General features: G+C 34.9%; 2 protein-coding genes, 1 long non-coding RNA gene and 7 pseudogenes across 3 annotated transcripts; all 10 read left to right on the top strand.

Annotated features, from left to right (window-relative positions):
• The first annotated feature begins 25,400 nt into the window (after window positions 1–25,400).
• Window positions 25,401–30,188, top strand: LOC125198522 (SEC14 cytosolic factor-like). The gene is made up of 8 exons (XM_048096833.1): window positions 25,401–25,552; window positions 25,594–25,609; window positions 28,463–28,522; window positions 28,652–28,711; window positions 28,776–28,871; window positions 28,998–29,265; window positions 29,450–29,506; window positions 29,709–30,188. Exons 1-6 carry the CDS (start codon window positions 25,401–25,403, stop codon window positions 29,163–29,165), a joined length of 552 nt encoding a protein of 183 aa, XP_047952790.1. The 3' UTR covers window positions 29,166–29,265; window positions 29,450–29,506; window positions 29,709–30,188.
• Window positions 30,189–39,953: 9,765 nt separating this feature from the next.
• LOC125198521 lies at window positions 39,954–54,024 on the top strand (annotated as a pseudogene).
• Window positions 54,025–64,592: 10,568 nt separating this feature from the next.
• On the top strand, window positions 64,593–66,738 carry LOC125198519 (annotated as a pseudogene).
• Window positions 66,739–66,865: 127 nt separating this feature from the next.
• On the top strand, window positions 66,866–67,222 carry LOC125198530. The gene is made up of 3 exons (XR_007172427.1): window positions 66,866–66,946; window positions 67,035–67,105; window positions 67,189–67,222. It is a non-coding gene; the product is annotated as an uncharacterized LOC125198530 (long non-coding RNA).
• Window positions 67,223–72,502: 5,280 nt separating this feature from the next.
• On the top strand, window positions 72,503–73,519 carry LOC125198531 (annotated as a pseudogene).
• A 3,832-nt stretch (window positions 73,520–77,351) lies between these two features.
• On the top strand, window positions 77,352–78,794 carry LOC125198518 (annotated as a pseudogene).
• Window positions 78,795–90,163: 11,369 nt separating this feature from the next.
• LOC125198528 lies at window positions 90,164–92,680 on the top strand (annotated as a pseudogene).
• Window positions 92,681–93,341: 661 nt separating this feature from the next.
• On the top strand, window positions 93,342–95,743 carry LOC125198517 (annotated as a pseudogene).
• A 32,003-nt stretch (window positions 95,744–127,746) lies between these two features.
• LOC125198516 (protein SOSEKI 2-like) lies at window positions 127,747–129,929 on the top strand. Its single transcript, XM_048096832.1, is given in 8 exon segments — window positions 127,747–127,885; window positions 127,962–128,031; window positions 128,121–128,233; window positions 128,324–128,441; window positions 128,485–128,670; window positions 128,672–128,723; window positions 128,928–129,130; window positions 129,748–129,929. Coding segments are annotated over 8 exon segments (987 nt in total). The 3' UTR covers window positions 129,854–129,929.
• Window positions 129,930–134,246: 4,317 nt separating this feature from the next.
• Window positions 134,247–135,636, top strand: LOC125198515 (annotated as a pseudogene).
• Window positions 135,637–144,179: the final 8,543 nt, after the last annotated feature.

The following is a 144,179-nucleotide window of genomic DNA, read 5'->3' as shown; positions in this document are numbered from 1 at the left end:
TTTGTATCGAGACTGACGGGGTCGGATATTGGCATTGCGCAGTGCTGATCCAGGATAAACATCCCATTTCCTTTTCAGTAAAAAATTGGGACCACGTCGCCGGGTGGCATCGACGCATCGCGGAGCTGTACGCCATTGTCGGAAGCAGTGCAGAAATGGCGGCAATACCTCCTTGGGCGGGAGTTCATTATCCGTTGTGATCAGAGGAGCCTTAAAAATCTGCTACAACAAGTGGTCCAAACCCCGGATCAACATCTCTATGTGCGGCAATTGATGGGGTATAGGTTCACTATTGAGTACAAAAAAGGCAGCTTGAATAAGGCCGCGGATGCCTTGTCCCGCAGAGATGAATGCGGCGGGAGTACTGCCACCGGCGAACACGAGGACCGCCCGACGAGAGTGCCGAGTCACAACCTCAACTGCCATTGGAACAGGCTACATTTTTTGCTGCTATTGCTCAGCCAGTTCCCAAAAATTTGGACCGGCTCGGGAAGAGACAGCCACTTTAGCCGACCTCCGCGCTGGTGGATCAGATCGCGGAAGGCACTGCGCCACCGCATTTATCCTTTGCAGATGGCCTGGTTTATTTCCAGCGCCGAATCCTCCTCAGTCCCGCCTCCAAGCTCAAACAGCCTCTCTTAACTGAGCACTGCACGCGTTAGCTGCCATCCAGGGAACGAACGCACTTTTCGCCTCCTATCTGCGGGTTTTTACTGGCCAAATATGCGCAAGGACGTGAAAAAGTTCGTCGAATCTTGTGCAGTGTGTCAATCCACAAGTACTCGACGCAAAGCCGGCGGGTTTACTCCAGCCGCTACCCATTCCGTCGCAAGTTTGGGAAGACGTATCCATGGATTTCATCACGGGCCTTCCTCCATTTTCGAGGGTACACCACAATCATGGTAGTGGTGGACCGCCTTCGAAGTATGCGCACTTCGCCCCGTTACCTACCAAATTCGATGCCTTACGGGTGGCGCATTTATTTATTAACACAGTGGTCAGACATCATGGTTTTCCCAAGACTTTGGTTTCGACAGAGATTCGGTTTTCTTAAATGCTACGTGGGAAGAAATGCTAGCTTGAGCGGCACAAAACTTCATTTTTCTACGGCCTATCACCCGCAATCTGACGGCCAAACGGAGGTTCGAAACAGAGGATTGGAGCAGTATTTAAGAGCATTTGCCGGGGATAGACCGTCTAAGTGGTGCAATCTGTTGCCTTGGGCTGAGCTCGCTCTTAATTGCTTCCATCATGCCGCCTAGGGACGTCTCCTTTCCGGGCACTGTATGGGTGGGACCCCTTTACTAGTGGCTTCACCACCCTCGGCTGCCACCCCTAAAGTAGCTGATTTGATTCGTCAAAGGGGACACTTCTCTGCGAGCTGCGCGGCAACTTAGAACGTGTCCAGCAGCGAATGAGGGATACTGCTAATAAACACAGACGTCACGTGGAGTTCGAGGTAGGAGACTTGGTGTGGTTGAAGCTCCAGCCGTACCGCCAACACTCGGTGGCCAAGCCGCTGTCGGCTTGGCTAAACTGACACGGCGCTACTATGGCCCGTTCGAAGTCGTGCAGAGGGTGGCCCTGTAGCGTACCGCCTGCGTCTTCCGGAGAAAAGCCGAATCCATGACGTTTTTCACGTCAGCCTCCTGCGGGAATTTGTAGCAAGGTATGACTCTGTTCCGCATGTTCCGCTTCGGAGAACTTTGTGGGCGATTGGCCGATCGTATATCCTGTGGCTTTTACGGATTCTCGGATTATGTGGCATAACAATAAAGCGGTAGAGCATGTGCTTGTGCGTTGGTCAGATGGATCGGACTCCCATTCATGGGAGCCATTGGATGTCATTCGGAGACGTTTTCCCTAACCTCCACCTTGAGGACAAGGATGCTCTTAACCAGGGGGAGTTGATAAGGGTACCCCTAACAGCAGCCCCAACATCAGCGACGAGAGGTCACATGAAGAGGAAGCTGAGGTAACGGCTACGGCACAGGATGTAGCACCACCGCAACAGCCGAAGGAGAAGAAGAAGAACAACGAAGCATCAAGGACGTTGAGGCCAAGGGATCGAATCAAACCGCCTCAAAGTTTCAATTACGTCGCTAAGTAGCGACGAATTGATAGATTGTTTTTTTTGCTTTTTAATATTGTTTTAGTTGATGTTGCGTTATTTTTCTTGTAACTGAGTCGGGCGAATTATAAGCCCCGTTTGGTTTTCTTTGTTGGTTCTTTCCCAACGTATAGGTTAAGTCGAACCAACCCTAGGGTCTTTAGTATAAATAGGGCCACTCTCTGATCATTGAATTAGCTATGAAATCTTTTATTTTGGCCCAACAAAGTGTGCATCAAGAAACCTAATCTTTATCGCTGCGTCGAGAACCTCTCTCGCGTCCAGCAACCCTTCAGCCGCAAAAGTCGCGACCCAATCCTCTTGGGCGCTCGATCTTTCCAGCTTGTGTTTCTTGTGCTTGGAAGTAGACGTTAATTGAGGGTTTAAGCTAACACCGAGCTGCACCAACACGCAGGGGGAAGTTAATTCAGTTGTGCGATTTCTTGAATTGCTGCTTATGTTTGAGTTGTGTTTTGTATTTCTTTTTACCTTTATAATTTCTACTTCTGTCGTTTCGCTTAGTATCTATAATAAATAAATTCAGGTATGAAGCTACAGTGTGTTCTAAATTTTGTAAAAATAACCTATCCTGCAGAAAATAGTTGATGGCTAAAATTATAAAAAAAAAATTAATTTACTCCCTTAATTAATAACCAATGGTCATGTTTTTCCATTTGTTGTTTGATTCCTTTTCTAACGAGGTTTATTTCATTTTCTATCAATAATGACTAAGAGAATGGGAAATAAGATACTACCTCCGTCCCCGAAAATTTGATACGCTTACTATTTTGGTCCGTCCCTGAAAATTTGATACACTTAATTTTTACCATTTTTGGTAGTGGACCCCATATTCCACTAACTCATTCCTACTCACATTTTATTATAAAACTAATACTTTAGAGTAGGACCCACATCCCACCAACTTTTTCAACTCACTTTCCATTACATTTCTTAAAACCCACTGATTACTGATTATTTTGTATGGGACTAAGTTCTTTTTGTGTAGGTAAATGAGTTATAATTTCCCATTAAAAATTATTGAGTATAAATATAGGAATTAATTTTCCAAATGTATGAATGGGAAATAAGATATGAATGTCCCAAAATTAAAACAAGCAATTATCTTAAATTATTAGGATTTTAAGATGAGCCCAATGCGACATTATATGAATTTGTGCTTAAGTCAAAGTCCATTCTCTTACTGTTATGCAAGGGACTGTTCGTGGTCCAATTATGGCTACTCAAAAACGATATTATATGCCTTGTGAATAGTCTTTCTCTCTTTTTCCTCTAAAATTTACTCATTTCACATAATTTTGCAAAATAATTGGACCACCACTCCTCTGCAATTGGAAGCTGACTAAAGTAGCCAGTATCTTATTCATAAAATCATTATTTTAAAAACTTATACGTTCATGCAGAAAATAAATTCACGGTTAATCATTTGACATACAAGTCAAAAGTTGGTTGATTAGAGAAGCTTCCCATTAATGAGACCCCAAATATGACTTTTTTGATTTAGTTCCTGAAATTGACTTTTAATCTGACTTATGGGGGGGATTGTTATATTGTTAATTCAATATTAAATTGCTAACTATAACTAAATATAGTCATTAGATATTAAATAAACGGCCAGATCAAAAATCCAAAATTAATCAATAAAAAAACGTCAATAAAGATATTAAGGTAAATTTTACAACAAATTAGTTGTAACTAACTTTTGAAAAATATCTCATAACTTTAAAAGATATAATTTTCCCCGATTTATATATCCGATTTCACGGCAACTTGATTGGACATAATGAAGAAGAACAAGGATGATTATGTTGTGCATACTTATAATTAATAGTATTTATTAAAGGATAAATAAAAAAAAAGTAAGAAAATTTTTAATGACAAAAGAGAATAATTATCAGTGGTGGATCATGAATTTTGGGAAAGATTTCGTATGCAAAGTCGTCAATTCAACTTTTTGGGAAAAAAAGTTGTTTAATTTCTCTTGAAAAATTAGTTTTTTCTCATTTATGTCTTTTTATAAAAATAAGAGAAGACTTGGTCTTTTTTTATTTTTTTATATAAGGGAAAATTAAAAAAAATAAATTAGTAGGTGTTTAATTTAACTGAGATTTTTTAAAAATTCAAAAACACTATTTTTAATGGTTTATATAATTTCAAAAAGTTTTTAAAAAAATAATATTCAAAATAAGTTCTTAGTTTTCATAATCAGTTTACAAAAACTATTTTTTATATTTGTTTTTTTCAATTCATTTTTCCCTAATTCATCTATATCTTCAATTTCGACATGATCTATTGAATTCACAATATTCTCTTTAATTTATAATGGGCTTAAAATTTGGGGCCCTCTAATATTGAATTGATTTTGTTGAATGAAAATAATCCATTATCTATCATATAAAAAAGGGATTTTTGGTCATTTTAAATAAATGAATTTTGTGTAAAACTTTTAATATTAATAAGTTGTGGACCAGAATATTTATCGGGTTATTCTTTTTTGTTCTGGATACATTGCCTATTCCTTTTAATTGCTTTTTTTATAGCCCCGGTTTGGGAGAAACGCATGGGGATCATCGTCTTCCGTTAATGGGGCGCATGATAGTTACACGTTTTAAAAAGACGCATCACGTTATGCGTTTCTCTTTTTTTTTTTAATTTTTTTTTGAAGACGCATGGCTAATGCGTCGATACTTAAAACCCCATAACACCACGCGCTTTAATTTGAATTAAACCCCGGGGTAGAGAAGGAAAAAAGCGACCGATATAAACAATTAGGGGCGTTTTCCCCGGCCCTTTTTGATTTTCCTTTTTATTTTGTTTTCTTTAATCCTTCAAATTCCTCACTTATTTTTGATAATAGATTTTTTTGTTTTGGTTTTAGGTGATTTTGTAAATTAGGGTTTTTGATGAAATTGTTAAATTAGTCGATGATTTGTTGTTTTGTTAATTGTAACATTTTTGTTGATGATATGCAAGCAATTGATTCTATATGTTTGTGAAATTTATCCAATTATTGAAGTTGTAAATTTACCCAATTAGTAAAAAAAATTTTGAATCTTGAGTTTTTTTGGTAAGTCTTTTGTCTGTTTATAAACGAAATTCAGAAATTAATGTGGTAATTCACCTTACATTGGATTGTTAAATTGGGTGGATTCTTAATTTTTTTTTTTGGGATACCCCTAACCATCCTTTTCAGTATTGACGTTGATTGATATCCTTAACACATTTTTTTTATAGTTTTTTGGCTTAATAAAATTGTGTATGGCCTAAAATGCATTATTAGACATCTTGTTGTTAATTGATCTTTTGGGAGGCATTATCAGCCTGCTGCAACAAGGCTTAATTAGCATATGATTTGTTTGTAATTATTGTTTTGTGTTTTATCTTGTAGGATTATATGGCAACTTCAAGTTCTAGAGGGCAATTGTTATATAGATGTAATACCCCCGTTTTCTTTTATTAAGTTGTAAAGGTTCACCAATTGGGAAATTTTCGCACTCTTTTTTATGAAAATAAGAATTTTAAATTGTGTTACTTAAGTGCCGATTGAGAAAATAAAAAAAGTGAATTTGGAGTGAACCAAAGTTTTTTCCCTTTTTCGAAATATCTAACGAGGAAGAATAGAAGAGTTCATTTTTTTAGCTAAAAAAGTAACTACTTTAAGTTCACAGCTTACTTAATTAAATGTTAGTTTGGAAAAGGTTTTAATGCTAAGTACAAATTATACAAGTATGGGCCAGAGCTTTGGGAAAAGGACTTTTTTGTGCTTTCCACCCTTGGACTTCGACTTCCTCCTCGGAAACCCAAACCCCTGGGCCCTTCGGTTTTTTTCGAGCCAAACGAGCCATCCCCCCTATTGAGCACATGTAACATGAAGACCAAGAACAAATAAAGAAAAAAAAAATGACCTTGCAAGTCATAATGCTCCTAAGTAAAGAAAAAAGGGGGCAACAACCTTTTAAAAATAGACCAAAATCCTTGCCAAAAGAGGGAAGGGGAAAAGTGCTATTGATCCCCCAACAAGCCCCCGCAAAAAAAAAAAGAAAAAACAACAAATAACATGAATGCATAGTCCTTATGTCCTTAGAATACCACCAAATTTCGTTAAAAAAGTCCAAAAGGGTCACTAAATAATTTTCCCAATAATTTTAAAATTTTCCAAGATACCCACAATACCAAAAAATTTCCCCCCACACCACATTCAACTCCCCTTTCCCACCTTCAAATTTGCATAAACCGAGAGTAAAGGGTGGAACAAGGTAAGCGCAAAGGGGCCATCCGATTTTTAGGGATTACACCTCCATCTTTTCTTCCCAAACAATTCTCATGTCATCAAAAAAGCTCTATAACTTAGAAGCTCAATCAACATGTTAAGTCTTAAGTAAGATCAGTAGACCCCCCAAAACCCTTTATTTTTTTCTTATTTTACAAGCATATGCACAAATAATTGATAGTAGAATCTGCCCAAGTAACATCAACAAATGCACAACAAATTTCATCATTTTCCACCCCTAAACCAGCCAAAACAGAAGACAAATGCTCCAAAATCACTGAATTCATGAAGCGGCGGGAGACACTTTTGACTAACTAAGGGAAAAAATTTTCTTTAGGGGGAATGGGGCTTCCGGAGGAAAATCGGCTCTCCGTTGGAAGCCCCACACTCCCAACCACCACTACAACCCCAAAAAAAACCCAAGTTAAAAGCACCAACCTTTAAACAAAAAAGGGAAAAGATAAATAATTAAATACGAAATAAATTGCCCTACCACCCCCGGGAAAAATGGGGGGAGAGGGTGCGGGGCGGAGGGCTCTCCGGGGTCCGGGGATGGGAAGGCCCCGGGGCCGGGCGACCTCCGGGCGGGGGGGGGGCCGAACCCCGCCCTCTTCCGGGGGCGCAACCGGCAGGGCGGGCCCTTTCCGTCAGGGGGAAGAGGCGAGCGGCGGATGGCGGCGATCGCGGGGAGAAAGAGAAATGGATTTAGGGGTTTTGGGGTTTTGAAAATTGGGGATTTTTGTTTTGTGTTGGATGGGGAGAGAGAGGCCCTGGGGATGGGGGGTATTGGGCCACCTTTTTTTATGTTCGGGCCCTTTACAATTTGATTAATGTCTTGGGCCACTAATTAAATTAAAGTAGGAACCTAATTGAATCATGGGCCTTTATATGTTATGGATTAGGTAATAGCCCGCTAATTATTTTCCACGAGGATAAGTCTAATTGTCCCGGATTTTAGTATGGGTGCTCAAATGATTAATTATGATACACTAACGATGAATAGACCTCAGCCCAAATTTTTCTTTACTTTAAAAAAAAAGGCATGGAGGTACCCCTCTAGTTAAACGAATAATTTTTTCCAATTTTAAATTTAAAACTTTTGATTTAATTAATATTCAAGAATTTAAAAAACCCTTTTAGAATTTTTTTAAGAATAAAATGATCACGCACTTAGGATGCATTCATGTTTAAGCTTAATGGATATCTCAAAAATCTAATTAAGTATCATTTTATTTCCTAAAGGGACGTCTTCACACGGCATCTAAGGCCAAGTTAAGGAAATTACGGAAGGAGCTTTAGCTTTTAAGGCGGGCATTCTTTTAAAACGTGATTTCAGTATGAAAATGTGAATTTTTGCTCAAGTATGTTGTCATGCCATGTTTTGTTTTATGATTACCTATCTGCTTGGCTATGCCAATTTAAGTTAAATCGAATTCGGGTCCTAGTAGGGCCCGACCCTACTCGGATAGTGTACACATAAGGATCGTGAGCTAACAAAGGAGTTGGCCGGTCCAGTGACCGTCGTGGAATGTGGCCACATTCCCGGTTCACATCGTTTGGATATGGTATATCCATGTTATGTGATTGCGCGATCAAAATCTTTACTAAAGGAAAAGTATTTAGTGACTCGGGACTTTTAAGTAAAACCCGTGATCACTTAACGTAGCATTGACAATTAAAGATAGAACTATTTTTGGCAATGTGCCCAGCAGGTATATCAAATACTCGGCCATGCATGTTATTTTCAAATGTGCGGGTTGAACGTGTACGAGGAGGCGAAGGTGTTGGGACAAGACTTCTAAATAAGTAGTTAGGTAACCCAAAGTAGCATGTCTTCATACGTGCTATTTTGTCTTGGACTCTTCCGTGCAATCTAGAGTTATGTGCTAGAAAGCTATGAACTTAGTCTTGATACTCTGAACACGTTTTGACTATGTACCCATATGCCTTTGATACTATTGATTAAGTGATTTCATCCTTTTTATTGTTGTCCTTTGATTACTGAGAATTGTTTAGTCGTGAAATAGCTCGCTCACTAGCACTAGGGAGTTGTGGTCGTGACAATAGACCGAAGATCCATCGGTTCTATATTTTCGAAATAACGCATATCAAATAAACTACTAACGGAAGGGACATCACATATTTTCAAAGTTCGCCGTACGGAAAGTAAGACATGGGATGTGGATATTCATGCCCATGTGAGGCATTGGCTTAACATGTTTGATTTTGGAGCGTGATCTAATGTGGGAAGTCGATGAAGGTCGACAACGAGCTTATAACGCTTTGGTTGAGCGTTGGAGGCCGAGGACACATACTTTCCATCTAGGAGGCGACAGTCACCCTAGAAGATGTACAAGTACTCCGTGGGGCTTGAGAGCGGACGGTCGTGTTTTCACATGTCATGATCATCATGTCGGATATCCCGATCGACCCAACAAGTGCCGATATTTGTTGGGATGGATGACCCGATGCAACATACGAGACAAAGCAGGCGGTATGCTAATGGCCGCTCCGATTAATCAAACGATGATACCTTTGGGTGATGGGCTACCTGATTATGTCTACATCCAAGGCACGTATCCATGCTTTAATCTTGTTAGGAGGACTAATTTTCCCGACACCACAGGGTGTAAGATTCCTTTTATGTGGCTCGATGCATTTGAGGATCCGGACGAGGTGATCACCATTAGTTAGGGAAGTGCAGCTTTATCGTACTTGTATCATTGTGCGAGGCTTCGTTCACAAGAGGAAAGAGTTGGGCGGGCCTATGATTCTTCACTGGCTTTGGGAAAGAATGCCTACATTGAGGCCATCGTTCGTAGTAGCGTACGGCACGAGCCGTATACACCATGTGGGCTAGGTGATGTATTTGAACATTTATTTGTTTATGCATCTTGGGAACTACTCAAATAGGAACTACTCAAATAGGAAATGCTCCTAGATTTTCGGTGGAGCATTATTGTTATCAAATATCCTTGATTATACCTGGCCAGTGAATTTTATTTTTATGTTGACTTAATTTATGAATTTATTATTTTGTTAATTTGGCGTTTGCATTGTTGGTTTGTAGTTTGTGGACACCATATGTGGATCGCATTGCCGACTACGCAATGATGCGAACCAATGCTCCATGTGTGATACTTATTTAGTGTGTTGGGCTTTATATCGAGGCGCATGAGGCTGGCGAGTGCGCGAGACAATTCAATCGGTACGGAGATTCCTCAATCAGCTCGATAGGTTGCTCAAAAATGCGATCATTTGGGTAAAATGATCGGCGTGGTAGAAGGGTAATGATTGGAAAAGACGCATCGTTGTTCATTGGGGAGTGGGACATGAGGTATGAAAGGTTCAGGCATCCGATGCCGCGACGATGTCCATAAATATCCATTGAGTCGGGATATATGGCATGGTATAACAGGATTACGTGACGTACCTAACTCAACCTGGAGGGTACGGTCAAGCATTGGGATGAAACAGAACCCTCTTCGATGAGATTATTTGTAAGTTTGTGATATTAAACTATATGCTTTCATGTGTTATATACGTATTGATATTTGTATGATTTTTTTATCTAGGTTGAGGGTTTTCGGAGATTTGGCATATGGCTACGAACAAGAAATAGACCCTATGACAAAAATAATCTGTTTTATTCATGAAAAATAAAATAAGAGTTTTGATGATTCAATCACTCAAACATGATTTCTAGTATACAAACTCGACAATTGAATCATTTCTCTCCAAGAAAGTTGTTATCCCATTATCATGGAGTAACCATTCCACACGCCAAACTATGTCAAAATTCCTCCTCTTGATGACTTGATTGCGCTAACCATTTTTGAAATCCCCCCTTTTTTGCTGGGTGATTATAAAAAAAGTTTCATCCACGTTTCAATGTAATATATTTCGTCATATGTACTTAGACGTAAAAATGATTGTTCAACAATTTCAGAGCAATGATCGAGAGCCAGTAGAAATAGAATATGATGAGTTTCGAAGTAACGTGGAGATAAGGTCAGTTTCGAAGAAACTCGACTATTCCAAGGAAAAATAATATGTGTGATTCACTTAAAGTCTTGTATACAATTATGTTTCCACTGAGTCATTTCTCTCAAGGAAGTTGTTATCCCATTATCATCGAATAACCATTCCACACGCCAAACTATATCGTAATTCTTCCTCTAATATTAATGTTGCGTTGATACAAATTAGGCATGGAGAGATTCAAAACCCTAGTTGGAGGCTAAGGTTTAGGACGAAAATTTAGATGGATATGTTTGGAAAATTTATTATATTATTTCTCAATGCTGGCCTATTTATTCGTTTCTGTTTCTAGTTAATTTATTGTGTGTTATATTCTTTGAAGTTCAAGCTTACCAATTTTCCACTTCTCTATCCTATCAAAGACTAAGCCTGCCCTCATTTCTAGTGGGGCAGCAAAAGTTTGGTAATTTTACACTTTGCACTTGACTTAGACTTGACTTGAAAAATATTATTTTAGGTATAATATTTCATTTTAGCATTGCAATTGCAACATAAAAAGTTGCACTTTTTTCTTAGCACATAAATTACAATTAGCACTCTGGAAATTTCACACTTTGAAGTTGACTTGACTGAAAAATGTAATTGGATAGCTTTCAGACATATTTGTGGAATATATTTTTTTAATTTTGAGTAAAAGGGCATCTCCTAGTTTGCATATAAATAGGCAAATGAAGCAGAGTAGATAGACAAAAACATCAGCCATGAAAACAGCATACCTTTTTCTTACATATCTTTCTCTCCTAACACTGTGTCTATATGTGTGTCCTTCAAGAGCAGCCACAAGTGAAGCAGAGGCTTTGATGAGATGGAAATCCAGCCTATCACTTCTGCTTCTCTCAAGTCTTGGTCCGTCAACAACATCAGCAACCACTGCAGATGGATTGGCATTCGCTGCAATGACAAGGGATCTGTCTCTGGGATTGATCTCTCCGGTGCAGAACTTGCAGGGACATTGGATCTGTCCCATTTCACTGCACTGCTGAATCTCACCACTTTCAACCTCAGGGGGAATGATCTCCCCGGCTCCATCCAGCTGGTTTAGGCAACCTCACAAGCCTCACTCTCTTGGACTTCTCCAACAATCTATTTGTTGGCGCCATTCCACCAGAGATCGGCCGCTTGACAGAGCTTCGATACCTGAGCTTTTCCAACAACCATATGGTTAGAGAAATCCCATATCAGATTGGCAATCTGAGGAAGGTGCGTTTCTTGGATTTGGGCGTCAATTACTTTGAAACTCCTGACTGGTCTCGATTTCCCACTTTCCATTTCCCAACTCACCTTAATCTTGGTTTCTATGGATTTCCCATGTTCCCTTTCTTAACTCACCTTAATATTGGTTTAAATGAACGCACCTCACAATTCCACACTTCAACCACATGTCTCAACCTTACTTCTTGATTTATCCCTAAACAACTTCACAGGCAAATTCCTGAATCATTGTTTACCAATTTGGTCAAACTTGAATATCTTAAGCTCACCAGCAATGTTTTTTAAGGCCACCTGCCACCAAATATCACTAACCTCTCCAAGTTAAAGGATCTTCAACTCACCAACTTCTCTGGCAACATTCTTGATTCAGTAAGCCTTATTACAAGCCTGCATATTCTGAAACTTACATATTTCGTTATAGGAGAAATCCCTCCTTCTATAGGCCTACTCACAAATCTACGAACTCTAGATCTTCAATGAACAGCTTCAATTCTTCCATTCCCGAGCTGGGCCTGTGTAACAAGCTGACCTACTTAAGTTTGTCCAGAAACTCACTCTCGGGGCCATTGCCGCCATCATTATCAAATCTGGGCAATTTATCTGAGTTGGAACTATATGGTAATAGCCTGAATGGTGAAATATTGTGCGTTTTATCATGAGTTGGAGACAGCTAAACGAACTACGAATTGAAGACAATGAATTCAGTGGGGAACTTCCATCAGAAATAGGCTTGCTCACAAACCTCAAGTATCTGGATTTTCTAATAACTTGTTTTCAGGCAGCATCCCACCAGAGATTGAAACCTACAAAATTTGTAGTGGCTGCGCCTTTCAACAAATAAATTTTCAGGGGAAATACCTCAAGTCATTAACCGATTGAGTGGGAACTTGGAAAACAATGCTTTATATTCCCCGGCAATAATCGTTTCACATGCAATATTTTAGTAGTAATTTGTTCCTCGAGATTTTACCATATGAATTATGGCTATATATGTCCCAACAAATTAAGTGGTGCTTTTTTCTAAAATATGGAGTATTACTTTAGTCCACAACCTGATATGCATGTACAATTTTAGATGTAAATCAATTTGATTTATATTCTTCTTTTTATTTCAATAAATTTGAAGGTCCAATACCATCCACCATTGGAAATGTTACGAGTCTGTCGTCCTTAGATCTCTCTTCCAACAAATTAAATGGTGAGCTCCCATTCTCTTTACAACTTGACATTCATTAAATCTTGTTGGGCATTTTTATAACTGTCAGAATGCTTAGCATATTATGTCATTTTTATATAATTGTTTTTGTTGTAATGATTTCCTATAATGTTATAGTTGGACCTGAATTTCATTACTCTGGATATTAACATGAATAATCCATATATGTTTGAACACGGACATTGAAAAGTTCATACATTAGGGTGAATAGTTATATTTGCGGGAGTTATTTGAAAATTATGCTAACTTTGTTTAAACATTCTGATTTATGAGAGTTATTTCATGATAGATTGGTCATCTTGACAAATGACATTTAGATTTTTATGATGTCCCTCTAGCGGTGAGCAAAAAAATCAGAAACCGAATATCTGAACCGAACCAAACCGAAATTTTGAAATTCGGTTCGGTTCGGTTTTAAAAATACAAAATTTCGATTTTTCGGTTCGGTTCAGTTTCGGGCAGAAAAATAATCAAATAACCGAAAAACTGAATTATATTTTAAATATAAATATTTTATATGTATCCTATTAATTTAATGTATTATACTCCCCTTTTTCCTCTCTCCTACTTTACTCTCTCTCCATCAACTCACAAAACAACACTGCATAAATTCCGTGCAGGAAACCAAATGTTTCATATTTATTGGGACGGAGGGAGTATTATATATAATATATACTATATTGTTTTAATATATTCTATATAATAATGTATTATACATATATTCTATTAATTATATAGTTTATATATATATATATAGGGTTGTGATCAAATGAGATTTATTAGGCTAAATGAGAAATGAGATGCAATAATGCCACTCATTTTTATTAAATGAGTGGTCAGTTTTGCCACACAAAAAATATTTTTAGATTAATTTATTATGAAAGGGTATAATGGTCAAAAAACCAGATACATACGCTTCAGAAATTTTCCATCAAATTCGCGAACGATGACGGTGAAGTCGCGGCGCGCCATCGCGATGATCCGAAAATGGGGAAGAAGCGAGAAAGCGAAGGTGCCGGTGGTTTCACAAATGGTGCGGCTCGGTGGTTTCCTCATCTCCAATTGGAGAATCGCACGCCGCAAACCCTAGAAATCTCCGCCGCCGGAGCAGAGATCATCTCGATTGTTGAATCGAGCGGCGGTGGAGGGAATTCACCTTCTCGGCGTGAATCGCGAGCGTAAGCGGGTCGAGATCTGTGATCATCATGGAGTTCGATTCGATGATAGCGTGATGCAATTTGTTATTTTTCTCAATGAAATCTAAATTTTGTGGAAGCAATTGTATGTTTGAAATTCCAACCTGTTATATGTGCAAATCTTAGCAATGATGTTTAGTGTTCTAAGGTGTATGCAGGATTTTCGTTTTTGGATTTGGACTAAGTTTTAGGCTATTGTATATGTGTCCTTTTTTGTTTGATTTAGGTACGAGCATGTGATTTGGTGAGAAAATTTTGGATTTCTATCCGACTAGCTATGCACTCTAGGTGTTTGATGATATTCCTCAGTTAAGACTACATATATAATCAATATCAACTACACACATATAATGTCAACTACATATAAAATTCATGTCAACTACACACATATATTGTCAACTATGTGTATAATCCATGTCAACTACATATGTGAATTATAAGTGTTATTTGTTAGTTGTTGACATTCGATATTATCGCTATTGATATGTGAATTATAAGTGTTAATTTTTAGTTGTTGGCATTTTAATACAAGTTGTTGACATTCGCTAATCTCGCTATTGATATGTGAATTATAAGTGTTATTTTTTAGTTGTTGACGTTCGATATTCTCGCTATTGTTATGTGAATTATAAGTGTTATTTTTTAGTTGTTGACATTTTAATATGAGTTGTTGACATTCGATATTCTAGCTATTGATATGTGAATTATAAGTGTTATTTTTTAGTTGTTGACATTTTAATACGGGTTGTTGACATTCGCTAATCTCGCTATTTTAGTTGTTGGTATCTTGTTAAAAGATATAAAACATATCACAAAACTTGCAATGAGTTCAAGGAGATGCAAAAAACAAGATATTGTCTCGGTAATGAACAAAATTAATTCCTATTCTGATATGTTGCAATGTCGAATCATTAGTTTCTACTGATACGAATACCTCTTCGAGTACAAAGGACCTTATTTAACTGTGAACAAAAGTGAAGGTGAGCTGAACTCACTCCTTCACACGATTTTCCACTGTCTCTGGTTTGGAAACCTTGATCTTGATAGGTAAGGTGAGTGACAGATCGTGTAGAAGAGCACCTGGAGCTTTGACCATTGAAATGCTCTGTTCCGATAATAGAGTATATTATTGATGAGTAACTGATTTACGTAGGTGAGGTAAGAGAAGCGTGTGATAGGGTGGGATTTGAAGTGGTTACGGTTCGAATTCGATGCCTTTTAATTCAAAATTTGTGAATTTATTTCTTTGAATTTATTTCTTAATTGTGGATTCAATTTCTCTAAAATCGAAAGCAAATTACAATTAATTTGTGAAATATATGGATGCGGCTTTTAATTCGATTGTGTTGTTTGGAATTTTTGAGTTGTGTAGATAAGGTGTTTGTGATAGTGCCTAAAATATTATTGTTGACAGAAATTATATAAGTTGTTGACATGAAGATGTTTATTTTTGACATGAACTATATAGCTCGTTGACATAATAACGTTTGTTGCTGACATGAATTATATAGGTCGTTGGCATAAATTTTATGAAAAATGTTGTTGACGTAAATTATATGTAAAACATTGTTGTTGACATGAATTATATGTAAAGCGTTGTTGTTGACATAAATAATATAAGTGGACGTTGACATGAAAATATTTGTTATTGACATTAATTATTTATAAAATGTTGTTGTTGACATAATATTTGACATAAATAACGTTTGTTGTTGGCATCGTAGTTGACATGAATAATGTTGTTGTTGACTAAGTAGTTGACATGAATAATGTTCGCTGTTGACATCGTAGTATATGAATTATAAGTGTTATTTTTAGTTGTTGACATTTTAATGCGAGTTGTTGACATTAGATATTCTCGGTATTGATATGTGAATTATAAGTGTTATTTTGTTATTTGTTGACATTAAATATTCTGGGTACGTGATATGTGTCAATTGTAAGTGTTATTTTTTAGTTGTTGAATGATTATATGTGTGGATTGTGGGATGGAAGAAGGTGTAGAGAGGAGAAGGATTGGAGGCTCTGAATCAAGAATGATGAATTAGGTTAAGAGGTATTTATAGAGTGGAAAAAAGGTTTATTTTGATAATTTTCGTGGTCTACAAGATATGGGAGAGATTTGGCTTCACAATATAATAATTTATTTTTTCTTCAAGATTGAATTTCCGCCTAAATTATGAGAACAGCTATTGACTTTGCACTGCATAACGTTCAGTAGAATCAGTGGCATAACTTTCTCACACAGAACTCCGATTGAGACGTGCACAGAATATCCACGCGAAGCTCTTTCGAAGAGGAATAGAATGATATGCATAAATCACTGATTGGACTCTAAATCTGATGGAAGAATGGGCTCGAACAGAGGCTGTTGCACCTCAGGCCTTTTTGCACCTTTTTTTTTCTATCTTTTTCTATCATTTATCAACAAACACATTAAAATACCAAATGTATAACATAACTGCAGATTTAAGAACATAATTTGTATGATTGGAATTTAAAACGAGTCAAATCTAGCCCTTAAAAACATGCAAATCCGTGTTTGTCATAGTATATCCTATTAATTTAATGTATTACATTATATATAATATATACTATATTCTTTTAATATATTCTATATAATAATGTATTATACATATATTCTATTAATTATATAGTTTATATATATATAAAATAAAATATATTATACATGTATATATTTTTTTTTCGATTTGTTCTGTTTTTCGGTATTTTCATATAATTTCGGTTTTTTCGGTTTAGTTCGGTTTTTCAAATTCGGTTTTCGATTTTTCGGTTTCGGTTCGGTTTCGGTTTTGAACTAAATTCGGTTTTTCGGGTTCGGTTCGGTTTGGGCGAAAAACCGAACCGAAACCCGAATGATCACCCCTAGGTCCCTCTACTGTAAAATGTTAATATCTAATGCAGATAACTGCCATATTGTTACAATGTGTAATATTTCATGTATGCGTATTTTTCAATATAAATAAATTTTGATTTATATCTTTCTTTTATGTTTCAAATAAATTGTCTGAAGGTCCAATTCCATCCACAATCGGAAATATTTCAAATCTGGAGGTCTTATATTTATCTTCCAACAAATTAAATGGTGAGCTCCCATCGTCCATATGCCAGTTGTCATTCCTTGGTTATCTTCTTCTCTCAAATAATACTTTGGAAGGAAGACTGTCGCAGTGCTTCAGAAACTTCAGCACATCATTGTTCACCTTTCACCTAAACGAAAATCATTTTAGAGGCCTCATACCATCTACCTTTATTTCCATCAATTTGGGTAATAACAAATTCCATGGACGATTACCTAAATCGTTAATCAATTGCCGAAATCTAAGGGGTCTCGACATTGGAAATAATAGAATACAAGATGAATTTCCCTTTTGGATGGAAGGCCTACGCCAGCTTCAAGTGCTAGTGTTGAGGTTTAACAAGTTTGTTTGTAAAATTTCCGTTCCTTCACGAACCAAGTTTCCATTTCCTAGGCCGCATGTTTTTGATGTATCTGATAATGAATTTCTAGGCTCTCTACCTCAAACATATATCAACAATTTCCTAGCAATGATTGAGCCAGTAGAAATTAAATATGATTAGTTTCTAAGGTACGTGGAGATGAGGCTCAACTTGAAAGGTGAGGATCAGTTAATTAAGAGACTATTGAAAACCTTCCCAATAATTGATTTGTCCTCTAACAGATTCTCTTGGCATATTCCACCTTCCATACGAAATCTTAAGTTTCTCAAATACTTGAACATGTCACACAATATCCTCACAGGACATATACCTTCACTCTTGGAAACTTGAGTGAACTTGAATTGCTGGATTTGTCAATAAACAAATTGGACGGAGAAATTCCAAGTGAATTAACAAGGTTGACATTTCTTGCAAAATTAAACCTTTCAATAAACAATCTTGTTGGGCCAATACCGCGATCCAATCAATTCTCCACATTTGAGAATGATTCATATATGGTGATAGCATAAAATAATGCAATGATTTAAGTCTCTGATTGTATTATTAATAGCCTTCTATCAAGGGATTGTATCAATCCTTGATTTATCTCCTTCCTAGTTTAGTTTAGAAATCCTTGTATATATTGTGAAGTGTGTGATGAATATTCTCAATGCAAATACAATATTTACATTCACATGGTATCAGCCTAGGATACTGAAATCCAAATCTCTTCTCGCTCTACCTTCTCTGCTGCTCTCCCTCAGTTCATAGGCCTTAAGCCATGGCTGCTTCTTCAAACCCCTCTTCTGATACATTGCCATATGGTACTTTGATCCATATGCTCACTATTAAATTATCATCAACAAACTACTTGTTGTGGAGAAGCCAAATCTACCCACTTCTCATTGGTCAAGGGCTTATTAGCCTTATTGATGGATCACGTCCAGCACCACCGACTTACGTGGTCGCTGACGGAAACTCAACACCAAATCCAGCATACCAATCTTGGCGTGTTGATGATCAGAGACTTGTCAGTCTCATATTCTATTCCTTGTCTGAGGAAGCAATGTCCATGGTGATCGGCTGCACCACCGCTCGCGCTGTTTGGCTCGCACTAGAGCACACTTTTAGTCATCAATCTAAGGCTCGAGAACTCCGTCTAAAAGGAAAACTTCAGTCCATCAAGAAAGGAGGTCGCTCGGTCTCTGAATTTGGACGAGATTTCAAACTCGTTTGCGATCAATTATCTGCAATTGGGCGATCCGTTGATGAAACAGACAAAATCCATCTATTTATGAAAGGACTTGGCTCTGACTTCTCTAGCTTCTCAGCAACTCAAATGGCTATGTCCCCATTACCATCATTTTCTGATCTTCTCAACAATGCTGAAGCTTGGGACATGTTTCAACAAACACTTGAACCAAACATATCGTCCCCAGCTGCTTTCACCGCACACACATGCTCTCGGTCTTCTAATAACCAAATGTCTCGTGGTCGCGGTTCAGGTCCGAAAAAGAGTGGTCGTGGTGGTTTTAGCCAAAAGCGCCAGCCTCACTGTCAAATATGCAGGACAACCGGCCATTATGCCAACGTTTGTCCCGATCGATTCAATCGTGAGATTGCTACTGCCACACCTGTGGCCAACATTGCTGAGGCTTTCTCCGCATCGAGTATTGCCTCTGATCCTCCTATCTCTGATTGGTACTTAGACAAGGGTGCATCAGCGCACATGACTCCTACTCCGGCACAACTCCACTCATCTACATCATACACAGGTTCAGATTCAGTTGTAGTCGGTAATGGTGCCTTATTACCTATCTCTCATATTGGCACTTGTTATTTGAATAATTTTATTCATCTGTCTGAGGTGTTAGTTGTTCCCGGACTAACTAAAAACTTGCTTTCAGTGAGCAAATTAACTACAGATTTACCTATTGATGTGGTTTTTACTGATAATTGCTTCAAAATTCAGCATCGGGAAAATCAACACATTCTGGCTCAAGGCAGTCGTAGGGATGGTTTGTACGTGTTGGATGACACAAAGTCAGCTCTGGTTGCAGCTCGTACGCCTAAAGCATCTTTTGAACTGTGGCACTCTCGGCTTGGTCATGTTGCATTTGATGTAATTTCTTTTTTACATAAAATTGGGAGCATATCTGTTAGTGCTTTGTTACCCAAACCAATGATTTGCGACGCTTGTGAGAAAGCTAAAAGTCATCGATTACCTTTTGTTCGTGATGAAAAACGATCGTCTTCTATTTTAGACATTGTGCATTGTGATTTATGGGGCCCTGCGCCGGTTAACTCTGAATCTGGTTTTCGCTATTATGTTATTTTTGTGGATGATTATTCCAGATTTACATGGCTATATCCATTGAGACAAAAATCTGATTTCTATGACGTGCTGCTTCAGTTTAAGATTTTTGTTGAAAATCAGTTGTCTAGTCATATTAAAACTTTTCACAGTGATGGGGGCACAGAGTTTACCAATAAAAAGTCATGAGTTGCCTGCTATTCCACATGAGACACAGTCACAGCCCAACCAAGAAGAGCCCGATATCAACGATCAACATGTTAATGAGTCAGCTCTCGATCCTATCATTGAGCCCGGTCCTCCAATTGAGATGAATCCACCTGTTCCTCCACCAAGAGTATCTTCTACTCATCCTATGCAAACTCGAGCACGGGCAGGTATCATCAAGCCAAAGTATATACCAAATTATGCATGTACTCGTTTATTTCAGGCTCTCATGACGGTGATTACACCTCGTGGAATCAAGTCTGCCTTAAAAAGACAAGAATGGGTTGAAGCTCTAAAGCAGGAACTTTCTGCCATGGCTCTCAAGGACAGTTGGGATCTTATTCCTCGTCCAAAAGATGTAAATGTTGTGGGATCCAAATGGGTTTTTCGAACGAAATTAAAGGCGGATGGCTCACTTGATCGCTATAAAGCTCGTCTTGTTGCACAAGGCTTCACACAACTTCCGGGCTTTGATTATTGTCATACTTTCAGTCCAGTTGTTCGTGCTTCTACAATTCGAGTCGTGTTATCCATTGTTGTTTCCAATAATTGGCCTCTACATCAATTGGATGTCCAAAATGCCTTCCTGAACGGCGTTCTATCCAAGCCAGTATATATGGAACAGCCCCCTGGCTTTATAGATCCTCAATTTCCAAATCATGTATGCCGTCTTAAAAAGGCGATATATGGTCTAAAGCAAGCTCCTCTTGCGTGGTATCAACGACTCAGTGATTTTCTTGTACATGTTGGATTTTTCTGTAGTCGTTCTGATCCCTCACTGTTCATCTATAATCGTGGCTCATCCACTATATATCTCTTGGTTTATGTTGATGATATAATTCTGACAGGAAATTCTTATGATGACTTGAAATCTTTCATCTCTCGCCTTCATCAAGAATTTGCCATCATTGACCTTGGAAAACTTGGTTATTTTTTGGGTCTTGAAGTCACTTATACTTCTTCTGGTATTTTCTTGAACCAGGCTAAATATGCTCGTGATATCCTTCAACGAGCATCTCTTGAAGAGTCAAAACCTGTCTCTACACCCTTGGTTGCAGGTTGCCAACTTTCAACGGACGGCCAGCCATTTGAGGATCCTACTTTATATCGGTCATTAGTTGGATCGCTGCAGTACCTGACAATTACACGTCCTAATTTATCTTTTGCAGTAAATCTTGTTAGTCAACATCTTCAACATCCTACCGTTGCTCATTTTCAAGCGGTAAAACGAATTCTTCGCTATGTAAAACACACTCCAGCCTTTGGCTTAAGTTTTACACGTAGCTCTTCGTTTTCTCTTGTTGCATATTCTGATGTCGACTGGGCTCGTTGTGTTGAAACTAGACGATCTACTTATGGCTATTCTATTTTCCTTGGCGGTAATCTAGTATCATGGAGTGCCAAGAAACAACCCACGGTCTCTCGCTCCAGCTGTGAATCCGAGTATCGAGCTCTTGCAAATACGGCTTCTGAAATGGTGTGTGTGCTCCAACTTCTTCGTGAGCTTCAAGTCCAGCTGTCTTCTTGCCCGACTCTTTATTCAGATAATAATAGTGCTATCTTTCTCAGTCCAAATCCGAGTTCTCATAAACGTGCTAAGCACATTGATATTGACTTCCACTTTGTTAGGGAGCTTGTTTCCAATGGTCAGCTAGAGACTCAATTCGTATCATCAGACTTACAGGTTGCAGACATTTTCACGAAAGCTCTCCATCGTCCTTTGTTTGAATTTTTCAGAGACAAGCTACGCGTTGGACCTCATCCGACGTCTTGCTTGAGGGGGGATGATAGCATAAAATAATGCAATGATTTAAGTCTCTGATTGTATTATTAATAGCCTTCTATCAAGGGATTGTATCAATCCTTGATTTATCTCCTTCCTAGTTTAGTTTAGAAATCCTTGTATATATTGTGAAGTGTGTGATGAATATTCTCAATGCAAATACAATATTTACATTCACATATGGGAAACTTGGGATTGTGTGGACTTCCATTGACAAGAAAATGCAAAGAGGATGATGGGAAATCAATGCAGCCTGAAGAAGAAGAAGATGATGAATATGAATTCATAGATGGATTTGGGTGGCGATGTGTTGTGATGGGATATGGAAGTGGATTTGTAGTCGGGATTGGAATTGGTTACATGATTATAAAAAGTGGAAGGACAAGATGGTTAGTGGAATTCTTTTTCGGAGTTGGTTATAAATATAAGACGAAGAAAAAACGCAACCGAGCTGCACCAACACACAGGGGAACTTGATCCAAAGCCAAAGAGAATTGTGTGATTTCTTGTGTTTGATTTGGAAATATTTATTTATGCTAACATTTTTCTTCTTGTCTTTTACTTTACCAATTACACATTAAAACCTGTGTCAAACTCAAATGGCCTATTACGGGATGGAGGGAGTAAAAAGAAAAGAGGTTGAAAATAGTTAATTCCATAGAAAAAAAATACTCCCTCCGGATATTAGCATGAATATTCTAGATTGTTAGAACATGGAAATTGTAAAGTTCATACATTAGGGTGACATTTATTATGGGACGGAGGGAGTATGTGATTAGTTCATTTCCAAAATATGTGATGAGTACAAACCTATTCCACATCGGGTGTCAGAGGGAAGTTGAAAGGTGCATATAATTCATGTCCAACCTCAATTAGTTTGAGGTCTTTTGGAAGTGACCCAAAAACAAATTCATACGAGTGTAACCCAAAATATATTTTCTTAAAAATTGATTTTGTCAAGCCATTATAATTTTTAAGAGTTATTCCACAAGAGATCGGTCATCTTCATAATTTAGAAGTGTTAACAATGAATGATAACAAGTTGACTGGCCATTTGCCGGCAATCATTTTCAACTTGTCTTCTTTGGAAGGGTTTTACCTACATCATAACAAATTTAGTGGGGAACTGTCGGAGACTGGAAACATGAAAGCAAACAAAAATTTACGACTTCATAACAATGATTTTACTAGTAAAATTTCTTACCATGGCAGAATCTAAGTTTAAGCATATTCAACTTTTTCGTGTTGCATTTTAGACTAAGTAGAAACTGCTTTAAAATAATTTATAATTTTTTTTCCTTAAAAAAATCAGTAATGTAAGCTCGTATTAATTGTTAAACAAAACGTAATTTTAAATTAATCTATTATTTTCATTTGTAGTATTTTCTTTCTCCAAAGGAGATTTCATTTTCTATTTATTTTCTCTCCTGATCTCTTTTATTTATTAATTTTACGTTAAAACTGTCCATTTACAAAAATTAATCTCTTTCCATTTATAGTCTATATTAGTTCTGTTCATTTCTACATTGTGGCGTCTATATGAAAGACTGCTTATGAAGATAACCTACTTGGGTTTGTTACCTATCTATTGTTACTTTATGAAAGTTAGCAATGATGACACCCCAACATTGCAAATTTTAAAATGCATTATTTGCAAAACATCACACATTAATTGCCCCAAGCATGCGAGACTGCCGAATTAAGCTCAAGAAAATTAACAACAATGCTTATCTTCAATAGTAGGAGTAGTAAAGATTCTAGATTTCAAAACAACAACAAAATAATATATCCAAAATAATTAATTTTGAAGCTATCCGTCATTTAATTTCTTGCCTTGCTCCACCAAAGCCCGAATTCAATTTCCTCACTCATTGGAATAGCAAGTAGATGGATCTCAATAAAACAAAATATTTATGAGAAAATAATATCCTTTCACAAAATCTCTAAGCAAAGATCCATTTTAAAGATCAAACCCCCATAAAATTCCTTTCTAAAAGATTATTAAAAGCTAATTACGTCATGAGATTCTTCATGACGTGATTAGCTTTTAAGTGGAATAATATCTTTTGCTTTTCTATATCAAAGATCAAACCCCCATAAAATTCCTTTCTAAAAGATTATTAAAATCTCATGACATCTCCTAAGATATTATTCCATATTATTCCATCTCCCAAGATATTATTCCATTTTCTATCTTTCTTTCTAAAAGATATTAAAAGCTAATTACGCCATGATGTTATGCTTCCTATATTCTTATTTATCTTAGAGGACTTCAATTCTTCATTTTTCCATTTTTGTCATAGTTGATTTATTATTCCATTTTCTATCTTTTTTTGATATTGGACTAATCATTGGCTTGTTATTTTATTCGAATAAACAATTTCTTAAAATCTATGTCAAGTCAAAATGGAACTATAAATGGCGAATGGAAGGAAGAATTGTGATTGAATATTTTCCATTGTTGTTAGTCAGATGACTAACTAACAATTGGGGCATGACACCTATATTGTGGAAAGTAAATGTTTGAAGGTAATGTTTTCTTGACATTAAACGGCCAAGGTTTACAAATGGGGCACGATCAATATATACAATTTGACTTATACAGGGACTCCATTTTTTTAAAGGTAAATAGCCATATCAAAATCTGGTATATACCATAAAATTTGAAATCCGCTAATTAAATAACAAAATTTCAATTTTTCTGCTTTATTCCACCTTGAAATCTCAATTTACATCGACATAAATGTCCAAGCAAAGATCCACTTTAAAGATTAAAAAAAGGGCCATAATCTCAAAAGGAATCTCAAATCAAATAAAAAGGCCCAAAACTTCTTTCTTCTTCTTAACAAAATAGGCCCAACTGAATTATTTAAACAAAACAAACTGGAAGTGAGCCCAACTTCAGAGAATAAGATTGTGCCTTATCACATACAAGTCAGAAAAGCTGTGACCTCCTCTGCGCCACCAAACCGCCGTCGCCGGTCACCAACTCCATGTACGGTTGTTCCCTTTTAACATTTGTGCTTTAATAGATCTTTATTATTTTTTATTTGATCATAACATGTCACCATTTCATTATTTATCATTTTTCACATGACATCATAAGAGGCACTCCAACCGTTTGCCAAAATGCCCGACAAAGTCTGGTGTAGTCTAAGTGTTCTTCATATCATCAATGACAAAGATTACTCCATATTTTTTTAAACCCTAATCTTTTCCTTCATCAAAATTGTTCAGCCATGGCTGATGCTGATAATTCAAAGTCCAACAATTCGGAGCAGCGATCCTATCTTCGGCTCGATCCTCCGAAATTCAACGGAGACGATCCATGGGGATGGACTTTCAAGGTTGACATGTATTTCGACTATTACGAAATGTCGGAAGAACTCCGTCTACCCTTTGTCGGACTACTCTTCGAGCGGCCGGCGCTGGATTGGATCATTTACCAAAAAAAACACAAATTGCTGAAATCATGGCCTGAGTTCATGGAGGCGGTGAAAGAGAGGTTTGATCCAACATATCATGACAATCACTTTGGGATACTCGCAAGCTGCAGCAACTCAACTCGGTGATGGAATATCAGGACGAGTTCGAGAGGCTTTTGGTCAAGATTAAGGGTGCGTCGCTATCGGAGAGTCACCTTGTCTCCATATGTGAATCGGGCTTCAAAGATGCTATTCGATGGGAACTACACTTGCGAAAGCCGTCGTCCTTGTGTGAAATGTTTGCGCTTGCGCGCGAATTCGAGAAGATGTACGATGAAGGCTTCAAGTGAGAGAGGTATGTTTTGGTTGTTTTATTTGTTTTGAGTTGAATTTTGTGGGGATTGAATATATTTGCAGTTGTTTCCAATTATAATTAGAAGTTGAAGTTGGATATAATTCTTATAAGATTGAATTTATCTTTTTGTTTCAATTTGTAATAGGATTTTTGTTGTCTAGGCTTTATTGTTAGTTTGGATCAGGTCCTTTTTGATATTTTATTAAATAGAAGATTTAGAAACTTTAGTTTTTGTATGTGTTAGGCTTCGTTTCCCTCATATGTTCGGTTATTATTTAGAGCGACTAGGCAACATTTGGTATCAGAGATGTAGACATGGTGATTGTGGTACGCGTGGTAGGAGACAAGGAGAGGACCCCTGATAAACTCATGTTTTGATAGGTGAAGTTTACTCAATTCAATCCTATAGTTTTTGACTAATTATATGACTTTTAGGAGTTTAATGAGTTTGTTTAGAACGTGCTAAGAATATAGATGAAACGGGCATGAAAAGTTCTTCAGTCATATTAGTCCACATTAAAGTTTAACAGAAGTGGCTAGTATTGTTAGAATCATCATCAAGTTCTGAACAATTACTTCTGATATTTCTGTTTAAGAGAAACAAAATATCAGAGTTATATTTTGGTCCAAAGTCTAAGACATACGATTAGAAAACAATTTTGAGCATTGAAATATTTGATTTTTTAGCATCTGTGCAGATTGCATGCAAGGGTTGCTTGTACAATTTTATGAACAAAAGTAGCCTAACTTAGAAATTCAACATTGCACAATTTAAGATGCATTATTTGCAAAACATCATACACACAACAAGCTAGTGTTCCAAATGAAACTCAAGAAAAGCACAATTGTTTGTCTTGAATCACCTTCTCCTTGTTGTTGCTTTTGCTCTATTTCTTCTCTTCATCTTACTATTACTATATCCAGCCCCATAAAAGAAGTCCACTAACCATCTTGGCCTTCCGCTTCTTATAATCATGTAACCAACTCCAATTCCAACCACAAATCCACGTCCATACCTTAACACGATACTTCGCCAACCAAATCCATCTATAAATCCTGACTCATCATCATCATCTTCTTGTGGAGGAAATACTGATTTTCCATCAGTTGTTTCACACTGCTTTGCCAATGGAACTCCACACAATCCCAAGTTTCCTATGTATGAATCATTCTGAAACGTAGAAAACTACTTAGATTGTGGTATTGGCCCCACAAAATTATTCATTGATAGGTTTAATTTCGAAAGAAACGTCAAACCTGTCAGATCACTTGGAATTTTTCCACTCAATCTGTTCCATGACAAATCCAATGACTCAAGAATACTTATATTCCCAAGAGACACAGGAATCTCTCCCGTGAGAGTATTACTGGACAAATTCAAGTATCTAAGAGAATTAAGGTTGCCGATGGAAACTGGAATATTCCCGGAAAATCTATTGGAAGATAAGTCAATCATTGTAAACGTATCTAACAATCTTTTCAATTCCTGATCCAAACCCTTCAAAATGACACCTAAGTCTTAATATGTTTGGACCCTATCCTTCCCAACGCGTGTCAGATTATCCTTGGCATCTATCATACCTTCACAATTCTTGAAATATCTATCAGGTAAAGAGCCAGCAAATGCATTTCTTGATATATCCAAGACTTGCAACTTTGGAAACGGATGCTCGGTCTTTGAAGCCTCCAACATAGTACCATTCAACTTGTTAGACCTCAAGATGAGGACGCAAAGTTGAGGGAATGCTTCCATCCATAAGGGAAATGCACCTCGTATTTCATTATCACCAAAATCAATGCTTTCTAGGCGTTGGCAGTTGATTAGGGAATGTGTTATTCCTTCCAACTTATTGTCATTCAGAATAAGGGCCTGAAGACTACAATCTTTTGCAAATGTGGATTGAAGGGTTGTGATTTGGTTTTTGACCCAAATTAAGAGCCAACAATGAACTATTGAAGTTTCCCAAGCACTTTGGTATCTGTCCTTCCAAATGATTGTCTGCTAAATGGAGGAGTGTCAGTAATCTCAAGTCGCAAATGGATGATGGAATCTCTCCAATTAGTTTGTTACGAGGGAGTACTAAATAATCCAGCTCTGACATATTCCCAATGGCGGAAGATATTGGACCTGAATTGTTTTGTCTTAGGCTCTTAGCCTTATTACTCATCAAATCAATACTTGATTATCAAATCAATACTTGATTATCTGCAATGAGTTATAATTTCCCATTAAAAATTATTGAGTATAAATATAGGAATTTTCGAAATGTATGAATGTCCCAAATAAGACATGAGATGAAATATCTCAAGTTATTAGGATTTAAATATGAGCCTTTTAAATATGATGTTTTTCAAACTAAAACCACAATGCACATTATGTGGATTTCTGCTTAAATCAAAGTCCATCTCTTACTGTCATGCAAGGGGCTGTTCGTGGTCCGATTATGCCTACTCAAAACGATATTATAAGGCTTGTAAATATTCTTGTCTCTTTTTACTCCATAGTTTACTCATTTCACATTATTTTATAAAATAATTGGATCATGCCACTACAAAAAAAAGTGGACTTTACCTAGCACCAAATTCCTAGCAAAGCTTTTCCTCGGACACTTCGAGCACTTTTCGACCATTCCTAGCACTACTGCTAGCAACTCCTTAATTTCGATTATATAAAATATTTAAATATTTCCGAGCACAGAAGGTGCTCGTAATCAATTGAATTATGGAGTATTAAAATATACCTTTTCAAATATTTGCGAGCACTTTTCAAATATTTCAAATAGTTGTCTGATCATACTATCCTTATCTTCGTAATCTCATACACTCACTAACTGGCAGCTATTTCATCATTAGGGTCTCCCTGTATTTGCTGTTGGAGTAGGCCTGAGCAAAAAAACATTCGACAGAGCATCTGTAAGTATCGTTTCTAACACTTACATGAACTCATTTTGTGCACACGGCATGGCATGAAACCGGATTTTCTGTTTTCCAATGTTTAACCATTTCTTCATCACCTCTGACAACATTCTTCTTCGTTTTTAGGTTCATTATTATGTTCAATCCCACATCCAGATTAACGAATACAGGGATCGTGTGATTTTGGTAAGCAATGTTCGTGCTTCCTCTCTAAGTTCTACGACTCACCATTCTTAATTTCTTATTGCAGCCTGCTGCGACAAAAAAGTATGGGAAGCATATCAGTAACTGTATAAAGATACTAGATATGGCTGGCTTGAAACTCTCAGCACTAAACCAGATAAAGGTACATTAATAGCTATAGTTATTCACTTGGCTCCTTAACCAGAAGCATTATTTCATTCACGATACAGAGGATACTTATGTATAATTGTTGTCATCACTAACAATACTCATATTTGTTCTTGTGCAGTTCCTGACTACAATTACTTCTATTGACGATCTTAACTACCCTGAGAAAGCACAAACTTATTACATTGTGAATGCGCCATATGTCTTTTCAGCATGTTGGAAGGTTCGTGTGAATCCTGTCACGCTTTCTTATGACAGAACACTACATATATCATTACAAGACCAGTAACAATGCAGCCATTTTCGGAGCACTCTATGTCTGGTGAAATACCATCTCAACTATTCAGCTCAAGTTAACTCTTAACATTAGTACAGAGTTTGGAGATTTTGTAAGTAAACTAATTATACTATCCCATTTTCTGCTGTAGGTATATACATATATCATTGAATTATGTGGTTCTGATATCTCAGTATTATTTGGATTCTTGGAACTTGGATGTTGATCATTTCATATCTAAGGATAATATTTTGAATGAATAATGTATCTTTATTGTTGTCTCTTTTATTTTCCAGAATAATATCAACGTGGGATGAAGTGCTACCAAATGAGATCAGTTCGATTAGATCAAGGTACAGGCACTGCCAATATTTGCCACTATACAAATTCTCTTTACTGACAATGTGCCTTGCATTTTTTGATTTCTAATTGGACTTCCATGTTCTTGCATTAAAGTTAAAGAAAATGTGATGGTAATTGAGGTTCCACTTTTGTATCTTTGATGATTATAGAGAGATTCCAGTTATTGATTTTCAATCATTTATCATCTTGTAGGTAGATGTAGCAGAGACGATGTATTTTGAGACGAACAGAAGAAGGGGATAGAGATAAGGAGGCTCTCATTTTAAGCTAGTTTATACTCTCTCCGTCCCCGAATAAGAGTTACTAATTTCCATTTTGGTCCATGCCCAATTAAAAGTTGCACTACATTTTTATTATAAATGGTAAGTAGGTCCCACATTCCACTAACTCACTTCACTCACATTTTATTATAAAACCAATATAAAAAGTGGGTCCCACATTCCACTAACTTTTTCAACCAACTTTTCTTTACATTTCTTAAAACCCGTGCCCGGTCAAAGTGCTACTCCTAATGGGGGACGGAGGGAGTAGTTTATTGACTCATTTTAAAGCAAGTTTAGAAATACATGTGTGGAAACTAGCATTTACAAATGATTGTTTAGTTAGTACAGTTGTTTAGTGCTTCATGTGTAAAATTATACTTCTACTAATTTATTTAATATCAAATTTTATTCATTTGTTACTTTTAATATTTATTTATTTATTTTTATAAATAAATTTAATAAAAAAATATAAATATGCAAAAAAAAATAATTTATTAATTTAAAATAAAACAAATTCCGAGCACCCATGTGCTAGCAATTATATATTTAATTAAAAAATAATCTGACAATAAAATGCGAGCACCCCATCGATGTGCTAGGAATAATTGAATATTGCGAGCAGAACAACGTGCTCGGAATTCTGAGCACACAGCTGCTAGGAAAAAATTCCGATAGAGCAAATAGCTAGCACCCTTGGTGCTCGGTATCTTCCATTTTTCCTAGCAGATAGTATACGAATAAATCTCAAACTTGACACTATGTATATAAACAACCTATAGTCAAATTATAAAAAAAAAAGAAGAGGTTGAAAATAGTTAAATTCCATAGAAAAAAATATTGAGAAGTTTGAATCCCATTGTTGTTGAAATATATATTTACATATCTTTCTCAATTCCAACGTCGTTAAATATAATTAGCATTAGTACTAAAAATTGGGTATAAGGTAAACTTGCAGTGTTTTTAATAAGAAATGAACCTTTAATTGGGCCTCTAATATATGAATTCGATTTTTGTTGAATGATATGTGATCTCTTCACTGAATCAGATGGAGACCAATGGGCCAACAAGACAAACCGTGCCCGCTAGCAAGTAAAGTAGTACATGTGAGAATTCTTATTCCAAGTTTTTCTTATATATTCTAATTTATAATTCTTATTATTAACTTTTGACTAATATATTATTAATTTATTATATAATCGGTTAATAATTACTTAAGAAAATTAAGAATCATAATAATTACTACAAAAATAATAATAATTGTTTATTATCATTTATTAATATTGTTTTATCAATTAGTAATGATTATTATTACTAGTAATTAATTATTAATGACTTTCTCAATTAATAATTTATTAAAAACATCTTAATTCAAAACACTATGGATAATTTTATTAAATATATCCTTATCATTATTATTCTCATCGTTATTATGATTATTATTATTGATTTAAAAACATACTTTAATTATTAGGTATATTAGTCAGTTGAATATAACTGAAGTAAGTAATCTTCCTTAACTTTCATCAATATATTAATTGAATTGAACTAAAGAAAATAATCTTCCTAATTTTTCTTGATTACTTCACACAAAAAATAAGAAATATACAATGATCTAAAATATGTGTTTGTTTATCTTGACAAAAAAGACATGTATAAGACGAACAAGATAACTATTCCTAAACACTAATCTTCTCTTGATATCTTAATTGAATTTCGGTAGAGTAAGCCATCTTCTTAACTTTTCTTGACACAAAAGATAAGTAATGTATAATTAATGATCTAAAACATGTGATATATTCAAATAAACACGAACAAGATTAACTTTTTCCTAAACCTAATCTTCTCTTGACTTCTCCTTCACCCCTTCAATCACATGGGAAGAAAAACTCAAGCTGATGATTCAAACACCAATTTTCAAGAAGATCTTGTGTTATCCATAAAATGTATATCTTCGGAACTTCGCTACAACAGACATGAATTTGTTGCCTTCTCACACAGAGCGGACCGGCTGTTTTCTTTATTGGAGGCCAAGGCAAGGCGGCCCGATCTTCGCATCGATCCTCCAAAATTCAACGGAGATAACCCATCGGGCTGGATTTACAAGGTGCAATCGTATTTCGACTATTTTCAGCTCTCAGAAGAGGACCGTTTACGCTTAGTTGCGCTACTATTTGACACCCGGCGTCCAATTGGCTCCAATACCAACACGATAACGATTTGCTGATGTCGTGGCCTAATTTCTTGGAGGACGTGAAGTGGAGATTCGACCCTCATCGGGTGTTGAAAGTGACAGGTACTGTTAAAATCAATAAATTCTATCCCACATTGACTATCATATCTCATCTATACAGTTAGTATGCCTTGAATCTGTATTGTTTGATGTTATCCTAATTGTTGTATTGGGCTAGCCTTATGGTGTGTCAATTCATATAGAAGTGGGGTACATAACTCGTAATATGAAAACACAATCTGTTCTCCTGCCCGTGGACGTAGCCAACACAACGTTGGTGAACCACATAAATCTGTGTCCCCTTACGTTTTTGTTTGTCTCGATTACACAATTACTCTATTCTATCACAATATATATATGAATGGATATTCCTCCCCATAATAAAGCACTTTAAGGAGGTGAGATCTCTTTTAGAGTGGCCCAAGTAGATGATAGATATTGTTATCTCTGCTCTTATCTTTCCTCATGAGTGGAAATCTGAAGTTTATGGCGTGGCCAATTTCTAATAGGTACGATTTTGGGGGAACATGTCCAAATCTTGATCAGTGGTGGCAGTACACATAATTTTATCCATCCCGATATTGTCAAGAAATTTGAGTTGCAGGTTACAACAATCGATCCTTTCTGTGTGCATGTGGCCAACCAATCCTTTCCGTGGGTATGTGGGCAAAAGTGTAAAAACACCAAGTTATCTTTTCGAGGACATGAGATTGCTGTCGATTTATTTGTGTTCCACATTGATGGTCTGGACGTGGTCCTAGGAGCTCCGTGGCTGAAGAGCCTGGGTGAGATTAACCGAAACTATGACGACCACACAATGGAATTTAGGCATAACGATAAGGTCGTTACGTTGCGCGGCGTTTGGGAGGACGGACGACAAGTTATTTTCAATGCAGTGAATGTTGCTAAGGGATACGAAATGTTGAAGATATTGTGATTAGTATCAAATCATTTTTCCATTTTTATCATAGTTGATTAACTCTAATTGTTTTCTTTATTGGTTTGTTATTTGATTCCAAGTCAGGATTCAATTTCGTTTTTATTTGTTTTAGAGTTATTGAAATAGGACTCTTGATGTATTATCTATATATTGTTGGCGATCAAAATGCAGAGGCATCAAAAGGGATCAATTTCATATACTTCAACAACTGAAAATGAAATTGAGAAAACCACAGAACTAGCAATTAAGAAGGTAAAAGAAATAGAAATACAACTCGAATACAAGCTCTCATGACAACATACAAAAACGAAAAAAATAAGTAAGAAAGAAAATTAGAACCAACTCAAGAAAGAGTTCAAAATTAAACAAAAGAAGAGCACACAATCCTCCTTTTGTCTTCCAAACTATGTTCTCCTTCGTGTTGGTACAGCTCTGTTGCGTCTCTTCTTCGTATTATATTTATAACTGATAAACTCGTAGTTTAGAAACTATTTAGGATGTTTAAGAGTGCATATTTCAGTGTTTTGTAGCACATCACTTGAGTTTTCATCTATGATCCCCTGCTATAGTGTTTTGATGAGTTTTTGTAGCCACAACAGGTGGAAAAGGTCGAAAACGGCATCAAAAACCGTAGGTCGGGCATTTTACTACAGTTGGTCGGGCATTTCACAGCACGAGGCCGGGCGTTTTGCCTCTCAGGCCGGGCGTATGCACTGTCCCTGGGTGTTTTTCATTCAGAAATCGCCCGGGTCGGGCGTTTCTTCACTTAAAATTGCCCGGTCGGGCGTTTAGCTTATACGCTGCGTTTCTTCTATTTTTCGCCCCGGGTATAAATAGGACCTAGGGTTCGACTCCAGCACACTTTCCACACGCCCCAGAAGCAGTTTTCACGTTTGAGAGTACATTGAAGTGACAGAGAGTCTGATTCATCAACAAGTTTGAAGACGAAGATGATTTGCCCATTCGATCCACCTTTGGGAGTATCTTTATTAGTTTTCCTATGTTCAATTTATTGGATTTTTCTTGTGAACTTGCGTTGAATATGAGTGGCTAAATCTTTTGTAGAGTTTTAGTGAAGACTACAAAGAACGCTTTTGATTAATTCAAGGACTTTTGATTACCTTTGCTCTTGTAATTTCTTTGTTTCATTCTTGTGCTTTTTCAATTCAATTGCGTAGCTACCAATTGAGTTTGTTGACCTAGTTTTGAGTAATCGCGAGATACCTAATTAGGATTGATAAAAGAATGAACAACACCTAAATAATTTGCATTTGAGAGAAGGAATTCTAGAGTGAGGACTTTAGCCTTTTGTTTTAAGGAGTTAATTGCTTTTGCTATATTTGTTTGTTTTGAAAAAAATTACATTTTAATTGTTGTATTCAATAAACACTATATACACTGCATTTCTTCCTACCTATATCTCTTCAATTTTGATTTTAAGTATCTTGAATAGCCCTGTCAAAACGAATAGTGGATATCGGGCAATTCCTGGCCCAAACCAATGCCCGCCAAGTATTGGATACCCGTTATCCGCAAAAACCGGGTCAGGATCAGGACCAGGACCATGTACTAACAATGGGGTATCGAGTGCTAAAAATAGGGTATCGGGTGTTCCCGATTCAAACTTCAAACTTAGGGTAAGTATAGAATTTACTTTCAACTCCCAGATAAACTACTGGTGGTTTTAATTGATAATGGGCTGATAATTGGTCCTCTAATATATTGAATTCAATTTTTGTTGAATGATAGTATGTGATATCTCCATTGAATCAGTTAGAGCACATGACATGGGATTGCGATGGAGACTAATGGGCCAACAAGACAAGAGGATGAGAGGATCAAACTGTGCTCGGAAGCAAGAAAAAAATGAAATAAGCTAATTCAATTTGATAAAAATAAAAAATTACTAAATAAAATGAAATAAACTTTTCAATTTATATTTAATACATATATAATAGTCTCTACTTTAAATTTTTAATAGCATACCATCTCTCTTCTTTGAATTTAGAGAAATTTCTGAAATATGGATTAAATTCGGTTAAAATTTGAAATTAAATTCGCTTAATTTGTTGAAATATAGGATCTAAGTATGCGAATTTTTTTAAAATAAAGAATTTTATTTCCTTTTTTCTTATCTTTAATCTTATTATTTCTCTCAAAATATTTATGAATGGACAAAACTATCACCATAATATTTTCACCCGATTCTGATATCACGTGTTTTCACCAAAATTTATTAAGAAAAAGAAGGCGCTGACCCGATGGAAGAAGAAAACCGGTCAAAGGATGGGAGGTTCTCATTTAGAGATGAGCCATGGACTTGGCTTGGGCCACATAGTTCTAAATATTACTGCATAGTTACTGCACGAACATTGCTGAATATTACTCGATGGGCCACATAATCTTGGCTTGGGCCACTCGATGGGCCACATAGTTCTAAATATTACTCCCTCCATCCCGGATAGTTCGTCTCACTTTACCGGACACGAGTTTTAAAAAATGAAATGAAAAGTGAGTTGAAAAGTGCGGTGTGGATCCTACTTTTATATATTAGTTTTTTATAATAAAATATGAGTGAAAATGCGTTAGTGGAATATGGGGTCAATTACCAAAAATGGTAAAAATGAAATGGGACAAATTATGTACGTCGGACCGAAATGGAAAAATTGGACAAATTGTTTAAGGAGTATCAACCAACAAAGATTATATTTTCCAAAACCTATTCTTCTCTTGACTTCTTCTATCCCTCACATTTAATCGTGGCAACGGAAACTCAAGCTGATAATTCTCAAGAACAGCTTCTATCCGCCATAAAATGTTTAAGGCTGGAGCTTCACAACCACAGAAGAACACGCCGCCTTATCCGCCCGGGCTGACCGGCTCTTTTCGACACTGGAGGCCAAGACAAGGCGGCCCAATCTCCACATCTATCCTCCAAAATTCAACGGAGACGTACGACCCATCAGTCTGGATCTACAAGGTCCAATCCTATTTCGACTATTTCGAAACGTCGGAAAATGACCGTTTACGCTTAGTCGGCCTACTGTTTGAACACCGGACGTCCAATTGGTTCCTTCACAATCATGATCACAATTTGATGAAAACATGGCCTGAATTCTTGGAGGCCGTGAAACGGAGATTCGACCCTCCCCAGGCGCTGAAAGTGACACGTTGGATTCCTGAACACTGACGGACCCAGGTGGGGTCGACCGAACCCACCGTCGTCCGCCGTGAGCTGCCGGAAACTCCATTAAAGGACCTCCGAGATCCGGTACAACTCCACTTCGACCCCACAGAGTTCCGTCTTGATGCCAAGAGACAGATTTCCACCGCAATTCTTCATCCTCTGAGGAAATAAAAGAGATAGAGAATAACAATTGAAAGAATAGATGGGAGAGACTGAGAGGAAGAGGGAGAAGTCGCCTGGATGGAGTGGAAAGAACGATGGAGTGTGGAGAAGAATACATGTTCTAATTTTACTTTTGTATGAAATGGGCTAAATAATTGGGCCTACTCTAAAAAGTGATGAGAGTTAAAAAAAATTATAGATTAATTAAGAGTAATTATAATTATAATGTTCATTTTATTAATTATAATTTCATTATATTTTTTTTTAAAAAAAAATTATTGATAAACATCAATAAGATTAATTTAAAAATATTTAAAGATAACTTCAAGAACAAATATTTAAGTTGGAAAATAAACTATTTAAAGTAAATATTTTTAAAAAAATAGTTATTTAAATACTATATTTATTATTATTTTCTATTGTATTCTCGACCCCACGAGTTTCAATTCCTGCGTCCGTCATTGTTCCTGAATCTGGGGTAAATGTCCAAACCTTGATAAGTTGTGCAAGTACACATAATTTCATCCATCCCGATATAGCCAAGAAATTGCGATGGGAGTTTATGCCAACCAGTCCTCCTTTTCGTGTTTATATGGGCAATGTTTACGGAGAGTCATTATTTTGTAAACAAAAGTGTAACAACGCCAAGTTTCACTTCAAGGGCATGAGATTGTCGTTGATTTCATTGTGATCCCCACTCTTGGTCCGAAGATGGTGTTAGGAGCTCCATGGCTCAAGAGTTTGGCTGAGATTTACCGAAACTATGACCACTAACCATCTTGGCCTTCCGCTTCTTATAATCATGTAAATCCAATTCCAATTCCAACTAAAATCCACATCTATATCCTATCACCACACTTCACCAACCAAATCCATCTATAAATCCATACCTCCACCTGTCATCTTCTTCGTCTGAGGAAACACCGGTTTTTATCATTCATCTTACATTTTTCACAATGGAAATCCACACAATCCAACATTTCCCACACATATGAATCGTTACCAAATGTGGAAAGTTGAGTACAGACTGTAGCATTTGTCCCTCGAGATTATTCATCAAAAGTTTAACTGCAAGAAATGTCAACCTTGTCAATTCATTTGGAATTTCTCCATCCAACTTTTTTGAAGACGAAAGTAACGACTCAAGGATACTCATACTTCCAAAGAGACGCATATGGCCTCAAATGGTATTGTGAGACAAATTCAAGTATCTAAGAGATTTAAGGTTCCAAACACAATAACGCCCTGCAGAATCTATCGAGGATATAATGATAATTGTAAACGTGAATAAATTGTCTCTCAAATAATTGTTCCAAGCCCTTCACTGTGATCTTCATTTCCATGAATCTCATAAATCAATATGCTTCATTATCTACATGTTTTCCTTCGCATCTATCATCATACCACAAAAGTTCTTGAAATATCTATCGTGTAGAGCTAACAAACGTGACATAGGATACATCCAATACATGCAGCTTGGGAAAGGTTGCTCGGTTTTGAATACTCTGTGTGAGTATTGTATACTAACTGCTGAGAAAATGGAGCAAAAGGAATGAGGATTATGTGTGCTGTTTTAGTTTCTCAGCCTTTAAAAGCTTCTGAAGCTGTTCGTTGATCGTTTAGTAAAACTCGAGATTAAATCTCGTCATTGATTCAACTGTACTGGGCTTGGGGGTTTAAAAGGATAGTTTGTTAATTCTGTTAGGGCTAGACTTTTCCAATTTCTCTACTTTGCCTTCTTCAATTAAGCTCTCATTGTTTTCTTCAGACCGATCTGATTTGTAATTCTTCGGTGTAGTGAATAAAATCCTCTTCATTTCTCATTTGTTCTCAATCCCGTTTCTCTTAATCTTGCCAACAGCGGCGCCGTCTCGTGGGAAGGTTTTTTCCTTCGGTGAGAGTATCGATCGAGACCAAGTTCAGGTGATTGAAGATGGCATCAAGGTTCAAGGCAGAAAAATTTACTGGCAAGAATGACTTCTGGCCTTTGGAGAATGAAGATGAAGGCGATGCTAACCTGTTAGTGGCTTATCTGGAGGCTCGGCGCCGGCCAAGAAAGGTGATGAAGCCAGGTGCTCGATGAAAAGGCCAAGGCGAAGCGCGCAGAGATTCTTATAGCACACAGCGTGGTCACCAAGTGTCTCGGCGACAAAGTGTTGCGAGAAGTTGGCGAAGGAAACAACTGCGGCTGGGAGCCTGGAGAAGTTCGAGAATCTATACATGACAAAATCCCTTGCCAACCGATTATTCATGAAACAAGAGGCTCTATTCTTTGGAGGTTCTGGAGGATAAAAGTAATATCGAGCAATTAGAGGATTTTGATAAAGCAAAGGATGGATCTAGAACATCGACGCCAGATAGACGAAAGTATCGAGATAAAGTAATATTGATGCTGGATGCTCTCCCAAAGTCCTACGATCAATTGAGGGATGCTATCCTTTTAAAGAGAAGGGACCGTCACCTCGCAAGAAGTCTGCTAATCAAATTTCCCGAGATCCAAAGAGTTGCAAAACGGGCAAAGTTGGCTTAGAATGTGCCCGAGAGTTTAACAATTAATAAATTCAAAGGCAATAAGAATTTCAAGAAGGAGGGCGAAGCGGCCAAGGTATCCTCGAAGAGTGGATCAAAGGAGACGCTGCTTCTGCCATTGGTGCAAGAAACCCGGCCATCTAAAGAAAGATTGTTTTGCATGGAAGAAGCAAGCACGAGGCTGGGCAGGGCAAGAATACTACTGACTTGAAGAGAATGAATCCCAAGAGGTTCTAAATGTAATGATGTATGAAATGGGGGGCTCTGAATCCTTGATTCTGGATGCAGCTTCCACATGTGTCCAAGTAAGAAATTCTTCATTGATCTTAAGGAGTCGTCTAGAACCGTGGTGCTGGGTAATAATCAAATTTGTCATGTGGAGTGGAATTGGGAGGTTAAACTCAGATTGGATGATGGTTCTTCCGAAAGTTGCTGAGTGATGTCAGTTTATCCCAACTGTCAAGAGGAACTTGTATCACTCTGGCATGCTTGAAAGAGTGGGTGTACTCTTTTGAATCAGAAACATGGAAAGATGCTCAACAGGGGCTCCAAGGTGGTCATGTATGGTGAAAGGCAAGGAGTTTATATTATCTCGTGGAGTTGCGTGAGGGCCACTCGAGGAGCAACTAAATAAGTACGGTCGACTGTGGCGGATCTGCACATGACCGGACACTCATAGATGGCAAAGATCGTGAGAACCGATCAAGAAAGCGAAGGACATAAGCGTGTGGACTCCAAGACCGTGAGAGCCATGTGAGGAATGCATCGCAAAATCCAAGAAACTACCATACCCAAAGGTGTAACCATTCCTCACAAGCACCTCTTGATTATGCTCAGTGATTTGTGGGGCCTTCTCCCGTGATCTCGTCGGAGGGGAGATATTATATGACCATCATAGATGACTACTCAAGAAAGACAACGTGGTTGTTCATTTTGAAAGCAGAATCGCAGTGCCTTCACAAAGTTTAAAGATTGGTAGTGCTCGTTGAGTAAGGAAAGAGAGACGACACCGGGCTTGGTTTGCAGAACTGACAACGGGCTTGAATTCTGTCATGAGTTTCGAGAGGTTCTTTGGCTGCCAGGGGATCAAAAGACACGTAACCGTGCCATTGAATCCTCAACGTAAATGGGGTGGCAGAGAGGGCTAACCAACTATTCTAGAGAGTGGTTAGTGCATGCCGCTTTAGCTCGTAACGGAAAAAAGGTTGGCTGGCCGGTGTCGCCGCAACCCGTCAAGTTGATGAACAAATGCCCTTCCTCGCCCATCAACGTGCGATACCCCGATCATGGTATGGAAGGTATGGGAGGCTACACCGGGATTAAGACATTTGGCTGTCGCTTATGCTCATATCAAGCAGTGCTCTTCAAGCTAGGGCGTCAAATGTGTATTTCTCGTATCGCGAGTCAAGGGCTACGTACTATGGTCTATTGGAATCCAGTAACCACAAATCATTTTGAGCAGATGTCAGTTTTACAGAATCCATCATGCCATTTAAGAAAGGAAAAGATGTCGAAAGGTTTCTCATTCGATGAATCGCCTGGTTGCATTTCCTGGAAAGGGAGCCTGGGAGGTTGGGCTCAAGGTGGAGCCGATGGGGGTGTTGAGGACGAGGTGTGGCTGTTTACGTAATCAGATGAGAGTTCTGAAGACCTCTCTCAATACCAGCTGTCTTAGATAGGGTCAAGAAAATGTTAAGGCACCAGCTAGATATGTCGACTGAGATGTTGTATTTTGGGCCTCGTGTGTAATGAGAGGTGGAATTTGGAGAGCCGCCTCTTACAAGGCCGCTATGGAATGCAGAAGGAGCAGGCACAAGTGGTCAAGGCCATGATAGAAGAAATAGACTCTTCATCGAAAAATGCTACCTGGTATTGGTTAATAAGCTGAAGTGGAAGAAAGAAATATGTTCGCAAAGCTCGATTTTTAAGAACTTAATCCGCAGATGATGAGTAAGATCAAATTCAAAGCAAGGCTTGTGGCCGTGAGGTTTTTACACAAGAACATGAGATTGATTACATCGGTGTGTTCTCACCTGTTGTGAAGCACACTCCCATAAGGATCCTCCTGGCTGTGGTGGCAAATTAGATTTCTGGGAACTTGAGCAACTTGATGTAAAGACAGCTTTTCTACATGGTGATCTAAAGGAAACAATATATGCAACAACCAGAGAGATTTGCCAGACCTGGGGAAGAAGAGAAAGTTCGCTTTTGCTCAAAAGAAGATATACGTGGGTCAAGCAAGCTATGATAAATGGCACATCAAGTTTGATGAGCATGTTCTGAGGAATGGTTTTGAAGATCCAATTATGATGAGTGTGTCTACATCGAAGAAGAAGAAGGATGTTGTTGTGGCCTACTTACTCCTTTGCGTAGATGACATGCTGATAGTCGGGAGTTGTGCTAAGGAAATTCAAGAGATTAAGAATGATTTGAGGTCAGATTTTGACATGAAAGACCTAGGGAATGCCAATAGAATCTGGCATGAATATTGAAGAAATAGAGCCAAGAAGGAGTTGTGGCTGAATTAAATAGATTACATCTTTAGGTTGATCACAAAATTCAAAATGCAAGACTCAAAATCAACTTCAACACCTACGGCTCAACATTTCAGACTTACTGTGGGAAATTGTAGCCCAAAATGAGCAAGGATTGGAGATGCAGATGATACCCTATGCAAACATTGTGGGTAGCATTATGTATGCAATGACAGGTTCAGGTCGACGTTGCTCAGGCCATTAGTGTTACTAGTATATGGCAGAACCTGGAAAGACCATTGGCTTCGTCTCTTAAACGGATTTTGAAATACTTGAATGGAGCAGGAAATATAGAATTCTCTATAGAGGAGATGGTGGAGAAGGTTCAGATGCCTAATCAGTATTGTGACAGTGATTATGCAGGGAACATAGACAGTAGGAAGTCCCAATCAGGCTATATCTTCATCATGTATGGGGCTGCTGTGAGTTGGAAATCGAGCTCGTAAAGTGTAGTTGCTTTATCTACCACAGAGGCTGAGTACATGGCTTTGACAGCAGCTGTGAAAGAAAGCTTCTGGTTAAAAGGTATTGCAGCAGATTTTTGAGTTGTTCAAGCTGCAGTGGCAATAGGGTGTGACAATAACAGTGCCATCAGCTTGGCCAAAAATCATGTCTTCCATGAGAGAAGTAAGCACATTGATGTGCTTCATTTCATCAGAGAGGAGATAGAGAAGGGAAGGGTCAAGGTTTTCAAAGTGGACACCTTGGAGAATCCAGCCGACATGTTGACTAAGTGCCTCTACCGAGGGCAGGAAGTTTGAGTTATGCTTGAAGTTGGTTGGTATGTGTGCTAAAACATAGTTTCTCAACAGCTTTGAGCCAAGTGAGTATTTCAGAAAAAGCTATCCTAGAAGAGATTGTTTTACCTGCCACTACAGTGTTGCGTGAAGGCTCAAATGTAGGTGATCCACGCAGCAGCGGCACTGTCTGCCTGCTTCGTGGGTTTCAAATTGATTCCTCTAACTGAATGTGAATCGCAATGGAACAGTACTTCTAATATAGTTTCCAATCAAGTTCTTGCTGAATATCCAAGTGGCATTACCCCCAATAGTTTCATGTATTGCTGATGCCACACCATCGTTGCAGGATACTATAGAAATATTATCTCGGCTCACCCAGGCTCGGCCCCTAATTCTGGAAATACTATTGCATGTGCGAATGGATGCATTTCATCTATTACAAGAAGGGTGATCAGTCTGGTCAGGATTCAAGGATCAAATTGGAGGAGCTGCACTGCTCATCTGCACTGCAAAAGTCAATTATCAACAAGTAGTTGAAGATTTACATGGATCTAATATGAGTACACCACTCATTCATTCTCTTGTTGGAATGTTAACTTCTTCAGAGCTTTCCCTGTGCTGATCAACAGCAAGGATATTATAAGCATCTCCAGGATCCCCTCGAAGAAAGTGAAGATGACTTTGAGAAAGTACGTCAGTCATCAGTAGTGTGAATATTGCTACATGGCTTCTTTCTATTCTTGCTAGTCGGGATGACAAAAGTAAAGTTGAGATCAGCTGGTGCAATTGAAGTTCTCACTGATAAAATTTCTGAATCCTTTTCTCACAACTTGCTGGTATGTGTTTATTTTATTGATTTAAGTGCTGCAGTACATGGTCATATTCTAAAGCATAGCCTTGTTGGCATAGTCTTGAAAAAATTTGCTCTGATTTTTTTCATTTTCTTTTGTTAGGAATGATTATATGAGGATGGCAGCATATGGATCTGTGTTATTGTTAGCAATATTGTTCCAAGATAGAGATATCATACGCGTCAATGCAACTATGAAAGTGATCTGTGTACTGGCTAGTTTGTTTCAGGACGGAAGAGGGGCTTAATAGATATTTTGCTGCACAAGCTGTAGCAAGTCTTGTCTGTAAATGGTAGCAGGGGGGACTCTTCTCTCTGTTGCAAATTCAGGGGCACCAGCTGGACTCATTTCCTTGCTTGGTTGTGCTGATGTTGATATACATGACCTTTTGGAATTGGCGGATGACTTTGCTTTTGTCTGCTTATCCTGATCAAGCCTTCCCTTGAGAGATTGTTCAGGTTGATGACATCAGGCTTTGTTACTGAAAGCTATACCAGCACTAGTGGATTTGCTTAAACCTATTCAGAACGTCCCGGAGCACCTTTTCTTGCTCTGGGACTTCTGATCCAGCTTGCTACAGATTGCCCTACTAATCAAATCGCTATGGTAGAGTCAGGTGCCTTGGAAGGCTTGACTAAGTATCTGTCCCTTGGCCCCCAAGATACATATGAGTTAAGCAGATTTACTGGCATTATGTTCAGCACAGCTGAGATAAGGAGACACGAATCTGCATTCGGTGCAGTCAGTCAGCTCGTAGCAGTTTTGCGCTTGGGTGGAAGAGCCAGAAGATATAGTGCTGCTAAAGCATTGGAAAACTTATTTTCTGCTGATCATGTAAGGAATGCCGAGTCTGCTGGTGGGCAAGCTGTTCAGCCTCTGGTGGAAATTCTGGAGTACAGGTTTGGAGAAAGAACAACATGCTGCTATCGCTGCCTTGCATTAGACTGCTGAATGAAAACCCATCGAAGGCCCTTTGCAGTTGCTGATGCTGAGATGAATGCAGCTGACGTGCTTTTGCAGAATCCTTTCGTCAAATTACTCTATGGAGCTAAAGGGAGATGCTGCTGAATTGTGCAGTGTGCTTTTTGGAGGGACACAAGAACAAGCGATCCACTTTAGCAGCAGCGCTGTGTGGAGCCGTTGGTTTCTCTGCTTGTTTCTGAGTATAGTCCAGCTCTACCATTCTGTTGTCCCGTGCATTAGATAAGCTCCTTGATGATGACCACAGCTGGCAGAACTTGTGGCTGCCCATGGTGCCGTCATCCCACTTGGGTGGCCTTCTATGGGTCGAAACTATTTGCTTCATGTGAAGCTATATCAAGAGCTCTAGTTAAGTTAGGTAAAGATAGGCCAGCCTGTAAGATGGAAATGGTGAAAGCTGAGTAATAGAGTGTGTGCTTGATATACTTCATGAAGCTCCTGATTTTCTCTGCGCTGGCATTTTCTGAATTGCTTAGAATACTAACAAACAATGCAAGTATTGTAAAAGGTCCTTCGGCAGCAAAAGTGGTCGAGCCTCTCTTCCAGTTGCTGACAAGACCAGAGGTTGGACCTGATGGACAACACAGTGCTGCAGGTTCTTGTCAATATTCTCCTTGAGCATCCAGAGTGCCTCGGTGGGTGGATTGTTTCCTACCACAACAAGCTTATAGAACCCCTCCTACCTTGCTTGACTGTCCAGCTTCAGCAGTACGGCAGTTAAAGCAGAGCTTTTTCCCATTTACCATTGGAGCATCTTCAAAAGATCCTCTGACACAGCAGGTGATCCTCTCCACTGGTACGAATTCCTTGGTTCTGGCATTCCTATTTTGCAACAGAGAGCTGTCCGTGCTCTTGTCAATGTCTCAACTATATGGCCAAATGAAATTCGGCAAAAGAGGGTGGTAGGCCAGCTATCGAGTGTCAAGTTTGAAGCCAGATCCTCTTCTCCTCATGCTTTGTGGGAGTGTGCTGCTTCAGTGTTATCTAGCATCCTACAATATAGTTCTGAGTTCCCATTTGAAGCATCTGCAGTGCTGGTCAGGTTGCTGTTCAGGAACAGAGAGCACTGTTGCTGGTGCTCTGAGTGCTCTTCTCGTGCTGGAGAGCGACTCACCTCTGCAGTGCTGAAGCAATGGCTGAAAGTGGGCAATCGAGGCGCTGGACCTTCTCAGAAGCCATCAGTGCGAGGAAACATCTGCCAGACTACTCGAGGTTTTACTGAACAACGGAAGATAAGGGAATCGAAAGTTACCAAAGCTGCACATTGTTGTCCCAATACCTTGGATCCTCAAACACAAGGTCAGCAGGCGATTACTTGCCACCCTGCTCTGGGTGACCTATTCCAGAATGAGTCTCTTGCCCGAACAGCAGATGCTGTTTCAGCCTGCCGTGTAATGGTGAATCTTCTTGAAGATCAACCTACAGAGGAAATGAAAGTAGTAGCTATATGTGCTTTGCAGAATCTGGTTATAAAGGGAATGATCAAATAAGAGGGTCAGTTGTATGATGGTGTTCAGGTCGTGCTCGATCTGATTAGCCTAGCACCCTGAAACATCAATCCAGGCAGCTATGTTTGTCAAACTTCTTTTCTCTAAATAACACTATCTGCTAATACGCCTAAGCGAAACTGTGAGAGCCATAACAGGTAAATTCTTACCTCCCTTGATCGGAGCTGGGCTCGAAAGTGTAACATCTAATTGACCTAAAACTTTTTCGCCATTTTTCCAGCTGCAATTGAGAAAGATTTGGCAGGGGCTACTGGCACGGTAAAATGAAGAGTATTCATGCCTTTGAATGCTTTTGGCAACTTCCCCGTTCTTAGAGCAACGGAGCCTGCAACACTAAGCATTCCTCATCTGGGTCGCCTCATTAAGACTGTCTTCGAGGCAGTAACCTAAGAAGCTGCCTTGGGATTTCCTATTTCTTCCTCAGGCACATGTAGTCAGCATGTCCAGCTGAAGTTTCTCGAGCACAATCCATTGCTGCTGCAGACGCAATTCCCTTCTACAGTACTTGATTCAATCAGCCACCACGGTTCCAGGAGAAAGCTGAGTTTCTGCTGCAGTGTTTGCCAGGCAATACTGTGTGTATATAATCAAGCGTAGAAACAACATGAGGCAACTGGCCGGAATGCTAACGTATACTGCAAGCTAACCCTCTAAACACACCCGGCAACCAAGGTATGGATCCACTCATCACCAAACACGTTTGTTTCACGCCCCCTGTTTTACTCCAACTGTTCTTTGCTCTAGGTTGTATCAACGGGTCCTAATCCTGAGTGGGACGAGTCGGATTGGTCCTTCAGAGAGTCCTCCCAAGGGCCAGAAGCTCTCCACATTTCATGCAAGAAACAAGAGCAAGATGGGAAAGGTTAATGAATTCTAGTGACAAGATTTTAACTTCAACACTGTATTTAAATACCTATTCTAATCAGGTCTGTTTCTTTAACTGCAGAGCCTGTTCTCGGAAGGTAACCATCCAGATCGACTATGGTGATGCTAGGCGCAGTCGCCGGTGAGTACACTCTGCTTCCGAGAGCAAAAGCGGCCGTCGAGGAATCTGGAAATAGAATTCCAATGGTCTAACAAGCCCTACATCTGCGTGGGCCAAGCTGAGGTAAACTAGCAAATTTACTTCAATTAAAAATTGATTTACAAAAAGATACAGATTTTTGCTCTTAATTATTTTTTCGTTTGTGATAATTTATGGCGTAAATGTATATAGATTTTTTGGCAATCTTTTGTAGCAATTCCTCATTCGCCAAGCGGCTGTTTGTTTGTAATTTGAGTCATTTTTAATGTACAAGTGAGAAATTCTTTTTATTATTATTGTTATAGATATTTTTGGGAATTTGGGGCAAGATAATGTAATTGTAGTCTTGCCATGGATAAACATATTGCGTCGAATTGAATATACCTGTTGAATTTGTTCCAGCTTTATCATTCATGGAACTTGAAAAATTGCTCTACATTAAGTAGGAGTAGGATTGAACTTGGAAGCATATTTATATCTTGTTCCTAAATTACATTTATACTCGCTTCGTCCATTAATGTTGGAACATTTATTTTGGCACTCATTTTAGAAAAATTATATTGCACCTCCTTCGTTCTACAAGAGTATGCACTTTTGATTGGGCACGATTTTAATGCATAATTAGTAAAATTAGAAAGGAAAAAGTTATTAAAGTATTGTTATTGAAAAGTAAGTCGCACGTTAATAGAGATAAAGAGTTTCCAAATCTAAAAAATGCATACTTTTGTGGGATAGATTTAAAAGTAAAGAGTGCATACTCGGAACGAAGAGATTAATAAATAGTTAACATGAAGAAAGTGTAAAGTAAGAAAAAAAATAATGTAGAATTAAAGTAAAGAATGCATACTCTAGTGGGACGGAGGGAGTAATAAATAATTAATGTGAAGAAAGAGTTTTACAATATTCTCTCTCTTACTCGACTCATTCTTCACGTTAACTATTTATTATCTCATTTTAAAAAAATGAGTGTGAAAAAAAAATGTGCCAACACTAGTGGAACAACCGAACAAAGGGAGTAATATTTTTGGACCTCTTCAAACTAACTCTAACCTCTTCAAGTACCCTTTTGGACCATAAAAAAGTTATTCCTAAATGGAGGTTATCTTAAAGAGTGAACTACCCTAATAGTTCCCGATCTTGTCGAAAAATGTACCAATGGTTCTTCAAAAAATTTTATACAAGCATTTTTGATATGATAAAACTAAAGTAACCTTAGGTACCACTAATATGAATATTTAGCATTTAGGGCATTTTGGACCTTTCTACTCTCCCTTTAATTTTATCTTTCATCACCATTTTCTTTTAGTTTCATTAGTATTATTTTAATTTAGAAACTCAATTATACTTTCCTTTAAATAATATCTGATACTTTATGAATTCAAAAATTTTAATAAGAAACCAAACGTTTTAATTGAGCTTTAATTATACTTAAAATGTTACTTAAATATTTAAATGTTAATATACTTAAGTGAACAATAAATATTTTAATTAAGTTAATTAAAATATAGTAGAGTGAAAAAATATTTTTTAAGTATATTAATTAAAATTTAAGTAAATTATATCTAACGTAAACAAAAGTGAACCCTTGTAAGTAAGATTTTTGATAAAAAACATTCAAATAATTGTTTAATAATATTAAATGAATTAATTCAAAAGAAAATATTATTTTATTGTAAAATATAAATCAACTAGTACAAGAAATGTAAATGTTTTATGCCCAAAAAGATACTTTTATGTATGTCCAAAAAAATTGTACTACTGGAGAGGTACCAAAATTGTTACTTTTAGATACTAAAAATGTCCTCCTTGGCATTTAGGGGATTTTTCAAATGCAGAGGTATAAAAGACGTCAGTACTAAAAATATGATTTCTAAGGACCAAAAAGGCTATAAAATTTTTTAGATACAACCAGAGAGGTACCAAACTTGTTATTTTTAGATACTAAAAATGCCCTCCTTGGCATTTAGGGGATTTTTCGAATGTGAGAGGATAAAAGACCGCGTACCAAAAATGCGATTTCTAAGGACAAAAAGACTATAAAAATTTTTAGGACCATTGATCAGGGATTATTAGGATAGTTTAGTCTATCTTAAATAGAGGTTTAAGATGACTTTTCAATTTTAGTTAAAAGGGTGAACTAAGGTGTAATCTTATTTGTGATACTTTTTCACTATTTACATTATTTTTCCCCCGAAAATGCCCTCCAAGGCATGGAAGATAATTTTGTCCATTCATAAAATTAGGGTATCTGGCACTACTTTACTCTCTATCTTTGTCTTTAGTATTGTGTATAATATTTTGCAATATCATTTTCTCAATCACTTTATATCAAATCCACTTTCTCTCTTTCTATTAAATACTTAGAAAATAAGAAATAATAAAAAAAATATTCCACTATGAATGCTCAAATATATTAATTACAAAAATAAAATTATATCATTATCAAAATAATTTGTAGCTAAATTTAATTTTAATTATGGTTTAATTGTTTTCTAATATTAAAAATTAAAATTTTTAATATTTACATGACTTGTAACCAAACTAGATAGTTCAAAATAAAATACACATACCAGGCCTTAATTATAAAAAATATTATACTCTCTCCGTCCCACAATAGGGTTTCTATTTTACTTTACTATAAGTGGTAAGTAGATCCACATTCCATCAACTTATTTCAGCACATTTTGTTACTATAAAACTACTCCATATATATAAGTGGGCCAAATCCACTAACTTGTTAAACTCACTTTTATTTACATTTCTTAAACTCGTGTCGAACTAAATAGGACTTCTATTGCAGATGGATGAAGTATAAAAATACTCTCTCCTTCACTTATAATTTGTCACCATTTGAGGTGACACAAGTTTTGAGAAAAGTAATAGAAAGAAGGTTGAAAAAGTTAGTGGCATGTGAGTCATTCTTTTATATACTATTAATTCTATGATAAAATATAAGTGGAAATGAGTTAGTGAATATGAGATCCACTACCAAAAATTGTAAAAGTGAAAGGTGACAAATTTTTATGGATGGATGAAAATAAAAATAAGTGACAAATTTTCAGGGACAAAAGAAGTAATAAAGAACGTAAATAAAAAATTTCAATAAAAAATAATTAAAAAAATTTACATATACAAATATGAAAAAATGGAAGTCTCTATATTAATTCATATTATTTTCTACTTCGTCATAATTGAGTTATTTTTCTATTTTGAAAAGTTTCTCATAGTTGGGTCATTTCATATATGGTAGTAATACTTTTCTCACTCTTACTTTACTCTCTACTCTATTATCTCTACTTTATTCACTTTCTACTCTATTCTCTCTATTTTTTTCTCTCTCTTAGTTTTTATCTACTACTATTTAACACACAAAACATCTACTTCTTAAACACCATGCCGAAAAGTTTTGCCTCAACTATGAGGGAACGGAGGAAATAATATGTTAATATAAAATTAAAAAAAAAAAGAAATTAGAAAGGAAAGTATTTCGTTAAATCATATTTTTAAGTGATAAATATCATTGTAGGTACCCATCCTATATGAAAATATCATACTCAATAGTACTAAAGAGTGAGATAGAGTAAACAATATCCCCAGTCCCAATTTATAAGTGGACAAAATTTCCCCTTCGCTTGGAGAACTTTTTTGGGAAAATAGGATGAAGAGTGAAAACTACCAGAATGAGATCTTTAGTCTAGGGAGTTGGTTGGGGTTGTGCTCCTTTGCCCACGCCTTCAAGGAATGGTCCTTCCAAGACCCCGCCCCGAATTTTTCGTCTTATTGTTTGCAAAAGGGGGTTCTTGGAGATGTCGCCCCACATACCCGAACCATCGCTCTTGGGATTTTGGGAGCGTGCGGGCGTCTTTTTGGCTTTGCCATTCCCTTCCCCCTTTGTGCGATAAAAAAAGAACCAGCATTGTTTGAATGATTAAAAGGGGTTTTAAAAAGAGATTACAAGTTGTTTCCCAATCAAATTATCCCAGACAACATGAAACAAATGATTTCCCATTTAAATGTTAAGTGGGGGTGGGGCAAAGCTTTTAAAAAACTTTGTTTTTTTTGAAACACCCTTTGATGGGACCACTTTGATTCGGGGGGGACGTCTCCTTTATCAAAATGAAAAAGATCCTTTGGCATGGACTTTTTCCACCTTGCCATCCATGGTTTGATCCTTTTTTTGCATGAAAAAGCGGTTAACACCCCCCCCAAAATTCAAGCGAGGAGGAGCAAACCCCCTGCGGTGCGCAACCCGTGAAAAATGGGAGCCAAAGGTTTTGGTGAATAAAAAACCCCATCCGAGGGTACATGACGAAGATCAATTTTTTTTGACAACCTTGTCTCAACAAAATGGCTATCGAGTTCAATGTGTTGGCACGAGCATAGAAAGAGGGGGGCCCAAAGCTATTGACTTGTTGCCCACCCAAAAAAGGGGGGATTGGGTAAAGACCATCTTAACTCCAAAAGAAAAACTCCAGAAATATCGCCAACTGGGTGCGGTTTTCCCTCAGCTTGGATCTAGGGAATTTTGTTCTTAGCACACCAAGAGACAAGGTTATTGCCAAAATAAACACAAATTGGGTGGATCGTTCTAAACATGGGAGGCCCAATCCGAATGGAAAACCGAGAGAGTAAAATAAAAAGAGTGATAAAAATGATCAATAGAACCAACCAAATACCTTAGAATATTTTTGGGGGCCCCCTTTTCCAATTTTTTAAGGACAAGACATGTTTTGATAATTTTGTTACCAAAAACTACTGGGGGTCTAGGATGGTAGATATTGTGAGCTCCAACAACGCCCCCTATAAAGCTTACCATGATGGTGGGATTACCTTCATTTTGAGATCGATATCTATTGGCTTGGTTTTGCATAAACTCTTGACCTTGCTGGTTTTTAATATAACCTTGGACAAATGAAACCCGGGCTTCTAGAAACCTCTATACCAAGAAAAGTGTCACCTCACCAAGATCTTTCAAGAAAACTTGTTGTAACCAAAATTTACTCTTTAATACGGGGAAGGGGTTCCCCGTGATGAGCATATCTCCACGTATAAAAAAGGTAGATAACTTAATTTTTAGAGAAAAAAAATGAGGTGTCCCGGGGAGGAAAAAAACCAATTTTTAAGAGAAGGTTTGGGATAGTGAGAAACCAAACCAACCCCTGTTTAGGCCTAAAAAGCAGCTTGCCCCTTTCCCCGGGGAACCTTGTTAAAACCCTTTTCATGTATATTTCCTCCTAAAGATCACCATTAAAAAAGCTTTGTGACATCGAGTTGGCCATTTTTAGGTTAAAAATACTTAGATGATTCGATAGTTGGGTTTATTGGGGGAAAAAAGGTTTCAAGAAAATCAAAACCGGCCCGGAAAAGCCGAGCAACAAGTCGAGCTTTATGTCTAGCAATGGATCCATCAGATGATTTTTTTTTTTAAAAAAATCCATGTACACCCAATAAATTTTTTTTTTTGGGGGAAGAAATGTAAAGTCCCAAATGTTGTTTTTGGGGTTTTAAAGAAATTCTCATTCTCGAAAGAAGGAAATGCTAAAGGGGGCCTTTATGGATGGAGAATGACAAAGTAAAGATCACCGGGGGAATAGCGGGGGGAGTAAAGTTTAGGTTTGAAAATCCCCCAGCTCAAGTGATCATGTGATGCCTTCTAGTTGGAAGGGGGGAAAATGAATGATGGACAGTAGAAATAGTGGGAAAGGCGGAGGCCATATCGGGGGAAAAAGAGGAATCAAAGGGAATGCGGGAGGGTGGATTGGGGGGCATATGTGCGAAATGTTGGGGGATGGGGGGAGGGGTGATGGTTGGGAAAAACCAAGTATCCAAAATAGGGGTGGAGGGACTGATGGGTAGTTGGAATAGAAGGAGAATATGTAGGGAAAATTTTAAAAGGGGGGGGTAAAGGGGGATGGTGTTGGGGTAGGGGAAAAAAAGATTCATCAAAAAGAATTTTCTTGTGATTATAGTTCTACCATTTTTAACAAAGCCTTTTAAGTTTATGAGATGAACTATATCCCGAAAATAAAAGAATCGATCTAAAAAGCTTGGATTTATTTAGTGGCCTAAGATAGGATAGCAGAAAACCAAAAGCTCTCAATTCATGAAGGAAAGGTTTTATTTGTAAAGTTTCTTGGGGGGGGAGAAAAGGGGGAGTTTGAGAAGGAATCAATGGGGGTGAAAAGGGGGAAAAGGGAATATCCCAAAAATTGAGGGGCCGTTGGGGGAAGGGAAGCTGACCGGATTCAACAAAGTGTCTATGCTTTTTTTGCCAATCCATTTTGTTGAGGGGTATAGGGACATGATAAAGATGGTGGATCCCCCGGGATGGGAAAAACAACTAGTCCCCCGAACTCCCACCCCCCACCGGAATTTTTTTTTTTTAATTTCTTGGTTCCACCAAAAAATTTGAAATATTTGAATAGGGGAAATACTTCATCTTTGTTTTAAAAAAAAGTCAAATAAATCTACTAAGTGATCCACAAAGTTTATATATTTAATCCCCGGGGGAACAGTGGGGGGGGCCCCATAAATCGGGGTAACGGTTTAAAGGTTATGATATTGAGATGTAGATGGCAAGTAAGGTAACTGTGACTTTTAACAAGACAACAAGAGTGACAAAGCAAAGAGACTTCATTGATTTGAAAGGAATGTTACAACCTTTAAGATTTTCACAATAGGAAAAGGGGCCAAAGCCCCCGTCTTTTTTTGCCATAATTCTGGCTAACATTACAAGATGAGTTAAAAATGACAGGGTAAAAGGGGAAAGGAAGGGTCAACAACTAAGGCCTTTGATTGGATTAAGAAAAGGTTTTGGGAAATTTTTGGGGAAGAAATTTGTGAGTCCCCTTTTTAAAGTGCCCTTGGGGATTTCCTTGGTGTCCCGATCTCTCACAACACAAAAGGAAGGGTGAAATTCAAAGAAAACATGGTTGTTTTAGCAAAAGAGACACCTAAGCAAATTTTTGGGCACTTGAGGGAAAATGAAGCAAATTTTTTAACAAAAAAGGCTTGGAATTTTTGTAATGAGGAGAAGCAATAGAGCATACAAAAGATTCACCAACATGAACTATATCAACACGAATTATCACCAAGGTGAAGAGATGTACCTCCACAATATTCAGCAACAATGTTGAGATTGGAGAGGTCATCGACACATGGTGGGTGACACTCGAGTCGGGTACCGAGGATGTGGGAGGAGTGGAATCGCATTGTACTCGAAGGAGAGTAGTGGGATTGAGGCCCTCGATCGAAGCCATGTTGACAAGGAGCAGTTGCCTAGGCGGAAACTTTGATGAAAAGTTTGTTGTTGTGGCTACTCGTGTTGAACATTTTGCTGAGGCATGTAACTCGCTCAAAACGATACCGGCATCTATTACACGAATGGCCGGGTTTTGACAAAGTTGGCATATAAGCCTATTGCTACCTCTGCTTTGAATCCTCAGATCTACCTCCTCGTGACCAGCACTTCTACCTCCTCCCCTCGGCCAAAACCGAATAGCTACCTCGAGCCTATTGATGAAAATCATCTTTTCTTGGTGCAAAAGGTTGAGCAGTAATGCGATGGGAGAGATCCATCGAATTAATATTGTCGACTTTGAGCTAGAACTTTCCAACCTAGATTCAAAAGTGTGTAGTAAGCGGACACCTCTTGCATACTCCGGGATCAATTATTTGAAATAGCCACCATAACAGAATCGTAATCTTTGTTTAATCCTCCCAAGGCATAGAGGATTTGGTCCTCTTCAGGATTCGGACAACAGAAGCAAGAAGATCACAAGATGTCTTGATCTTGCCTAAGTATTCTCTCATGGAGAGATTTTCTTTCTTTGTAGTTTGCAATGAAACTTATACTGCATAATTTTTGCCTTCGATTGATGGGAAGCTGGTTTCCGAGCGCTCCATATCTCCCTCTGGTGTTAATTAGGCAACAACCGACATCAGCGATTCTCGAGTGAGAAGGACTGAATCCACGAAGACAGCTGATCACGACCTCGCTGCCTAAGCTGAATATTTTGGGTTGAGCTTCATTTTAGTAAATCCCTCAACGCCGCATTTTGGAGGTGGGGGTATCTTCTTCTCCCATCAAGTAGGACTCCGAACTCGAATCCACGAATGGTAGTCATGAGCATTGTTTCCCATAGAAGATAGTTGCTATCTGTGAGCTTGATAGCTATTGGATGACTTTGAGTTAAAGCTGGAAATATATTTTCGAACGCTTGGGCTTGTTTTGCCCATCATTTGAGCTTTCACTATCAGACATTATGTTAAGCGAAAAGGGAAGATGGAGGAGAAAAATGGGCAGAACCTAGGATGAACTTAGGCTCGATACCATGATAAAAAGAACTCATTGCATTGATTGAATGATCGAAGAGGCTCAAATAGAGATTACAAGTTGATTCATATGATCAAATTATGCCAGCACAACATGAAATCAAATGAGTCAAAACTGCATTTAAATGTTGCGAGTGTGCGGGTGTGAGTTGTAGCTTTATCCAAAAACTTTGTTTCTTTCATGAGAACATCCTTGTAGATTGACGGCTCCATGTCCGAGACCTCATAATTATCGATGTTGAAGTTCGGTTAGAGATGGAGCCATGCGTTCCTAGGGTACCCAAATTTTGTTCATCCATGGTCGGGCGATACACTTCGTCTCCATAGTTGGAATCAATTCCGCAACTTGATCAAAGTTGTACTCTCTCCATTCCAAAGTAGTGAAGACGTTTATTTTTGGTACGCAATTTAGAAATAAAGTATTAAGTGAATTAAGTAAAGGAAGAATTGAAAAAGGTAGAGAGATGTAGAGCGAAAAAATATGTTGACTTTTGCAAGAAAAAAATGACTCACTGTAATGTAACGTACCAAAATGACAAAAATACTCCACTTGTGGAACGAGAGGAGTAGTAGGCAGCCTGGATAGCCGGAGTCATGGGTCCTCTCAATTGGGGAATGTTGGGGAAGGAACTCTCGGTGTACATCAGAGTTTTTCGGGATTTGTTGGGGGCCACCTGGATTCATTTTTTGTTTTCTTGAGAGAGATAGATGAGATGAGATTAAAGTGAAGGAGTGATGAAATGGGGTGTGGAATGAGATATTTATAGAGTATAGAATAAAATAATGAAAAAAAAAATTCAAGTTCGGGCGGATTCTACGGCGGAACTACCCTGCAAAGCGTCATCACGCCCGCCGAAGAAAGCGTCGTGCCACGACGATTTAGAGGCAAAATTGCGGCCTCTTCTCCGCAATAGGGTCGGAAAACTCACCGAGCGGCTGTCGAGTTTATCAACCCTATTGCTAGTGCCCTTATGCAAAAACTCATGCACGGTCATTTGCAGGGTGACATATTATTTAATTATTAACTATATTTGTTAGAACACACTTTTATCTTTAAAAAAATAAAATCTTTTGAAACGACATGGATTTTAAAATATAATTATTAAAGTAAGGAAGAGAAAAATGAATAAAGTAAGAGAAAAAGAAAATTTAGTGTAAGTAGATCCTCCGTCCCATAAAAGTTGAGACAAACTTTTAGGCACTAGAGATTAGAATTTATATTAAATATATAGGAGAGATGAAAAAAGTAGAAAAGATAAGAGAGAGTAAAGTAATTGATGGAATAAAGTAAGTGTGATTAGATGTTTTGTCTTTAGTTAAAAAGAAATGACTCAACTTTATTTGGATCGGACTAAAAAAGAATACGACTCAACTTTTATGGACGGATGGAGTATTAGAACTTAGTGGATTATGGGGTCCACATTATTAATTAATAGTACTTTTAATGATATAAGTTGTAAATAAATTGACATTTAAGAGTAATATCCTCGTCCGCTTTAGCTATCGATTGTTTACTGATTATTTTGTAAAAATGATAATAAATAGTTAAAATGGAGAAATAATAAAGTAAAAAAGAGAATAATGTAGATAACACTCTTCTCTCATTATTCTCTTTTTACTTTATTATTTCTCCACTTTAACTATTTATTATCATTTTTAAAAGAAATCGAGAAATAACCGATAAAGGGACTTCGAGGGAGTATGAGGTAAAAATTTCCTAAAATAGAAAGTTTAAAAGTTTCTATTTTTAAAGGATGGATCAAAATGAAAATAGCAGTTTATATTTTTAAGAGACGGATATAGTAATAATTTATAAAAAAAATTATTAATTTAAAAATATAGTTTATTAAATAATAGAAAAAAGTTCTCGATGGATGGCACCGTGCATCAAAATGTTTTTCTTTTTTATTGTTTTTCACTATAGTTATAGATATACGTGTTTGTTTGGTAGCCTAAATAAAACCAAGATATATGAGTTATATGAGTTATTTGGTTGTTTGGTAGATAAAATAAGATTCATGAATCATGTTAGGCCATCAAAGCCTATCTCGGTCATTGAGGCCCGCGAATTAGTTCAAAATGGTGGATTATTTAATAGTCCAATAGAGTGACATAACATATCATTATTTTAAAGGCCATCTAAATTAATTATCTTGTGCTAATGTAACATGCCTAGCAAAGACTGATTTGTCTAAATAATTATGATAGTATTCGGTAATCATCTTTTTCTTTTGATATGCAGCTGTTACGGTTATAATTAGGTATGTTATTATAATTTTGATATGCAAATATAAATTGGAGCATACAATAGAAAAATGCCAAATAAGTAATACTCCCTCCGTCGACGGTACGGAATTTTAGGAAGTTTTATTTTGTGTGTTAAATGAGAGAAAAAATATTATTTTTATATTCATGTGGGAGAGAGTTTTTTTAAAATGAAAATATAACATCTTTTATGGGACAAACTAAAAAGGAAGGTGTGGCATCTTTTATGGGATGGAGGAGAGTACGTAAATGCGTGTGATTAAGGTTGCTGAGCTACAAGTCTTATATAAAATGGTCCTATTGATTCTGCTGTTTTGGTTGCACGTTTGAATAATAGCAATGCTTTTTGACTCGAAGCAAGGCGTGCATTTCCATTATTCACTAAATTCCTATTCCTTTCGTTGAATAGGACTCTCATTTTTCATTTTAGTATGTCCAGTAAATAGAAGTCTCAATTCATTTTTACGGTAATATGGTCTCATAATCTATCAACTTATTCCACTCACATTTTATTTAAAACTAGTACTCCCTTCGTTTCACTTAAAATGAAACATTTGGGAATCGATATGGTTTTTTATATAGTGTTGTTTTGTGAGTTAATGAAGAAATAGAGTTATTCTACTTTAAGGAAACGCTTCATTTTTAATGGGACAATCCAAAAAAGGTAAACGTTTCATTTTTAATAGGACAGAGAGAGTATATATAAATGAGACTCATATGCCTTTCAGAAATGAGACTCCTAATAGCGAAAGAGGGAGTACTCTTTTTCAATAATCACGTACTCCATTGAATACCAACAGAAATGAAAAAAAACTAAAAAATGTTTTCCACCAATAAGTCATATAATCATGACCGGCTCTTCTTAAGCACGATATTAAGGGTCGTTGATCACGTCGTACTCTATTACTATGGCGTGCAAGTCTGTAAGAGTACGCCACTCCATTGTCATCCAGAGCCCATTAGTAACTTATTTTAATATTTTTAATAACTAAAAAAAAATAATAATAAAAATAGTAAGTACTCGGTACTCTCTTCGTCTGCTTAAGATACACGTTTTCTTTTTGGTTTGTCCCAATTAGATACACATTTCCTTTTTTGATAACTTTCTCTCTCATTAATACACTCGGCCACTTTTTCTCACTCCTATTAAAATATTCATATTTCTTTATCTCTCTACTTTAATACTTACACCCGCGCGGATCTAGGTGGAGTTGCGCGGGTCGGCCGACCCACCGTATGCACCGGAGAGTGGCCGGAAACGCCCTCCATCAGCTGCTGACCCCACCGCCTTCACGTATCTGCCCCATCCTATATATCCGAACCCGGCATGCTCGAAAGAGTTTTTCATAAGTTTTTGTGAAATGGGCTCCTAAACGGCCTTCCTCCTTTTTTTATTTTTTTTTATATTTTTTAATTGTTGATTAACTTAGAACCGGTCTCATTTTCGGCTTATATTCTAGTAATACAAGTTCCAATGGTAATTTAAGTTTTCTTTTGAAATTTAGCGGTAGCTTTATTTTAAGTTTCAACATTGATATAAGTTCCAACATTAATTCAAGTCTTTTAAATTGAATCTTTTACAGTTTCATGTAATAAGATTATTACTAGTATTTTATTTTTCAATTTATAGTATATTAATCAATAATTGTTATATTCTCTATTTTTTCTCTTATTAACATTTTTTATTGAATTCATTATTTTACTTATCATAACCTTAATAAGATTATTACTAGTATTTTATTTTTCAATTTATAGTATATTAATCAATAATTGTTATATTCTCTATTTTTCTCTTATTGACATTTTTTTATTGAATTCATTATTTTACTTATCTAGTTACCAAGGATAAATGGTTGGATATATCATGATTTTTATACTTTTAAAAAATATATCCAAATTATTGTAAATAATGTTTAATGAAACAATTTTTAGTTGTTTGCAGAATATATTTTTGATGTCAACTATCTTGCAAAAAATGGAGTATACATAACCGATATACTCCCCCTTTCTAACAAAATAATGACATTTGAAATGATACGGTAATTAATGCGCAATTGGTAAAGTAAGAGCCAAAAAAAAACTAATTATAGTATTGTTATTGAAGAATGAGACCCACCTTATTAGAGAGAAAGAGAGAAAGAAGTTACCAAAAATAGAAGGGATATTTTTTATGGGATGGGGAGATTATAAATTTTAATATTTTTTTATTAAATTATACTTCCTCCGCTTGCGTCCCAGACTCAACTGTTTTGTAAAAATGATAATAAATAGTTAAAGTGGAAAAATAATAAAACAAAAAAGAGAATAATGTAGATAAGACTCTTCTCTATATTATTCTCTTTTTTACTTTATTATTTCTCCATTTTAACTATTTATTATTATTTTTACAAAACAAGTGCGAAAAGTCATGGCTTCATAAATGAATTGAGGGGAGTAATTATTTAAATATTACTATATTTTTTGTCTTGTCCGATCCGATCCCACGGTTATCGATTCCGGATCCGCCATTGCTTACACTCACCTTCTCTCTCTCCAATTAAACACTTTAACCAATAATTCTTAAAATTCCGTGTCAGCTAAGCAATGTGTCATCTTAGCCGGGACGGAAAGAGTAGTCTTTAACATTGGGACTATAAATAGATAAAGACTGCTTTTAATGGACGAGCTAAAATGAAAAAAATATAATCATTGGGTAAGTTCTCAATTTTTTAATGTTCAAGAGTTCGAATAGTGCTAAAAAAATATGCCAATATTGGAATCCACAAAAACGTGCAAACAAAAATATTTAAATTTTAAATACTTACATTTTCTATATATATGCTTTTGTGCCACTATCCATAGTCCTATACATGCAAAATCTGTTAAATCTGAACACTTAACAATATTAACATTTACTAGATTTTTCCTTGTTTCTTTAGTTATAGGTAAGTCAGAATTTTTGGATAAACAAAATATCACAATTTCATTAAAAAAAGAATTTACTTAATTTAAATAAAAATACAAAATAATTAGGATTTCAATATTTGTGTTGCGTCTGCCTAATAAAATGGCTTTAAATAAAAGAAACTAGACGATCACAATTTGCAACCATATGCATATCTCGAGGGAAAATAGTCACTTGCTCATTTTTAATATTTGCTAAAAAATGTTTTCTTGGTTTGCAAAAACTTAACATTTTAATAGATTCTCATAAGTTCACAACAGTCAGTTCTTGGTTCGTCAAAATAGTCACATGTTCATTCTTTTTAATTGCTCAAAATAGTTATGGCTCATTTCTAGAGTAGTTCATTAAAATAGTTGAACATTGTTTAATTAGAAATTGGCGGCAAGTAACTTCTAAAAACATAAACAGTAAACACTGCTAAATTTAACTTGAATAGACTAAAATGGCTTTTACCACATTTCTCAATTTGTTTCTATAATCACTCTTCATTCTATTTTTCTATTTATCTAATTTTCTTTATTTCTTTAATTTTCTAGTCATTTTCAAGAGTCGATGAAAATTGTCCGCGCAGAGTACACCTTGTAAATCAACGTTTAACACTTAGTTCTTGTTTAATTGAAAAAAAATGAAGTTTTCAAAGAAAATGATTTTTGAGATTATTATATTTAGGATCTATTTCTTTGTTCAAATACACATCTAAGAAATTGATTTTTGAGATTATTATATTTTTCATTTATTTCTTTTTTCAAATACACATCTATAGGAGTAACCATGTGACATAATAATGTGGTTTGCTTCACCATAACTTATTGACAAATGGAAATAAATAAGCTCACATGCCAAATCAATTTTACACATGCATTTTATAAACTGAGGAACAAGACAGGTTCATTTGCTAATTTTATGGAAAGTAATTTTATGGAAAGTCTTCTAATAGTATTAAAAATGGAAATTTTATATGTAATTATTGGTGTTCCATATATTACTACAATATTTATATATGTAGAATGATCTCATAATATAATAATATTATACATATAAAAAATATTCATGTTGCATTACTTTTCACATCAAGGAAAACAAATCATATTACAACTCTCTGATAATAGTACTATTTGAATTTTATGGGTAAAACCTTATATATTTGAAAATTTTAAACAAATAAAAATTATGACTACAACTTATATTTTGTTATCATAATAAATTATACTATAATTTTTACTACTCCTATCTTTCTATTTCAAGATTTTAAAACAATGAAAATAGAAAATAAAAAATGTAATATTCTTATATTATTTCAAATAGTAGTAAAATGAAAGAGAAATGTTGTAGTATATAGCACGCCAATATGAATATATTTTTCATATGTATAATATTATTGTATATTATATTATATTATATTGGGATTGTTATATTGCTAGCTCAATGCTTAATTGCTAACTACAACTCAATAATAGCCATTAGATATTCAAATTAAAGGCCTAGATCATTAACCACAAAATGTCAATACGATCAACAAAAAACGTCAATAAGGCCATAGGATTAATTCCAATAAAAATCAATAGGGGTATTAATGTCAAGTTAGTTATAACTAACTTTTAAAAGAAATCCCAAAACTTTAAATTCATATAACATATATTAAATTAAAGATAATTTTATAAGGATTCCAACGATATACTACACGCATATGTTCCGACGCCAAAATTTGAAAAAAATCTAGAATTTTCAATATTTTTCGTATAATGCAGCTTAATGTCAATGACAAGATAAGCAAGATAATACGTCAATATAAAACATATACAATGTCAATCCTAAATTAAGTGTTGACATTCTCAAAGTATCGAGTGTTGATATTTTCGAAGTACTATATTGACATTTTCATCCAAAACCCTAATTTGACGTTTTTTTTAATTTTTTCGATTTAATTAATAAAAACGAAAATTATACAGCTGTAAATTGTAGACCACACGTTTTTTAAAATCATGTGGCCTTAAATTAGTTATAGTTAGCAATTAAATGATTAGTTAGCAATTGATCACTCCCTTATATTATATTATATTATTTTATGAGATCAATGTCCATATAAAATAGTGCAGTAGTTACATAAGGAAATATTTCAATTATGGAACGCCAATAATTACATAAGGAAATTTTCATATTTAATGTTTCCTCGGTCCCAATGAGTACGTATTAATTTCTTTTTTATCTGTTCTGAAAGAGTATGAATTTTTAAATTTGGAAACTCTCTTCTCTCTAATAAGGTGGGACTCATTCTCTACTAATAATACTTAAAAACTTTTTCTATCTCTCTATCTTACTTTATCAATAATGCATTAAAACTCGTGGCGAATCCAAAGTTCATATTCTTTTGAGGATGAAGAGAGTACTATTAGAGAGTTTCCATAAAATGGACCTCTCTTACTCCGTCAGTTTATAAAATGTACTCCATCCGTCTCAAGATAACTGAGCAAAAAAATTTCGGCACATGATTTAAGGAAATGAGGTTTTGTCAGTAAAGTGGAAAGTGAATAAAGTAATATAGTTAATAAAACATAGAGAAAAAGTAAGAGAGAGAATGAAAAAAAAAGTAAATGACTCACTTATCTTGGGACGTCCAAAAAGGAATGCGAGTCGCTTATTTTGGGACGGATGAAGTATGTGTCCAATTGGTTTGGCATATGGGCTTATTTATTTCCATTTGTTAAGAATTTATTGGTAAGGCACACCATATTATTATAACACCATGATATGGAAGGACTATGAAATTTTTACTCCATCTATAGAATGTCACAATATAATTTTTATTAACAAGATATATTATCATTTTTTAAATATCAACTAAGTTAGTTATCATTATGTTAACTATAAATATTTCATTATTGTGACTATTTATTTAAATAATCTAATAATTTGAAACATATATACAAGATAGTACAATATAAATTATTGTTTTCATTAAATTATATACAAATAAATATAAAACAAATAGTAGAAAATAATCCATGTAGTGAATGATAAGAAAAAACTAAAACTAATTTATTCCTAGTAACTGTAATTGAACTATCCCTTTCTTTCTCTCCTCCTCAAGAGTAAAAAAATAATCTAAGAAATTTGGATTTAAACAACTTTTATTGTAGTTTTTTTTTTTTTTTTTATTGACTAAAACAGTTTGAAAGATTTCCGGTTTTTCGAAATGAAGAATGTTAAAGTGAAATTTAAAATAAATTCAAAGTAAACTTAGGAATTTAATATAAAGTTCATGAATATGATTAACTTTATTTTCTAAATTAATATTCAATCCAGTCCCATAATATAAAGGCATTTATAATAACATAAGTTTTAAGGCGTAATTAATAAAGTAAAAAAAAAATCCCACCACATTTGAAAAAATTTACTCTCTGTAAACAATAAGAGTCTTATTTTACTATTTCGGTATGTCCCATGATTAAAGCATATTTGATTCAATTTTATTATAAATGGTAAGTGAGCCTCATATTCCACTAACTTAATTTACTCACATTTTATTACTATAATACCAGTATGTATAAGTGAAATTCATATTCCACTAACTTATTCAACATACTTTTCTTTATATTTCTTAAAATTCGTGTCATAACTAAATAGGGATGAGATCTCCTGCCGTGGAGGGGTACACAGTTGGGTGTTGTCCTCACACCCTATTATTTTATAATTTATTTTATTATATTTGATGAATAAAATATTGGGGTGTGAGGAATATCAATAGTAAGGGATTTCATCCCAGCTAAATAGGATTCCTATTGCAGAATGAATGAAGTATAGAAATTAGAACTGAAGTATTTTTATGACATACTCCATCCGTCCAGCAATAGTAGTCCTCTTTGGTTATGACACGTGTTTTAAGAAATGTGAAAAAAAGTGGATTGAATAAGTTAGTGGAATATGAGTTTCACTTATATATAATATAATGTGAGTAAAAATAAGTTGGTGGAATGTCTCCGTTAGAGAGGAGGCCTTCAACCCACTGTCCTGACAGAAGCCCATCTCTCAAGGCCTCACACTTGTGCCTGAGAGATGGAAGCTCCCACACGCCAGTAGTGGGATTCGAACCCAGCTCCTTGTAGCAATATCTGCTTCCCCGGAACCAACTGCGCTAAGCCCCTGCGGGCATATAAAACTCTTTTTTAGTACTGCCTCCGTAAAGATTGTCCAGTTTACTTTTTGACTCGCTTTTGCAAAAATAATGCTAATAAATTGGTAAAGTTGAAAGAGAGAAAATATAAATAATAACGTAGGTAGCACTATTCTCTATAAGCATTCTCTATTTTACTTTACTCTCTACTTTAAGTATTTATTATTATTCTTGCAAAACGAGTAAAAGTTTAAAACGGCATAATTTTTCTGGATTTTGAGAGATATAAGGGAGGGAGTAGATTAAAACTGAAAAATTCTTTATTTTTTTTATGAAACAAATGATATTATTATCAATTTCGAGGCTTAAATAAGGATGTGTCAAAATCTGAGTATAAAATGAGAGAGAAACAGACAAAAAAGAAACGTAGTTTTCCGACTTTCCTTTTTGGGTGCGTATTAAAATGCGCCACGGTGCGCACTACGCCCAATCCCCTGATCTCTGCTGTGCTGTGCATCTTCTTCCTCACTCCTCATTGCCTTCTCACCGCACTCTCTTTCTCTCTATTCTATCTACTCTTGCATTTACTCTTTCTCTCTTCTTCTACCAACCACAACTACAACTACAACTACACTAAACATTTGTTTTCGTAAAATACACACACACACATATATCTTCCCCTGCAGTGTGGATTCTACCTTTTTCCGATCTCCTTCAATCAATGGAGATCCGGTTACCTCTGCTTGCTTTTCTACTCGTATTTTGTGTTGAGCCTCGATCAGGGGCTCCAATCGTCTATTCCGCCAGGCTGGTGCATCGATTTTCGGATGAAGCCAGGGCTCACCGCGATGCCAGGGTTTTGAGGAATGGAACTGGATTAAACGGCGGTTTTTGCCGCAGGCGGAGCTTGGAGTATTACCGCCGCCTGCTCAGCAGCGACGTCCAGAGACAGACGCTTAAGCTCAATCCTCAGTTCCAATTTCTACCCTGCTGCAGGCAGCGCCACATTGCCTCTTGGAAATGACTTCGGATGGTCACAACTCTCTCTCTTTCTCCTCTCTCATTTGATGTGATCGGAACTTGCTCTGGAACACGCCAAGGGGAATTCAATTTATTAGTAAAACTCCGAAAATTGGGGGAATGACTTGTTAAAACCGAAATAGTATTATTCAATTTTAAGATTGATTGACTTTTTTATGGCAACAAGGATTTATGTGGAAATATTTCGTTATTTATGTTTTTATGTTGCCAAATCTGGAATAGGAGAGACTTCTGTAGTTTTTATTGAAGTTAAACAAATACTATGAGATTGAGAGGAATCTTGTTATGTATAGGCTGCAATACTAATCGTTGCTAATAATTGGGGATTGCATCTGTTTATTTGAGAGCTCAGGCTATGCAATTAATATTACTATCGCTTTTCTCTAATACAATGGTCAATAAAAAAAAATCCCATACTTGAATTTAGATAGGATTAGGAGTACACAAGGCGCCAAGATATCTGGAAGGTAGGAGTGTGAAGCTTGCAAAAAATATTTTCTTGTCTCAGAGTTGCTCTATATGACTAGCCATAAGTTAGAGTGTGCTATGTCGCAAATACGAGATATACGCCTGCTTTCTTATCTGTACAATTCATATCTAGCTTTTGTTTGCTGTTAACTGTTTAGGGATATTCACTGATTTTAATCTCAAATAGGTTGCACTATATGTGGATTGACATAGGCACACCAAAAGTATCTTTTCTTGTGGCATTGGATGCTGGAAGTGACCTATTTTGGGTTCCCTGTGATTGTGTTCAATGTGCACCACTATCGTCCAGTTACTATAGCAGCCTGGTATGTCTTACATTCTCTTTTGGTGGTCCATGATCTCCTAAATTGGTTTCAGTTGACTTCCTTAGTGATAATTTTTTATATGAGAGAAAGCAAAAAACTGCAGCCCAATAAACTCGTATCAGAAGCAATGAGCTGTTTGTACTGCTTAGTATCACTTATTCCGAATGATTGATTGGCAGGTGCCTCTTGTTTTTCGGGCATTTATTATGCAGGATAGAGATCTTAGTGAGTACAGTCCTTCTGGTTCTAGTACTAGCAAAACCATTTCTTGCAGCCACCAATTATGTGCACTGGGTCCAAACTGTCCAAATCCTAAGCAACAATGTCCTTATACCATCAACTACTATTCAGATGATACCTCAACTTCTGATTTCTGGTTGAAGATGTTCTTCATCTCCTGCCAGGCAATTCAGACGTATCTAACAAATCTGTCAAGGCTCCAGTGGTTATTGGGTGCGTTTTGTTTGCTCATACCTCAATGCACCCGATAACTACAATAAAGAAACATTTTCCCCTTCTTTTCTTGATTCTTATACACTCTTCTATTTTAGGTGTGGTAGTAAACAAACTGGTGGGTACCTGAGTGGAGTTGCTCCTGATGGGCTCTTGGGTCTTGGACTTGGAGAAATTTCTGTTGGGAGTTTTCTTGCAAAAGCTGGATATATTAGAAATTCTTTCTCTATGTTTTAATGAAGATGATTCTGGAAGGTTACTTTTTGGGGACCAGGGAATTGCTGGCCAACAAACTACTCCATTTTTGCCTTTGCATGGGAAAAGTAAGTAACAACAGCTGCTACTCTTTTTTTCTTTTGTTTGCACATTGCAGTTCATTTTTGATCCAGTTCGTGATACAGTTTAACATATATTGTCGGAGTGGATGTGTGCTGCATTGAGAGCTCATGTATTGAAAACCGGAGTTCCAGATGCTGGTCGACAGTGGGTCTTCATTCTCATTTCTTCCAGCACAAATTTTTGAAAAGGTGGCTAATGAGGTGATTCTTTTTCCCTTCTCTTTAGTTTTATTCATCCTGGTATCTGTTGTAAAAGTGAGCAAGTTTGTTAGACGACTGTTTTGGTTAGTTTGACAGCCAAGTAAATGCTTCAAAATCAAGCTTTGAAGGATACCCATGGAAGTACTGCTACAAATCCAGGTGTGTTTGTTTTGACTGTTTACCATGTGTTAAAACTACCCATTGATTTATTTATCTACACAGCTGATTATTTTATGGAAAAGTTCTGATGGGGTGCCTAAGCTTCCTTCTTTCACTTGAAGTTTGCAACATCCAAAAGTTTTGTGGTCAAGAATCCAGTTTTTGTGATATAGGGAACTGAGGTTATTTGGTTTCTGGAGTTATAGATGGTGTCAATTGTTAGTTCATGAATGCCCTAAACTTAAGATGCGAAACATGTGAAATCTCTGAATAGTCTGTTTTTGGTACAGGGTGCTGTTGGATTCTGTTTAGCAGTACAGGCCGCAGATGGAGATATTGGGAAAACGGACGTAAGTGAATCTTAATAAAAGCTTCTGACTCTTACCATGGGAAGCAATGAGTTGTGATCTTTCCATTTGGTTGGCATCAGTGAGTGCCTTTTGTGTTTTGGCTAGCCTTGCAGAGAACTTCATGACTGGATATCAGATTGTATTCGACAGGGAAAACTTCAAGCTGGGTTGGTCTGAATCAAATTGTGAGTGTCCATAATCTAGTGTATGCTTAAATTTGTCTATTTTAAGCATAAATTGCATGGTCATTTTCGCATCTTCTGCATCTGTTGATAGTACCTATTTCAACAAAGCATTCTCAACCTAGAACCTCGTTTCTCTATCCAGTTCACACCATCAACCCGTATATGTTGATCTTTCCAGGTAAGGATCTCAATGACAGAGCGCCCTGAATCCATCAGGCAAAAAAGCTCTTCCAACTCACTGCCGACAGCACAACAGCAGAGTGCGCCAAATAGCCGTGCAGTTTCTCCTGCAGTTGCCGGAAGGACACCTTCTGAATCCTCTGCCAAATGCCTGTCATGTTTGGCAAAACTATTCTCATTGATGCTCATAGCTCATCTCTCATAGAGTACATAAAATATAAATCTTTGTTAGTTCCATGTAAATTCTGATTCTTAGCTTCATTCTTTCCCACTGCATCATTATTATTCACCATCCCAACATCCCTTTTCTTTATATAATCTTATATAGGCTTTGAATTAGGATGGTCATACATAGAGTTGTTCCTAGCACTTCTGCTTATGTACTGTTGTATGTAATAGTATACACTTCCTTCACATAGAGATATGCATAATCAATTTTGGTTGCATTTTTGTCAACCAATATTACTTTTTACAGTTGTCTTTGTTTGATTCTCTCTTTGTGTAAATTCAGTTTTACAGTCTTGTGATACTTCCATAGTTGCCCAATGGAATCCATTCTGTAAGGTCTATTATTGCACGTTTTTCTACTTGAACTGTAAAAGATTGCATTTTTATGTCTACTATTTCTGGGAAAAGTTTACTCCTATACAATAGGATGCTAACTTTAACTTGGAATTTATGTAGGCTTGGACTCTCATTTCAATAGGTAGCCTTTGAGGTAGGGCTTCTCTCAAATCAAGTACTTATTAATTTAACTTAGCTGGACCCAGAGAAACCTTATCTGTTTGACAAGTACTGAAGAATAATTTCTATGTTGATTGCAGATATTTTTTTCATTCATTTTGTGCAGAAAATTTCAAACAATTGAGAAAAGATTCTTGTTTACCTAACAAGCTTGGTGCAGGTGTGTTTCTCAATCTAAGGAAGCATATGATGTCTGTTTTTATTTGTGAATTATGTTCCAAGCTATTAATTTATAATGCTTGTTTAGACCACATTAGTCCAAATTGACAGCTTGTATGATTGAAGCATTTTGTTATGATTCTTGTTTTTTTGCACCAAGTAGGAAGGCTCCTGTTGAATAATCATGAACCCCTCCCCCTGCATTGTAGGTATAAGTAGTTTAAACTTTTGAATTGCCAGCTTGATCAATTGTCACTAATGGAATAGACCACCCACTCCTCAGAAATTCATTTGTTGATATTAAAGTAAAAATGTACTCCCTCCATCCCGTAAAATAGAAATTCTTTCCTTTTGGTCCGTCCCCTAAAAATAGAAACTTTCCTTTTTAGGAAATTTTTCTCTAATGAGGTTGTCCCATTTTCCACTACACTTTTTTCTTTCTTAGTACTATCTCTTTCTTAAATTACCAATTTTGTATTAAAACCTTACGTGTCTAAAGTTCTTAGTTTTAGGAGACAGGAGGGAGTATTAAGAAGTGGAGAAATTTACTCTTTTTATTCCTTGAGAGTGAGATTTGGATTAATGCAAATATATATGAAGTCTGGTTTAGACACCCTGCTTTTCTAAGATTGATAATGCTTTTAGCAAATGTGCTTATTTATGAATTTGTGTGAGTGGTGAAATCTAGGGATACTAGTTAGATCAAGCCATGATTTGTATGGTGTGTGTTGAGTGGGGAGTTGGAGGGTGTTGGACTATGTTTGTAGTAGATGCTAGCAAGTGAATAAAGTGAGGGAAAAATAATGAATAAATTATCAAGATTGGATGAGTGTGGCTTTTGAGAATTGGAATTTGCACCTCCTCTTCCAACTCCAATCCCAAAAGCTATTATTTCCTTTTGTTGTTTTGCATAAAGAGGAACTCATCCTAGCTCTACTTTTAAGCTTGTGGCCCTTTGGGAACTATGTTTTCCATGTACATTTTATTCTAATTTCATGCGTGTGTGTGTGTGAATGTATGTGCAATTAAGACATAATAAACATTAAAAAAAAAGACATTTAGATAGACATGATATATAGTTAAGTTTTCTTCGATAAGATGTTTCTACTATTAGCCTATGATACCCTTACTTTGCTTGATAATATAGAATGTAATGCATAAGCATAAGTGTCATGAACCTATTAAAAAACAACACTATTAAGAGATCTCATTTCATTAGTAATACATTGCATTGCTCCTTAATCCTTAATCCTTAATCCTTATCAAGAATTGATGGTTGAAGTTGCTCGGAATGAACATTACATTCAAGAGAGAAGACAACGTGTGCAGTTGATTTGAAAGCAATAATTTAGATAGTTTGTCTAAAATGATATTTAATGGAAGTCCCATTTTTAAAAATCATTTTGGTATATTAAAAAAATACTCCGTATTGACTACCTAAATTGAGGGCCCCATATTTGTTCATGAATAGAATGAACTCTATTTTAGACATATTTAATACATATAGATCTTAGATTATTAGTATCTTTTTTCAGATATTATTACTCATCAAAAAAAAGAAGTGTAATAATGCAAGTAAAATTAAGACACCCAATGAAATGCATGTTTTGGATTGGCTTTCGGTGTTGTCAAATTTTGTCAGATATTCAAAATTGTAACTCAATTCATAAAAACCTCAAATCTTGTGGTGTCAACTTTTTATTACTTATTCAGGTGTTAGATGCTTGACAACGAAATTTATAACATGATAGAAGAAAACATTGATGAAAAAAACAAATCAAAAATAGGTTCAATTTGCATTAAAGTCCAACAATTCAAATTTAAATTACAAGTATATCTCCCCACAGAAACACAACTAAAAAAGTTAAATCGAATTCAAAATTTTTATTTTATTTTTGGAGTTCTATGACATTTCCGAAGACGAGAATCTTTTTTGGTGGGAAACAATGGGACAACACATAATGTAAAGATATAACACATATATTCATTTAATAAAATTGTAGTAATAAATATTGTAGACATGGGTAGATATACAAGGATGTAGAACAATTAGTGTACCTTCAAAACGTGGAATCTTTGAGATTGGAGCCCTAAATCATGGTAACCAATTTTCTTCCAGCTGTGCCTCTCATTCACATATAAATAATTTTAATTTGGATCACCAAAATTTCAATTATATGTTCGAACATCTTGTCATATTGACTTTAAATATTGGTACCCTTTGAATTTTAGGGGGAGTAATAACTACCAATAAGTAAATATACACACATATACGGACTCTTATTCAAAATCAATATTTATTGTTGATATTGACGGAATGAATAATCGGGGCTAATTCTAAAAAGATATTCTCTTTGTCCTTTAAAAATAGAAATATTTGAAATGTTACGGTTTAATGCAAATTTGGTAAAGAAGAAGAAGTAAATAAAAAAATGTTTAATGGAAAATGAGTCACACCTCCAAAAAAGGACAGTTTTTATTTTTAAGGACTGACAAAAAAATAATTCTATTTTTCGGAGACTGGATGGAATATTATAATAATATTACTATTATACTAATATTTTTATTTCTTATGATAGTACTTTTAAGTAAAAACAAGTCTACATAAATCATAATAATATTTCTTTTATTAAAGTGGCGGGATCTAGAATACAAATCATATTTTGAGCCAAAATTAATAACTCCTGAATGAATGAGGTAGGGATGATTATTTTATTTTATTTTAATAAGATAAGAGAGAAAATTCAAAATTCGCAAATCAAGTTCAAAACAAATAGAGTATAAAAAATGGCGCAGTTAGGATAATTTGAGACCCTAAGGTGTATCATTTTAACCGTAAAAATATCTAAAACAGCACTTGAAAAGGAGAATTATAAACTTTTGTCAATGTGTCTTGTATGTATGTCAAACAACACCTAAAATATACTAATATTTGATGTCAAAAATGGGTCTTCTTAATCCTCCACACACTAATTTTATACTCCTAAGTCCTAACTAACGAGAAAAGGCGACTTCCTAAGCGTTGTTAATTCATAAACGCGCTTTCAAGGAAGGCAAATCCGTTAGATTGGGAACCCGTCGATCCGATCGAGACGTGTCCCATCTCCGGATGTGACATATTCCCTCCATTATTGGTTGTTTCAACATTATTACTCCTAATGTTGAACCACTATTATAATTTTTATATTATATTTTGCACCGTTATTGTTACTATATGAAATCATCTTCATTTTCTCTAAATCCAAAAAACTTAAATCAATGCGAATTCTCTTCCTGTATGTATCTTTATTGCTGCATTTCATTGATTTAAAATTTTAATTAGTGGTGTTTTCATTATTTTGGATAATGCATCCCCTTACTTGATTTCCAATGTGAATTTGCAAACACGATATAGCATTCGAAGAATTTGAATTAAAATTATGCAAATAAAATTTCAAAATTGTGCATTCTTTTCCACTCTAATAAATTACTGCATCCTTTTAAAAAAGGGCAAAAACATGTCTCTTTCTTGAGTGAATTTGGCCCTAAATAATTCTCGATGTTTTGTCACTTTAAACTACTCCTACCATCCAACTTTACTTTGTAAATGTCCTCACTTTCAGTCACTTTCTCCCATATCTATTAAACTAATTAATTCAAATATAAAAACTAAAATTCCAATGTAAAAAAATGGTGGGCCCAGCCCCATTCATATGCAGCTGTTTGCACAACCAAATGCCTATATAAACAAGTGAGCTCTATGAAACAAAACTAAAATAGAGTATTTGGTTCTAATTTTTGAGTTTTTTTTTTTTTAAAGAAAAGAAAATGGGTGTATCAGGAACATTAGAATACATTTCAGAGATGATGAGCAGCAGCCACAAACACAAAAAGAAGAAGAAGCAATTCCAAACTGTAAACCTCAAGGTCAGAATGGACTGCGATGGCTGTGAGCTCAAAGTCAAGAACGCCTTATCTTCTCTCTGGTATATAACTCACTCTACATTCTTGATCCTTCAAATGCATACTACCTCCATCCCATAAAATACGTGCATTTGAAATGACACGGAAATTAATCGCACAATTAATAAAGTAAGAGGGGGATAAGAATGGTAGTTAAGTTAAATCAGTGTTATTGAATAATGGGACCATATTATTATTAGTAGGCAGTGGTATAAGTGTAAATAAATTGATTTACATGAGAATGAGGACAACTTTTTATAAATGGAAATACTCATATTTTTATAAGACGGGCAAAAATGAAAGTAAGTACATACTTTAATGGGACGGAAGGAGATATATAATTAAGAAAATGGTAATGTAATTCAGGAGTGAAGTCTGTGGAGATAAACAGGAAGCAGCAGAAGGTGACGGTGACGGGTACGTGGAGCAAGCCAAGGTGCTCAAGAAGGCCAAGGCAACGGGGAAGAAGGCCGAGATTTGGCCCTATGTTCCATAATCTGGTTTCCCAGCCCTACGCCGCAGGCCTATGACAAGAAGGCTCCACCGGGCTTCGTTAGAAAGTCGAAAACCCGGTCGCCTCCGTCAAGTATGATGATCCCTACATTGCTATGTTTAGCGATGACAATCCAAATGCATGCTCCCTAATGTAGTTATGGAAATTCTCATATTAATTTTGTTTCAAGAAATGTATTTGGTGGTTGTAGTACTAAATAATTTGATCGATATATATGATTTTTGTTCTAATTAAATTGTGTAGGTCTTGTGGTGATTTTGATGATTTTTGGACATGTACGTATTTTTTATCAAGAAGAGGAATGTTTGTCATCAATTAATGAAGTTTTTAATTTATGGTACATATAAATGCGTTTCTGTCAAACCATTTTTATATGGATAATTAGTTGTAGTAGTTGTACAAATAATGCTTGATTGTAATCCGTGGCTACTCATTACACTTCACATTTTCCTATATATGTATACTTCAATTATTATGAGCTAATTTAGATATGATATTCTGAGTTGTGGTTTTCATACATTGGTAATATCAATTATCAAGTGATAGGAATTTAAAGTAAAATTATTTACACTGATGAATCTTGATCTTGATCACCGACAATATATTTTTGAATTCTTGTAAAAGTCTACCTTTTTGATCGATCTCGATGAATTTATTTTATTACTATTTGATATACTCAATCAGCATATATATGAACAGAATTTGCATGGAATATTCCACATTCAAAAACAACGTTGTAGTTGAATCCTTGAGGCTCCAAAAGTGGTGTTGCAAAAACAAAAGCATTTATAAAGCATTTAACTTTCTCTGTTGGAAGAATATTTGCAAAAAGAAGAAGAATTAAAGTAGCAATAAAAAGAAGTGTAATTGAGCCCACCTTCTTCTTCATCTTCTAATGTACTAGCATTATTTCGATTTATTCCTCGTAGCATAATCAAAGGTTTATTAAGCACATATATTGACCTCAATTATTCGGATTCCCCAATTAAAATGAGGCGATTTTGATCATATATAGATAGTATGTACATTAAATTAAGATTAGTGATAGCATAATTAGACGCATTGCATTCTAATCATCCACCTAAAATGACATTTGGAAAATGAATTTAAGAAAATAACAACCTGTCTAAACAAGGGGTATAACTCAATCTCCAAAACTCGATTTATAATATAATGAAATCATATAAACTACTAATATATGAAAATTTTAAAAAGAGGTCAAATACATGAATATTAGTTCGTACTAAATTTTACTTTCATTATCTTTATTAAAAGTAAAATAAAATTTGTTTTTAAAAAAAAAATTAAAATTGCAAATTACAATAATCACTAAATACTAGTAATTTCATTATCCTTACTCAAAACTAAATGAAAATTTGTTTTTTTATTTAAAAATCCAGATTATAATGACCAATAATTTAGTTATCGAAGTTCGATATATAAAGTTACTACTAGTATTAAAAAACTCTTTATCATAAATAATTTTCAGACTATTCGGTGATTAAAGATTAAAACTTTTTATGTACACAAAGTTTTTAACGAAAAATAAGACAACTCTATTTCAGATAACATTTACAAAATGCCAAATTGATTGGATTTTAAAACTACAAGTCAGTTGTAATTATTAGTCACATCTCCTAAATTAAAATTATGAATTCGTTGTTGGAAAACCAATTACTTGCTGTCTCCACACATATATGTACATAGTTTTGAAGTGAATCCTGGGATAAGATAGAATTTATGACCTGTGGAGAAGTTGATGAAGATTTCTCTATCAGGGCATTATGATTAGCTAATACAAAAAAAAATAAAAAAAATAAAGAAAATCAATTACCACCGTAGTGATAGCTTTAGAAAACTACTCCCTCCATTCCATAGTAATGCAGACAAAACTTTTCTAGATGAGATAAGAAAATCAGTGTTAGTGAGTTAAGTAAAGAAAGAATAAAGTGGAAAATGAAAAAGGTAGAGAGATGAAGAGAGAAAAAATAAGAGAGAGAAAGTATGAGTGGAAAAAATGTGTGACTTTTACTAAAAAAAGAAACGACTCTATTACTACGAACGTACCAAAACGGCAAATGACTCTATTACTATGGAATGGAGAGAGTAGTTTCGTAGGTGGGAATTTATGTGATGTGATGTCCGTGGAAATAGTATGTCAATTTTATTATAAATGACAAGTCGTTGACAACGTTGTAATGGATAGAGAGAATTGCAAATTTTAGTTCTTATACTATTACACTTTTGTGGTCTTCGTATTTTAAAAATATGTTCATTTCTTTTACATTGTTATTTTATATTTAACAAAAAATATTATTGATATTTTATCTTATAATTAATACTCCTACTACTATTTATATATTAATATATAAATAGTGTTGATATAGAATTTATTGTTGAATTCAATTATTAGTAGTTGCCATAGTCGTCACTCCAATATGCAAAATTTATTTTTAAGAAGAAAACGTCAAATAATGTCATTTAGGGATTTAGTGAAATTACAATTTTACTCATTATTATTAATATAAAAAGATAAACCTAATTCTACTTCAGTATCGTTCACTCCAAATAATTTCGCTTCCTTCCAGAGTTATTTCCTGGACCAATCAATGAATGTACAGTATCACTTTTTTACTTTGTCGGCATTGACATATTAGTACTCGTATTCAATAATCATGATTTTTTAAAAAATAAAAATACAAACTCACTTTTCTATAATTGAATAGTCTATATAGCACCATAAAATTTGCATGTGATTCAACTAAGCTAAGTTGGTTTCAAATTATGTGGAAATTAACAAATCCTTCCGTATATTTTTATATATTAATTTTATAATAAAATTAATACGATAAATTATTAAAATGCGAGGTCCATTTCTAAAAGTAGAAGATTTCATCTGCCTCAACTAAGCTGAGTCAAAACTTTCGACACGATATTAAAAATTGTGTGAAAAAAGATGAAAGAATAAATGAGAAAGATAAAGAGTGAACAAAGTAAGTGATATTCATATAATAAAGGAGTAAAGGTCAATTTTATTTAAACATATGATCAAAATAAAATTTGTCCAAAAATTCATTTTTTAAAAACATGTCCATCTCAAATGAAAATGTCATCGAAATAGTCATTTTTTTGACGTTCGTAAAAAAACTAACGTCAACGCCAAATGCACAGTGGCATGGCCACTAGTTTTTGACGGAACCGAAAAAAGGACCACTTCGATGTTAATTTTATTTTTATACCCCATTTTTCAAAATAACGTTTTGACTAATTTCGTATTTTACCATATAATAAAGTAAGAATGATTAACGTTTTATTTTTTTGTTAAAAGGAAGTACAATTAGTTGAAATGGAGGAAGTAAAAAGAAGAGTGTTAATTAGTTATGGGTTGGAAGAAAAATATATTTGTGCAATTAATCAGACTTGATGGATACTTATTTAAATTGTACTAGTAGTACATGTTTAAAAATTTAAACAGCAACTAAAAGCCCAACTAAGGCCCAATTTCTTTTTATATGAAAAGTCTATAGTGGGCCGGCCCCTTTATTTCATTTCAGGGTTTTAGAGTGGAGGTTTGAAAACTGAGCAGCGATACTTTCTCTCCATTTCTCTGTTTTCTAGGTTTTACTACCTTGCTATCTCTTCGAATCAGATTCCAGTATGAGGTATGAATTGTTCCTTGTCAAACGTGTCAAACGTTTACTATTTCTCATTCTCACCGTCGTGATGCTGATGGTCGAATTCTGTACATTTCCTGTTTACTTTGCATTTACTCTTTTTTTTGGTGATATTTATTGGTCGAGTTTTTGAGGACCTGCTTCGTTGAATTTTAGCTCTTGTTTATATATCTATGTACGTGTTTGATGACGAGAAAATGGATTTAATATTGTTCGATCTATGAACGCAAAGAGGCGAAATGGTTTATGTCGGTTTCAATTGAACCTTTTAGTTTCCAGCGATGGTCAATTACTGTTTCAGCTCGATTTTGCTTTTCTCTGGATTTGTCCCGCATTTGAAAATTTTAGTGGTAGTTGAAAATGCCCAAATTTATCTGGATGTTTAGTTTCATTTCAATATTTCATCTATAATGTGTATTTGAGAGGTTTCTGGACAATCAAATTTTCTGTTGCAATTATTTTAATTATTGCTGTTTTTTTTTTTTACAGTGGGCCCAAATGGAAGAAGATGCTCCGAAGTTGCAATCCTTTATGGCATGGTTGTAGTTGTTTTTTTTTAACCTTTGCAGCAAGTGGTGACCTTTTGGGTTACATTGGACAACTTTTACAGGTGAAGAATGAGGAGGAGGAGTTCAACACTGGTCCACTTTCTGTCTTGATGTTGAGTGTTAAGAATAACACAGGTATTGATTAGTTCAAGAGAAAAAGGGCTGCTATATGTGACTAGTTTGTATGATTCTGTGAATTTTAGTTTCAAAATCGTGTGTTATCATTGTTCTTCCATTATGGAGTGTTTTGTGTTTATCAATCTAAAGCAGTTACTGTGTATTGTCATTGTTCTTCCATTATGGAGTGTTTTGTGCTTATCAATCTAAAGCAGTTACTGTGTATTGTCTCTGATTTTTTTGACACGGTTGCTTGGTAGGTGCTCATCAATTGCCGTAAAAACAAAAGCTTCTGGGCCATGTGAGGGCTTTTGATCGCCACTGCAACATGGTGCTTAAAAAATGTCGGGGAGATGTGGACTGGGGTTTGTTTATTTTTTACTGTTCGTGGCTGGATACATCAATTTCAAATTTTAAAAATTGTTTTGCTGTTGGAATATTTTTCTAACATACATCAAATTCTATCCATTGCATAGATACCTTAAGACTGGTAAAGGAAAAAAAAAAGCTCTTCCAGTTAACAAGGATCGTTTATTAGCAAGATGTTCCTCCGGGGAAATTCCGTGATCATTGTCCTCAGAAACCAAGGATCGGATGTCTCATTACTTGTGTTTACTGAGCAATATTTTTTGTTTACCTAATCTTGTCTAAGTGGGTCCAGTAGAAGAAGGTTACTTGTTTTCTCTTTTTTTTTATGGGACAGCCTGTATTTTAAAATTTTTGACATCTAAAAACCCTTTTATCGATCTTTTGGTTCCAAGAATTTGAAGTTTGGTTAAGGCTTTTTTAATGTTTTTTATCGTCTTTATGAAATATGTTAGCTTACTCATGCCATTTCTTTGTTAAACCCCCAATTCTATATGGAGTTGATTATCTGATGTTTAGCGATCCTCTTGTTGAGGTTCAACTTTCTGATAAGATAAGCATTTATTTATGATGTTTTTTTTTTGTACATCATTTTGAAGTATTAACTTTATATGCTTTTTTAAGCAGTTGCTGCTCTTATATCAAACCCCCTTTTTTGTGAAATGTGTTTTTTATTATCGTATTCCCCCTGTTACCATCTGGAACGAAGTGACATCCAAACAAATCAGCATGATCTCTCAGTTACTTTTTTTTAGAAATTTGCTTTTTTTACCATGGTTTATGGTTTTGGGATTCTAATTTTTTTCTACATTCTTGCAGGATTTCATTACTCTGGCTGTAGGGGACTTTATTTTATGGAGTGTATGCCAGACTTGAGCTTATCGATGATGACAAGGTTTATCTTTCTTAGGTCATCCTTTTGGAACTCATCTTTTTCCCACATTAGGTCTTCTTAACCCTTGATAATTTTTGTACAAATTTGGTGTATACATTTCTGTGGTGCATTTTTGGGTAAAAATTTATGAGCTGTCCAGTTATTTTCTTATGCATTGAAATCAGACTGACCACCTTCTATACATCATATGAAAAAAATTTTTAAAACCTCCATCGGGATATTCTCAGATGCCCACTCTTTTCTAAGGGAGATATTTTATGTACCCATTAACATCCCCTTTAACATGTTTTCCTTGGAGAAGTCGGTTTTCCCTTTTCTATGTTTTGTCTCAACTCTATTTTGGCATCTGAATTTATAGTTTTTTGAATTGGTCAACTGGATTTGAGCTATGAGTTGATCCATTAGACTAAAGGGTAGGGAGGTTCCATTTTTTTTTTGAGTTGAAATGTACACTGAACCGTAAAAAGTTTTTCCAAATATAAACAGAGTACAAAGAGGTTTTTACCCTACCAATAAGGAACAGTCACCATTCTACTTTTTAAACCCAAAATAAAGGGAAAATTAATGTTTAACACTGATGCAAGCCCCAAAACCTTTTGACCATCCTCCATTTAGCCTATGGGTCTGAATATTCTGAGAGGGCACTGCCCCATTTTTACTTTAATTTCTTCTCTCTCTACTTCCTCATCGAACTCTTCCGAATAAAAAAACAACCCCATAAACATAATATTAAGGGGAGTGACTCAAAATTACCGATTACTTATGAATTTAAATTTTTTAGATAGCAGTATTTGTATTTTCTTACTTTTAATTTGGAAAATTAGTTGTGGGTTTTTGTAAGTCTAGTGTTGGTTTATTGCATCTTCTTTTAATTTGTTTTTAAGTTCAAGAAAATAAGTTGGGTATATGTGTCCAAATCAACCCAAATTCCACTGATATATAGATGCAAAATTACACTAGATGACAACATAAATGTTACAGAAATGAAAAAAAAAAGCTTTTTTTTGTTTATCTGTTTTTTCTCCTTTATTCTTTACTAAATATATTCCCTTCCTGCTTTTTTTTTTTCTTTTATTTTTCTCCAACAAATCCAAAGAAGTTTTGACTATATGTTAAAGCACATGAATTATTTTGAAAATTTCCCATGTTAAAAAATTTTCATCAATAAGCAAGTCTTCCCACCCCCCAAAGTTTCCTTTAATCTTGGTCCAACAAGTGTTGTTCCCGAAGTACCCTACAATCACAACAAACTATTCAATGTGCACACACAAAAAAAAACTATTAAAAAAAAAAATTTCAAGGACTTGGTGTTTTTAAAAAGAAAAAAAAAAAAAGAAAAAGGGAAAAGGGCAATATAATTTCAAATAAGTAATGTAAATATCTACCTCTTGTTTTGAACCATTCAATATGTTTGACTGGCCCCCTTCACCCTTATCGGTGAAGTTGCAAGCTGCATATTGCGAGCTAGTTTGTATCGTATCATCTTTATTAGTGAAGTTGATTTGCATTTTGCGTTCCATAACCTTAAATACGCTTGAGTGATCTGAAAAAAATAAAAAAGGGGTATATCATATTATATACATTTGAGTGGACATTCCCAAATTCACTACAAAACTTTGAAAATTTAAATTAAAAATGGATAAATTAATTTAAAAAAAGAAAGTATTTACCTTGGAGGGGGCATTTGTTTAAGTTAGAATGGAATTTAGAATGCATTTAAAAAATTTGCCTAAAAAATTTTATGGTAAAATTTAAAAATCGATAAATTTGGGAAAAAAAGGGATATTTGTATATAACAAATATTCCCGTTGAAATTTTAAAAAAGATGGAAGGGTTGATGTTTGGGTGTATCCAGACCCGGATTTATTATATTTTGAATTTGGATTTTGGCACTAAAAAAAAATTAAAAACAACATATATTTTTCCATATGGTCTAAAACAAAATGTAAATAAAATTAAAAGTTTAAAATTTACCCCCAAAATTTGGGCTTATCCTGAATTGAGCTCGTTCTCCATTAAATTTGAAGAAAAAGAAATCTCATGATCTTGGTTTTGCAACACCCTTGAATCCAACTAACTACAAATATTCAGTATTATAAACATATTTAACAAATTATAAATATTGTTAACATACTTAAAAATTGGTTGGACATTTGATGTTTGCAGATGATTAAACAAACCCCTACAAAGTAATTAATATATTTGTTAGCACGTGATTAATATATTTATTATTTTTTTTTTTGAAAAATGGTAAACAATCCATTTTGTCCTAGCCATTTGGGCATTACTCGAATATGTCCACCATTTAGATAATTATCATTTAATAACTATTGTTTCGTTTTTGAGATTAAATATCACGATAAAATTTTCCCAATCAAAATGTCTACATGACAAGAAATTAAATGTAAATTCCCAAATTAGACATCGATAACCAAAAATTATACAACGAAATCTAATACATCAATCGCCTGAATTTATCTGAAAATTTTTAATTTTTTGAAAATGAAACACGAGTACTAGATGGTAATTACCTAAACTATGTGATATTTTTGAGCAAATGATTCAAATGATAAGAAAAAATGGATCCTCTATCCTTTTAAAAAATATTTTAGAAAATAATAAGATAAAATTTTGAATACTAACTTTTTAGCTGGGACTCTTTCGAGAGAATGATTAATGTTTCTCTACACCAAGACAATAGATGTAATGGGTCCTGCTCCGGGTCCAATTCATAGTCTCTAAGAAATTAAAATAATTGTTTAATCAACTGGCATAATAAGGATTAAGAAATGAAATGAAATTAGATTAGGTTAAAATACTAAAATAATTACCTGAGATTTGCTTCTAAAATTTGCAGTTCTAGGCCACCTTTTTAAATTTTCAATTCGAGATTCTGATCAGGAGCAATTATATATTATAAATTTATAATTTTGATATACATATGTATTTAAAAGGTAGATAGTGTGAGAAATCAATCATACCTCAACCTTGAATTAGTTATCCCCAAAAAAGCACCCATCAAATTCAATATATATGCACCAAATATATAATATTTTTTGTCAGCTAGGGAAAAAGATTAAAGATAATTAACTTCATTTTTGTTGAAAAAAAATATTGAAATACGGAATTAAATTTAAAATATAATTACACAAACTAAAATTGAAGGTATAAATTTTGTGTGTTTGAGGGGAGAGTTAATTACTGTTTGTCCAAATATTGCAACTTGCTATTGTCACTTTTTAAAATGATCCAGATTCTTCAACTTCTCCAGTTTCCCTTCATAAATAATTGAATACAAAATATATGAATTCTTTTCGAATAAAATAAAAATAAAATGTGTATATATCCATAATAAATTTATTTTTTAAAAAAAATACTGAACATCATCTATCTCCCTGCATTTCGTCAACCACGGACAGCAGCATATCACAATTATTATTAGCAAAACAAAGTTTTAGTAATTGCTTAAATAAAAGTTAATAATCGAAAATTTATTAGCTATAGAAATAATTCCGAATACCTCAATCTACTCTCTGCTGGTAGATCAACATAACGATGGAGCACATCTTCAATTCTGTGAGGGTGAAACATAAAAATATAAAAGAATTTTTTTATTGAGTTTAACAAAAATTTTCCATTCTCTTAAAAAAGAATTTTTTTATTGAGTTAAAATTGACACACACCGTTTTTATTGCAGAACTTGCTAATCCGGCCAGATGGCGAAAAGGCAACAAATGCGACATCAACGTCGCAGCAAATCGCGATTTCATTCGCCTTCTTCATGAGGCTGCTGCGGCTTGAAACGTCACTTGACATTTTGTTACGTCTTCTATCTTTTTTATGTCAATTTTCCGACCCATCTTATTTGGTTTTGCTATGTGTTGGTAAAACGTTGTGTCCACAAGCGCTATATTTATAGGCCTAAGAAACTTTGTAATATGAATTTTATGAAAAATGTGAATATGAGCTTTTTTATATGTAAATATATATAGTTTGTGTGAATAATGAATTTGGAATATATAACAAGAGGTGAACTAACTCCTACATTTATTATTAGCTTGTTGAGAATTACTACTAGTTTCCAATAAGTCGTGTTTGGCATTATCTTATGTGACGACGATGACTTTTATATTTCATTCTAAATTTAACATTTAAAAGTATGAATTGCAACACATAAAATATAATAAAAATATCTTGTTGCGTAGTGAATCAATTTAATTTCAAAAATTTAAATTTTTTTGTTAAAAAATATTTGCGCCAAACAAGATTTTGACTAATCTCTTGAATAATTAGGTAAATCTGAAAATCCTATGCTACTGATTTTGTCCCTCGATTAATAGAAAATTAACATGTTTTTACAGGGACACGTGTCATTTGGGCATCATATTGTGAATGAATTCGGGAAGATTTATTGGGAAAAGAAAATAGTTTGTGCTTAAGCAAAATTATAATGAGGCTTAGCACCACACTAAATTCTACATATATTAGGATGAGATTTCTTCTCATTATTTCTTCTCTTGTGATTAGAGACTTATTTTAGTGCAAATAAAAGTCACACAAGTATGAAAAAGCAGACCGCGTCTCCCTTTAGCCAAATATAGTAGTTATGTTATGATTTTTGTATAGTACTATATATTTGTATACTGCAAAATATTAGAGTAGATACAAGCAATATTGTTTGGAAATCTTGTATATTTCTATACGACAAAAGTATAATTGGGTGATTCTATAAAAAGGGCATCAAACTTAGTTTTTAAATATGGAGTTAAAAAAAAAAAAAAAATAACCCTAATAGCAATGTTTTTAGACGATGTTAAATTTCTTATAATTGGATGATTTTAAAAAAAAGGGGATCGAACTTTTTTTTTTATAATAAAAAACTAACCCTCATAGAAATAATTTTAAACAATGTTAAAGAGGGATGTGCTTAAAATTAGTAAGTTACCATGTACTTTCAACTCAGCCACTGACACGTTTAACATGCAATTATAAACACGAATATGCAATATGCATTTGTGAAAGTTGTAGTTGGGTTTCGCGATTGTATTTTAGTTATAAAGGAAATTTTATTTTGTATTATTGAGTTTGCGTTTTAGACATTTAAATCGTTTAATTTGCATTATATTTAGATGATCAATGCATTTGTATATTGTTTATTTTGTATTGTAGACAATTTATGTTTATAATGCAAAACTCAAAATAAAATGCAATCAAAGGAAAACCATCTACAGCTTCATAAATGTATATTCATTTTAAATGTTTATAGTATTGTATGTTTTACAAATATGTTGTGACTTTAGTTAAGGATGCGCCATATGCTCCCCATGTTAAAGAAATTTAACATAATGTATTAATTTAAAATACTAATTAAATTTTTTGAATGGTTCATGTAAAATTAAAACTTTTGTATCAATTTGATACATTAATGAAACATTTTGTATGTGTGCTAATTCAATTTCATTTGATGTACTTTTGCACTCTTTTAATATTTTTATCATTTTTTATCCTCTTTGTTTTAATGAATCTTTTAGTCTTTATGTTACTATATTTCTCTTTCATCCATTCTGTAAAGAAAATTTAGAAAAAATTAAATTATTGTCTTTTATTTTAAATTTGTTCATAAAATAAATATCAAATTAAAGCTATATTTGAATTGATGTTCATTGAATATTTATTGTTAAACTAAATTATAATGAGATTAAATGGAGAATGAGAGAGATGAATAATAAATTAAATAAATAATAAACAAGAGAAGAAATGGAAACAGATATAAAAGAGATAAAAGGAGAAATATTATCACTAAAATATCCTTTGAAACTAAAAAGAACAAAAAGGCAAAAAAAAGGGGCCAAAAATAGTACTCCATGTGTTCCACTCGGTTAGAAGTAATAAATAGTTAAATTGAGAAAAAGAAAGAAAAGATAATAATATAGAAATAATGTAAGTGAGAGATATTATTTTCTCTCTTACTTATTACTCAATTCTTAAAAATAGACCATATTTGACATTTTTGGATTTACCAAAAAAATAGACCAATTCAATTTTAGAAAACTTTTTTCTCTCTATTGAGGTGGGTCCCCATTTCTCTACTAACAATCTCAAATTACTTTTTTTCCTTCTTCTTTCTTTACCACTATGAATTGAATCCTTACCCATTTCAAATGTTGTTTATCTTAGAAACGGGAAATATCATTTTTTAAAATGAATACAAAAAATGAAACGACCAAGCACCACCAAACTGAGGAGTATAAAAGTACCTCAAGTAAAATTATGTATTTATTCAGAGATCTTTAGTAAAATTTACTTTACTAGATACTGCAAATATACAAACCATATTATTCTAAGAACATTTTTTTTGGTTCACTATTTAATTAATCATATAAAAATTATTTAAACTTTGAATTAGTCAAATTTGGGTTTCGCAAGTAGATTCAATCTCAATCCAAGTCAAAACTTAAAATAACACATTGTTGATCCTCATGAGTCATTGCTCAGTTAAATCGTTAAATCTTGGGAATATAATTAGTAGGCAAAATCAATCAAAATTCAGAACTATAGATGAATTAACGTGGAGTAGTATTCTCTCGTCCAACTAAAATCACATAATTTTCTTTTAATGCTGTCTCAATTAAAATAGCATTTTTTTTATTTTTGCAAATAGTAAAATAATTCTCCACTACTATTCTCTTTCCCGTTAAGAGCATCCACGCTGCCATTTGAAACAGCACAACTCGTGCCGCTGACACAGCACGCGCAGGCTCACCGTTGGGCTCATGCCGTCGGCACGAGCACGCTCTCTGCAGCGCACGACTCTCCCGCCCACGTGTCGCGACGTGGGTGAGCGCCAGCGCCGACGCCCACTCGCCCCTCCGCATGGCTGGCATCATTTAAGGATTTTTTTATTTTTTTTTAAAAAGCGACCCGGCACGGGTTTTAAGAAATGTAATGGAAAGTGAGTTGAAAAAGTTGGTGGATGTGGGTCCTACTTTTAAAGTATTAGTTTTATAATAAAATGTGAGTAGGAATGAGTTAATGGAATATGGAGTCCACTACCAAAAATGGTAAAAGTGAAGTGTGTCAAATTTTCGAGACAGACAGAAATGGTAATATGTATCAAATTTTCGAGAGAGGTAGTATATACTAATAGAATATGATATATATAATATAAAATTAATAGAATATATATAATGCATATGTGGAGTGTTATATTGCTAACTCATAACTTAATTGTTAACTACAACTAAATAATAAGCTATTAGATATTCAAATAAAGGGCTTAGATCATTAATCATAAATGTCAATACGATCAACAAAAAGCGTCAATAAAGTATATGATTAATTCCAAAAAATATCAATAGGGGTATTAATGTCAATTAACTACATGTTTATTTATAACTAACTTTTAAAAGAAATTCCAAAACTTTAAATTCATATAACATATATCAAATTAAAGATAATTTCATAAGGATTCCAACGATATCATAGATGCATATGTTCGAGCGTCAAAATTTGAAAACATTTCGAAATTTTTTAATTTTTTTAAATAGCTAAAATGTCAACATACTATATAAAATATGTCATATAATACATGTAGAATGTCAATATAAGCAATGGGTTAACATCTAAAGCATCGTGTTGACTTCTCAAAGCATTGTGTTGATATTTTGGAACACTATATTGACATTTTCATCCAAAACCATAATTTAGAGTTTTTTTATCTTTTTTCGATTTAATTATTAAAAAAGTTACAAGTGACAAATTGTAGCTCGTTTTCTAAAATCCTATGGCCTTAAATTAGTTGTAGTTAGCAATTAAATGATGAGTTAGCAATGGATCACTCCCTAATGCATATTATATAAAAATATATTAAAAGAATATTATATATATATATATATATGTTATATAATATAATATATTAAATCAATGGAATATATATATAATATATTATATTTAAAATATAGATCGGTTATTTGGTTTTTTTTTTTCGCCCGAACCGAACCGAAAAACCGAAATTTTTGTATTGTTAAACAACCGAACCGAGACAGCGAAAAAATCGAACCAAATTTTAAAATTTTGGTTTGGTTTGGTTCGGATATTCGGTCTTCGGTTATTTTGCTCACCCCTACCCAAGAGCATGTTCTTCACTATTCATGAGTCTCACTATTCTATTATTCAATTTTAAAACTACAATTACTAAAAGCATTTCATTAATAATAATTTTTATTAAAAAGAATCCAAAATGACTATATATTAATATATATACTCCATTTTTTTTGGTTTCTCGGGTTTTTGTGAAAATTTCAGTTTTTTCGGTTTTGTTCGGTTATTGAAGTTCGATTTGCGGTTTTTCGGTTTGAATTTTGAACTAAATTCGGTTTTTCATTTTGATTAAGTTTGGGCAAAAAAGCAGACCGAACCGAATGCCCACCCCTACTCTTGGGGACGAGCATGATTGTGGGTATTTTGCTTTAGCTAAGAGCGTAGAATAAAATATAAATAAAAGTTGGGTCGACCTATGAATAGTTAAGAGCATGCTCTCCGTGGAGAGCATTGTTGTGGTTGCTCTAATGCACCAACCACTTTTTTTACTAATTTCAAATATTCAACTCTTTTCTTTTTCCATTTTATAACGCACTCACATTTTCTCACTAATTAAACACATTAACCAACAACTCATAAGATCTGTGCACGACAAAAATGTGTCATCGGGGCCAAGACGGACGAATATATATATTTTTTTTTAAGTCAATATAACGGACTTTAGAACACTCTTCATCCATCGGTATATGAGTGATATTCCTTTTTGGATTATCCTATAGCTAAGTCATTTTCTTTTTGGAAAAAATTTCATTTATCTTACTTTATTACGTCTTCATCTCTTTACATTTTTCTTTTCCTACTTTATTATTTTTTACTTAACCCACTTAAAATAATTTTTCTTAAATTGCGTGCCGAAAAGAAAATGCCTCTATTATAGAGGAATTGAAGATCGGGTTTTTGCACGTGTGTCGTGTGCACGTGTCCCTCCTTCAACAAGATTTATAATTTTCCCACTAATGCAACAAATATTACTAAGTATAAGCGGCAAGAGTGGGAGTCGAACCACGAGACCATGGACCTACTCGAGATCGATTCTATGACACAAGCAGAAAGAGGGTCGGCTGCCGCCACGCATTCATGAGTGGGTTAAAACTCTAATCTACTTGACCGGCGGAATTAAACTTGACTCTATTTACGACCTGGGGGATGGGAAAAGTACGGACACTTGCAACTTGTAAGCTGGAGTTAAAGCGACTAGAACACCCGTAACTAAAGGAACATCTGAAACTTTCCCAAAATAAGCGGACAAAAGATGCAAAGTAAGTGGGGACCATTTCTCCTAAACATCTGGCTGCAGAAAGATGTGAAAAGCAAAAAAAGCGATCCGATTTTCTAACTAATTTCAACTTTATCTTCTCCAAACAACCAAGTAAAAACAAAGCATGGAATAGAGCTTCAACACCATTGACAAATAAAACGAGCATGTTTCAAAACGAGACGTAAACACGAAATTCAAGCTAGAACTACGGATCTATGCTCATGGGTCAAGCGAAAGCAAATGAACACGATTACCTTAAATTCATCACCTAAACTATTGGATCTCGAAATCGCACGTGAACAACTAAATCTTAACCTCTAAACTCTGGAAATCATGTAAACAACATGGATCTAAACATCTAAGCCACCAATTGCGAAAAACATCCAAGAAATATAAGTAAATAGCATCATCAACATGAAAATAAACACCAAAGCTTCATAAAACTGAAAATAGTTGAGATCCAAAGGTGAAGTCGTCAATTCCTACGATGAAACTACATATTTAAGCCAAGAAAGCAACAAACTAACTAACTAAACTAAGAGAGCGGTGGCGTTAAGCGCCTACGAGAGCTTCCTATCTAAACTACGATAGCGTTAAGCGCTCCTTCTTCATTGTGGAAAGCCTCTATTTATAGAGTGGCTTCAACTTCAACCCTAGGCACCTTCTTGTTGGTATTTGACCATTTTACCCTTGCAGGTAATTGAGAATCTTCATGTCGGTATGCCATTTGTCTCTTTGACCGGGTGGCGACTTTTTCCATTCTATCTCCTTTCGCCAACTTTTTGATTCTCCCAGGTCCGGCGATGACTTACGGTATTTTACTTCAAAATCGCTCTTTTGCATCGCAGGTCAATTAGCACAAACTCCCGGATCAACAGATTTGCACCTTAAGCTCAAAATTTGTGCATTATATCCCTCAAAAGTATATAATATCACCAAAACGATGCATGAAAGCGAGCCTTATCGGGGACGAGAGGAGTAGTAAATAGTAAATCCTCTCCAAAATGTGACTTCCTAGTTGTTTTCTCTCTCCAAAATGAGTTCCGATCGTCAAAAGGCTTGTGTTGGGAGTTGTGCACTAGCTATTTAAATAGTAAGGGCATGAAAAACATGCCGGACACGTTTTCTCGGTCGTGTGTTTTTTGGCTTAGAAAACGTTCGGCTGCGTGTTTTACGTGACTCGCGACACGCATAAATTGCTCGGGTCCCGCATTTTCTTTAGAATGCGCAGTCTTTGTAAAATAACTATAACTTTCTCTACCGGACTACGATTGAGTCGGACCCTCATGCAGGTACCCACATGAAGATCTTTCAATGAAGAAGAGCAATGGTGGTATTGTAAAATCGTTTGAAAATAAACTTGATAGGTAATTCTTGTTTGCATCAGAATTCTCTCTTTGTTCGCCGTTCTAATAAAGGACTACAATTTTATTCACATCAAGTATTGAAAGAAGAAACAAATTGAGAGACAAATTATTAAAGTATTGTTAGTGAAAAATGAGGTTCGTGTCGTTAGGGAGAGAGTTTCTAAAAGACCAAATGGACAACCAAAAAATAATAAAAATGTATTGGATGTGTATACGGTTGGGAAAAAAAATTGAAATACCAAAATATCGTTCTTATCATTACGATATTTAAAATTTTTTATAATTAAAATCCGAAAATATTACGCCCACTCACGGGTGTCACAAGCCATTCCAAGCGTGCCACATGAGTGGGGGGATGGCGCGCGGGCTCGCAGCCTCACCTCCCTCTCGAGCTGCCTTCCGTAACGGGCCATCTGCGCGACAGCCCAAAGCTGGCTCATCCCACCGGGACGAGTCGAGCCGTTTTGGGCTGTGTTGCGCTGCCCTAATGGCTAAAAGTTTCATTTTTTGATCAGTGCGTAGAATTTTTAATCAAAGCCTTTAAATTAAATGTATGTCGACTTATGGTTTATTCAATTTTTAAGCCCAATGATTTTGGGCCTCTAAAAGCCCAATTATTTTCCTCACAAAAATATTCAACAAATAGCTGCACATGTCACTGACGGCGCACGATAGCTTTCCTCCGCCATGGATGCTCCTGAGTCTGAATCAGCACCAGCGACCTCTTCTCCGATCACCTCCATCTCCGCCTCCGCGGTCGAAGATCCTCTCTCGAGTCCGTACGCCTCTCTGAACTCTCACTGCCACGATCTCTCCACGCTGCAGGACCTCGCCTGCCGCGGCGCGTGGCGGACGATCCTAGACAAGGTAGCGCGCTCGCGCTCGCTGTCCCTCCTCTCTCGGCCGCACGAGCATCTAATTTACCTCACTTTCAACGTCCTCGCCCTGGTGAAGCTCCGCCGCTTCGCCGACGCGCAGCAGGAGTTCGAAACCCTAGATGACGATCTCGGATCGAAGCAATACCAATTCGAGTCGTTTCCGGATCAGTACCCGAACAACAAGTCCGGATCTATGGTCCCGTTCGCGCTCCGTTGGCTGCGCGCACTTGCCGTTTACGCTAGGTGATCGCCAATTATCTCTCGATCGCCTTTACGTTCTCCTGCATTTCATTCGCGACACGAAATTGTCGCGCAATCGCGATTCGGTTACTGAAATCTCGATCGATCTGTGGAAGAAGCGTGAGACATTTGTGATCAATTCGATTGTGAGTCACCATTTGACTCTGAAGGAATTTAAGGTGTGTCTCTATTTGTTGAAATCGGAGACTAGTAAACTTGAGGATCCGTTCATGGTGTCGAAATTAGGTTACGTTCAGATGCAATACGGCGATCTGGAAGGGGCTAAACGGAGCTTTGAATTGGTTGAGAAAATGGTGGAGAAGAGTGAGGGTGGGGATGCGAATTTGAATTTGAATTTGAAGAATTTGGTAGGTAGGAATAAGGCATTGACATATTTGGTTGGGAAGGATTATGTATCAGCTGTGAGGGAGTATGAGGAGTGTATGGAGAGGGATGCATCCGATTTTGTGGCGATCAACAACAAAGCTCTTTGTTTGATGTATTTGAGGGATTTGTCGGACTCGATTAAGGTGCTGGAGAGCGCGCTGGAGAGGGTTCCGACTGTGGCATTGAATGAGACGCTTGTTGTGAATTTGTGTAGTATGTATGAGCTGGCTTATGTGAATCATGCCGATATAAAGAAGACACTTAGTACTTGGATTGCGAGTGGCTCCCGACGACTTCGATACCTCGTGTACCAGGATTTGAGGTACCAAATGTTTTGAAATGTAATCGATTTCTGCATTCGATATCTGTAGCTGTTCTTTTTGTTGTGATGAATGAATTATTGTTGCTCACATTTAACAGTCTTTGTTTATGATGAATATGATTATGATTCTGATGATTGTTCTGCAGTGGATTTTAGTCACAGGTCTGCTTAGTTGTAAGATTAGTTCAAAATTGTGGACGAACTGTAATGCTTATGAAATGTGGTCAGCATGTATGATTATAGTTGATCTGGAAATTCTTTTGGAATGCAAATTTCAAGTGATTGTCGTATTCAGATGCTAAAACGAGTTACTTCAGTCACAACTCACAAACATCATTTGCTTGAAAATGATCAAATTCTGCGTTGCAATTAAGATTTCAGGTACCAAAAGTTTGAAATGTAATGGCTTTCTCTGCATTTCATATGTGTAGCTGTTCTTTGTGTTGTGTGGCATGCATTTTTGGCTCGAATTACTAGTCTTTATTCATGATGATGACTGGATTGTTGTATCTGGATTATCTATTGTTTTTCTTTTCTATGATTGTGGAGGAACTGTGATGCTTGTGACTCTACATGATGTTGCATATGTAAGTGGAGGATTATGCATAATCTTGATATTCTTCGGAAAACAAATTTCATGTGAAGGTTGCATTCATATGCCAATGCAATTTGCTTCATTCACAAGCATTGTTTGGTAATTGCTACTACATTCATTTTCGTGCCTACTGTTTCTTGTCGTAGAATTACATACTGTAGCAAGTGTACATTTACCGTCACAATTCACTAGTGTCCATCACGTATACTGTAGAGCAGTTGCTAGCATTGCATATTATACATCCATCGTGCCCAGCTTGAGGCATGCGTTCTCTCCATTCTTGACAATATCTACCCAAAATGGACTAACTGAATAAGCTTTTGATTAAATAGATTCGATTTTGGCTGTTTCTTTGCCTTGTTTGTTTTAGCTTGACATGCCTATAACTGTAATATATATTCCGAGGGATTGTTTGGATGAGGATATGAGACTTTGCTATTAATGCTATACAAATCCAATGATAAATACCTTTAATTGTGAATGGTGAAATGTGAAATTTCAGTACTCCATATTTTTTGCTTAGTGTGAACTATTTCAGGCAATGTTTGCAAAGGTGCTGCTGGATAGCAGACCTTGTCCTAGTGCCCAGGCAGGCTGATTTGGAGAGAGAGAGAGAGAGACTTCATCCCAAACTTATATATTTCTTGATTCAATAAGTTTTCTTTTTTCCATGACATGCTCAATGATTCTTGAAGGCAACAATCTATCATTTTAGTTGAGTAAACAAGTGTAAAGTGAAAAATTCATGTGACCATTTTACTTTCTTAAACATTTTACACGCACAAAGTTGCAACTTTACAACTTCAGAATAGCAGCGGAAAAATAACAAGTGAACACAATGCATAAATTTTCAACAGATGTTTACAAAATGCTCAAATCCGAATAAAACAAGTTGAGACACAAGGATTAAACGTCCACTCTTTCATATTAAAACCTTAACCTCCAGAATCATTCAATTCATATCGATATCTTTCAAAAAATAGAAATTATTTTCATTCTCATTAAAATTTTCTATACTTTCTATTTTAGAAAATTTATTTCTTTTTAGTTAAATGAGACTTTTGATGTCCGTACACACATCCAAAGAGATAATTTTCCCAGAGAAGCTACACTCATCTACGTACACATACCCACTAAGAAACTTCCCTATGTGATGATGCATCTTATCCGACACATAATTTGAACTCCGAACAACCATTCCTCACTTGTTCTAAGTTTGAACAAAAAACAAGTGATACCTATCTCTAGTTTGAAATGAATATTGTTATACAAGTAGAGATCCACCAACCCCTCTTTTATTTATATTTTAGTCTCAAACCTTCCCACCAAATCCCGGCCTACAAAGGTAGACATTCACACACACAACTCTTTGCTCTCACCAACCCAGGTAATAGTGTTTGTATTTTACCTGACTAATCTCCATTATCAAGATTCGTGATTCTGTTTGTCCGAATCATTCTTTAGCTCAAGCCCACCAAACATATCCAGGCTATGGCGGCAGCTGCCCTTATTCTATTCAGCCCACATCAAGAATTGGTAACCAGCCTCCCCCTAAATCTCTTGCAGATGCAGCTTTGAATTCCAGATCACTTTCTTTCGCATCCCAATTCCAGAAATTCTCCCTCAAGTACGCAACTTTTCTTTGTTTTCGCTCATGAGCTCCTGTGTTTACCCGGTCGAATTTGATTGCTCTCAGTTTCGTCAATTAAAAATTGAGTCTTGATGGAATCAGATTTTGTTCTGGGTTATTTATTTATCGTGTTGTTTGGAACTATATTTTCATAGTGATAATGCTTAAGATTGTCTTTAATTTCATGTTTGAATGCTGCAATATACAAAATTAATTCTATATTGATGTCTAAGCTAATTGGGAGTTCAATAATTTCATTCAGTGGATTGTGGAAGAAGTTTTCATCTGAAATCTATTCAAGTTATGAGCTTTGTTGTGACATATTGACATATAATCTGTTGTTTTGCTGAACTCTTCATACTTTTCCAGTCTAGTTATTATGGATCCGTGTAGCTCTGTTTCCGATTTCATCCAGTATCTTTTGTGTAGATCGTTGTGTGCAACGAGGCAACTGCATCTTCAAGGGGCTAGTGCATTGGTGAGGGCAGAGATGAGCTCGGACACGGTGCAGGTTGATGTATCGTTGAGCTCCTAGGTTAACTCGGTGAAGCCTTCGAAGACGGTGGTATCACTGACCAGGCAACTGCCCTTGTACAAGCCGGTGTGCCTGTTATCCGACTAGCAGCAGGGGAGCCGGATTTCGACACTCCAACACCAATTGCTGAGGTAGCATCATCCAAGCTGCTCAATAATCCAATTCATGTCAATTGGGAAATGAAATAATCTTGATTGTGTTGTCGTCTATTTTGACGAATTTAGGCTGGGATTAAGGCAATTCGTGAAGGGTTCACTAGGTATACTCCCAATGCGGGCACATTGGAGCCTCAGGACAGCTATTTGTCACAAGCTCAAAGGTATTCATATCCACGGAACTCTTCTCTGTAGCATTCTTGTTTCTGTTGCATAAGATCGTGATTTATTTGACTTTTGATAACAGAGGAAAATGGAATATCCTACACGCCCGACCAGATTTTGGTGAGCAATGGTGCAAAACAGAGTATTCTTCAAGCAGTTCTTGCAGTGTGTTCCCTGAGACGAGGTAATACCTTAAAACACGAGATAAAAGTTTTCGTATTTTAACTCTAAAACTTGCATTAGTGATGAATCGCTTACCCGGGTTAGGGCTTATCCAAGAATAAAACCTAAATCAATTCTAAGATTTCATAACCGGCTGCAGGTGATTATTCCAGCTCCGTTCTGGGTGAGCTACCCGGAGATGGCAAGGTTGGCTGACGCCAATCCCGTAATTCTTCCTGACCATATCAGAAAACTTTCTCTTAGATCCAAAGGTTCTCGAGTTTCACTGACGGAGAAGTCAAGGCTGTTGATTCTTTGCTCACCCTCCAACCCGACCGGGTCTGTTTACCCTCGCAAATTGCTCGAACAGATTGCTGAGATTGTAGCAAAGCATCCCAGGCTTTTGTAAGCTTTCTATCCCTCTCAACATCTAGTTGGGCTTCAGCCAAGACAACTGAAATTTGGGATCGTATTGTCGTCACACTCTCACTTTCTTGAGCTTTACACTGCAGGTTATGTCCGATGAAATCTACGAACATATCATTTATGCCCCGGCTACTCATACGAGCTTTGCATCTTTGCCGGGCATGTGGGATCAAACCCTTTGACTGTCAACGGTTTCTCAAAGGTAAATCCCTCAAATACCTTAAAGAATAGATTTTTTTTCCATCTCAAAGATCTAACGTTAGCTATAATGTTGTCTTCTCAGGCCTTCGCCATGACTGGTTGGAGACTCGGTATCTTGCTGGTCCAAAGCACTTTGTTTCTGCTTGCGGGAAGATCCAAAGTCAGGTTTGACACCATCGATCCATCTTCACTTAGTTAGTTCGATCTACCATATTTGATGAAATTTCGTAAAAATGTGAAATTTCTGTATCACAGTCTACTTCAGGTGCCAGCAGCATATCTCAAAAGGCCGCCGTTGCTGCTCTGGGGTTGGGTTATGCAGGGGGAAGCAGTCGCAGATATGGTTAAAGCATTCCGCGAGAGGAGAGATGTTCTGGTCAAGAGCTTCGGAGAATTAGGTGGAGTCAAGATTTCAGAGCCTCAGGTAATGACAGCCTAACTTATTTTTCGTTGTGGTCGTGGCAGCTCTTGCTAGACGTGTGGCGTGGAGAAGAGACGGACAGCTAGCTTTTTTTTATTCGTGCCCTTTTCATGAAATGCCTATGTTTGATCTTTTTGCAGGGGCTTTCTATCTTTTCCTCGATTTCAGCTCGTACTATGGCCTAGAGGTCGATGGCTTCGGTGTCATCAACGGCTCGGAGGCCCTCTGCCGGTATTTGCTCGACAAGGCTCAAGTAAGACTCCCATCCATTTCTTGAAATCGACATGCTTTTCTTAATGTTGAAAGGCAAAATTAGTTCACACTTTATATCCAGATGTATGATGCATCCCACTCCAAGTAGGGTTAAGGATTTATAAATCATAAATTAGGATTTGTCATTAGCTAATTAGGGTTTATTTACCCACAATTATAGTGATTAAATTAGGTGAATTTGTAATCTGATGAGGAAACTTGGTTGGTGGTGCTCGTAGGTTGCCCTTGTTCCGGGGGATGCTTTTGGAGACGACATGCATCCGCATCTCCTATGCCGAGTCTCTGACAACTCTGCAGGCGGCCGTGGAGAGGATCAAGGGTGCTCAGTCGCTCTCAAGCCGGTCCGTCACCGTCTAGTGTGGATGCAGGATTTGTTGAAGGAGATGAGGTTTTTAACTTCGTGTGTTGTAATTTTAGCTTTTGAATTTTCTATTTCAAGAACTTACTTTGTACGTGGATTAGATTAGTGAATGTAATTTGATACTGGATTTTAAAAATAAATAAAGACTGTCTAAGCTATTCATTGAAATTTGAATAGCTTTGAATTTTCTTTGCAACTAACAGAGCATGTACTAATCCACCAACTTCGAACATGAATGTTGTTCTAAGTGTTACGTTATACTCCCCCGTCCACAAAAATTTGTCCCAGTTTTCCATTTCCGTCCATCTTCCAAAATTTGTCCCATTTCACTTTTACCATTTTAGATGACTCCCATATTCACTAATTCATTCCTACTACATTTTATTATAAAACTAATACTTTAAAAGTAGACCACAATCCACTAACTTTTTCAACTCACTTTCCATTACATTTCTTAAAACCCGCCTACAAACCGACAATTTTTGTGGACGAGGGAGTACTTTAGAGGCAATTTGGTAGGAAAATAAATAAATAAAATAAGATATAAATATTCATTTTAAAAAATTTCTGATCATATTATTTTAAGAGATGAGTTATCTATCCCATCAAATTGTTCAAGGCATATTATTTTAAGAGAGATGAGTTATCTACCCTATCAAATTGTTCAAGGTGGGATATTTATCAAATTCTTGCCGATCCTATAATATTGAAATCAGAATATTAAATTTTAAAGTTTTAAATTTTCTTAATTGATCGATGTATAAAATATATCTGTTGATAATGTTCAAAATGATGCGTCAACTTTTGCTATAATTTCTCATTTGAAGTATATGTTTTCTTTATAATCTTGGCTATAATTTTGAGGAAATTGCCGCCTCATCTTTCTTCCCTTTAATTTTATTTTACTTTCATCTTTTCCTCTGTCTTCTATTTCTTCATAGAGTTCGCTCTTGTTGAATTGAGCGGCACGTTGAATATATTCCTTCCGTTTAGTGGAGCATTTCTATTCTGCCATGAGATTTATGTAGTGTTTTTTTGAGTTAAGTAAAATGAATTAAGTAAAAGCACTGGAAAAAAAATAGAGAGATTGATGTTTTTAATTTTAGAAATATGTTATTTACAATGAAACATCCAAAGAGGCAAATGGTTCCCTTAGAATGGGACCAAGGGGCAAGGGTAGCAATTAATGTTGATTTTTGAACTAGGCCGGAGCCGGAGATGTTGGTCATCGTTGAGTAACCAAGCTTTTGTGCATATGCTAAGCCTATCCATTGGTTCATGTAAATCTAGTACCATTTCACTACATAGATATTTTTGGTTTTCCGTAAAATTTTCGGATAAATTTATTGTAAGATAGAAAGAAGAGATATATTTTGATGTATTCACAATACTTATTCGAAGAAATGCCCAAATGAGTTCATTTTTTTACAAAACACAATAGCATGTTTGGATTTATACTATACGAGGCTATTCGGTTTGCTAGATTATATCTCGTGATTTAATGTATATTGTGTTTGGTTCACAGATCAATCTCACAATTCAATCCTAGATGACAATCATATGATAGTTAGTCATATCCAACCTCATCCGGCTAAAATAATCTCACAACTTAATTTTTGATTATATCTTGGCACTCCTCCGTCTCCGCCATAAGCGAGCCACTTCTTTTAGCACAAGATTTAAGAAATTGATATTTAAAAGAGTGGAGCACATAGTACATGATCTTTCACTTTTACACAAAAGTGGTATCTGATCTTTGTTTTATATCGGTTTTGGTTTTGGTGCCTTGTGATCAAAATAGAGAAAACGAAACTAAACATCAAAACCATGCAAATGAACAGATCCAAACACCTGGACGCTTCATCCGCTCCGGATCTAAGCCATCCACAACATACCACAACAATTTCCATTTCCGATCACACAGATTCAACCAGATTCAAACGATCAACTACGATCTCCACACGATTCAACTATAAAACTCGATCAATCGCTAAAAGCATCCAAAGTAAACGAAAAAACAGTTATAATATGAAATGGAACCATAGCAACAACTTCCATAGCTAAACGAGTGCAAATTCAATAGATACTTAACAAAATACGCCGAGCTTCGAACAATGAAGACTCGGAAATTCGAAACGTAAACTTAAAACAAAATGTAAATTGTATCTTCGCCTCGCGTAGAGACGTATGGCACAAACCGATTTCCAAATTTCAAACCGAACCCCAAATTCTACCCCTAGTGTGTGTAGAGTGTGAGAAAGATAAGCTAAGAGCTAAAAGATGATGGATGATGATTTTCATGCAAGCCGCGTGCTCTTATTTATAAGGAGTGGAGCTTCTAGATTCTTCCTTGTAATCCCCATTCTGCCATTTTTCCAAGATGCTCCTCCGTCTAGTGAATTTCCTACTTTCGGCTCCTTCTCTCGCAGCCTCCTTTCTTCCCGGATCCGGCGTTTCTCTATACACTTGGCTTACAAAACCTTGTTAGACCCGGAAATTACAGAATTTAACCCTATAACCAATGCATGAAATTAGCCTTATCAATGTATATGGGTAATAAATTAGAATAACTTTTCATAAATGGAAATGCCCATATTTTTATGGGACATACGAAAATGGAAAGTGCACATATTTCAATGAGACGGGGAGTATAATGATTTCAAATTTATTTAAAAATACTTAGTATGACATAATACTTAGTACTTCTTCTGTTCCAAGGTAGTTGGGGTATTTTATTCGGGCACGTGATTTAAGAAATTGATGTGCTAAAGGTTAAAGTGGAGATAGTAAAGTAAGAGAGAAAATAGAGTAAGAGAGAGTAAAGTATGAGGGATATAAAATTTTTTCTAAAAAGAAAATGACTCAACTATCTTGGAACAATACAAAAAGGAATACGACTCAATTACCTTGGGACGGAGGGAGTATAATTTTTAATTCTAAGTTATCAAATGTGATTAATGTATATTCTGGACTATATTATGATAAAATATACTCCATCTCGTGTGCTATTAAATGCCTCATTTTTTCTTTTCATTCGTCGCAAATAAATGTCTCATTTCACTTTTATTATATTTGATAGGTGGACTCCTCATTCCACTAACTCATTTTACTCACATTTTATTATAAAACCAATATATAAAAGTAGACTTCACATTTCACTTAACTTTTTCTCGACCTTACTTTATAATGTCAAACAATTTCTTAAAATCCATGCCGGTCAGATATGTGACATTTAATTATGGACGGAGGGAGTAACTGAATCTAAATTTTAAATTTGTATAATATTAACTTAAAATTAATTTAATTGTTAGAGTAGTTAGAGCTCCCAAATTATTCCTTTCGTTCCACTCTAAATGAAATAATTATAATTCGGCATGAGATTTTATGTAGTGTTGTTTTGTGAATAAAATAGAGAATAAAGTAAAAGTGAATGAAAACGTAGGGAGAATGATGTTTCTAAATTTAGAAATGTGTCATTTAGAGTTGGATATCTCGAAAAGGAGAATGTTTCACTTATAGTGGAACGAAGGCGTAATATTAGAAACTGGAATGTTATTATTTTACTTTGCAAAATATATAGATCAATTAGTAAATTATTTTAATTCAATTATTTATTATTAAAAAATCTTAATGATAGTAAGTGTTTGACTAATTATCTTTTAATGTGATTAAGATGTACTCCCCGTTTCATAATAAGAGTCACATTTTACCATTTCAATATGTCTCATAATAAGAGTTATATTTCATTTTTATCATAAATGTTAAGTAGATCTCACATTTCACCAACTCATTTCACTCAAATTTTACAATCCACTAACTCATTTCACTCAAATTTGATTATAAAACCAATATAAAAAGTGGACTCTATATTCCATCGACTTTTCCATTCACTATTTTTTACATTTCTTAAAACCCATGCCACACTAAATGTGACTCTTACTATGAGACTAATGAAGTAAAGTAACCGTGTGGACGTTGTTAAGTTGAAATATTTAATTTACATGTAATTGTTTTTATTAGATAACAATTTAAATGTGTTAAGTTAAAATGTTTAATTGAATCTTATTTTCAACTCAGTTTTGAACATTAATATACTACTAAATTGTAAAGTAAATTTAATGGTCCAAATGAATATTATATTCATTTGAACATATCTATCAAATTATAATCAAATCATCTCAATGTTTTGAGTTGATTTCAGATTAATTGAACTAAGATTAATCTAAACTAAATTGAATCTAAAATTCAACTTAATTGTTCAATTAAATTTAAGTTGTATTGGATTTAAAATTGAAGTCAATGTTTAATTGTGTCCAGTAATAAATAAATAGTTCAACTAAAATTAAATATCAAAATCTTTCAATTGAATATTTAGATATATGACGAACCTAATGTTTTCAGCTTTTGGTCACATTAGTTGGGGCCTTAATATTCACTTTTTGAACATGTCAGTTTCCTAGTTTTATTAATTCTTTCAAGCTTCATTTTTAGGACTTAATACATAGTTTATTTTTAGTAGCCTTTTACCTTAGTTACTTTTGCATTATTCTGGTGAGAATATTCGTGCAAGTTGCTGTGTTTTTTAATTTTCGAAAGGTTTTAATTTTCACTAAATGTCAATTTTCCTCGCCATCGTTTAAATTGCCCAGTTTGTCAACTTGTCCATTATGTGTTCCACTTTAATTTTCTTCTTTTAATTGTATTTTATTTGCACTCTATTTCCTACACTGCTTTACATCTTATTTATATTTTGTATTCCAGTTCCTTACCCCTAAATTAGAGCTTGGCGGCATCAATGAAACTTTAAGTGTTGAAATACTACATAACAGATACTACGGTTCCTCGTAGGATAGACATCTGACTTACCACATCTAGTTAATACTCCCTACGTCCTAAAAGTATTTAACTATTTCCTTTTATCCATCAATGAAAAATATGAACTTTCTAATTTTGAAAATGACTTTCTCTCTAATGAAGTGAGACTCATTTTCCAATGATAATACTTTAAAACCTTTTTCTTTCTATATCTCTCTTACTTTACCAATTTTATATTACAATTCATGCCCAACCAATTGTTCATACTTTCCAGGGACGGGAGAATAATATTTTGGAAAGTGGAAAAGTATAAATATTGTTGAATAGGAAGGGACACGTGCAGAACTCTGTCCTTTTAATGCTAGGAGTAGGCTTCAAATCGGGTACCGCGATACCCGATCCGAAATTTTCGTCACCGATCCCGAAATTCCAAAAATCCAATACCCGATATCCGATCCAATTTTATTTCAGGATCTCGGATACCCAACTCGGTATCCAGTCTAAAAATCGGGTATCCAATCCCAATTGTAATTTTGATTTTGATTTTTTTATTTTTTAAATTAACTACAAACTTTTAAAATTTATTTCATACTATTATATGCTGCCAACTCTCCATACAAGTATACTGCCATATATGAAAAGTTGTGTTACTACTTTATTTTAATATATGCTCGGCTGCTTTAAAATAAAACAAATATATTTCAATGAACCATGCAACCAATTCTATATGCTGCAGAAGTTAACAAACATTTTTTAATATTTCAATTCAGTAAACAAAACGTACACATATTTTATAATATTTCAATTCACTAAACAATAAAGTAATATTTTAAGATGGAGAGTGGCAGGGCAGTAGAGGGAATTGCAGCAAGGAGAAGAAGGCGATGTGAAGAAGAGGAGAGGGAGAAGTGGACAGCGGCGGTAGAGGGAATTGCAGCAAGGGAGCAGGAGAGGCGCTGTGAATTTTAGAGTATACCCTAAAATCTAAATCACTAATATCTTACTTATATGCTAATAAGTATATTAACTAAAAGATAATTAAGAAATTAAATTACATTTAATTATAATAAAAATATAATTTATTAATTTTAAAAATAAATCGGGTATTTCGGATATACCCGACCATCCAAAATTCTTACTACCCGATCGATCCGATACCCAAAAATCAGTTTTGGGTATCCAATTATCCGACATTTTGGGTTCGGATATCGGGTATCCAATACCCGATATCCATTTTGACACCCCTAGCTAGGAGTATAATATTTTTGGAATAAAATTTACAATCCTAAGCACGGATTTCGACTATTCCAAAAACTAATCAAATATTGCTCCCTCAGTTACGTGGTAGTTGAGTGTTTTATTTTCGCATCGTTTGGAAAAATGATAATAAATAGTTAAAATAGAGAATGAAGAGAGTAAGAGAGAGAATAACTCTTTCTCTACTTTAACTATTTATTACTACCATTTTTCAAAACGAATGCGAAAATAAATACTCAACTACCGAATGAGGAGTAATTAATATATAAATATAGGGAGATGTTAAAATGACAACGCTATTTTAAATGACACTGCCACCAATCTGAGCGTTAGATTTTAGGTGAGATGTGGATCCTATGATATATAAACTGCCACATGGCATAATAATTATGTAAAAAAAATATGGGATTAGGCGTGGAGGGTATTAAAGGTATGCCACCAAAATCTGATTTGGACGGTTTTATTCTTCCATAAATTCAACCAATTATGAGTATGCTAGATAAGGTAAGTTATTATTCTTTCCAATATTATTGCATGTACATTATATTTGTAAAAATTATAGATTTATTTCTCTTATAATGTCGATTATTTGATTTCCTTTTTTCTTTACCCATAATTTTTTCATACGCATGATATTATTTTATTTCTTTACCCATATTTTTTTAATATGCATGATATTATTTTAAACATTATTGTAGTGTTACCTTTCTGTTCATAATAATATTGCAACGTTATTGATTGAATATTGCATTTTACTTCTAAATGGTTTGCATATTACATACACATTATTGTTTTTTGTTCCATACTTTTTTGTTAGCGCATACAGTATGCCTACCATATTGCAGTGTAATGTCTTAGAATTTGCTTGTTACTAAATTAATTTGCATACTATATAATAATATTATTCTGTTCATTCCACATTTCACTCAATGTCATGGTAGAACAGAATATGACTACTAGATTGCATAGTATTGTGTTGAGTGTTGCTTTATAATGAAATAATATTTACATGTGATTTATGAAGTACTTCATATTTGAAGTTTACATTTTTAATACGTGCAGTGCAACGCATTACAATATAAAAGAGTCTGCAATTATATACAACTTGTTATTGTATTAATCATGAAATAATTGTTGTAGAGTTTACATTACATAGAAATATTATTGAAATAGGAAAATACATTGACTTCCATCCATCACATATAAATATAACAAATTTGATCCACAACAAGTCATCATATTCTTCGATTTCCATAAACCTGCAAAAAAACAAAAATCAATTGAAATTTATTATAAACATGTGCAGTGTATAGTTTTAATTTTCAAATATTACATTGCATAGAATAAATATTAGTACATTATATTACATAGTATATAACCCAACATAATGTCCAGTAATATGCAATTACATATACTTTGGAAAGCAAGATCACTATACCAAAAATGATGCAAATTCTAGAAGATACTAACTAATTTTAATGTGAGGTTTTGAAAAGCAAGCAAATCACATTGAAGAGAATGCAAATTCGATCAAGAAACAAGCAATTTTTTTAATTGTAATATGCAAATCAGTAATGCTCAACATAAAACAAGCTACCTAACAAAATCTACCAAAAATCAGAGCAACAACACTTTCATGATTATCAAGCAATTTAAAAATAAAATAAGCAATTTTTTTATCATACATCAAGCAATTTCAAGCATAAAATAAGCTACCTAACAAAATCGACCCAAAAAAAAGAGCACAACACTTCCATGATTATCAAGCAATAATGAAAGAAAAAAAAAACAAATTTTTATCATATAGCAAGTAATTTCAAGCATAAAATAAGCTACCTAACTAAATCGACCCAAAAATCGAGCAACAACACTTCCATAATTATCAAGCAATTCGAAAGAAAAAGCAAGCAATGTTTTTCACAAAGCAAGCGATTTCAACCATAAAACAAGCTACCTAACAAAATCGACCCAAAAATCAAAGCAGCAACGCTTACATGATTATCAAGCAAATTATGAAGGGAAATTTGCAACAACTGTCAAACAAAATACAAGCAACTCCCTTTTTTTGAACAATTTTTCAGATTTGCAAAATTCCACAACCCAAAACATTGGGACCAAAATATCAAAATCGGATGGGGATGCAGAACCAAGTCCCGCCCAAAGGCAAAAATCGACCTAAAAAAAGCACCAAGTAAACGACATAGTTAAAATCGATGGCCACCCAATCTTTCGACAACTAAAATAGAGAAGCAACACTTCTAATATTATCAAGCAATTACCAAGGAAAAAATAAGCAATTATAACATTTTATAAAATACACTAAAAAAGCCACAACAAAAAACATAAGGATGAAAACACCAAAATTAGAATGGAGATGCACAAGCAGGCCCCAGTGACGGCGAAATCGCCCCTAAAACCGTGGCAACTGAATGACAAAATTGTATTAGAAATCCGCTGACTCTTTCCATGGCAAAACTAGAATAGAAACACTTGCAACTATGCTCCACCCATGTCAAAAACCCAACAACGGAAATTGGGTCGTTGTAAACCCCACCCTAAACCTCACATGTCTAACTTCTTCGCTCATGTATTTTATTTAAGATATAGGAGTATAAAAGTAATAAGACACACACCATCTTTTTCCAAACTCTCCTTTATATGATTATATCTCTCAAAAATCTGAGTCGGCCCCAAAAGTAGGACAATTAATCTCGAAAACGTAGCGTAATTTCTTACATTGATAGAGTCCCAGTCTCAGCCTGGGCCTGTGAGTACCTTGGGGACATGTGGTGGCGGAGGCGGCGGAGGCGGAATCTCGCGAGGACCTGGATGCAGTATGGCCGGGCGGCGGCCTCAGGACTTCTCGTTTCAGATAAAAAAAATGTGAATGCGGAAGCCCTTGAGAGAAGCAACGGTGTGGGGAAAATGGCTTCTCGCATGAACAAGATGAAAAAGATGAAGAGATATGTTGCTCTCATTTTATATTTTGGGAGATGTTACTTTATGTTGTTGGATGTGTAGCTATGAAGGTTGAAGAGATGGAAGAGTAGGAAACACAAAATAACGATTAAGCCCTATCAAATTGTCATTTTATGCTGAAAAGTCCACACAATAACAATTATTTTCTTCATGGTATATATTAATTTCAACGTCGAAGTCATTGTGTTTTCAACAGTATCCATGTAAAACATGATACGGATATCTTTTCCATATCATCCAATTTTCTCCATGAATCTAGAATATGGTTTGTATTAATTTTATTATTTATTCTCATAAATGGTTAGGATTATATTTGATTTAGTTGTTAGGATTTGATTTAGTTCTGAATTCACTAAATATTTTGGTGTGCATTTTATTAATTTAAAAGTTGTTTGATTTTATATTTTGTTTATAATTTTTTTTTATATTATACATTTATGATTTTAGATGTTGTATGATGGTAGTATATTTTATTAATTTTAAAAAATCATGTCACCAATATAAAATAAGTGTGAAAAGAAAAAAATAGATTGTGATAAAAGATGAATTTTGGGGAATATTAACATAAAAGGTCATATAATTCCTATAAAATCATGTCAATGGAAATCAAATAGGTTTTTATGATAAATAAATGGAGGAATGAAATGTTTTGAAAAAAAGATTAAAGAAAGTCAAAAATATTTCTAGTTATGATACTCCATAAGTTAAGGGTTTAGGTATAGGTATAGTATGGGTTTAGGTTTTGTATTTTATTATTGATTAATTTGTATATGTATGATGGATACTATACTGGTATAATCTAACTATAAAGATTTAAATTAATAAAAATTAATTTAAATTATAATTTATATTTTCTAATGGAGAATTATTATATCGATAAACCCATTGTTTTATATTAATAATTAATTTCCATGATAATTCTGACCATTTTAAACGTTTTCTTCAATTTTATTTTAGTTTACTGTCACAAACAATGTCACGTTAGTTTATAAAATTATTTGTGAATTTACTCAATGTTTTATTAATCGTACAAAGCTAAATTGTTGTATCTATTTATATTATGTTAATGGCATACAGATTATAATTATTTAATTTTTATATGAATTCATTTTCGTGCATAGCATTGGGTGTTACACTATTTGAATCTAAAATTCAACTTGTTCACTAAAATTTAAGTTGTATTGAATTTAAAATTAAAGTCAACTTTAATTGATTCCAATAATCAACAAATAGTTCAATTAAAATTATATATCAAAATCCTTCAATTAGATATTTGGATCTATGATAAACTGAATGCGAAATGAATATAAATGTAACTAAATTAGTTAGATATAAAATTCAACTTAATTGTTTAAATGAATATAGAATTCAACTTACTTTTTCCTTTATCCCATTTGGTTATACATCAGTCGACAAACATATACTGCATTATGCTTTAAAATTAGTTAAGTTGAAAGATTAGAATTTAAAATACCATACGCTCCTTTGGAATAAATCAATTAGTGAGAAAGATGGAAAAAAAAATATAGAGGGAGTCAATATAAGGTGCTTGTCTATTTTGATTCAATTTCCAATATTTGGCTATTAATACATAAAATTGTATAATTTGATTTCAAAATTTAAATTATTCAGATGGAGGGAATTTAACTTGAAAATAAAAGAAATTAATATTTTATCTATTAATTGATCACATAGAAATTTACTAATTTGTCCCTATGTGATTGTCCATATTATGATTAGTTAGCATTATTTTACCATGGTTATACTAAATGATAAATCTAATTAAAATGACAACCTGTCACTTGATTTGCATTATGGTTATCCAAACCATAAACTTGAAGTTTATAAACGGTTACCCAATTTGACAAGTAGCTGGGATGTGAGGTAACTTGTAGTCGAATGCCATGTCTGCACGTTCGCGTACAATTTGGTTTGGTCAAACTCAACAGATAATAACACTACGAATCTCAAATCTTTTTTCAAGCAGTTCCAATACACCAAAACACTTCATTCACTTTTCTTCTTTCCTCCAAAGTATATCTATCCAAGTGTCAAACACAAAAGAAAGGAGGCAATAGGTAAAGTTTTCATCACTCAATCCAAAGTCCTTTTTCTTCCTTTCCAAAGTTTTCATTTTTATTCTTTAAAGCTTGCATTTTAGAAAAGAAAAAAAAACGTATGGTGATTGATGTATAGAAGAAAGATCATATAGATCGTAGAACAAAAAATCAAATATGCTAATATCACCATCAAATATTCCAATTTTATTTTTTCAAGTTAAAAATAGAGCACAATTACATTTTCAACAAATAATAACCATACACATCATCCCAAAAAATAAGACAATTATCATTTTTCCGTCAAAAAGTAGGCATTCATTTATGAAAGTTTTAACAAATAATAACTACACATCATTCCACTAACACTACTACCTTACTTTTTTTCCTTTCTCTTACTTTTTCCCTTCTTCTTACTTTACCAATTCTACATTAAAACCCCATTTAAAACACAAATGCTCTATTTTGTGGATGGAGGGAGTACAAAACATTTCTTTTGGTGCTCAATTTGGAAATAAGCATCTTAGGGTGTCTCCGGTGGCGCCCTCCCACTAGGACCTCCACTAGCCCTTCCCACAATCACTACCTGCACGTCAACACTCGCCCTTCCCATTCCAGCCACATCACTAGCCCTTCCCACTTGCACTAGGACTTCCCACTAGCCCTTCCCACAATTAAATTAATTCACAATTAGAATTAAAATTTACGGAATTAAAATTCGACACGAATACAAACGGGAAATACGAATATTTCATTAAAAAAAACATACATCATTCGAAAAAAAAATTAAAATATAGTAGTAGAAAAAAATTTATAGTTTTTAAAAAAAAAAAAATTTAAAATTATGGACGTCCGACCTTCGCCACGGTGGCGGCGTCCGATCGCGTCGATGCGAGGCGAGGCCATCTGCGGGCACTCGGGACGGGCGTGGAGCCCTTCCCACCCACTACGTCGGACGTCCCGGTCGGACGTCGCGGCGATCCTACGGGACGTCCGCCATTGTAGACACCCTTAAACAGAGTCTCTTTGGATATTAATAACGATAAATCTAACGGTTCAAATTAATTTCCTTCGGTCAAAATGAAATTGGATAAGTTGTTTATTTTTGTTAAAATTTCAAAACGATTGGACAACGTTCAAAGCTCCGATCTTGCGGTAAATGACACTTTGCTATTGTTAAATAACAACTTAAAAATCTTGATAACGAAGATGTTAAAATTATATGAATGATCCAAATGATGTTGTCTTGCTATAAATAATTTATTTTATTTGATGATGTCCATCGATTTGCTTATGCGAAAGTACAATGCTATTAAGCTAATTCGGGTTCCACAAGAGGAAGTCCCTACTCGGACTAGTGAACACATGGGTATGTCAACGTAAGGGTTGGCTGCTTCGGTGACCGTGGAAAGTGGCCATTTTCTCGGCACAAGATGTTTAGATAGCGAATTACAAAAAGAGAATTTAGCTTGATCAAACAAATTTTTAAGTAAGAGAATTTAGTAAAGCTCAAACCCTTTAAGACAAAAAAAAAACCTTGAGTACTATGTGATGATGGCTTGACAATATCTACATATGTATAATTGTATTTTTGGCAATGTGTTCACGAGTACCTTTATTCTCAACCATGCATGTATTTCTAAATGTGTATGTTGAGTTCGATTAGTAGAAGGTGCTGATTGAATTGGAGCTTTACTCTTGTGCTTATGCAACACTCTTAGAGGTTTAAGTCTTTACACATAGAACCACGTTCAGTTGTTTCATTGTGCTTTGAAGAATGTTATATTGTATTTCCTTGAAGGCTCGATGTTTGGACAATTGTGACGTATGGACCCAAAATCTTTATGATCGAGTTATTCTATTCAAGTATTTCCTTTTAGATACCTTTAAATTATACTCCATCCGTTCCATAGAAGTGGATCGTTTTGTCATTTTGGTATGTTCATAGTAGAGTCATTTTCTGTTTTAGTAAAAGTCAACGTTTCTTGTCACTTTACTTTACTCTCTCGTGTTTTATTCTCTCTTCATCTTTCTACTTTTTTCATTTCCTACTTTATTTTTACTTTACTTAACTCACTTAACACAATTTTCTTAATCTCTGTGATGAAAATAAATGTCTCTACTACTATGGAACATATAGAGTATGAATGATCCATTTATCCCTTTCTATTTCTATCCCCTCGTCTCATCCCAGTCACGATTTATTGGACTTTAATGTCCTTAGCAATTAAAGTATGATCATAAGAATGGAACTATAATATGGCTCACATAAAATATATTGATCCAACTTGTCTGATAAAATGAAATAGTATGAAATTTTATCACACAGCATAAAACATTACAGTATGTGTTGCATCAAGCATTACATGTGTGCATATATCTCAATCATATAGTATATCAAAATATGTAGATGCTTACAACACATAATTATAACAAAGTCAACAAAACATGAGAAGAAATAGTACTCATTTGGAGAATGAAATAGCATCATCATTAGGCTTGGAATCTGCATTGATCTTGTTCCATTTCTCAATCTCCTTCACCAGTAACCCTATATCTTCTTTCTCCTCTTTCTTACATTTCCTAATTATTATCAACTTCCCTTCCTTCAGCGTGTATGGCAAATTAAAACACATCTTTTTCTGATTGGGCTAACTACCAAATATTACAACTGGCTAGTATTTATGGGTATATGGAAAGAGAGAAATCAAATAATTAATTTGATAAATTATTTTATTTTTATAATAAATCATTATTTGTGATGTTATTTGGTTTCTTTATACAACGTACCGTGATGTATTTCCTAATATGTATTATAATCAATTTGGACTAAGGTACGTAACAACTATTCTGTCAAAAGCCATTTTGACCCTAATCTTGGTGCTAGATTCAAACAATTGATGAGAGCTAATAAATCTATTAGAAATCAAATTCTTATTGGACCAAGCTATTAATTATATATACATGCATAGTTACAATTCACATTATTAATTAAAACAATTATATTAGGTAATTAATTTGGCCTGGTATATTACTTATTGTACTATATATTTTTACGGTCAAGAATAATCTTTTCAAAAAATAAATTCTGGAATTTTGTACTCGCAAGCCTAAATAAGACAAAGAATATGATTCAAATTCTCATAACGAAAATAAATTTAAAAAGCAAACCTTAGTTTCTAAGATGAAATACTTATAATCAAAAGATATGGAATGGAACCGAAGAAAATATATAAAGAACTTTAATAATAAAAATAAGACTAAAGTCCAAATTTGATCATTTACATTTGCTCTAAAAAACTTTTAGATCTTTTATATTTTCTCTAAAAACTTTTAGGTCCTTTATGGAGTATTAAGTTTGTTACGGTTTTGATCCCAAACAATATGTTTTGGTCCAAAAATGACATTTTCCATTAAATTTAACGGTCAAATGTGATTTGACAAAAAAAAAATTTTGCACATATTAATATTAATAAATTTTTAAAATTTTATAAATTTTAACAACTTTTTTTTTACTATAGGTAAAAAAATTTTATAAATTTTAATATTTTTTATTATCGGGTTTAAAAAATTTTATGAATATTATATTTTTATATAGGTAAAAAAATATTTTATAAATATAATATTGAAAGTAAAGTTTGGTTTAAATTTGGGTTTTTTAAAAATTTAAATCACTAATTTGATCAACAAGTTAAAAATTTAAAGGAAAATGTTAACTTTGGGGCAAAAATATTTGTTTGGGAAAAGTAATAAACAATGTAATGAAAATATTTTTTAAAAATACATAAAGGACCAAATTTATACTTTATTAAAAATAAATGTAACATCCCAACTTTTATCGTCTTTTTTAAGGTTTAGAATGTAAAAACCTGTTATTTTTATTATTCTGGGAAATGACATTAAATGTTTAGCGAAAATTTCAAACTAAAGAATAAAATAAGTTATTAAAATTTCTAGTAAATAATTAAGGTTATACTAAGTGAGAAACATATCAACCAAACTTTTTATTTTACAAGCCCAACTACCAGGAATCTCTAAAAACTATGAAATGGAATACAAGAAATAAAATGGTGTACATATGGGGGCCCTATAAGTTAAACCCCAACCCACTTCAAAATTTTTGGAACCCATTCATGGAATACCCAAATAACTAAATTAATTCTTGTTTATTGCTCCTCCACCTCCTCCTTCCTTCTTCCTCCCGAGGGCTCCATCCCCCTCAAGCCACGTAACGTTCCACCTCCTGCGATCCACCCCTCCACTTCGCTTGATTACTTTCCTTCCCTTTAAGGCACGTAGCTCGCTTGATTACTCTCCTTCCTCAGGCACTTAGGCTGGATTACCCCGCTCAGACATAATTCACAATCACTTTCCGAAATCCTAAACAAAAAAGGAGAGAGCCGAGAGGAGGAAGAGAGTAAAAGAGCTCCTTTCAATACCAACCATTCACGAAATCGAAGTTCGGGTCGCTAATTCTTTTTCCAATAAGCATCCCAAATCATAGGGGCAGTCCGCAAGCCCAAAGGAAACTACTCCCTTTTCCCAATTTCACATTCAATATCGTGTTTTGAGGTATAAAACCCTTCCTTTTGATCATGTTTATACATAGCATATCATCCACCAACTCTCACCCAAGTAATTCAATCAATAACAATGAACCGAACACAACAATTAACACCCCTCTTACAAATGAACTACGAAAAGAACATAATTTGAGTCAGAACTTATCTTGCGTTTAGGGCTGGTTCGGGTGTGATCGAGTTGAGTTCGGGGTTGCTTTGAATGGTTCGGGGTGCGAACGGAGGTTGTTTCGAGCTCGGGGGCTGCTTGGATATTGATTCGGCTGTCCGACAGCAAGCGTACGACGATGGCGTGAGAAACGCCGAAAGAGAAAGGGGGATGGGGAAGAGAGGAGAATCGGAAGGAGATAGAGAGAACCGCCGAGCGTGGGGCGCGGCTCGCGGGGCGGGAGTGGCGGCGGCGGGCAGATCGGAAGAGGGCAACGGCCGAGGCGCGATGAGGAGAGGGAGGTGCGACGGCGAGCCACCGCACGCGGCGGCGTGGGGGCGGCGCGTGAACAGTCCGAAAGAGGGAGGGAGTGGGGCATCGATTCGGGTGGAGTGAGGAGGCAGCGATGGAATTTAGGGGATTTGTCTCTAATTTGGGAAAAATGGAAATGAGAGAGATAGGGAGGGGACGATTGTGGAGAATGGAGTATTTCAAATTGGGCCTCTTCCAATTAATTTAATTTGGGCCTTTTTTCTTTTTAAATTTTGGGTTCCTTTTCTTTTAATTATTGAGGAAGAAGTTGGGCCTCTTTTTGAGTTATAATAGTTGGGGCAATAATTTTAAAGTGGAGATATAAGGTGGGGGAATAGACGCAATTTTTTTGGGTTGAAAATAAAAAAGGGGGTCTTTGGGCCCAAATTTTAAAAATGATATCATTTGTAGAAAATATAATATAGAATTTTAGCCTAAGTTTTATATTAAGGTTCAATTAATATTTTGATTTTTTTTCTAATTGTGTTTAAGCTAAATAATTGATCTTTGAACTATTTTAGCGTATTGTTAAGATTAAATTTTCAAAGTAAAAGAGACATAGATCCAATTTAGTCGAAACCCGAGAATAGTGGAAGAAGAAGCTCAAAAATATGAGTTTTAGAAATTGCTTAAAGACAAGAGAAATAATATAAGGCATTAATTATGAGGCATGCATTCCTATAAAAGTTTAAGAATTTCTTGAAGTTTGATTAGTATTTTATTTTATATTGTGATGTTTTCAAAAAGGTTATCTCCGCAAGTTAAGGTCGGAGCGGAAATTCAAGTTAAAAAATTAAACGAACGAGGTGAACTTTTCTATCCTTGACTAATGTGGATGAAAATATGAAAATGTGAATCTATGTTTGTTGCTTATGTAAATGGTGTTGTCTTGCCATAAATGATTTGTTTTATGCCTATCTCGTTTGGTTGGAACGTAAGAATCGAGTCGGTCCGAGTGAGTGGTGGTGTCCCTACTCGGATTAGTGTACACGTGACTTGGAAGGTGGCCACCTTCCACGGCACAAAGATGATATAGTGGAGGCCGTTTGGGAGGTGGCCACCTCCCGGCTGGAGAAAGATGTAGGTGACCGTGGGAGAGCACCATCTCCACGACACTTGGTGTTCGATATGGCAAAAGTACGAAAGAACATAGACGATCATCGAACATTAGCTCACAAAGAATTTAGTAAGCTCGGCCTTTTAAGAGAAAACCTCGAGTGTTACTGTGATGGCATGACAATATTTTCATTTTATGTATGTATATTTCGGCAATGTGTTCACTGAGTATTTTTATATTCACCGCATATATTTCTAAATGTGCGGGTTGAGCAGTGCGATGGAGAATGCGAGCAGAGTTATGATTTTCCTTTTATTTTAAGTAGAGGTTCTCGCTGCATGTCTCCATACATGTGACCGTGTTCAATCCGCTGCTACTAAGGTTCTAGATGACATTGATTATCGATAATTAGTTATTAAATGTAAGATTTTCATTCAAGTTCTAGTGATTAAGAATTGATTTGAAATTGTTTGCCCTTTAATTCTAAGTGAATATTCAGTCATTGTTTATCGCCTTTCTATTCCCCTCTTCTTATTTCCAACCCTAGTCACGGTTTCCGGCTTTGCTATCCCTAGCAAAGTGCGGTCGTGACAATAAAGTACTAATTTTTTTATATGGATGATCAATAATTAATAATGTCATATTGATACGCTCGTTTGCACTCGCTTTAGGGCCCTTATTTGGTCTATTTTTAATGTCTAGATCGCAATTCATGTCCGTATTTTACATGGTTTATCTATTTTGGTATTTTGACATGTTTTGTGAGAATTGCGCATATTTGAGCTAAAAGATAGGAAAACGACGAAGATGGAAATTTGGAGCGTTCAAGACACCATGCCCGCCGGTGTCGCTGCGACACGGGCCCCTAGCGCTATGTCTCGAAGCGGTCCGCTCCGGAGAAAGTTGTGCTAAGAATCGAATACGCCCGCGACCTGGGTAGTGCGCAGCGACCGCTCGAGAAGGTCCCGAGAACCTGGACTAATTTGCAGCGACGCTACAACTCATGCAACGACCGCTATACAAATGGGCGAAGCTACGGCAACGCGTGACCTGGCCAAGGCAGTAAGCGGTCCGTGAAAACGCGTGCATGATTTGACCTAGATTTTCTCCAGATTTTACCAAAATTAGCCAACCTTTTCCTTATATCCATAGGATTTGAAATTCTCCCTATATATACCCCCTCAAACCTCTTCATTTAGAGACACTTTTACACACTCTTTCGCCTCACAATTCTAGAGCATAATATTTGAGAGATCTTTGTTGTGCAAGAGTTTGAAGACGGATTCAAGTGAAGATCAAGGCTACAGATTCTACATTTGGATTTTATCACTTTAGTTCTTATTTTTACATTGCTTTCCGTTCAAACTATGTTTTTAGATTATTCCATCATGTGTAACTAAATTCATAGGATTCTAGGGATATGTTAGTAACTTTTATTGGTTTATACAATTCCTTTTTCTATTTAATATCTGTTTTATGTTTACTTGTTTTCCTTAAGTTGTTCCGTAATACGAACAACTTGCTGATTTGATATAACTTGCTACATAATCGTGAGAGGAGGTTGAAGGAGTTAGATCCACTTATTAGACACACAATTAGCTTCCCTTAAAATGACACTTAATCGAGAGTGAGAAATTTTCACGGGTCTTAGGAGCTTTTAGGAGTTACGAATCTAGGATTGACAACCCTAGTGTTAGTAATCTACGCTTGTATCCCATGGGCATAACTAGCGTGACTCGTTCTATCGAAGTATAAACTGTGCTAGGGTATTGTAGTTGGAATTTGTATAACCATAATTGTGAACGCACACCCCGTAATTCTCTTATCTCATACTCCTATATTTTTTCTCTATTCTTGTTGCAATCGGTGATTTGCTACTTAGCTTAATTATTTTCAAAAGTTTTCAAAAACTCTTTGGGTTTTCGAAATAGTAAAAGAGGCTTAGTAGAAGGTAGCCACGGTGATCTTATTCTCCGTGTTCGACAATCCGCATCGACCTTTAGTTATACTAGATCTACCCTATATACGTGCATGTATTTTTAATGCTAATAAATAGTGCATCACACATCAATTTTATGATTATTTGAATCATCAGTCTATTAATTGGAAGAAACCTGTCTCACCAATAATATAAATATAGCAGAAGTTACTCTAATAATTAGATCTCTAGATAATTGTTGGATAATATCTATAATTAAAAAGAGTGAACTAAATAAATGGTGCTTGATCTTTTTTTTATATCGTTTTTGTACCTATAAGTCACATTTTGGTACTTGATGCGATTTTCACCCCAAAATACCTTCTAAACAAATGCATTTTCCCATTTGTATCATAAACGATATTTTAGGCATACACAAAACTAGTACCAAAAGTGATATTAAAATATCTTCTCTCATTCTCCTCACTCTTTATACTATTATTATTTTGATGTTATAAATTATCAATTAATTTATTACTCCATTTAATATCATTCAAATATACTTAATTTAAATTATAGTTAAAATTATATGTAATTGTTATTATAATAATATTATTATAATAGTACTTAATAAATAATTATAGTATAATTATTTAAATTATAAATCTTATAATAATAATAATAATAGTAGTAATAATAATTAATAGCTAATCAATATAGTCTTAATAAAAATTTAAAATTGTGAATTGTATCCATAATGATATAAAGAGTTGAATATTTTTTGTCGATGTTTCAATCGTAAAATGAGTATAAAAATAATTTAATAAAAATATTCAATTGATTTAATTACTTTAAATAATTAATTTAATTAGGTGTTTTGTTCTTGATTTATATTATGAATGCAATTAGATGTATATATAAAATACTAAAAAGAAAGAAGAAAAAGAAGAGAAAAGAAAAAAAAGAGGAAACATAAACTAAGGAAAAAAGAAAGAAAGAAGAAAGGAAGATAAAATACTAAAAAGAAAGAAGAAAATGAAGAAAAAAGAAAGAAGATGAAACTAAAGAAGAAGAAAAAGAAATAAGAAAAGAAGAAAAAAATTACATGTTTGGTAACTACTCCCTTCGTCCAACAAAAGATGTCACACCTGTCATTTTTAGTTTGTCCTACAATTGTAGATGTCACATTTCCATTTTGGAAAAGTTTTCTCACATGAATATAAAAATAATATTTCTCTCTCCATTTAACACACAAAATAAAACCTCCCGAAATTCGGCCGTCCCACAAGTGTGACATCTTTTGTGGGACGGAGGTAGTATATAATTGAAATTTTCAAAAATATCCTTCATAACCAAAAATCACATGTTTGGTACCCTAGGGTTATTTTTGTCAAGGGTACAAAAAACGATATAAAATAATGATCGATATTATTTATGTGCAAAAGTGAAAGATTAGATATCATTTATGTAGTTCAATCTTAAAAAACATAATTATTGACCTATTTATTGACGAATTCTCATGCAGTCATTTGAGTCACAAAATATACTATCAATTGCCACTAATATCTAACTAGTTAGTATTCCTTCGTCCCATAAGAGTATGCACTCGCTTTTTTAGTCCGTCGTCTAGAAGAGTATTCAATTTTTAATTTTGGAAAATCTTTTTTTTTTATTGAGGTGGAACCTATTCTTCACTAATAGTGCTTTAGTTACTTTTTTCTTTTTCTTTAGTCAAACACAAATCAGTAGTATTACCGTCAATGAAGATACTCAAGGTAATAAAATACCGTATGTTTTTGTTTGATCTATTTGACATCCTACTTGAAGATACTCAAGGTAATAAAATACCGTATGTTTTTGTTTGATCTATTTGACATCCTACCGTCAATGCAGATGCTCAAGGTAATAAAATACTGTATATTCTTGTTTTATCTATTAGGCATCCTTTACCGTAAGCACTATATTCGCATTTGATCTATTTAGGCATCCACAATGGGGTGGACTATACGACGTCCTAAGTTCCGCCTATGCACTGCCACATCGATTTTAGCCTCCGCTTCTTCCAATTTATAATGGGTGGACTATAGCCAGCCCTAAGCCCCGCCCTATAGTTTTTTCTTCTATTTTATATTTAATTTATGTTTGCAAATATATCAAGCTAAATTAAAAAAAGCAACACAATTAGATGCAAATCCTACATTTACTTTATTTTTTAAAAAAAAGTTACAAAATTAGATATAAAAAAAGTGCACCGCATATAAAAAGAGGCTAGTCTAGCAATACCCGTCGTCGAGGCCATCGATCATCCGCTGGAGGGACGCAATTTGAGCCGGGTTGGTCGCTCTGCATGAGGGTGTTGTGCGTGTCCAAAAATGTCCTATAGTCGGAGGAGGCCACCAAGTCCATGTAGGCTCGTGCGCATCCGAGTCGGGGCCGTGGTCGCGCCGAGGTCGGGCTCGGGTCGCGGGCGGTGCCACGGACGGAGGAGGTCGCCTTGCCCTTGCCCTTGGCAGCCTTGATGCCGGGGACGTCGGGTGGACATCGGTGTGCCGAACTCTCATCCTCGAACACCAAATGGTTGAGGTCCATGGAGCTGCGCGCTGTCGCTGCTCGTATAATCACGATGAGGGTGCACTTCGCCCTCTTCTTCGCCGTCGTCGAGTGGGGCAGCACACATCCAACAAACTTCGCTTCTCCTTCAATAGCGCCCCAGACGGTAGAGCTTGAAATCGCCGTACAATGCGTGTACGACGCACCGCTTTGTTGCGCACATCCGCGAGACTCTCGCCCCCTGCTCCTCTCGTACTTCTCGTACTCCCCGAGAACAAATTGACCTGCTTCTTTCCTTGCAGGAGTGCTCCCTATGGCGGTTGAAAGAGGTCGACGGGCTTGACCTCGTTATATTTTTCGGCGATGCGCTCCCAATACGCAGTAACCTTCTAGTTGTTGGCGAACATCGGATCCTTTGAAATATCAATCCAACATCTCGTCAAGACGATGGATTCTTCCACCTGGTAGTTTGTCATTCCAGGGCGAACTCTTCATTCACCGCCGTTCGGGCAACTCGGGCTCTTACCTTGGTTCGCTTCTTCTTAGTGGCGGAGCCCGAGCGGCGGAGGGAGCGGTAGCGGCGGAAGAGCGGCCGCGTGATGGGGCGGGTGCGGTTGGAGAAGGCTCCATGTCGACAGCCCGCACGAGTATGTGCTGAAATCAAGATCGTACTCGGTGGTGTCGAAGCGCCGTATTCACCGGCTCGTGCCGAGCCACCCTGCACCACCGAACATCGGACTATCCGGATATGGATAATCGGGATTCATTTTGTTTGAAATGTTGAAAATAGAGTGTGAAAGGAATGGAAATGGAGTATGAAAGGAGTGAAAATGAAGTGAAAAATGAGATATATATATATATATAGTGTGTGAAAATTAAATAAAATAAAATAAAAAAACCGAAAACGCATTCTATTGTCCGTCGATCGTCCGCGTCTCCCAAGGTGGCGGGACGATGCGGACGGACGAAGGAGCGAAGACGCACATCGTTCGACGTCGATATGGATCGAGCGCGGACGATGGAAAAGCCATCGTCCGCGACGCCACAATGACGGACGATGCAACGGACGATGCATCGTCCGCCCATCGTGGATGACCTTAACATAATTTTATTTAATGTTTCCTTCCAAAATGAGCTGCATTGACTGTAATATCTAGTCTATTTACCACTAATACATAGATCACCAGTTAAACAAATATTGCCACTAATATCTAGTTAGTATAAAATCACTATAAATCTTTATTATACAATGACTATAAAATAGTTCTCCCTCCGTATGCAAAAAGTAGAAACATTTGAAATGATACGTGTTTTAATGTACAATTGGTAAAATAAGTGAGAAGAATTGGTAAAGTAAGAGAGAGGAAACGAAAATGAGTAAAGTAAGAGAGAGGAAGAAAGGAAGTAATGAAAGTAGAATTGGATCGGTGGTTCATGTCCTAGAAAGATTATAAGTTTCTATTTTTAGCGAACAACCCAAAATAGAAATAATTGCTATTTTTTAAAAACGGAGGAGTAATTTTAATTTTTGAGTACTCCATCCGTTCAATAAAAATATTGCACTTTCCATTTTTATCAGCTTCCATATCCATTTATGGAAAATTATCACAATTTTTATCTATGTACATTAAGTTATTTACAACTTATACCATAAATAAATGCCTACTCCCTCCAGTCCTATAATAGATGACACACATTGGGATTGACACTGAAATTTTAGAAGATTTTGTTTTATGTATAAAATGGAGAGAGAAAATATTATATTTATATTAATGTGAGAGAGAACTTTTTCCAAAAAGAATCTTGCTTGGAAATTAAAAAGAAAAGCAGACATCTATTAGCAGATGGATGGAGTACTTAATAATAATGTGGGTCCCACTATCCACCAACACTACTTCACCTAAACTACCTTTCCTCGATCTTACTTTACCAATTTTGTCTTAATTCTTGTATCATATCATATGACCATATTTTTATGGAACTGAGGATGTATAATTTTTTTGAACTTCCTTTTGTTCTTTGTCTTGATCATATACTTTGTACTTCAGCTATAATGATCCCTCCATTCCATAATAGAAGTCATATTTTGTGTGAATACGGTTTTAAGAAATGTAAAGAATATTGAGTTGGAAAAGTTGTAGAATATGAGGTCTATTTTTATACTGATTTTATAATACAATGTGAGTAAATGAGTTAGTAGATGCGAGACATACTTACTATTTAGAGTCCACAATGATGGAACCAAAATTCAAAGAAGCTGGTGCTGATATTTTAAAAATTAATAACTTCTAAATTATTTATTTTTTATAAAACTAAAATAATATTTTCTCCTGTAAAAATCGTACCCAAAATTTTAGGACACTTTTTATTTGAACACATTTTTTAGTTTTACCATTCAACACACAATTATGATTATAATTTATTCTGTCATTTATTCTTAACAAAATTACATTTTAAGGATATATACTAGTCAACTTATTATAGGATACATTAGCAATTAATATAAAAAAATAAATAATTTAAATTATAAAAACTAATTAAAACGCATCTTAATAAAACACATATAAATTTAATTTTTGTGCATAACACATAATGTATGTAACAAATACATGAATTGTAATTAGGAAATGATATAAATATACAGGCAAGTTGATGGAAAAAGGATGTAAATACATAGCTTAAATTTAATGGCTGATCACTTGATTCAATTCAAAAATTTTTTGTAAAGAAGAGAAATTGTAGGCAATTGAAAGGTATTGGGCACCTAGTACTAAATACAATTGGGCCATTAAATTTATTATTCATTTTCAACCCAACATTAATAATATAAATTATTCATCTTATTCCCTCGCATAACATCTTCTTCGACTAACGAGGTGTACGCTCACTATAACCACTAATGCCAAGTAGGGATGTCAATCCAACCTAAAATCTACGGATCGATCAATAATCCAATAAAATTATAGATTTAGGGCTATATTTTTGCAATTGGAATATAAACGGCTATATAAGCCAGCCCGATTAGGTCGACTGGAGTTAGGTGGGCTGACCTAATAGGGTTGTGCATCAGCCCGATGGATTGCACTTTTCCATTAAAATAATAATAAATTTAAGGTTTATTTTAGATATATATCATGCTTTCATAATATCAATAGTTCTTGTTTTCATAAATTTTATTATATAATATTCTTTTAGAAATTTTAATAAAGACAAAAGAGTTCAATTTATATGCTAAACACTTTTATTCTTTGAAATTTAAGATTTTTTTAGAATACATTAGTTTAAAAATTATTCTTTTCCAAAGGTCATGAAATTATATTGAAAATATTACTATTACTCCCTGTATCCCATTACAAGTGAGAAGAGTATTCTTTTGGACCGTCCTACTATAAGTGTGACATTTCCTTTATGGAAAAAAGTAACACTTTATCTTTTCTTACTTTATCATTTCTCTTACTTTTTCTTACTCTTTTTTCACTCATAAAAACATGTTCTTAAAAGAAATGTCTCTCATCATCACATGTAATGGGACAGATGGAATATTATTTAATAAATATATACGTTATTACTCCCTCCGTCCAACTAAGTTAATTTATATTCCTTTTTGGGATGTCCTAACAAAATTGAGGTATTTCTTTTTTTTTTGACAAAAAATAAAACATTGAATCAGTCTTATTTTGCTATCTCTTATCTCTCCTACTTTATTTTACTATCATTTTAACTCATTCAATACAATTTCTTAATCTCTCAAAAAAGTGACTCAACTTAATTGGGATGAAAGGAGTATTTTTTTATACGCCCTTGTCCCATGCTATTCCCCTTTTTTTTTTTCGCCCTTCTAAACTATTTTCACTATTTCTATTTTAGGTAAAATTTTTTTGAAACATCTTATAAATGCATAACCAAAACCCAATGTAAAAATATTTTTCAATTAGGTTAAAAGTGGATTGTAGAGTTTATTATATAAAACAAAATTTTTTCGGCAACCCGCCAAATATATTTTTCTATAAAACCCTAACAATTCTCATTTTTACTCAATACATGGTTTCGAGTATACCCCCCGCCAAAACCTCCCACTTATTTTTCCCCAAAAATTTTAAAAAAACCCAAATCTTTTCCCCCCCATGTTTGAAACATGTTGTCACAAAGACATTTTTTTGAAAGATTTCCGTTTTTCCCCTGATGATATTTTGGGTCACTATAATGTCTTGTTGTACTAACTTAATGAGCTATTTTTCCTTTGGTTATCCACTTGACTAGGGTAAACTAAAAATATAATATTATTAGGCATATTAAATCACACAAAGCTTTTAAAAAAAAATGAGATAGAATCTATGATTTAATCACATCCTTAAAAACTTAGTACAACACATAAGATGAACACACAGTTAGATGATGACTTGCTCAATCACTCCAAATTTAGATGGCCCCCTCGTATGCTCCCATTTTTAAATTTTTTTAAAAGCGAAATTGAAAAAGTTTTATTAACGTTTTTACTTACTTATTGTGTAATTGTTCATCTTATCTTGTGACTGCTGTAATATAAAAAATATATCAAATATAGACACAAAATGACGTAATACAAAAGTTAAAAGCCATATAATAACGTCTTTAGTTTAATTAAAAAAAAATGAGATATGGGTTAATGCTAGCTTGAGTAGAAAAAAAAAACAACTGTAATGACTTAATGAAAAATAGAGTAATAGGAAAAAAAAAAAACAAAAGAAACCACCAAAAATATAGTTTGATAAAAAGATTTGGGTTTTAAGTAATCTTCACTTGTATTCCAAAATCATGTTGTTTTCGGGAGCCAATCCAACGTGATTTTTTTTTTTTTTAAATTTAAAAAAATTTATGTAGAAAAGAAGGGGAACGAGAAAAATTTTTTGGGGAAAATTTTTTAAAAAAGTTATATTGAGTCTATTGAAAATTATGATTATAATATTTACGTTAGATTTGAATTACTACTCTAACCCCGTTATTGGGCTTTGAGATAAATTGAGTGCTCAGCCATCAAGAAGGACCAAGCCCCAGAATGATGGAAGCTTCAATAAGATAGTCCTCGCAAGTGTTGTATAACAATAATGCTTTTGCCTCCATGAAGATATTCGATGTGGTACTGTCCATCGCCCTCTTGTTGTCTTTTTACATACGAGACATCTTGTATAACAGCTCAAACTATAAAAATGTCGTCTTGGTATAATTAGAGGGGGCAATTGTATATACCTTAATAACAACAACATGGTCAGTGTCCACGACATTGCTCTTTTAGATCTCTTTGGACGGAAAGTTTGAGGAGCGGAGAGGTTTATTCCATCATTATTTCCCAAATGTTTCAACTACCATAGAGGACGGCTGCATGCACAAAGAGATTTAAAATAAAAAAATCTTAAATTGAAACAAAGGGTAAATAAAAAAATGGATATAGCTTAATACCAGCCCCCAACAAGGAAAAAACCCACTAGAGCTGATTTTTTTGTTCCACTGTTGAAATCATCGCACCCAATTAAAGAGTTCCTACTAATGGCTATCTTAATCAACCCTGAAAAATTTATTTCTTAATAAGATTTCTTGTTTCAAATATTCCCAAAAGTTCCATATCCCCGGTTGAGGGAGAGTTGATTCATTCCTCTCCAGCGAGGCCAAAATTCCGGTCGTACATTAAAACCAACAACGATGCTGCATACCTCTTTACGTTTTTCCCCATAGCACATGACCCTGTCGACCTTGTTCTTTTCCTTAAACTCCTGCAACATATGAAATTCCTTCACATTCTAACAACACCTTCCAAACTACAAAATAACACATAACATGACCTAAAACATTACCTAATGTTCTAATCATTTTGGGCTTGTTCCTTCTTTTTCCCTTGTTTACGTTGTTGGCACATGCCACTTGATTGGCTGGATGAAATCTGCATCGTAGTTTCCCCGAAAGGGGACCATGTGCTCCCATGTGGGGCTGCATCTGCTTTTGAAGATCAATACTAACACTTGGCTCTGCCGGCATCTGTCGTTTTCCGTTAAGTCCGACCCCCCAAACGATATCGCTGAGTCACCTAATTATTTGTTAATCATGTCAAAATCGTTAAAGACAAAAAAATCTCTTAAAGGGAAGAAGTAAACCAAAATTAGATTGGGAAGCACCAACATGCAACTCAAAAAAAGGGTAAATAATTGGCTTCATTATAAGTGAATTAAATCATTAATGATAAAACTTCGCACATCATAGTATAATGTGTGTGTGTGTGAGAAAGAGATGGATTATATACCATAGGAGCAAGCCTTTAAAGGAGCATAAACTCTTTCCGTTGAACGACCGGAGTAATGTATTAAATAAAAGATAATAAAGTAGGGGAGAGAAAAAGTAGAGAGAATAAAGTAACATAGATGAAAAAGTAAGTGATAAGAAATGCATCCACTTTTATTTAAAAAGGAAATGACTCACTAATATGGAACATAGCAAAAAGGAAAAGACTCTACTACTATAAATATATACACCCTCCGTCCATCTTAAGTGATTGACTACTTTTCGGCACGTGTTTGGAGAAAATGATAGTAATAAATAGTTAAAGTTGAGAAAAAAGTAAGTGTAAGAGAATAATGTAGATACGACTTTTTTATACTCCCTCCATCCCACTTTAGGAGTCCCGAATTACTATTTTTGGGTGTCCCACTTTAGTCCCTTGAATATTCCATAAATGGTATTGGCCCCACTTTCCCACTAACCTTTTTCCATTCACATTTTATTAAAAAAACTAATATAAAAAGTAGGACCCACATTCCACTATCTTTTTTCACCAACTTTCTTTTACATTTCTAAAAACCCCGTGTTGAACTCAATCGGGACTTCTAAATTGGGACGGAGGGAGTATTATTCTCTCTCCTACTTTATTTTCTTCCACTTTAATTATTTATAGTATCATTTTCGCAAAATAATGGTAAAAAGAAATCAATCACTTTGGGAGTCCCAATTTACCTTTTGTGTCCCACTTTGGGAGCCCCCGTTTATAGCCTCATATTCCACTAACCTTTTTCCACTCACATTTTATTAAAAAACTAATGTATAAAACTAGGATCCACATTCCACTATCTTTTGTCACCAACTTTTTACATTTCTTAAAACCCGTCCGAACTCAAATGAGACTCCTAAAGTGGGACATAGGGAGAACATCTCGAATAGTAAACTAAAAAGAAAACCTAAACATCTTAAATGAGAACGAAAGTAATTTCCCCCCGTCCCAAGATAAGCGAAACACTTCTTTGACACGAGATTTAAGAAATTGATATTTAAATAGTTAAAGTGAGAAGAGAAGTATGAGAGAAAAGTAGAGGATAAGAGAAAATAAAGAGGGCGGAGAATAAAGTAAGAGAGATGATTTTTTTACAAAAAGGAAATGACTCACTTATATGAGACATTCCAAAAGAATACAACTCGCTTTTATTGGAACGGAGTCCCTCCGTCTGCGAAAGGGTCTCATTCCTATCTTGAACGGGTTTTAAGAAATGTTAAAGTAAAGAGAGTGGAAGAAAGTTAGTGGAATATGCGTCTCATTTTTATATACTCCTCCGTCCCACAAAGATTGTCCCATTTTTTCTATTTTCATCCGTCTCACAAGTTGTCCCATTTCATTTTTTCCCTTTTGTTAGTGGACCCATATTCCACCAACTCATTCCTACTCACATTTTATTATAAAACTAATACTTTAAAATAGGGCCCACATCCCACCAACTTTTTTAACTGATTTTCATTACATTTCTTAAAAATTTTGCGAGCAAAGCGTACTATCTTTGTGGGACGGAGGGAGTATTACGCTTTAAATGATATATGGGGGAGTAGCTGAATATGAAACCTCTTACTATTTATAGTAATTATGAACGGAGACTTGTATTCACGGGTGTAACAAAATGAAAAAACGGAATTCCTATTTGAGACGGAGGAGTAGAAGAGGAGGAAGTATACACATAGACGAGATGATTGAAGTGACTAAATATGCAAAAGCAAAATTCAGTGCATTTATAGTTGTGTTTTGAGGAACAGTGGTTATGAACTTATGATACGCTCACTTTTCAGTTTTCACGTCTTATATTCTGTACGAAGTACAAAAGCTGTTTCATTGTTGTAATAAATTTCTAGTACCCATTTCTTGCTTTTTCACATCGGTCACAAAAGTCAAACCACCCAATTTTCACATCTTGTAATCAAAGTTCTAAACACAACATGCCATGCCAATCTACCAGGCCATTATTGTGTTTATATGTAATTGTGTATGCATATTAGTTAGAGCATTTCTTTCCAAAATTCCTCTCCAATTGTAATTGTGGAGTACTTGACCAGATAGTATACCTCTTTCAATTTAAAAAAAGTACATTTACCTTTTATTCACGTTAGATGAAATTGAGATATAACACAATTTTGAAGAGTATATTTAGCTCATATGATTGATATATGTGAAGGTTGCATTAGACTCAAGTGAACACTAAAACTTAAAATGGTATAGATAATTAGTTCTATTAGTATTTTAAAATTAATCCCATTTTTTATTTTTAGTAAAAATTACCTATCTTTAGATTTACACTAAACCAAAACAAAAAAACTTTCTCAAATTTTATGAGTAAAAAAACATAATGTAGAGAATATTCTTTTAAGTTTAAGTTTAGTATAAATGGTTGAAGTAAAATCAGATTTGGTGTGATAAATATGTTAAAATCGGTTTAAGTTTTGTGTAAATAGTTGGAGATGCTCTTATGCCCCTCTCTACATGATTAAATGTCTTATATTGACCGGCTTGGATTCTAAAAATTGTTTTAACTTTATGATTAAAAGTGGATATTAAAAGTTAGTGAACTGTGTGTCTTACTTTCATATATTAATTTTATAATAAAATGTCAGTGTAATGAGTTAGTGGATTGTGAGGTCCATTTACCAAAAATAGTACCCCACCGTCCTTGAAAACCGTCCTGAAAAAGTATAAACATTGTAATTTTGGAAACTTTTTATCTAATGATGTGAGACATATTCTCCATCGACAATACCTTAATTATTTTTTTATTTTTCTTTTACTTTACCAATTATGCATTACAACTCATATCGAACCAAATGTTTGTACTTTTTAGGAACAAAAGGAAGTAAAAGTGAAATGAGATATTCATTTGTACACAAATGAAAAAGAAAAATTAGACATTTAAGAGTGAACTACAAAAATGGTCCCTGGACTTTGGGTTTAACACGCCATAGTCCTCGATTTAAAAAATATCTCTAGACATCCCCGGACTAATATTGATATAAAGAAACAAAGTGAAGGATGAGAAAAGGGAAGAAGAATGATAATTTTGAAATAATATCATATTTAGTACATAACGAAATAATATCGATTTAAAATGATAAAAGTATAAAGAGACCAAATTGTCCAAACTCCCCAAAAGGGTATTTTCAACCGAAAACGGTGAAACAGGGACGTCGGGATGTTAGGCGATATTTTTAAAATCCAAAGATGTCGAGCGAGATAAACCCATAGTCCAACAACCATTTTTGTAATCCACATATTTAATGATGCACAAGAGTAAGCATTGAGTTACACCACACCACACTCACCTCACCTCACCTCACACATACATTCTCTCTCTTAAAGAATTTGCTGTAGATACGGTGATCGAGGCAGTCTCTTTCTTGTCTTGTCTCTTTCACTGCATCCTCTTCTTGCTCGTGTAAAGAGGGGTATCTCCACACGTACACTCTCTCTAACAAGTTTTCAACATTTCTAGAGAGAGAAAGAAAGAGCAGGAATGGAGGTGAGGAGAGAGAGCAACAATGGAAAAATGTGTATTGAAGCAAGAATGATGAGGCCATCTTTCAAGAAAGTTCAAATTGTTTACTATCTTTCAAGAAATGGCCATCTCGAGCACCCTCATTATATGGAAGTCACTCATCTTTTTCATCAACAACTTCGTTTAAAAGGTTCAAATTTTTGTTACTTTGTTCAAATTTACATATTTAATTAGATTTTGATGTTACATTTTTTATGTGTTTGTAGATGTTATAGATCGCCTCACGGTTCTAAGGGGTAAGGCCATGCCTTCCCTCTACTCTTGGTCTTGCAAAAGGTTTGTCACAAATTTAATTTGTACATGTTAAAATTGGAATTTTATTAGTTGTGTAATACTACTAATTATTAATACTAACATGTATGTAGGATATACAAAAGTGGGTATGTGTGGAATGATTTGGCACAAAATGATGTTATTTATCCATGTGAAGGAGCTGAATATGTACTAAAAGGATCTGAATTAATTGAGGGCACCACTGGTAATTGAACTAAATTAAGTTAACCTCTTCCTTTTTATATTGAAATTGCACCGATTGATGTCTAAGTTGTGGTGTTTATTTTGACTATAGAGAAATTGCGCCATCTTCAAATTAGCAAAGTTCCACTAATCAATAACCAATACGATCGAGATGAGGAGGAAGAAGGATACACTAGCACCATTACGCCGCGGTCGAGACGCTCGAGGGGGTCTCGACCGACGAATTCAGGCCTCCGAAGCCTGAATTCTTGTCGTCTCGTCGCCACCCTCGACCACGTCATCCTCCGTCTCTGAGAAGGCGAACAACGAAGTGATAGGTGTCGAAAAAGGTGGCGCAATATCTAAGGATGTCGAAGATGTTGGCACCGAGCCATTGCTGAGCAGAAACTCTATGCTGCTCAGCCTCATTGCCTGCGGCGGCTCTGTCTCGTTCAGGAAGGCTGCCGCCGGAAGCGGCCAGAAGGAGCGGCAGCGGCGGGCTGCATAAAGGGGTTGTGAATAATGTGATATGTCCTACTCTTTCGTCTCTTAAAATTTGTCACTTTTCTATTTTATTCTATTCCCAAAAATTTGTCACATTTTAGTTTTATTATTTTTAGTAGTGAACCTCAGATTTTAAATTGTTAGGGACAAAGGAAGTGCTTTATTTTTTTAGAATTGCTTCATTTATGGTTAATTTTATTTGATATGGTTAGGTTGTATGCAAATCAGCAGTTAAGCATGTCGTGGACGTGGATGTGGACGAGGATGTAAAGATGATAGGTTTGATGTCGGAGAATCCGAGGTTTGGGAACTTGCAATCGGAGGAAAAGGAGTATTTCAGCGGTAGCATTGTGGAGACAATCCCCATTGAAAAAGTTGAAGGATTGAAGAAATCATCATCTCATAATGAAGAAAAGTGAGTATGTTTGATGTTTCTGATTTTGATTGCTATGATGCTTTTCTTTTTGGTTATTAATAGTACTAGATTTTGACTTGGGTCTTAGTAAACGTGCTAGAACGACAATTTGATGCCACAATGTTATGCTGTAAAACAAGACAAACGTTTAAAAACAAGAGTATTGATATCGATAAGTCAAATTATTTGAGTATAGTTAAGTAGGAGTTAAAGTCAACTTCTAAGTGTTGTTGGTCATTATCTAATCTCTCTTTCTGCAGACAAAATGCCAAATGAAAAAACCAAATTGGTAATACCAAGAGAAATATCACAAAGAGAAAAAGACATGTAACTTGTGATTTTTGCAATAGGTTAAAGGTGATTTTGTAGGCCCCATTGGATTCTTGACAAAATAGAAAAGGTGATTTTCTTCAAAAAGATTACTTTTTCCGCGAGGTAAATTTTGGGTTTAGTTTTAGGTAAATTTTGTTTTTTAGTTTCTTTCTTACTCGTAGATAAGAGATCGACGATGGTGGGATGTAGTGATCATTCTTAATAGGGCTTTTTATATCTCAATCGAAGATGGATAGAGTATCAAACTGTATTAATAATTTTGTGTGGGATGATTTATTAATTAGGAGTGGCATGAGTGGGCTAGGAGAAGCAGCTGATGAGGAACAAGTGCAAAAGAAGGGGAAATGCATTCCAATGAAGAGGTCATGCTATAGACAGCCCAAGAAATGAACCATTTATTGCCAAAAAATTACTGGCTTGTAATTTCGTTGTTTGCAACTTAGTTATCAACAGTTAAATTTCAGTATTTACCTTAGATTATGTCATGTGCTTTTTTACCCAGTTACTCATAAATTTTAAAGTTTCATGGATTAATTAAGTCGCTAGTGCAGCAGAAAACTTGCATAACTAATATCATACATACACTATCAGTAATGATTAAGAAATAACAATCACCGAGATTTTATTGTATATAGTCAAGAAAGACCTATCTCACTGTTAGATACGTTCAATGGTATACAACTGCGGAGTCGCCGCACAAACAACAGCAGCGGTGGTGCTGAGCTGTGCAAGTGCGTGAGGTGAGAGAAAGTGAAAGTGATGAGAAACTTGCTCTCACATGCAAGACTTGGACCATGAAATTAATTGTTTGGGTCGATTAGTTAAAAGAAGAGAAAAGAGTCATTGGGCTGTTTGTTTATTAAAGTTGGTTTTTAGTTTTTATTATTTTGGGCTGGAGGAGTAAGTAGAAAGAGATATGGTTTTGTGATGATATTTTGTGGTTTGGGCCGATGGATTCGAATAAAGGAAAGGAGTGTTTGACTGGAATTTAAATAATTGGTTTTGGAGCTGAATCAAATTATTTTTTGTGAGCCGGCTTATAATTACTAGACTTTTGGGGATGCGAACGGCCAGCCGGTGACACCTCAGGCGGCCGCCAAAATCGAAAGGGAGATGAAGACAACGTTCTAAAGTTACGGAAAATTTCTGAAATTTCTAAGAAAGATCGTAGGGTAAAATGAATCATATAGTAGGATGCATGTTTTGTTTTTTCTAATTAGATTATTTTCCTAAAGTTTATTTTTGTTCGCATGTTATGTTCCTTTCATAAAGGTGATTTTTGCACAATATTTTAAAACTGGAACGGAAAGGTAGACTTTTTTTTAAATAAGGATTATGTTTTAAGTATATTTTGATGTGAAAGGTGATGTTGATTGTTTATCATACCGTATTTTATTTTTTATGGAATCTATCTAAAGTGATTTTTCCATGTATAATTAATCAAATTCGGGTCTAACTATGAGTATGGGATGAGCCCTATTAGGCTAGTGTACACCGATAGTAGATCGTGAGCCATCTTTTGAATTATCGGTCTAATGACTTGGTATGTGGTCACATACCCTATCATGCATAGTTCATATATGGAGTGATGATGATGATGATGATAGATGGTTGCGGAAACAAGTTTTATGATTGAAATGATTTTAGTGTCTCGGCCTTTCTAAAGTTAAAACCTCGAGGTTACTCAATGGTGACATGATAAATATTTTTGAAATAATTTTTTCAGCATGAGTCCACGAGTGCATCAAGTACTCGCATGTGTTTAATGAATGAGCAGATTGAGCGGTGGGTGTTGTACATAAAAGTGAAGAAGATGCCCAAAAGTGAAGAATATGTTATGTCTTCATACATGACATTATTCTACCTCGAATGCTTCCGCGAGAAATTCTTTTATGGCTTCATGTCATTGAATATTATCTTCTTCGATTGTTGAACTACTGGGAACGCTACCCGATTTGCTTCACTAAAATCCAAGTTTTGAACTATGTTTCGTGCCCAATGATTGTTTTCTCCTTTTTTCCCCCATTTCTTAAGCCTCCACTAATCGCGATCAAACGAGTTTCTTATCCTTAGAAAGTGCCGTGACATTATAAGTACTCCCTCCATCCACAAATAATCATCCCATTTTGCTATTTTCATTTGTCCACCAATAAATCTTTCATTTGCTTTTAAATTACTTTTGATAATAGACACATAAATTGGGACTTACCTTCGTTAATCTTTTTTATCCACTTTCTACTTTTTTTTAAAGAAAACTCATGCCTAATCAAACTTGACCTTATAATTACCGAAGGATGGAGGATTTATATTTCTTGCATTTTGTAATTGTATATTTGATATTAATAATAATTTAATTAAATAAAATACATATAATGAATATAAAAATATAGAAAAGTGAAAATATAATAAGCAAGCTAGTGGATTTTCTTAGGCCCTACTTGGTAGGATGGAATGGAATGGAGATGTGAATGGAACGAAGGTGGAAATGGAATGACAATTCCATTCCATTCTTATGCTTGGTAAACACAATGAATGCAAAAGGAATGGAATTGTTATTCCTTGATTGATTTCATTCCTATGTTTGATAACTACAAATTAATATGGAAATGAAATGAAATGAAATATGAATAATTAATATGTTGATTCTAAAAAAAAACGTTACACACATTTCACACACTACACGCACTACACACATTTCACACACTACACACATTTCACACAAAACACACACTTCACACGCTCACACACTTCACATTTCACACACTACATATATTTAACACATTTCACACTCTCACACACTTCACACATTTCACACACTACAAACACTACTCACATTTAACACATTTCAAGCATCCTATTTTGAATTTGTGTACTGTGTGTAGTCTCGTGAAATGTGTGAGTGTGTATATTGTGTGAAATGTGTGAAAATGTGCAAGGTGTGAAATGTGTGAACTGTGTTTAGTGTGTGTAGTATGTGTAGTGCGTAAGTGTGTGTAGGTGTGAACTGTGTAGTGTGTGTAGTGTGAAATATGTTAGGGGTAAAGTGTGAAGTGCTGTAGTGTGTGAAATGTGTGTAGTGTGTAAAGTGTGTGAAATTTGTGAAGTGCGTGTAGTGTGTGTAGTATGTGTAGTGTGTTGTAGTGTGTGTAGTGTGTGAAATGTGTTAAGCGTGTGTGTGTGGATTTTTCAATTATTAAAAAATTTAAATTCTATTTTATTGTAAAATTGTGATGATATTAAATTTACATATAATATAAAATAATATTTATATAACCTTGTTAAATTTTAAGATAAGAAGAAAGGAAAATAGAATGGAATGACCATTTCTTAGCTAAATGGATGGAATGGGTATTCCCATGTAGAATGGAATGACCATTTCAAAAGGAATGATGATTCGAACAAAAATATTTACCAAGCAAAGAAAAGAAATGAAGGTAGGAATGTTTTCATTCTTCCTTTCCATTCCACCATTCCACCGTAACAACAAGGGCCTTCTACTTTTTGTTACGTTTTTATATTTCCATTCATAGATTCATAAAAGAAAAAAGACAAAGCAAAAGACAATGTCATTAATCGCTAATTAATGACTTCGCTGATAACCATGCAAGATCTAATCGTGAAATTTTATTGCTCATTAATGATTATCATTAATCACAGTAAACGAGTCAACCCAGATCTAACATGGGTACTCTTAAAACTTGCTCTTCCTTTAAGTTAGCTTCCTCCATCACATGTAATCTCTCAATTTAATGTTGCAACCAAATACCGAATCAAATTTAGAATTTCACAATGCATTGCAAAATCTAATTTAAAAATATTGTTATCCATATTTATAAATAACGACTGTGATGGTAAAACCAATTTTAAAAAATTACTCCTCACGTCCCACTTTAGGAGTGCAATTAAGTTGTATGGGTTTTAAGAAAAGTAAAGAAAATTGGTATAAAAAAAAAAAAGTGAAATGTAGGTTAAAATGTGAGTGGAATGAAATAATTGGAATGCGAGGCTTATTACCCATTTATGAAATATTCTAATTAGGAGTCCTAAATTACGACAGACTAAAACAGAAATCAAGACTCCTAAAATGAGACGGAGTGAACTACATAGCACTAATCTCATTATACAAAGTGTTCAGTCTTAGATATCTGAAAATGGATTATACGATAATGCAACTTAAAAGCCAGAAACAATTAAGAATATTGTACTAAGAGAATCTTCCTTCAAGAGTTGCATTACATAGGTTGAGTTGAGTCAACAATGTTACTCCATATATTTTTTCCATAGACAATTTGATAAAAATTTAAATATATGGGTACATTTGAATACATTGTATCTCGAGAAGTAATTCACTAGCACAATGCGAACTCACATACACATTTGACATTATGAATAGTAAAATTATTGCTCGATATATATTGCTTTTACAAAAGGTTAGCATTTTCTTTTCTCATTAATCACTTTATTCCTTCCATTATACTCTTCCTCTATCGTTGTTATTCATGACCAAAATAATAAGTCTTCACATACGATAAACACTGCCCCTTTAATTATATAACGAACTTACTAAATTTTGGGTTTAAAAATTTTTTTAGAACACTTATAATTACTCCATTTGGGTTTAAAAAATTAAAAACCCCCACCGAAAATGAAAACCATGTACGACCTTCGCCCCACGGCCCACATTATATACATACACTCAGCTTCACCATCCAATCCTCACCCTCTCTCTCTTTTCCACCGTCACACATATAATTTGCAGAAATCCTTTGCTTAGCCTCTGAAAATGGTGAGTTTTTGGGATTATACTTGTTGTGCTTGCGTGGCCGGGGATGGTGAGCCGGGTTTTGTGAGCCAGCCTTCCATTTGCAGGGGAAATGTGTACTGCGACACCGCCGCTGCGGCTACGAGACCGACGCCACCGAGCATGGCCGGGCAGTAATTCTATTCATCAGTTTTAATTTTTCTTTAAATTTAAAATAAGGTATAGTTTTTTTAATTTTACTTCCCCCCCCATTCTGGGGAGCTTTAATAATTGACAAAATTTTATGTAGTTTGTTTTTTGTAAAGGAAACGAATAAAAGTAATAGAGTGGAAAAAAGTAGAAAGAAACGATGTTTTTATATTTAAAAGTTTTTTATAGTGAGCTTAAAAAAAGAATGTGTCCTTAAAAATGGACAATGAAATAATCTATCAGTTAGATACAGCTGATTAATCTCTAATAAATTTGGCAATAAATGTGATAAAAAGTTGGGGTTTTAACTAATTTAATTAATCTATTGGATTTCATGGATGTCACAAGTAGTAAAGAAAACATACAAAAAACCGATGCCAACCGGGTGGTTTGCATGCATTAATGATATGAAACAATTTAATCAAGTTGGAATAACATGTTTTGATGAAGTGAAACATAAATATTACTCTCCCTCTGTCTACTAATTATAGTCTTATTTTGATTCGGTCCAAATTTTAGAAATTATTTGATTTTGTAAAGACAAAATGGAGAAAGGAGTTAGTTGAATATGAACCACTTAATACGTTGATGTTATAATAAAATGTGAGTCACTTGGAATCGAAAAGGGCAAATGGGACTTTAAATCGTTCACATTCAAAATGGCAAAATGAGACATTTTTCAGTGACAGATGGTTATTAGTCTAACTGGTCGAACATGGTGCAGGTGCCACCATTAGAATCGAGTGCCATGGCAAGGACTCGGACAAGATCACCTTCACGACCGAGGCCGTGACCGGCCCCGACGGGCGCTTGGAGCGTGGACGTGACGGCGACCGCGGCGACGACACCTGCGATGCTGTCCTGGTGAAGAGCGACAACCCCGAGTGTGCCACCCGAGACGCTGGTGAGCCGCTCCGTGATCCTCACCCGCAACAACAGGATGACCTCCAACATTCGTTACGCAAACAACATGGGATTCCTCAAGAGGACGCCATTGGCCAATTGCGCTCAGATCCTCCAGAAGTACCAAGAAACAGAGGAGTTTTGAGAGATGTTTTCTCTTCTTGAATCATTTTAGAATATCCTGTTTTGTTGTATGGTATTTGTATTAGTAGCTTTATGGTTTAATTTTTGAGATAATGATTGATTGGGTTGTGTTATGTGTAATTTTGTGCAATAGTCACTCGCCATTGTTGACTAATGTAACTCTAAGTTCCACACTCTTCTTTAGTCGCAACTTGAAAATGTTTTTTTACCCTTTTAAAAATATCATTATCTATTTATCTCATCTAACGTTTGAATTTTTACACAAATACTTTCTCCGTCCCGAAAAATTGACGAACTTGTAAATTTCACAGATTTTTAATATGCAGTTCGTGAAGTTATAGAGAAATGAGAAAATATAAAAGAAAGAGGAAAAATGTAGTAGAACAAGTGTTCGCGATTATTATTTGTTGAAAAATTTTCCATAATTAGATTTTGTCTAATTTTAGAGGATGATCCAAAATATTAAAACTAATCTATTTTTGAGAAGAGAATATTTGTAAGATCGCAGCATAATACCAATTTAACCTCCGCAAATGAAAATAGTTAGTGGGCTTTCGTTAGAGCCCATAAGTACATTGGCGTCAAAGCCCATTTCGTAATATGCCAAAATTGGCAGTTCATCTCAACAAATATCGACCGGCAATGAAGTCTATTTCAAGTTCAGTTTTCAGTATGATGCTGGAAAAACTATAGGTAAGAATGCGCGATATAAGTCCATATAACTTAGAGAGCAACTTCAAAAACATAAATAAATATTGTAAATATAAGAAATCACAAAAGGAGTTGATGAGCCGTTTAATAAATCAGTAATTGAACTATAAGCACTACGCTTGAAGGGGATAAAAGAAAGGTAGGCAGTGTCATGAGTCATTCAAAATAGAAAGTGGCAAATGACTTTGGATTGAAACTAACAATCGTTCATTATAGATTTTTCACATCTGAGTAAAAATTCCATACTCATTCCATACCAAGTGGCATGATTATGTGGTATACCTCACCACTAATTTAGTGACAAATGGAAATAAAATGCCATAAAATTTAACTCCAATATACTAAACTAACGGCTCGTAATTCATTTATGGAAAGTAGCAATCCTAGTATTAGATATGGAATGACTATATCCTAGAATTTGATACTACAATATCTCCCTTATAATATAAAAATTATAAATTTGATACTTAGGTATTCTCTTTTTAAAATCCTAGAATTGGCGTAAAATATACTTTAATATAATAATAATATTTTATCCAAAAAAAGTAATCATGTACTATTACATAATTTTCATGTTATAATTGTTTGATAGTAGTGATATTTTAGGATTTGATAGGTAAGAATATTTGTCTTTATTTTATATTTATATATACAAAAAAATTATAGAAATAAAATTTATGACTATAACTTAGCAGTAACAAATTATACTAGTTTTTAATTATTATCAAGTAAAAAATTAAGAAATTTTATATATAAGAAAATCAAAATCTAAAAATAAAATATTGTATTTTCAAATAGAATAACTTGAAGATCACCGAAAAGTATAACCTTATGAAACTTAGTCGGTAACTAGTACATAATATGTCTCCCACTTTCATAAACAAAAGAAATAAAAATACTACTCCTTGTTCAAATTTAAAGGTATCACAAAAATCTCTTCAAAAGTATTTCTTCGCGTTCTAGCAACGATACCTAAAAATTTCTCCAATCCAAAATACTTTTCTCAACTTGAGATAAAATCAAGGGGAGTCACTGAAACATGATTTGAGGTACACTTGGAACACCTTGGTAACCCTACAAAGCAAAAATAATGTATATCTAGTTACAAATGAAACACATAAGAAAATAGGGTAATATATCGTCTTTTGAGTGTGAAATATACTGAGTCAATAATGAAGTATATGAGAAAGGTTGTGCATTAGCATCGAATCGACATCATATTAGATGACAGACCCTATAAATTTTTACACCAACAAAGAACTCAAATATGATATATTCATATAGATATATATAATATATTTATGCATAAGCTAATATGCATAACTTTTAGACATGCATACCATGGTTTGGTGGCTTGGATTCACGTGAAAATCCGTATTCAACATTGGCGTTTGCTCTATGGGAGTCATGCCATGAAATGGCGGCAAATGTTTTTTTCCTTTCGAAGAATTGCCACTTCTTTCGCTTCTCTATAGCACTTTTCATCGAGTATTTGTCATCCCCTTTGACTTTCTTCTAAGAGGATCAAGAATCGAGTTGAAGCATGTTGGGGGACATCATTATCCTGATTTCTCATGGTGTGGTTTTCGCTTTTAGAAACCGAGGAGGCATAGTTTCTAATCTCAACATCAAGCTCATGGAGTTTCCTTTTTGCAATTTTAACGGTTTCAACGTCTTTTTACACTTAAGCTCATGACGTCAAAAGATTGACGCATCAACTCCTTTAGATGATAAGTTTTTGACATTGTCAAATCGAAGGAGCATGAACCACCGTCATCATGAAGAAATTCTCGTCTTGCACTTTTAGTCCACCTCTTTAGTATGTATTGCATAGGAATAGTAGTCATATTCAAATGATTATTCATAACCGTCAGATGCATGGAAACATAACCACCCAATAAATCAAATAACCTCTTGATACATGAGATGATAACATTATTTGAATCAAAACTTACAGAATGCTCGCATGACCTAATTCCCTCCTCAAGGTGTAAGTGTAAACTCCACTTCATGCTTAGAACTTGTCACATGCCATGACAATCCTTGAAAATACTCGGCTTGAAATTTTTGAATATCTTCAAAGTATACACTTGTGCCTAGGGATGTCAATTTAGCCCGAACCCGATGGGCCAGCCCGAATAGACCGAGTAAATTTACAGGGTTAGGGCCGAAAATCTATAAACCGATAAGAAATCGGGCTAATCGGGCTAGACCGATCGGTGCCGGCTAGGGGTTTGGTCAGTGCTGCTGGTCACATCGGCTATATACAAAACCCTAAAATTAAATGTGTGAGTTTTAATGATCTTTTCTCTTCCACTTCCAGTTGATGACTTTTCTACTTCCAATTGATAGTATTTAAATCACTTCAGTTGATGACTTTTCCACCTCAATTGATTAGTATTTAAATTACCGTTTCTATAGTTTCACTTTCACACATTATTCACTATTCCCTTCCACTCTTCACCTGACTTCCACGTGGCTCGATTTGTTACTCTTTAGCGGTGCTTTCCTCTCTTTCCCTCTCTTTCCCTCTCTTTCTCTTTGTTATGTGTATGTGTATCATTCTATATGTGTATCAATGTATGCATTTGTTTAATATTAAAAAATTACTTTTTACTGCTTGTTGTCAACATCTTTGTTATTGTGTTTGCAATATGTCGTAAGAATAAGATGTACTATCAATTTATTTACATAATAATATAATGTGTATATGGATATATTAAAACATCAAACCATGTAAAATAATGTACATTATACACACTAATAATGTACATTTTATTCATGTATAATGTATTGTCAGCATAATGTACAGAATTCATATAATGTAAATGTACATTATTAGTGTGTACAATATTTAGAACAGTACATTATACATGAATAAAATGTACATTATTAGTGTGTATAATGTACATTATTTACATGGTTTGATGTTTTAATATACATTATGGTTTTCATCTGAATACACCCCTATATATATATATCCATATATAGGGATGTGATCAAATGAAAACCATATATATAATGAATACTCAAAACTTTAATCCTAGCCACTAATTTTTACAGATCTGTGTTTAATATTGCGTTGTTTTTTAATCTCAACAAAAGTATGTATTTTATCAACAAGGGGTATTTTTGTGAGATTATTTTTGAACGATTTGTCATCCTGATTTCTCTCCCACTTTCCAAAACCAAAAATTTTCAGATCTTAACACATAACTGACGTCAAAAATTAAACTTGGTTGAAAAAAAGCACAAAATTCAAGTTGATACAACCAAAACCCTAGTTCAAACAAGAAGTGAAATTTTTTTCCGCAACAAAATGCTTGAATTTTGTGTTGAAATTGTGTTGCTCATGTGTTGATGTTGAATTTTGGGTTGAAATCGTGTTGATTCAATATTGATTCTTACGTTTAAATTGGTTGATTGTTTTGGTCTGATTTTGAAATCGAATTTTGGTTGGTAATAGGCTGTGCAGTAGAATTCTGATAGTCTTTGCAGTTGAAATGGCTTCAATTATGCGTTGATCCTGTGTTGATCATGTATTGATGTTGAATTTTTGGTTGAAATCGTGTTGATTCTATATTGATTCTTACGTTTAAATTGCTTGATTATTTTGGTCTGATTTTGAAATCGAATTTTGGTTGGTAATAGACTGTGCAGTAGAATTCTAATAGTCTCTGCAGTTGAAATGGCTTGAATTATGCGTTGAAATTGCGTTGATCCTGTGTTGATGTTTGAATTTTTGGTTGAAATCGTGTTGATTATATATTGATTTTTACGTTTAAATTGCTTGATTATTTTGTTCTGCTTTTGAAATCGTATTTTTGTTGGTAATAGTCTCTGCAGTAGAATTTTGATAGTCTCTGCAGTTGAAATCGTATTTTTGTTGGTAATAGTCTCTGCTATTGAATTCTGATATCTGTTGGTAATAGTCTCTGCTGTTGAATTTGGTCTGCTGAGTTTGTGCTAAATTTGTATTGATTGCGCGTTGATTTGTGTTGATCTTGTGATATGATTTTAGGTGTATTCCGTACAGAAACTTACATTGCTTTTTTGTTGATTTTGTGAGTAATTGAAACTGATTAATTAACGTGAATAGTGGAAGGAGAGAGAACGACGAAATCGGGATTGCATAATTATTCCATAAATAAATGATTCACTTTATTATGAAAATGTCTAATATGTCCTCTGTTGCCAGATTCATAGAGGTTATTGAAATTAATAATCTGGAAACATAATATGCGTTGATAACTAATAATTAGTGGCTAGGATTAAAGTTTTGAGTTTTCATTATATATATGGTTTTCATTATATCACTACCCTATATATATATATATATATATATATATATATAGGGATGTATTCAGGTCAGAACGCTAAGTATAAGTAAAACTCAAAACACTTGCAGTCCATTGGATCTTATGATCTAACGGTTAGATTAATGCCACGTGTCATCTAATGATGTAGAATTTTAGACTAATAATGTAGCTCGGATAATAATGTAGCATTTTAGTTTAATAATGTACAGTTTTAGTCTTACAATGTACATTTCCATTCTAATAATGTACCTCGGCGAATAATGTACATTTTTAGTATGATAATGTAGCTTATCACAGCCATCCAATCTAAGGATCTAAGGGCTGTGATTAGTGCTGTGTTTTACACTAAGATGCTGTAAGGACCCTAACACACCCATATATATATATATATATATATATATATATATCACTTCTTTGTGTAGATCTTATGCCGGCCGAAAAAACTAGCACGGTTAAATGCGGGGCACCATTTATGACGCAACGAGTACAAATTACACAACCACTTATTTTCCCCAACATTCCATTCTTCACATAGATCTCTCCAAAGCTGCTCCATCTCATTCTCCATTTCAACTTCATACATAATTTTATTGAATTTTGCCTTAAATCGAGAATCCGAAAGAAGATGCGAAATATGTTGGGTGGCATTTTTAGAGATATGCCAAACACATAACCGATGAACACTATTTGGGAAAACCTTGCCAATAGCATTGGCCATTGCACTATCTTGATCAGTGAAAATTGTTTTAGGTGCCTTGCCTCCCATTGCCTCCATGAACGTCTCAAAAACCCAAATAAATGAGGTTATTGTCTCATCTAGCATAAAAGCACAACCAAATAAAACATTCTTCCAATGATTATTAACCCCCACAAAAGGCGCACACACCATGTTGTACTTGTTTGTACAGCACCATCGCACCAGAAAAAATTAGTCATTCATTTGGTCATCTACTTGAACGAGTAGAATAGATTACTTTCGGAAGCTGCAAAGACCGTAAATGCTTCAAAAGGGCTTTGATAATCTCCTGCACTTATTAAGTTCATCCTCTTTGACTCAAAAATTTCTAAAGATCCCAAGAGTAAAAACAACATTTCCTTTTGTGCTCCCCCCGCTTCATTTGTTAGGTAAGGAATAAGCTTTTTATGGCTTTAATCCCAGATTCTACCATGGTGTTAAGAATGCATCCCTTCGTTTCGTAATCTTTTCGACACGATCTAATCAAGTGCTTTTGATTATTTTCAACAAAAAGGATGATTATGGAAATCATTGAATTCACTCACTTCCCAAACACCTCCTCTATATGAAATCTAATAATGAGCCACACACCCACATCTTTTAGTGTGACCTTTCGCTTTTTCTATCATCGGAGGGGCAAATTCCGAGTATCCTCACAATGAAGACAAAAACTGCATCCTCAAGCCTGCTTACGATTATAAAATTCTCTACCTTTACGAATTTCAATCCCCTTGCTGAAGGCATATGCATTATAGGGCCTGATACGCCTCTTCTTCATTTGTAAAAGTCATTCCACGTTTAAATACAAATCTGGGCCTCCACAATACGTACGTAGGAATCGAAGTGGAATTTCTCACATGAAAAATACGATAATTCAATATAAATTCACGCAATTAAAAATACTACTGTATGTTAATAAATTCAAATTAAGGATTCACTATCTTATCATTATGCAATTAAATGAAATTATGAGTAATAGAAGAACGTCAATTGTAAAATCAAGAATGAGTATTTTCAAAAACACATTACAAAATAAGTGTAATAACATATTCCACTATCTGTGTAGTCAAACAACACATACATACACCATATAAAGATAATGGAGAAACTACCCATGGAATTCAAAAAGTGATGAGAAGTGGATGATTTTCCTATTGTATGATGAGACCGAATGATTAATAAAGCACACATAAAAATATTTTTATATTATAAGGGAGATATTGTAGTATCAAATTTCTATGATATATTCATTCCATATCTAATACTAGGATTGCTACTTTCCATAAATGAATTACCGGAGCCGTTTAGTTTAGCATATTGGAGTTAAATTTATGTGGCATTTTACTCATTTGTCACTAAATTAATAAGTATGTGACACCACATAATCAGCCACTTATGGAAACGAGAGATTTAATTTCATCGTCTACATCTAGGGATGTCAATTCAACCCGAAACTCGGGGCCGCCCTAACAACCTGGTAATATGAGCGGATTAGGGCTGTAATTTTATTACCCGAATACAAAATCCAAGCAATGGTTGATCTAATGGGTTGAAGTGTTAAACGGTTGTCCGGAACGATTAATGTCGTGGTCTGATAGATTGTGAGTTTTAATTATAAAGAGATATAAAGCTCTTAGGGGGTTTTTTTATATGATCCTCAATCTTCATTCTACGCAATCGTTAGTCTTATCTGGTCTTCATTCTACACTTTTCCACTCGATCCCACAATATCAACTTTCAAGTTCCATCAACTCATTATTGCACCGTCTCATCATCTCGTCACTAGTGTCTTACCACTACTAAAGCCAATTAAGACAAAATTAAGAACTACCACATCAAAATCTTAATATATTTATCATTTTATTAATGATTCATGTAAGATATGGTTTTTAATTTTCATAAAGAATTAGTTACGAACAATGCCATAATAATGACACGAAACACAAGCTTAATTTATATTGTAGTTGATCGAGATGAAATGGTTCTTTCAAGTATTATTGAAGAAAACTATGAAAGTTTGAAGATTTTATATGATTCAAAACCCCAAAAAAAAAAAAAAGTATCAAAAAATTTAAAATCATCTTATAGAAAAAAATTTTTAAATTATAAGAGATTTTTTTAAAAGCTTTTGGGCCCCGGGAATAGCCCGATGGGTTACCCCCAAACCAAGGGGGTTTAAAGGTTTGGGGGTTGAAAATTTATGCCCAAAAAAATCCAAAACCCCGGTCCCCCCACCCAAATACCCCAAGCCCGGTGGTGGGCCCGGAGCGGGTTAGCCCCATTGACATCCCCTGTCCCATCCCCCCTAGGTTGAGAATATTGATAAATTGTACAAAAGGGATCATTTTAAAAATCTTTTGTAACCATGAGTCCATTGATTAGTCTACAATGTAAAAAGGAGGTTGAATTTGGCAACCACTTGGCATTCAAAAATTGTCAACCCCATAATTTCCCTTTCCATTTAGAGTATTCCCCCCTCCCCCGGGGAAAATTTGACCCCGGGGGCACGAGTTTTAAAAAATGTAAAGAAAAGTTGGTTGAAAAATTGGGGGAATGTAGGACCCATTTTTTATATTGATTTTATAATAAAATGTGAGTGAATTGAGTTAGTGGAATGTGGGAGCTACTTACTTTAAAGGTAAAAATGAAGTGTGACTCTTAATTGGGGACATACCCTGAAAATTTTGACTTTTTTCGGGGGGGAGGGGGTAATAAAAACTGCATTGACAGCAGTATGACCCTAGTGACCAAAATTCTCAAATTTGAATCCAATCTTTGATCATATGAAGTGAAAATAATGTGGTATTCTTAATGAAAAATTAGGAGCAAGGATGCCCTGATTGGGAAAGGGGGCAAATTTCGTGTTTTTAAACCCCCTTTGGGCAATATCATAACTTAGGCCTCTGTTCACTTCTACTTATCAAAAGGAATGTTGTAGGGCATGAATGTATC

The sequence above is a fragment of the Salvia hispanica genome, unplaced genomic scaffold (genome assembly GCF_023119035.1).
Source record: "Salvia hispanica cultivar TCC Black 2014 unplaced genomic scaffold, UniMelb_Shisp_WGS_1.0 HiC_scaffold_16, whole genome shotgun sequence".
NCBI classification, from domain to species: Eukaryota; Viridiplantae; Streptophyta; class Magnoliopsida; order Lamiales; family Lamiaceae; genus Salvia; species Salvia hispanica.
This window is presented reverse-complemented; position numbering and strand designations above follow the sequence as displayed.

Excerpts from the sequence above, each read along its gene's own strand:
- LOC125198522 (XM_048096833.1), top strand. The coding sequence starts at position 25,401 with ATGGAATATCAGGACGAGTTCGAGAGGCTTTTGGTCAAGATTAAGGGT. Across the intron at positions 28,523-28,651 it reads AAACATTCGACAGAGCATCT|GTTCATTATTATGTTCAATC; the intron begins GTAAGTATCGTT and ends CTTCGTTTTTAG. Across the intron at positions 28,872-28,997 it reads CAGCACTAAACCAGATAAAG|TTCCTGACTACAATTACTTC; the intron begins GTACATTAATAG and ends GTTCTTGTGCAG.